The sequence below is a fragment of the Ostrea edulis genome, chromosome 3 (assembly GCF_947568905.1).
Source record: "Ostrea edulis chromosome 3, xbOstEdul1.1, whole genome shotgun sequence".
In the NCBI taxonomy this organism is placed as follows: Eukaryota; Metazoa; Mollusca; class Bivalvia; order Ostreida; family Ostreidae; genus Ostrea; species Ostrea edulis.
In genome coordinates, this window is record NC_079166.1 from 15,305,329 (window position 1) to 15,449,507 (window position 144,179).

Consider the following 144,179-nt stretch of genomic DNA (forward strand, 5'->3'; position numbering starts at 1 on the left):
AACAAATATATATAAAATTGATATGACAGGGGTATGACAAATGAAGCGAACGCAGTATAAAACGAATTAGATATTTTTCCCGAGAGATTATACTTAGGTAAATTATAATGGCTAAACTAAACTTGCGACTTAATCAGAATTAGTCTATATTTCCTCCGTGATCTTCATAACTGTTCTGTTTTAAACCAATAGGAATATACCATCACAATACTACGTATTTTAAAAGAAAATTCCATAATGAACTCTTCAAAATGTTTTCGTTCATCTTGTGATTTTCAGTAATTTGCCATGCAATAATTGTAAATTAATCTGAAATGACTACAATAAAAAGGAATAGTTAAAATTATGTAATATGGTACAGATGTATGCGCCATTAACTAGCACGTCAACCGCCGTTACACAGAGATATTATTTCTATATACGATTTCTGTTAATTTAGAGAAATAAAATGTTGAATATAAGCATGCTACGAGGATTTGGGTATGAATTAATTCTTACTTGCATGCATGCGGACTAAGTGAAATTTACTATCCATAATTCAGTGCTTGCCTCTAATACTATACATGATGGGTTTTGTATATATGTGTAAACACCACATCAATGAAGTGAACACAAACGCTTACACTGTAAAATTTTGAGATGAATACATGCATATATCCTCCAAAATCGCAATTTCATTCTGCATTTCGTTTTTAGAATACATCTGTAACATTGATAAAATAATCACAATTACATATATTTTTCTGGTTAACTTTGAATTCTAAAAGATTGTTTGGCAAAGCAGGGACGTAGAAAAAAAGGGGGGGCCTTTTATGACAATGATCAATATCTGTTATTTCTATATTCAAATGAAGATGTTTTTCGTGACTGCCCCCCCCCCTCTCTCTCTCTCTCTCTCTTCCCACTATATGTCATTGTAGTATAGTGAGTGAGAAGAGTGTAAGCCATGATATGACGACATGTATTGAAGGATAAATCCCCAGCCTCATTGCCCGGGGAAATATGAGGCAGTGTTAGCTTATGAGGATCTTACACCCCACCCCACCCCCCTTATTTTTGGTTTGCTATTTCAAGAACTTTATACGAATCTTCTTCGGCTGCCCCCCCCCCCCCCCCCCCTTGAAAAAACGATGCTACATGCCGGTGTTGTAGCATAGACTTTCCCCCCGGAAAAACGGACCCGGGATATATCTTCCCCCAAAGGGTGAAAAAGCGCCCTAGCATATAATTTTCCTCTATATATGTACAAAGTCAGTATTAGAATTTCCCCCTGAGCGGAAAAACCGCCCTGGTATAGAATTTTCCCCCTCCTGTTTCCGGATTTCATCGACTGGAATCTTTTTCTTGTCATGTAGAAGCTTTTGAATAAATATAGAGTGAAGCAAACTCATGCAATTGAAAATAAAAATCAATGAAATTTGTTATTATTGCTATAAAGAGGAACATGTTATCAAAATAAAAAGTTACAGAAAGAAACAAATATTAATTTTAAATTAAAAAGACATTAACTTCTTCCCAACTTCACTATTTCAGATGTTAGATACCGGTAGATAACAGCAAAGACTTGAGATGTATGAATGAACTTTGATATACCATTACACGATTTGAATAATTACCTTTTTAAAAAAACAAACATAAGATAATGATTGTGATACACAAGACCCTGCTCAAAATTCCTGGGTCTACATAAGCAGGAGAATTCTTGTAATAGAACTGGAAACAGATACATAGCTAAAATGTAAGAAGGGGGGGGGACGTACTGTCATTTAGGGGGAAATTCTATACGAGGCGGTTTTTCCAAGGGAGATTGGGCCCGGGTTAATTCTTCCTCGGGGGAAATTCTATGCCAGGCCCATCTTTCCGCGGGGAATGTCTATCCCGGGCCCGTTTTTCCGGGGGGAAATTCTATGTGGGGGAAATGTATGCTACAACACCGGCATTGAATAAAATATTTTCCACGAACAACTCCGGCTTCGGGCTTGAATGATGCTCCCCACTTGTCGATTTCATATGATTAGCACGAACGAAAATTGTCCGTGCAGCTTGATCTCGTGGGCCTTAAAATAGTTACCCCCGGTCCATTCCTAAGTTAACAGAGAAATTAGGATGTAATTTTTAGAAGCTAAAAGGAAACATTGCTACATGTACCACAGGGGCTCGGTTGTCAGATATTGAAGTTTTGTATTATTTGTTCCCGAATAATAAATTGAAGTTTTGCATGATTTGTGTCCGAATAATAAATTATATAATTAAAATCCACCACCAAAATCCGCCTTTTTCGAGGTTTTAAAAAAGGTGTATCATTTTAATGTACACATGATACACCTTTTTTAAAACCTCGAAAAAGGCGGATTTTGGTGGTGGATTTTATTTATATGATTCATTATTCGGACACAAATCATGCAAAACTTCAATTTATTATTCGGGAACAAATAATACAAAACTTCAATATCTGACAACCGAGCCCCTGTGACATGTACATGGTTTATGGTGATTTTTCAAAGGCATTTAATCATGCATGGCATAAGGGGCTTCTTATTATGCTACACATTTAGAGTTAGTGATAAATTGCTAAAACTGCTCTAAAGTTATCTAAACAGAAATGAAATGTTATATTGCATAGAAAGACATGTTTAATTCAAACTTGCATGTTATAATCCCTCAAAGGATCTGTATTAGGTCCTCTTTTATTTTCTTACATGTCAATGATATTGCTAGAATGTGTCAAGGTTACATGTATGCATAAATTTATTTGAAGTCCCCTTTCTAAGACAAAAATTTACATTTGTTGTTTAGCACTTGTACCTGGAATTAGGAAATGGTGTTTGGATCCACTGTCATTTCGGAGTTTTGTGTGTGTGTGTTTTAATGGTTTTCTCTTTACCTACATTCTTCATTATTGTGTTTGTTGCCTTCTCTCCCCCAACCCCCTCATTTATTCTTTACTCATTCGTATCGGATCAGAAGCTGTCAATGTGCATGTGATTGTGTATCTTGTAATATGTAAATATAACACGAAAATGTACTTGTATACATAACCAATGCATTATAAAACTTTCTGAGTTTATCTAAATACAAATATATTTTTTAATTCAATGTTAAATAACATTATGTTGCATAATTGTATTAAATGTATCACAATAATGCTACATTGTGTAGTTATAAATAAAACCGATATATCTTTTGATATACGTGTATTGAGATGCAATTACAAGCACATGTTCATCGTAACGTCAAAACGGTCTTCTTTTTACGTCTGTGACAAAACGTGTTGACATTTATTTTTTGTTGGAATTTTGTAATTATTAGACTGCATATATTTTGAATTAAAGAAAACACTTTTTCAAGAGATACACATTCATTAAAAATCATAACATTTCTTAATTTTTGTTAATATCAATCTCTACGGATGATTGATTTTGAAACAGTTATTCAATTTCAATTAACGTAATACGATTACGGCAAGGTGTGACATTCAGTGTTGACTCCGTAGATTGTCTCAAAAACAAAAAAAAATTAACAGAATCAACTCAAATTTTTTGTTACGATGAAATTTTGATTTGCACATTCCGTAAATGATGTTCAAAAGGTGCACATTACTAAAAATGCATTCTTAAGTTACTTTAATTCAATAAATATCTTAATTATCTGTGACGTTTTGAACGTCAAATTATCACTGTGACACATAGCTATACATTCGATACCATTTTAACTTTTACAATAAACTACATGTCATGTTAAAATTTTGTTCAAAAATATATTTTAAAATAATATAAAAACCTATTTCTAAAATCGTTTTTATTTAATACAGACCGTTAACTCAATATAACCAAAAAACCTCTATTAACAGCCATTTTCAAATTGTAACTTGAGACGTTGTGACACATAATCTAATGAGCATAACCGCAATGGATAATCCACATATCAAACACCTATAATACAATATTCACCGTTTCTTAAGTATAGTTATTTTCATATTAAAATCACTTATCCAAAGATTAATTTAAATTTTGAATAAATAATTCAGAATTCTCTCCAATATCCAAATGTACTTACAAAATGTATCATGGACATGGTCTATTTTCCTAACGTTAAGACTTATCTACACCTCCATTCTTGCATTGTGAATCAGCGTCTACAGCGTACAGATTATGTGACATCATAATTTTAATAACTTATACTATCAACATCACCATCTTAATTATTCAGCAAAATTTTATGTTTGTATCTCTAGTTTTAAGAAAGCTATTAACATGTTGGTAAAGTGTGTGCGACACCGTCGTTACCTGTCTATATGCAATATTTACGTAAATATCAGAATATCCAAGCTAATACATTTTAATAATTCTCATCTTAATCAGATGTATTGATATCGAATGGATAGAATGTAAAATTGTCGTCAAAATGATATGTAACTTTCGTATAGTAAAGTATTTTTATTAATATAAAACAGCGTAAATGCTAACGTAATGCTATAAAATACCTTTTGACACCAACAGCGTGCGCGACGTCAATACTCGTCATCTGACCAATAATATCAAATTAGTTGTTGTCACCATTTGGCGTCTTTTGTCCGCTGACTAAATTCCACATGAGAACCACTGAATGAAAATTAACCAAACGGGGTAGATTTCTTCCAGAATTGCTGTTTCTCTAAATCAGATTCGTTAAGATATTTGTGAGAGTAGATGCCCTACAAAACCTACTTCTTTCTCAAAAATCATAAAACATTGCTATAAAACAAAGCAAACGTTTTCTCTCTAAACTGCTATTATGAAAGGTACCCGCAATTTGATACCGGTTTTTTCTATGCAAAGAAATAACAGCCCGTAAAACATTATGTTGACACAAGCATCACTCGAAACATCCGTGTATACAAAGTGAAGTGTCTTACCTACTGTAACGTTTGCTTTGAAATGTTTTAGAAGAGAGCTTAAGAAGGGACAACTCTCAGATTGTAAAATGCTGATAAACCTGAACGGAAGTAGGTATAACCAGAGACCATACTCAAGTAATCTCTCTTTAATGTTAAATAACAAACAAAAGCAAACCAAGTAAGTGACCGAGGTCCCTAAAGCTATGTTGAATTTTCATATGCAAAGTCAGTTTCCCCTTTTAATTGATGGTAAACTTTGTCGCATTCTTTATATTCACACCTGTGTTGAGTTCTTTCTATCTGTAAAATACAAAATAATAGAATAAATAGTGTATGTTGTATTGGGATGGAAATGAAAACACTCAATGAATCTTTGCATAGGGACAGCTGAAGTTAGCGGTAAAAAAAAAAACCCTTTAATATAGTATCAGTACTTGTATTTTTTCCACAGGCACCTGAAGTATGGATATTACTACCCCCCCCCCCCTTGATAATTTGGGGGGGGGGGTGGGGGGGGTTCCAATAAATTCTCTGAAATGTGTGAATTCCCGGTCTATCTCATCCCTCTCTTGCTTCATGTAATCGTTTCACGCTTTTTGTAAGCTTTAGAGATTGCGAGATTGGCCTTCTACCGGTATAATAAAATACGTATAAAACACAGGCACTTGTTTCATACATGAGTCCCCCCTCCTTAATAATACAACAGGCACTTGTTTCATACATCATGAGTCACCCTCCTTATTAAGGAGGGGACTCATGATGTATGAAACAAGTGTCTGTGGTATTATTAAGGAGGGGGGACTCATGTATGAAACAAGTGCCTGTGGTATTATTAAGGAGGGGGGACTCGTGTATGAAACAAGTGCCTGTGGTTTAAAAAGAGAAATTATTGCCACAAAAATTATCATAAAAGGGGGGAGGGTAGTAATATCCATACTTCAGGTGCCTGTGTTTTTTGTAGAAAATGGGTCTAAGAAGTAATTGACAAACAGTGTTCTCCACACACAAAAAGTTTGCTTAATAAACACAGACGCAGTGATACATGAAATACTACTTGCATGGTTTTCAAATGTTTCCGATACCGAGTAACATAAACTTAATCCTAGTCGCATGACATTGGTTTCTTGATAAACCAGATCATTGAAAATACCAAAAAATTGGACATTACACGTTGCTTCCCTTTTGTAATAACAAAAGATGCAACGGGTGTGTATTAACCAACTTTTCCTCTAAATCATATCCAATCCATTAAATCATAACTTATCCCCTAAAGCATTACCTGACCCGTTGGATAGAAATTTTGGCAAAATACAAATACCAACATCAAAATAGTAGAATATTTTAATTTTAACTTGCACAAATCGTCCGTAGAGTGGTCAACTTATTTCTACTGGTTAGCTGATTGAGCCGATATTGACCCTGACAATCGAGAGTTGTGAGAAATTTTCAAAATTCAACCTCCTTCTGCTCTCGGAAAATCACCTCGTATCGTCTTGTCGCTTTAGATATGGGTAATTGTGGTTATTTCGTGTACTTTAATCATTTCTACAGCTGACTACATTCCCCGATTTTCGTCAACAGTGGTTAAATTATTATAAATAAGAAAAACTCAGATCTACCTACCTGTCGAAGCGGCGTGTTGTTCTCTTTTAACTCATAACCGGAAACACTCCAAACAAATTTTCTTGCATAACCGTTACATTATGATTTAGGACATGGGTAGCCGTGTATTAGTTGCAGGCGAATCACACAAATCTAGACCTATGTTTAGCGTTTACTGTCGTAGCTGTGGGGTAGCTGCAGATCTGTAGCGTTATGGTTTTATATTCTTGTCGTTGTCCATAACGCTACAGTTCCTGTAACGTAAATATTGTGCAATTTACGGCACAATATTTTCTGCGCACGTTTGTGAATGTATTTATCCACTTTCCAGCATTGGGCAATCATCTACCCTTCATTCCCTAATTGTAAACATATTTTATTACCAACCTGTATATTTTATCCACCTCTCAATCCTTTATAATCGTTTCTACAGACCGATAAACTCGTTTGTTTTGAATTTTCTGCCATCCAACAGCCATGTTGAGCTACTGACGAGATCGGATGGCAGAAAATTCAAAACATTATCGGTTATAAAGGATTGAGAGGTGGATAAAATATACAGGTTGGTAATAAAATATGTTTACAATTAGGGTATGAAGGGTAGATGATTGCCCAATGCTGGAAAGTGGATAAATACATCCTTAAACGTGCGCAGAAAATCTTGCGCCGTAAATTGCACAATATTTACGTTACAGGAACTGTAGCGTTATGGTCAAACTTAAAGACAAGAATATAAAACCATAACGCTACATATCTGCAGCTAAGCTGTGGGGGTACTTTAACGTGCGAACACCTGCCGCGACCTGGGGGCCTGTTTCTTAGGTAATATCCGAAACACCCTTGAGTCTCACTTCTCAATATCGAGCGTTTGGCAATCACTTCCTATGTTTACGTCTTACGTTTGACGTGGTCATGGTACGAGCGAGGCTAATCCCCCCCCCCCCCCCCCCACACACACACACACAGGCACTTGTTACTGTAAATGACTTATGACCTCTGTATACTAATAACAACACAAGGTACCTAGCTTCAAATGACACAGAATGGCACCCCCTGAGAATGTCGGCCTTTTGAGTCTCCAAGGAATATGCGATGCTAATGTATTTACTACCGTTGTATTGTACAATCATTCAGCTTAAAAACCATGTATAACATGACTGCATTCATTGCCTCTTGTCGCCAAAAACTGCAACAAAAAATGGCTTTTCCGTTTTATACCACGAAGTGCTATGTACTGATACCGCATAGAATACGTGGTCGATTTTGACTGGCTAGCACGCTCTTCTAAAATTACGTTTGGAATTCTTTAGAATTATTTATAGAAAGATAGAGCATCAGAGATGAATTAAAAATAACAGGCAAAAGGATGATTTTAATGGTGACCATTAACCACAATTGATCTTATTTTATATAATTTAGTTACTAACATTAGGGGGGGGGGTGCTACAAAAAATAAAGGGGACTCCATCCTCCATATTTTTTTCCACAGACACCTGATAACTATAATCCCCCCTTCTGATTTTTTTTGCGGTGATAATTCCTCCAAAATGCGTGGATTCCTTGTCTCTCTCAACCCAATTTCGATTGATGTAGTTGTTTCACGCTTTTCACAAGCTTTAGAGATTGGCCTTCTACTGGACTGGTATAATATAGAATATACTTATTATAAACAGTATAAGGTATTTAAGGCTTACAAAAAAGCATGTTTACGATTACATAATTCGAAATTAGGATGGAATAGACGGGGAATCCACACATTTCGGAGAAATAATCGCCGCCCCAAAAAATCAGAAAGGGGGAGGGGGTCCATACTTCAGATGCCTGTGAATTTTTCCATATCGGCACAGATCCGTAATATTAGGGATGCGGGGGAGGGGGTTCGCCGGAGAAGTTGTAAGTTGCACATGGCTTGTTTACATTTCCTGACAGATAATGATAAAAATATGATAGTCATGATAAAGACCTTCAGAACCTTAATCAGTGTGTGCATGAGGGGGGGGGGGGTCGTTATTTGCTCCAGGGCTTCAATTCATAACTTTCAAGCTTACATGCATTAATATCTTCTCATTCACTACTACATCGTACTATCAAAAATAGTGGAGGGGCCATTCTCGCAATATATCTTCATTTGCATGCATGGAAATAACAGTTAATGTTAAGGGTTGGCCAGTCGCCTCCGAAAAACATTGATATGTGCCTGCAGCGTTCTTGGTACTTATGGTGGGTTTCATAAAACTTCAATGTAACAACAGGTACTTGTCACATCAATACATATCACAAAGTCAATAACACATCACTAAAAAAAACTTTCCTTGCTCTATTTTGCATGCTTCCAAATAATCTTTTATCTGTATTTTCTCTGACTTTCCATAGATCTGCTTGAAACATGCAATTGGCAGAAATATTTCTCATACTAGTTAACGAAGTTGTATTTACAGTAAGTCATAATTTCATTATTATCTTCATCAGAGATGATTCCGACACGAAAATATTTTTAAATCTCCACTCGGGAAGTCTTAGCTTCTATCTTCTGATGACATGTAAAATCCCGAAACGTACGAACAGCTTTGGGTTTTTTGAGTAACTAAAAATAGCGTACAGCGCCTTCAATTCAAAATTTTTATTTTGTTAAGAAAGCAGTATGTTCAAGATTTTTTGGTAATAAACATCGTATCAATTTATTATGATAATAAAACAATGAGACTTTATTTTTCAACACAACGAATATACAATTTTCATTCTGTGCGGTATCAGTACATATAGCACTTCGTGGTATAAAACGGAAAAGCCATTTTTTGTTGCAGTTTTCGGCGACAAGAGGCAATGAATGCAGTCATGTCATACATGGTTTTTAAGCTGAATGATTGTACAATACAACGGTAGTAAATACATTAGCATCGCATATTCCTTGGAGGCTCAAAAGGCCGACATTCTCAGGGGGTGCCATTCTGTGTCATTTGAAACTAGGTACCTTGTGTTGTTATTAGTATACAGAGGTCATAAGTCATTTACAGAAACAAGTGTCTGTGCCCCCCCCCCCCCCCTGGTTACAAAGCGAACGCTCTACCACTGTGACCGATCACTCTGACAAGGAAATGTAATATTAAGTTGATAACATCAGAAACGGTGCACTCTTAGATAAATAGCAAGCATCTCCATAAAAACGCGTGCTGCTGTCGTCCGGATCTTCACGTAGCCCGATCACATTCTCATCTCTTGTACAAGACGCCATTAGGAACACGGTGTCTGAATGTGTACTATTTTGTTTCCAATAGCATCGTTTCCTTACTCAGTACAGATCAAATCATACATTCAGCTAAGGAATAAAACTCACATACGAGTAGTAATTTACTGAAATGATGTAATCATTTCTTGATTGTATTTACGATTGCATTCTTTTGAAAATTATTGACTATTAAAACAGCATCAAATATCATGAGGAGTCCTGTTTATATGTCTAAAAAGAAGCTGTTTGGTTGTTTGTTTTACATCCCATCGAGAAGTTTTCAGTATTATTGAGACGTCACCAGTTGTAATGGAAGTACCGCAAATTTAAAACCATGTTTAGCGCTTAGGATCGTAGCAGTGAGGTTTCTTTAACATGCCAACGCCTATAGAGCGTCACGGAACCCTCCCTTCTGACATCATTTGCTTATTCACTAATTGAAACATACAAATAACAATAAGGACTAAAACTTGCATAATAGTATACTGAAATTATGTGATTATTTATTGCATATACGTACAATTATATTCTTTTAAAAATTCTATAAAAGAAACAAATCTACAACCAACATAAGCATCTATACACAATGGAACATAGATAAAGTCAGTGTTATCTAAAAATCATCAACAAATAATGTACATTTATCTATCTTGATTTACAACTATTTTATTCATAGTTACATGATTTAATAGCGAGTTGTGAAAAAATCTACATGTATGATAAACAAATGCGAGATAAGGAAAATACATTTCAGTTATTGGTTATTTTCAACATCATTATCGCTTTATGTTTCTGATAAACAGGCATCTAATATCAAAAGCGATATCAATACTCGTATGTGTATCAATTGATTCAGTCCCTGCCGTTTTCATTAATCATCGATGTAGTTTCCTCTAAAGGATTTCGCAATGATATATGGGATAGAGTTACTTGTTCCTGATTTCGCCTTTTTCTACAACCAAAAAAATATATATAATAACGAATAGATGAAAAATTAAACAAACTTTGATTCTGATTACAGGCTGATTCCCTATAGAAATTGTCAACATAGGACAAATGATAGTCGTCGTCATTGTGATCAGGAATTTGGATGTACAACAAAACTGAAAGCACATGAAACTGACGTAAAGTCTTTAATCAAGTTTATTCATTTAATTTTGGTTATTGATGGATTGATTGTATGTTGTTTAACGTCCCTCTCGAGAATCTTTCTCTCACATGGAGACGTCACCATTACCGGTGAAGGACTGCAAAATTTAGGTCTATGGTCGGCGCTTAAGGCCTTTGAGCAGGGAGGGATCTTTATTGTGACACACCTGCTGCGACACGGGACCTCGGTTTTTGCGATCTTATCCGAAGGACCGCCCCATTTAGTCGCCTCTTAAGACAAGCAAGGGGTACTGAGGACCTTTTCTAATCCGGATCCCCACGAGACCAATTTCGACCCCCCCCCCAAAAAAAAAACACATGGAAAATCAAACATGTTGTCTTTAGGTTGTGAGATTGGGGTTTGGGCTGGTATTCTATAGACTTACAATTAATACATTTTTGTTCATTACCTTGTGCAGTAGCAGACGACTATGCCAGAAGCCACCAGTAACAGAACAGCAACAATAACCGCCATCACCAATTCAATTTTTAAGGATTGCACTGAAAAAACAAGATCGATACAAATGACGGAAGTACAAGAAGTCTAGTACAATTGTATCTATATAATGCTTTGACTTCGCCACGGTGGAGAGAAAGGTTGAGTTAATTTGTGCACAACGCAACTTGTAAATTTCTGCAAGTAATAAATGAATTGTTTGGACTTTATGCCTTGGGAGAAGTTTCGATGCGAACCTGTTTTTGGACGTTTTATAAGAGATTAGACTAGCTGCTGAATGGAAAAGTTACTGTCAGCAATAATGTCGACATCAACTAGTCGCGAATCACAGTAGATATCTGTCGTCGGATGAAATGAACTCTAAGTATCAGTCATAGAAGGTGAAGATGAAGAACAATGACCAATTTCATAAATCCTTTAAGGAATACAAAATTAAGAGTTGGGTAAACACGGAACCCTGTATATTCCAAAGGTGGGATCAAAAGGAGTAATCATCCCCTGTCGACCAGTAACACCCGCCGTGAATCTTATATCTTGATCAGGTAAACGGAGTAATCCATAGTCAAAATCAGTGTGCCAAGAACGGTCTAACAATTGGTATGAAACACGTCAGACAGCAATTGACCTAATGATAGGTTGTAATGGCAAACTAGATCGTTATAACAACCATAGAATTTGCGAAATGCTGGTTTTAAACGAGACTGTTGGAACCCCTGTAACATCAACTTGTTTGTCAGTAGCCTGCCTCGATTTAAAACTGATCATACGCAGAACAAGCTCTTGTGTATCGAATCAGTTGAGGTATATAAACATCAAATGCAGGGGATAATGGAATGCATGTATTGCTACATAAATATAGGAAGTTTACGGTCTAATAGATTGATGCATGAAACCTACCTAGATAGTAGTGATCTCTTTCAGTCGTTGATACATGAAACTAACCCTCCGTCATTGGGTTTCAGCTGTCAATATTTTATGTGATTTTTTTTTCGTTGTAGATAACTTTTGATACATACCCGCGCCTTCCACAGATGAAGAAAGAACCTTTACAGTCACATTTGTTCTAAGAATTGAAGACCCGTTGCAGGAAATGCTTAGGGTGTATTCTTTATCGATATGATCATGAGATGAGATGTTCTGCTTTAGGTAAAGACCAGCTGCTGTAAATGAGAAACCAAATATTATTCATGGAACTCCTTTGCATATATACTTCGGTTACAACGGTTGAACCCAACCATTAGACTGGAACAACAACAAAACAACTTTGGAACTATTCAAATGGCCAAGACCGCTCTTTTGAGGCATTTGAAACACCCTTTAGGGTCATAATTCCTCCTTGAAAGTTTTCTGAATCCAACCCAAAACTTTCGGAAATTATATTATTTCGCTTTCAGTATTATTATAAATAAATGTTATTTAGTCCCAGTAAACAAATGATGTATGTGTATATCTACATAATTTCCTACAGTGGCCGAATTTAGATACATAGGGACACATGAAGAATCGAAGAAAATTTAACTTACACTCGTTTTGATAATTCTGGAGTTGGAACATGTTGGTGTCTGGAGTACTTGATTTGATGGTACAGTTGATTGATGTTGCGTAGATGTCCGTGACGTTAAAAATCAGAAAAGGTGTGTCCGCTCTAGTCTCTGGGCTTATCTCTATTATTGTGGGAAGATCTTGGAAAGATGGAGGCTTTGCAAAGTAAGAAAATAACTACATGTAGTTATTTGTAATGAAAGATTCATGGGTATTTGAAGAACACTTCATTTGCACGTATTCAAGAAATTTGAAGCAAATTGAAAATAAATTCACCAATCCATATGAGGTTATGTTGATAATAGCTGTAGCTTTATTGAAACATGAATCTATTCCATCAATTTGAAAGGTGTAGTTGGTTTCAGTTTTCATGACGGGTAACTTCGCACCTAGGGTGATCAGTCCTTTGATATAAAAGCAAGTACTTGTATGAATTAATGGCATGTTAGCACACTCTTGCATTTAACGTTGGGAAACATATCTCCCAAATCAGACAAATCGGCAAAAATGACCATGGAAATGATCATAAGAAATATATTAGTAATATCTAGAATATGTGTACCGGATGAAATGTTGTAGTCAAAATATGAGTTTTCTGATACAGTATAGGTGATGACGTCACCAATGTCATCAGTAAAAGAAAACTCCATCACTCTAGACCCGACATCAAGAGTCTCTAGTATGTAGACTGGCGATGATTGGATAAAAGTAGGAACCGTACCTGCAGACCACATAAAAATAAAATATATTCAATTCAAAACTAATGAAAATAAATTTATAACATATTAGTACAATAATAGTATATTTACATTTCCAATGCTTTCACCTTCGATATGATATATATAGCCATTTCCTATTGAACGTGAACAATGTGTATATGGGTCTTGATGAATGTAGCATGACTATTCTGAACGGCTAAAAATATTCCGACAGAAATAAAAATGAAATGTAAATATACATACAAAAATAAATTTCATTTCTTAAAATACTGATAATAGAGCTCGAGGTATGAACAGGAATGCTTCATGTCTACATACTTTTCACGAAGCGCAAGTTAATTAACGCGCGTCATGAAGCAGGCTGGCGTAAAGCGTCGCAGTTTAAAAGTGAAATCAAATTAATGTGAAATATTGTTGTGCGTCACACCAAAATCTTCAAACAAGCTTCTTTTCCAAAACCAGTTTCGAAATTTGCAATTTTCCCAAAACGTGTACACTCATTTTTTGTGCAAGTGCTGGTAGTTTTCCAATTCATTGACCAGTCCGCCAAACGTATATCATATATTTATACTGTTTGTCACGGTGATCTTTATGGCAAATGCTGTTTGAGGCAGAGGTGAATTACGACTCCACACATAGCTGGACCCAATAGGGATGGAGCCCATGTTAATGGCTCGTCTAATGTTGTTGTTGCATAAGTCTCCTGAACAATTCACCGATACCCCTATAGGATTGCGTTCTTGGGCATACCTTTTAAATACAAGTATGTGTATATTTTCGAATGTTTAATATATACAGTAAGAATAAAAGAGTTCAATTTGGAGGATATTGTTAGAACAAAATAAAATATATGTTTGTCAAAGGCAATTTTATAACGAAACGAGAATAAAAGATATCTTTACATACCAACCGAATACATCCTCAGCATTTACAAAGAGTTTTGGTGAGAAGTTGTAAACTTGGTACCCGGCTGTTTAGAAGAGATAAAGTTTGCTTCGTGAAATATTTTTAAAATTGAAAACAAAAACATAAACATTGAAATAAAAATAAGACACCCCCCCCCACCCCCCCCCCCCCCCCCACACACACACACATGTTTAGACATTAATATAAGCCTTTCTTTTGAATAGGCTTACAAAGTGACTTTAACTCAACCTACGCGATGTTGATATTTCGGTTTCTGACAACAAGGTGTACTTTCTCCATATCTGAAACTTAAACATGCCGGCAGTTGCTGCTTTAAATTCCAACTTAGCCACGGCTCCACAACAGTGAATATTGTACGCCAAGTCAGACGTGTGTAGGTAGTACCCAACATCTAAAATAAATACGCAGGTAAATTAGAATAGGCAAAGGTGTAAATTAATTCCTCCTTACTGCACATCATACGTGTAAAGTTTACATATTTACATGCTAATTGTCTGCATATTGATAATTCCAATGTTATTTATAACAATTGTTTTGAATGAACAAAAGTAAAGCTGAACGAGAGTGTACACATTAATAATTAAATCCGAAAACGCGAGGTATTCATGCGCGTTTGAAAACAAATAACATAAATGTAGTGCGGGAAAACTATTTAAAAATTTGAAAATGTTAATCCAGCGAATGAATTGGAATTATAATCAAACATTCTTTTTAAAGAATGTATCGATGTGTAAAGTCCGGACATTTATTCACAAACTTAACATAAAAATGCTTTCATTCGGTTTGTGAGTAAAATATCCGGAGTTTACACATCGGTAAATTCTTCAAAAAGAATGTTTAATCCTATATTGATTTTAATCAAGTATACCTTCGACAACCTTTAAAAATAAACAATAATAAACAATAATGAAAGTGCCTAGCTTGAATTAAAACATGGATGTTGAAATCATTTATGAAACACTATATTCTTACTTGAATGTGTGTCTGCCACAATAGACATACTATTCGGAATATCGTAGAAAAACTGAAAATGTCCACAATCTACATTTGAAAAAAAAAAAAAACCACAACCATATTAAAGAAGAAGAACACTTCAAAGATGACCTATCTTTCTACAACACGAATACACAAATCAAACATCGGTTCTAACACCCTCCACAAATGTTTTACTTACACGACGGACAGAAGAATAGAACGGCATTGCTGACGTAACTGTTGATTAAAGACCAATGAACTCCCCCGATGATGTATCTGGGATCTGAAGCATATGTCACGTAATTACTGGCGGATCTGCTGGCAACAACACCCACTTTAACACCAGCTGCTTTAGCGGCAAAAAGTCCGGAAGTAGAGCTGGCATAGGTTGTGTCCGTTAGAACCAATATCCAGCGTTCGGATCCTGGCCTAGAGTTATTGGATAAAATTGAGTACCACGCCATATCCCACCCCGGCGCCATGTCTGACCCTCCACCCTGTGGAACGATAGTCTGCATTTTTGCACTGATATCGGAGGACGTGAAATAGTCCCTAAGCCCCCAACCATACTGGGGTGTGCTATCCACACCGACCCCAGCAAGATTGGTGTCAGATGAACTTAAATGAAGGGCATTTGCAAGCGAGACGATGAATCGTCGTTGGTGATTAAACCCCACACTTCCGGAACTAAATGATTCATCGTATACTACCACAATGTCAAGTTTCTGATGAACGCCGCAATCTGAAAATGGTTGGCATGAAGCGCTAAGTACTACATAGTTTCACATGTGTGACATATTTCATTCATATACTTGTTGTAACTATTATAAGATTTTCAAGACCATATCCATGTACGTAAAAAAAACTTATAGTTTCAGTGAAAGAATGTTTTCATCTAGTTTCTTCTTCAAAAATTTTATCAAACGAAATATTTCCTGCTGGAGAAGGAGCGATTTATTGTACTGTTCTGTAATGTGTACTAGAAAGATATATATATATAATGTATATATATATATATATATAAAGCACAGACAATTTCACTTTATTTGGATACCCACTTCCGCCCCTACACGGGGTTGAACTCACGACCTGCGGAACCAAATCTCCTAGCAGCATGTAACCAGCTCGCTAGACCGCTCGACCATCTAGGCAAGTCACATGCATACATACATATATATATATATATATATATATATATATATATATATATGGCACTCTTTTCTGTGAATTAATACCACTTCCTATCAGTAGTTGATACCCAAATGTCTTGTACCCTGAATGGAAGGAAATGCGTACGTAGCACGGTTTAATCAAGATGTTGATATGACGTAGCCGGCGTTTTCTTTGAAGAACTGTGAGTGCCTCTAGTTATAGGAGACAGGGTATCGGGACTGTTTGTCATTGTTGCGGGAAGCTGAAGGTTGCATCACAGGGAGCATTCATTAAGTCGATCGTAGTTTTATATGAGTCTTATTTTCTGATATCAAAAATCGATTTTCTCATATCAGAAAATACAAATCATTTTTTTTATATCAAAAAATGATTTTCTGATATCAAAGAAATCTAATTCCTGATATCAAAAAATGATTTTCTGATATCAAAAAATCAAATTCTTGATATTCGAAAAACAAGTTATTTATTGATATCAAGAATTCGAATTTTTTATATAAAAAATCTGATTTTCTGATATCAAAAATTCCAAGTTCTTTTTTTTTTATATCAAAAATTCTATTTCATGATATCAGAAAATCATTTTTTTTATGTCAAGAATTCGATTTTTTTATATCAAAAAATCAACATTATTTTTTTGATATCAAGAATTATTTTTTTATATCAAGAATAATTTTTTTATATCAAGAATTATTGTTTGATATCAGGAATTGGAATTATTGATATCAATAATTCTTTTTAATTCTTTTTTCATATATCAGAAATACCTCAAAAATATTAAAACGGCACCTCATAGCTGGCGATATTCTGAGACAGGGTATTGGAACTGTTGGTGATATTCTGATGGTGCGCTAAATGCACATGAATGGCCTACAACTACCGGTTCAGTAATTCCAATTTAAATACGACAGTGTGCATGCATTGTACGTTTCATGCAATGTGAATGGTGTAGAAAGCATTGTCTACCGCGATAACATCAAAAGCGTTACACATTAAGACGGTGTGTCCGTCTTATTGAATGATAATTGACACCGTTCCCTTAATAAGACAACCAGGACTGTTCTTCTTCAAAATGCACTTGATAAGACCAAAGACATTCCAGCAGTTACCAACGAAAATGAAACAACAAATTATGTGTTGGTCATCTTTTTGCTTCCCAATGTTCTGTATGGGCTAGTCAGTATTATGTAATGTTGATTAGTATTATGTAATCCTATTGATAGGTAGGGGAAATCAGCAGCACACTCGGTGTGTTCAGATGTGATGACAATGTTTAATATATAACTCTTCTTTTTTCGTCATTTGTTATACATGTATTTAATAAAAGGCATCCTCTCATTCAGATTGTCTTACTATAAATCATTTAAAGCAAAAACAAGCTTCGACGAGCTGTTTTAGTTACCAGGATAAGAGATAAATCTAGTTTTGAATACTCACGTCCATTTCCCCTCCAAAACAAAAGCATCGATGAAAAAAATAAAACGTTGCAAATTTCAAGCAATTCCATAATACATGCTAAAGCTCTGATTCACATGTCGTTTTCCACTTTCACTTTCTTTGTCTATTGTTTTAAAGATTTCAAAGGAAATGTTTGAGCCTATCCGGCTTTCGTAAATAACTGTCATTCTAAACACAGAGAATTTGGGGGGGGGGAATCATGCAAATACCATGATCCAAGAATTGCGTTTAGGGTGGGTGGGGGGCGCTACTTTATGAGGCAGGGCGTCTGGGGGCCACCTTGAGGCCCCCAGTGGGTCCAGGGCGATGTTCTGGTGGAGGCCCAGGTGGAAAAGCCCCCAGAAACTCCTGGATTTTACAGATTTTTTAGGGCTTGAAATATGTCTCCTATGTAGTCATTTTATTACTATTTTCTGGCATTTTTAATGAGGTGAAATTGATAAAATGACGCAATTCTAAGGGTTTTTTGAAAAAAAATGTAAGTTCTTTCAGTAAAAGTAATTCAATCAATCAAAAGATTTTGATAATTTTGTCATTTATTTCTCCGAGAGTGGAAGAATTTATCGTTTCTTTTATCCTTTACATTTTTCTAGACAAGAAACCATGATTTACTTTAACATTTAGGCAGCCCCCCCCCTTCTCCCAATCCGCCACTGGTGTAATTTAATCATACGATGGCCTGATATAATTATCAAAACAATTCAATTGTTGACAGAAATGTAAAGTTTTTTTTTCTAATCAATAGGCAGATCGATCACTCTAATACCATATAAATCATGATGAAATGTGAACTTTTTAAGTGACCAGTGTATACATGCATAGGGTTCTTATAATGCAGATTCGTGTTTGTTCAAATATAATGACCCTCCTAAATCAGAATCAGGCAATCATTTCAAATGCATGGTGTAAATCTTTATTGGTAAATATCTTTGAAAATCTCAGAAAAGTAAATGTATGATAATCAAATTGATATGAAACTTCCTTATATAATTTTGCAGTATTGCTTTCTTATAAATATCATTTGTTTTAATAGGGTTGTATAATCTAGATTGATTTTTTAATGATTAAGGACAGAAAATATATACTTCTGAATACATGTATACACATGTTCAAAAATATTATGAAATATCTTCAATAATTCACGTGCTCGCTTCTTTATCTTTTTTCCCCCAGGCTTTGATTTCTAAAATCGTAGATGAGTACGCTTATTCCTTTGCCATATGGTATCATTTCATAATATTGATAAACAAAAATAAAAAGTTGTTACCCAATGATTTTCAAAATCCTAAATCATGGAGGAAGGGGGATTTGGAGTTTCACAACTACAATTCAACCTTCCAGTCTTCTCATTCTTCCATTGCTAGTACTATCAAAACTAGTGGGGGATCCCCCCCCCCTCCTTAAACCCGCCACAGGATCCAGTCACAAATCAGTTATCCAATGTTATTTCGGAAATAAGCATTCCGATCAATATATTCGTGTTCTCCTGCGCGTATACTTCCTGTTTCTATTTTAAGAAAATTTAGGAAGAGAGTGTAAACATTAGACTAGATTGGAAGACAGAGATCTGCGTTTTAACACAAACAAAACTTGAGGGCCTTGCAGGTAATATTTGTGATTGTCATTATTAAAAACCAGAAGTTGTAAGTGACTGTGTTATAATTCTAGCTTACTGTCTGATCCCATTAACACTTGACCTGAATTGACCGAGTACCGCGAGTGCGATTTGAGTTTTGATGTGAACTTGATATTAACCTGGAGGGGCCCAAATACGAGTCACTTCCCTCCTTTGGAAAGTTCAGTGCAGCGTCGGGCACATTTCACTAAACAGCTGCTAAACTGAATCAGGAAAAATGCTTTATATCTTGATAGAATGAATCAGTTGCATAAACTAATTTCACTCAATATTTGGAAGACATCATATGCTTTAATGAATTTAGCTGTCTTTTCAAGTTCAAAGTATATAGAAAGCAATATATATTAGATTACAACAATATCTGATCCTTAAAGTGGATGCAAGGTCAAATGCAAAAATTATATAGAGCACTAAAATGACCAATGACAGTATGAGAGGGAACCTATACTGCGTTGCTACTTGAGCTAGCTTTTCTAGTGATGTGGTAGAGTCTCTCTCGTGATCACTCTGATGTTTTGTGGGCCTGCTTTAGGTAGAGTCTCGTCGGAGCTCTGGGTACGAACATGGTTTTGTCCGGCCCAGGGACAGCGCTGGTTGTCGTCGGGAATGGTGGGTGTCGTTGCTGAGCAGGTGCTAAACACTCAGAGAGGACTCGTGCTAAGCTTCGGGACGAAGCTATCCTGAGCGAGCCAGGGGAAGTGTAGCGGACAGCAAAAGAGGAAACTTATACTGCCTCGCTAATGATCTAGCTTTTCTAATGATGTGGTAGAGTCTCTATCTTGATAATGCAAGTTAAGCAACGGCGAGCATGATCAGACCATAAACTGAGAATATTCTTAATTCTAAATTTCAAATCCAGCTAACTTTTGAAATAATTTTCATAAACAAATAAGAAAATCTTGAAAAAAGTGTGCATTGCATTCAGCAAAATACGGTAACTGATTTTGGAAATAGTCATTACAAAAAAAGTTTAGGGTACTAAGGGGGTAAAAACTTTAGGGACGGTCGGGTAACCGGAACCACACATGTATTATTTTATTCGGCCTAATGTTTGCATTTGAATTTTTGTTAAACCTGCATTTTTTTAATCATCTGTGCTAGATAAATCTTAAGAGCAATTCTTAAAAGAAGTAACTCATCAAAATTTTGACTTTAATAAGTCTATATTCTCAGTTTATGGTCTAGGGACCAGCTCTTGGTTGGGTGACTACTACACGTTACAACACCAACAATAAGATTCCTATACTTCATCATGTCCACAGCACTATATAGTTATTGTGTTCATTTCTAACTTGAGGCCTGTTCACTTGTTTTACATGTGCAATCGGAAGGGAGAAATGTAATGGACCAGACCTGGAATCTTATCGTTTACGAATTGATTTTTTCCACTGCATGCTTATCATTATTAATTGACCCGTGTTCTTTTGAAAATAATTATCAATTTGGGATCAGCTCAGTGGATGAATAGGACAGGTAGTAAGCTAGGAACAATAAATACAGTTGTCATGAACTTCGGTATTTCAAACCCCTGACTTCTTGAATGTCAAGGATATGTCGAAGTGGTTCGAAAGTCCCAACCAACAGTTTTACTCAATATATAGATTCCTCGAATATTTCAAAGTTTTTAGGTCACCTGAATTCATTCAGGTGACCTATTGCTATCTGTTTTTGTCCGTCGTCGTGCGTTAACATTTGAACATTTTCAGCTTCTTCTCTGAAACCCCTGAACCAATTTCAACCAATTTTGGCATATAGCATCTGTGGGTGGAGGGGGACAAAAATTGTGAAATTCGTGGTCCCTGCCCCCCTGGGGCCTGAGGGGTGGGACAAAAACCATCAAAATGAGTGTAATTTTAAAAAATCTTCTTCTTTACTCCTGGACATCAAGAAGCCAAACTGTGGGCATAATTATAATGAGCGTTGAGCCCTCTACCAAAATTGTGAAATTCATGGCCCCTGGGGCAGGGGTTCTGGTGCTAGGGTGGGGCTCTATAAGTCATAAAGTGAAAATGCATTATTTCTTTGAAAATCTTCTTCTCTGTCCTTGGGTATTAAGTAGACAAACCAATAGCATGGTTATGATGAGCAAGGATGCCTCTTTCAAAATTATGAAATTCATGGCCCCTGGGTCAGGGGTTCTGGTATTAGGGTGGGGCCCTATTGATCATATAGTGAAAATGCATTTTATTTCTTTGAAAATCGTCTCATCTGCTGCTGGGTATTAAGTAAACAAACTATCTGTCTATCTCTATCTATCTATCCTCTTCGTGCCTGGTGGCACATAAGGCTGATACCAGATCCCTCCATTTGTTTCTATCCATAGCCATCTTTTCTACTTCCTTCCAGGTTTTTCCCATCTTCTTTATATCACTTTCTATAGTCCTTCTCCATGTCTCTCTAGGTCTTCCTCTGCTTCTCTTTCCTTCTGCTGGAGTCCATTTAAGTGCTGTTTTTGTGATGGATTCGTTTCCTTTTCTGATGACATGGCCAATCCATCTAAACTGTCTTTGTTTAATCATTGTGATTAGATCTTTCTGCCCTGTTCTTTTATATAGATCTTTGTTTGATATTTTCCTGGGCCAGTGGATCTTGCATATTTTCCTTAGACATTTTGTGTGGAATCCGGACAGCCTTTTATTATCTTTTTGCGTTAGTCTCCAACATTCTGCACCATACAGCAAGACTGATAGGACATTGCTCTGGTATAGTCTGATCTTTGTCTTTTCGCTGATGTTACTAGTCCTCCATATTTTATTAAGTTGGTGAAAGGAAGCTTTTGCCTTCTGTAATCTGCTGGTGATGTCTTTTTCTGTTGCGTTGTTTTTGCTAATTGTGCTTCCAAGGTATGTAAACTCATTTACTTCTTCCAAGTTCTCATTTTCTAATTTTATTTGTGGTGGTGCAGGAACAAACTGCATGGTCTTTGTTTTCTTCTTGTTTATTTTAAGGCCGATCTTGTTAGCATTTATATTCAATTCGTTTGTTTTCTTTTGAAGATGGTTAGCAGTAGATGATATTAATGCGATGTCGTCAGCAAAATCTATGTCTTCTAGCATAGATGTCAGTGTCCATCTAATTCCTCTGCGTTTGTTCCCAACAGTTCTTCTCATAACCCAATCGATTGCAATTAAGAAAAGCATAGGTGACATAATGCATCCCTGGCGTACTCCACTTGTTATGTTAAACCAGTTTGTCAGTGTGTTGTTATGTATGACACTGCATGAAAAGTTGTTGTAAAAACTTTTGATGATGTTAATGAATTTTTCTGGGCATCCATACGTTTTGAGTATACAAACTAATAGTATGATAATGATGATCAAGGATGCTTCTTTCAAAACTGAAATTTATGACCCCTGGGTCAGGGGTTCTGGTGCAAAGGCGGGGCTGACCACATAGCTATTCAATGTTTCTTCCATCCAAAAGTAAAATTCTTATATTTAAACACAAACCTAATTCAAACATTGGAAGGTTGTTACATGATACTCAGGTGACCTATAAGGCCCCTGGGCCTCTTGTTTCTTGTTCCCTTCAAGTTCAACATTTGAGGTTTGACTGTATTTATCATTCAATTTGCTGTGCACATACACATTTTTAGATTTTGTGTTGGCTGTTTTGTACATATTGCATTTATTTTACTTACGTAAAACTTTTCTGTATGTCCCAGCTGTTTTTCCTGAAAATTTGACAATCTAATTGTACGTGTCAGTCATTTCAGTCAGTGCTTTATGAAATATATATGCATTATAATATCTCCTGCATTTTAAGTAAGATTTGATAGAGTCACAACTTTGCATGACATTTTTTTTAGTAATGCTTGTTTGCTTTATGGACTTGACCCCAAATCATGGGCAGATCAACAGTAAATACATAAAAAGTTTAATTGATCATTAAATTTTTAGCTCAATCCAAACTGACTTAAAGACCTCAATCGCCCTTCCCCTGATGTGAAGCATTGCAAGTTAATTATTCTATCATTCTTAAATAAATAACTTGTAATATTTAATGTATTAACTTTATTGAATACCATATGTCTGTTCACAGAAAACCAAAAACTTACCTCATTGTTGTCTGGGCACTTCATAATTATAAAAATGTACGCCGCAATCTAAAAATATTTACATATGTCAATAATTTTTTTTACACATATCCAGATATCATTACATGTAGGTATTTATATCTTTAATGTAGTTCCACCCTCTTGTGACGTCATAACATTTTGTAAAGTCAATGATTTGTCATAAATTTTGTTGGAGTTCTTTTTTTTTCAATAGTTATGGTAACATCTTCCTAACCATCAATTATTTCAAAAGTCGAAGTTATATATGAAAAATCAATCATATGTTTCAAAATATTGAATCCAAGGGCAATAACTCTGTTTTCATTGAATTATTTATCAAGTCCATTATGCAATAGATTTCCTTTATTTTTCACAAACATTTTGTATATTTTTTAAAGAAACAGTTTCATGAAATTGTTATGAATGTAAAACTTATACGGTACCAATTTTGATGCACCAGATGCGCATTTCGACAAATAATGTCTCTTCAGTGATGCTCAACCGAAATGTTTGAAATCCAAAATAACTATGAAGTCTTAGAGCTAAATATAGCCAAAATACTATTACATCGCACAACCAGTTTTTGTGAAATTTTGATGATGTTGTTTTAAGGAAAATTGCAATTTTCTGACGTTGATAACAGGTATAGGTATGCTAATTGATGAAAATGTTAGTAATACTGCAACATACTTATTTCATCATTTTCATTTGTTACTAAGATATATTATTTGAAGAATCAACAATCAAATATAACATTGAACCTATAATTCTAGAGGGGTTGAATTACTAATTACTCGAAGCTGTTGGAATCGAATCTATCAAATGTGAATATTATATTTTTTAAGGTGGAATTTAAATTCCGACACTGTTTGCTGGTTCTAAGTATCATTATTTCACTTTAGATGAAAATGAAATGAGTCAAATAATTGTTTTCTTCAGGTAATAATCCTAAAAATTCAATGTGTTACTTTCTTAAAAGCACATATATCATTCATTTTTCTATAAGTTTGTTTTATTTTAATGAAAAATTAATGAAAAGTTATTTCATATGTAATGTAGCATATATTTGATGGGGTTCTTTTTCAATAAAATTAATTTGTCTTTTTGAAAATCAAAGAAAAACAACACTTACGTCCGGAAACTAGAACAATTAGCGACGCGATGGTCAGCGTTATTCCCTGTGGATTATATCCCATATCAACTCTCAATCATTGATTTGCTCTTTGGCATATATTCCTTCAGAATTTAATCGTTATATAGGTAAGTGTACACTCAATTGACGTTCACCTGTCATTCATCGTCATTTGTTTGGCTATCTCTTTGTTGAGTTTAAATACTGCTCTGTTTTTTGCTATATCTTTGTTAAGTTTAATTGTTCTATTCGTTTATCAAATCTCCGTGTTAACTCTTCCATTTGCCTTGCTTGAACGTCCAAACTTACTAATGTTACATTTCTACACCTGTATGTAGGAATGAAAATGAATCAGCTAATTTTGTGCGGCATTCAAAACTGGAAATTGATATTTAAATGAATGTTTTAAAATACATGTGTCGAATATCAATTATAGTAATGAACTTATTGAAGACATATCAAGAGTTGGTATTGAATTGTAAATGTTTGTTCCTATATAGGGATGGAAACAGTGTTTGCTCAATTTATACTATATAAAGTAAGTCGGGGCAGTTCACGCATTACAACCGTGAAGCGCTTTATAAAATAGTGTAAAAACTGTCCCAACTTTATATCGTATAAAATGAGGAAAAATTACTTTCATTCCTTATAATATTAGTAAATCGCTTTTGATCTATACATTTAATGAATAATTCTAAAGAAAATATTAATTTTATATGACGCAGACCAGTATTGCCGTAGCATAAAATGGAAACCGAACAGCCTAGAGTATCAACGTAACGCCATTCTTAGGACCTCATATATAGCATGACGAAACGGCAACTGTTTTAACGATAAACAGAATATTGATAAAAATCAAATGAACCGCTCTTTATGTTACGATTGAATTTAGATTATATTGCTTTCATTGCACAATGACATAATTACACACCTTTATGGTTCATCTAGAAAGTTAATAAGATATCATTCATTAAAGTTACTTGTATATAATAATTAATTCATTAATTAAATCCGTTATTGATAACACTACTTAACTAATCGGAACCTGACATTGAATACTACTGTATTTAATATTTCCTTCTACACGGCCGAATCAATGGTACGAAATAGTTCTTCTTAAGAGAAGCGTATAGCTAATGTAGTTAGATTTTCTAAACAGCAAGAGCTTTGTCTTTTTCAGACTGTAGGTCAATTGATAGAAGTAATTGTAACTGTATTGCATGAATAGATACAAAATTCACACTGCAAAATGAAAAATGAATTGAAAAAAAATTAATTGAATTTTCTTTCTTTTTTTTTTTTATGATTTTCAATATCGGCGTTTCTTGACTTTAAATGTCCACTGACTGGGATTTAAACGGATGACCCTCCATTCGGATCACCTTTCAGTCCTCGTTTAATCATGACTATAAGCTTGACCTAACTTATTCAGTTGAAACCGAATTAACCAACCCGATAACTGTATAAGATTTCAAATAGATTAAGCGTTTTTAAAAGGAAAGACAACTACGACTGACAAAGGCAATGTGCTTACAGGTACAATTGAAGATACATCAATAATCACAATTTAAACTAGTATTTATCATTCGAAAGTTCATTATATAATTTTAGGGGTACTCGTAAGATCAATTTAAGTTTGATTTAACGGAAGGAAAACAATACATCAAGAATAAAAATACCACAGATATTCACATCAAAGTTCAACGCTTGCATGGAAGGTGTGCAAAGATTCAGGTACTTTATTTACTTCATCAAACTCCCCGTCGAGGCCTCATCTAGATAGATATGAGCAAACGAACTATTGCGGTAGTTTGATACTTCGCCAGCATTTTATTTTGTCTTTTCATTCGGTTTGACTCCATTTATGGACAAGAACCGAGATTTGATGCTAATAATATGCACATCATTTTTCAGCATGTTTGTTTTCAATGATATATTTCAAATTAATAATGTACTAGGGCTCGTGGCAACTATCCATATGAAGAGGAGAGATATCGGGTATCTTGATGTGCCATCAATTTTCAGATACCATGCTTAAGAAAGTCAGCTACTTATACCTTTTGATTCAAGGTAACCTGAAATTTCAATACTTCCGTCAATACTTTAAGGAACTCTGTGTTGGTATTAGATAACTGACTGACTGACCATCGCACAAGGAGTGATATTAGGTATCTTGATATGTCATCGATCTTCAGATATCACGCTTAGGGAAGTTAGCTATACAATGTACGTACACGTTTTAATCCCAGGTAACCTGAAACTAGGTTGTTTTGTAAATATCTTAAGGAACTCCGTGTTTGTATTTGATATCTGAGTAATTTACAGCTATCCATATGAAGAGGAGGGATATCGGGTCATCGATTTTCAGATACACTGTATCATGTTGAAGGAAGTCAGCTAGTTATATCGATTGATTCAAGTTAGCCTGACATTTCATCATTTGCGTGAATACCTTAGATGTCTTTTCGTTTGTAGTAGATATTTGACGAATTTATAGAGTATGCATATGACGAGGAGTGATATTAGATATATTGATATGCAATAAATTTTCAGATATCTCGTATATCAGATATCAGCTACTTTGACCTATTTAATAATATACTATAAAAATTTCATTTGTGAATACTTTACGGAGCTGTGTGTTTGTGTTAGATGTATTATTAATGCAGGGCTCCAGGATAAAGCTAACAGCACCTATAGAGGAACCACTAAGGAAAATCATCAGTGGACTGAAAGTACGTGGATACAGTATTCCTTCTTTCTATGAAAGAGTTTGAATAGGGAGTACCGTCCCCTTGGAGCCACTGGGTGGTACCCCTACAACCCCAAACTGAAAATGGGAACTGATAGCCCCTGGGTCCTCGACCTTGACCTGATATACCGTCCACCTCGTCTTCAGAGATTACAGCTACAGAGGTAGTCAATCAATCAATCAATCAATCCGTGTATGGTCTATGAGATACGGAAAATTGTCAAACTTCATGCGAGTGAAACAGCACTCACATTGAGACGTTATTACACGGCTACCCATGTCCTAAATCATAATGTATCGGTTATGCAAGAAAATTCGTTTGGAGTGTTTCCGGTTATGAGTTAAAAGAGAACAACACGCCGCTTCGACAGGTAGGTAGATCTGATTTTTTCTTATTTATGATAATTTAACCACTGTTGACGAAAATCGGGGAATGTAGTCAGCTGTAGAAATGATTAAAGTACACGAAATAACCACAATTACCCATATCTAAAGCGGCAAGACGATACGAGATGATTTTCCGAGAGCAGAAGGAGGTTGAATTTTGAAAATTTCTCACAACTCTCGATTGTCAGGGTCAATATCGGCTCAATCAGCTAACCAGTAGAAATAAGTTGACCACTCTACGGAAGATTTGTGCAAGTTAAAATTAAAGTATTCTACTATTTTCATGTTGGTGTTTGTATTTTGCCAAAATTTCTATCCAAACGGGTCAGGTAATGCTTTAGGGGATAAATTATGATTTAATGGATTGGTTATGATTTAGAGGAAAATTTGGTTAATACACACCCCGCTGATAAATACAGTAGTATTACGCACCTGAATGAGTTTGTATTACGTGACGTAATTTAGATTAGTATGTACGATTCTGGATCTGCAATAAGAATTTATTGAAATTAAGTTGTTTTTTTATTTGTAACGAAGGTATTTCAAAAATATTAGTAGTGTTAGGTAGAAAAAGATTGATACTGTTTTCGATTTGCGAATTCACCTCTATTCTTTTCCATGCAAAAAAAATATATATATATATAAGCTTTAGATATTTTTCTTCAATGTACATGCATTGTACTCGTATATGTATATTTATTGAGGAACGTATTCACCAAAACTAAATAAAGATGCTGCTTATGGAACCAAAGATAGACCCAGATAGTATGTCAACTGTATGTATAGTAGGTGCAGAGAATTGAAGAAGATAGAGTGTATTATTCTAAGGTGTGTATAAGCAACTTATTTATGACTATGTAGAAAATTAACGGATTATGTAAATGTCGAATACTTATGCATGCCGTTTAATTGTCAAATACTTAGGTAACACTAATGCTTTCTTGATGAAAGGTGAAGATAACGAACAGTGACCAATCTCATAACTCCTATAAGCAATACAAAATAAAGAGTTGGGCAAACACGGACCCCTGGACACACCAGAGGTGGGATTAGGTGCCTAGGAGGAGTAAGCATCCCCCGTCAATCGGCTACACCCGCCGTGATCCTCACACCCCGATCAGGCAAACGGAGTTATCCGCAGCCAAAATCAGTGTGCCAAGAACGGTCCACCAATCGCTACATGATGTTGCACAGAATATGTTGTTACTTTGTATTTTCTGGTCTAGTCCTTTACTTCAAATTCAGAACACAAAATGTTAAATTCTATAAGGAATTAGTTCATATTAGGATATAAAAATTTATTGATTTTCTAGTAAAATGGTTAAGGGGCCATAGTCAGATTCCCAGGGTGGGGGGGAGGGGGGGGGTGATACACTATATACATGTAGGTGTCGATCTTTCGTCAATTTACTCTTTAGGATGAATTTATAAGCATGGAAGCTATGATAATATGGTCTTGTGATTATGATAACGTTTTCTCTACTTCACAGGGACCATTAGACAGAGATCGCCTCCAAAAAAATATATTTACCGAATGCACCAAATCGACATGCCAGAGAACAACCCATCAGGCAACATGATGGTTACAGAATAAACGACTCTAAGCTGTTGCAGCCACAGAGACTTGGACTAAACTTTGATTACATGTCAGAATCTAATGTGTAATAAAAATACTAGTTAATTTTGAGCGTGGTAGAATAATTAATAAACTAACAAAAATTGACATTCGAATTGACGTCGCGCACGCTATTGGTGTCAATTTTGGTAACGTCAAAATGACGTTAAAACGCAACGTAATAACATCGATATGATATAATTTACGTTACAAGAAGTTTTGATGAAAACAAATATATATAAAATTGATATGACAGGGGTATGACAAATGAAGCGAACGCAGTATAAAACGAATTAGATATTTTTCCCGAGAGATTATACTTAGGTAAATTATAATGGCTAAACTAAACTTGCGACTTAATCAGAATTAGTCTATATTTCCTCCGTGATCTTCATAACTGTTCTGTTTTAAACCAATAGGAATATACCATCACAATACTACGTATTTTAAAAGAAAATTCCATAATGAACTCTTCAAAATGTTTTCGTTCATCTTGTGATTTTCAGTAATTTGCCATGCAATAATTGTAAATTAATCTGAAATGACTACAATAAAAAGGAATAGTTAAAATTATGTAATATGGTACAGATGTATGCGCCATTAACTAGCACGTCAACCGCCGTTACACAGAGATATTATTTCTATATACGATTTCTGTTAATTTAGAGAAATAAAATGTTGAATATAAGCATGCTACGAGGATTTGGGTATGAATTAATTCTTACTTGCATGCATGCGGACTAAGTGAAATTTACTATCCATAATTCAGTGCTTGCCTCTAATACTATACATGATGGGTTTTGTATATATGTGTAAACACCACATCAATGAAGTGAACACAAACGCTTACACTGTAAAATTTTGAGATGAATACATGCATATATCCTCCAAAATCGCAATTTCATTCTGCATTTCGTTTTTAGAATACATCTGTAACATTGATAAAATAATCACAATTACATATATTTTTCTGGTTAACTTTGAATTCTAAAAGATTGTTTGGCAAAGCAGGGACGTAGAAAAAAAGGGGGGACCTTTTATGACAATGATCAATATCTGTTATTTCTATATTCAAATGAAGATGTTTTTCGTGACTGCCCCCCCCCCCTCTCTCTCTCTCTCTCTTCCCACTATATGTCATTGTAGTATAGTGAGTGAGAAGAGTGTAAGCCATGATATGACGACATGTATTGAAGGATAAATCCCCAGCCTCATTGCCCGGGGAAATATGAGGCAGTGTTAGCTTATGAGGATCTTACACCCCACCCCACCCCCCTTATTTTTGGTTTGCTATTTCAAGAACTTTATACGAATCTTCTTCGGCTGCCCCCCCCCCCCCCTTGAAAAAACGATGCTACATGCCGGTGTTGTAGCATAGACTTTCCCCCCGGAAAAACGGACCCGGGATATATCTTCCCCCAAAGGGTGAAAAAGCGCCCTAGCATATAATTTTCCTCTATATATGTACAAAGTCAGTATTAGAATTTCCCCCTGAGCGGAAAAACCGCCCTGGTATAGAATTTTCCCCCTCCTGTTTCCGGATTTCATCGACTGGAATCTTTTTCTTGTCATGTAGAAGCTTTTGAATAAATATAGAGTGAAGCAAACTCATGCAATTGAAAATAAAAATCAATGAAATTTGTTATTATTGCTATAAAGAGGAACATGTTATCAAAATAAAAAGTTACAGAAAGAAACAAATATTAATTTTAAATTAAAAAGACATTAACTTCTTCCCAACTTCACTATTTCAGATGTTAGATACCGGTAGATAACAGCAAAGACTTGAGATGTATGAATGAACTTTGATATACCATTACACGATTTGAATAATTACCTTTTTAAAAAAACAAACATAAGATAATGATTGTGATACACAAGACCCTGCTCAAAATTCCTGGGTCTACATAAGCAGGAGAATTCTTGTAATAGAACTGGAAACAGATACATAGCTAAAATGTAAGAAGGGGGGGGGGGACGTACTGTCATTTAGGGGGAAATTCTATACGAGGCGGTTTTTCCAAGGGAGATTGGGCCCGGGTTAATTCTTCCTCGGGGGAAATTCTATGCCAGGCCCATCTTTCCGCGGGGAATGTCTATCCCGGGCCCGTTTTTCCGGGGGGAAATTCTATGTGGGGGAAATGTATGCTACAACACCGGCATTGAATAAAATATTTTCCACGAACAACTCCGGCTTCGGGCTTGAATGATGCTCCCCACTTGTCGATTTCATATGATTAGCACGAACGAAAATTGTCCGTGCAGCTTGATCTCGTGGGCCTTAAAATAGTTACCCCCGGTCCATTCCTAAGTTAACAGAGAAATTAGGATGTAATTTTTAGAAGCTAAAAGGAAACATTGCTACATGTACCACAGGGGCTCGGTTGTCAGATATTGAAGTTTTGTATTATTTGTTCCCGAATAATAAATTGAAGTTTTGCATGATTTGTGTCCGAATAATAAATTATATAATTAAAATCCACCACCAAAATCCGCCTTTTTCGAGGTTTTAAAAAAGGTGTATCATTTTAATGTACACATGATACACCTTTTTTAAAACCTCGAAAAAGGCGGATTTTGGTGGTGGATTTTATTTATATAATTCATTATTCGGACACAAATCATGCAAAACTTCAATTTATTATTCGGGAACAAATAATACAAAACTTCAATATCTGACAACCGAGCCCCTGTGACATGTACATGGTTTATGGTGATTTTTCAAAGGCATTTAATCATGCATGGCATAAGGGGCTTCTTATTATGCTACACATTTAGAGTTAGTGATAAATTGCTAAAACTGCTCTAAAGTTATCTAAACAGAAATGAAATGTTATATTGCATAGAAAGACATGTTTAATTCAAACTTGCATGTTATAATCCCTCAAAGGATCTGTATTAGGTCCTCTTTTATTTTCTTACATGTCAATGATATTGCTAGAATGTGTCAAGGTTACATGTATGCATAAATTTATTTGAAGTCCCCTTTCTAAGACAAAAATTTACATTTGTTGTTTAGCACTTGTACCTGGAATTAGGAAATGGTGTTTGGATCCACTGTCATTTCGGAGTTTTGTGTGTGTGTGTTTTAATGGTTTTCTCTTTACCTACATTCTTCATTATTGTGTTTGTTGCCTTCTCTCCCCCAACCCCCTCATTTATTCTTTACTCATTCGTATCGGATCAGAAGCTGTCAATGTGCATGTGATTGTGTATCTTGTAATATGTAAATATAACACGAAAATGTACTTGTATACATAACCAATGCATTATAAAACTTTCTGAGTTTATCTAAATACAAATATATTTTTTAATTCAATGTTAAATAACATTATGTTGCATAATTGTATTAAATGTATCACAATAATGCTACATTGTGTAGTTATAAATAAAACCGATATATCTTTTGATATACGTGTATTGAGATGCAATTACAAGCACATGTTCATCGTAACGTCAAAACGGTCTTCTTTTTACGTCTGTGACAAAACGTGTTGACATTTATTTTTTGTTGGAATTTTGTAATTATTAGACTGCATATATTTTGAATTAAAGAAAACACTTTTTCAAGAGATACACATTCATTAAAAATCATAACATTTCTTAATTTTTGTTAATATCAATCTCTACGGATGATTGATTTTGAAACAGTTATTCAATTTCAATTAACGTAATACGATTACGGCAAGGTGTGACATTCAGTGTTGACTCCGTAGATTGTCTCAAAAACAAAAAAAATTTAACAGAATCAACTCAAATTTTTTGTTACGATGAAATTTTGATTTGCACATTCCGTAAATGATGTTCAAAAGGTGCACATTACTAAAAATGCATTCTTAAGTTACTTTAATTCAATAAATATCTTAATTATCTGTGACGTTTTGAACGTCAAATTATCACTGTGACACATAGCTATACATTCGATACCATTTTAACTTTTACAATAAACTACATGTCATGTTAAAATTTTGTTCAAAAATATATTTTAAAATAATATAAAAACCTATTTCTAAAATCGTTTTTATTTAATACAGACCGTTAACTCAATATAACCAAAAAACCTCTATTAACAGCCATTTTCAAATTGTAACTTGAGACGTTGTGACACATAATCTAATGAGCATAACCGCAATGGATAATCCACATATCAAACACCTATAATACAATATTCACCGTTTCTTAAGTATAGTTATTTTCATATTAAAATCACTTATCCAAAGATTAATTTAAATTTTGAATAAATAATTCAGAATTCTCTCCAATATCCAAATGTACTTACAAAATGTATCATGGACATGGTCTATTTTCCTAACGTTAAGACTTATCTACACCTCCATTCTTGCATTGTGAATCAGCGTCTACAGCGTACAGATTATGTGACATCATAATTTTAATAACTTATACTATCAACATCACCATCTTAATTATTCAGCAAAATTTTATGTTTGTATCTCTAGTTTTAAGAAAGCTATTAACATGTTGGTAAAGTGTGTGCGACACCGTCGTTACCTGTCTATATGCAATATTTACGTAAATATCAGAATATCCAAGCTAATACATTTTAATAATTCTCATCTTAATCAGATGTATTGATATCGAATGGATAGAATGTAAAATTGTCGTCAAAATGATATGTAACTTTCGTATAGTAAAGTATTTTTATTAATATAAAACAGCGTAAATGCTAACGTAATGCTATAAAATACCTTTTGACACCAACAGCGTGCGCGACGTCAATACTCGTCATCTGACCAATAATATCAAATTAGTTGTTGTCACCATTTGGCGTCTTTTGTCCGCTGACTAAATTCCACATGAGAACCACTGAATGAAAATTAACCAAACGGGGTAGATTTCTTCCAGAATTGCTGTTTCTCTAAATCAGATTCGTTAAGATATTTGTGAGAGTAGATGCCCTACAAAACCTACTTCTTTCTCAAAAATCATAAAACATTGCTATAAAACAAAGCAAACGTTTTCTCTCTAAACTGCTATTATGAAAGGTACCCGCAATTTGATACCGGTTTTTTCTATGCAAAGAAATAACAGCCCGTAAAACATTATGTTGACACAAGCATCACTCGAAACATCCGTGTATACAAAGTGAAGTGTCTTACCTACTGTAACGTTTGCTTTGAAATGTTTTAGAAGAGAGCTTAAGAAGGGACAACTCTCAGATTGTAAAATGCTGATAAACCTGAACGGAAGTAGGTATAACCAGAGACCATACTCAAGTAATCTCTCTTTAATGTTAAATAACAAACAAAAGCAAACCAAGTAAGTGACCGAGGTTACTAAAGCTATGTTGAATTTTCATATGCAAAGTCAGTTTCCCCTTTTAATTGATGGTAAACTTTGTCGCATTCTTTATATTCACACCTGTGCTGAGTTCTTTCTATCTGTAAAATACAAAATAATAGAATAAATAGTGTCTGTTGTATTGGGATGGAAATGAAAACACTCAATGAATCTTTGCATAGGGACAGCTGAAGTTAGCGGTAAAAAAAAAAAACCTTTAATATAGTATCAGTACTTGTATTTTTTCCACAGGCACCTGAAGTATGGATATTACTACCCCCCCCCCCTTGATAATTTGGGGGGGGGGTGGGGGGGGTTCCAATAAATTCTCTGAAATGTGTGAATTCCCGGTCTATCTCATCCCTCTCTTGCTTCATGTAATCGTTTCACGCTTTTTGTAAGCTTTAGAGATTGCGAGATTGGCCTTCTACCGGTATAATAAAATACGTATAAAACACAGGCACTTGTTTCATACATGAGTCCCCCCTCCTTAATAATACAACAGGCACTTGTTTCATACATCATGAGTCACCCTCCTTATTAAGGAGGGGACTCATGATGTATGAAACAAGTGCCTGTGGTATTATTAAGGAGGGGGGACTCATGTATGAAACAAGTGCCTGTGGTATTATTAAGGAGGGGGGACTCGTGTATGAAACAAGTGCCTGTGGTTTAAAAAGAGAAATTATTGCCACAAAAATTATCATAAAAGGGGGGAGGGTAGTAATATCCATACTTCAGGTGCCTGTGTTTTTTGTAGAAAATGGGTCTAAGAAGTAATTGACAAACAGTGTTCTCCACACACAAAAAGTTTGCTTAATAAACACAGACGCAGTGATACATGAAATACTACTTGCATGGTTTTCAAATGTTTCCGGTACCGAGTAACATAAACTTAATCCTAGTCGCATGACATTGGTTTCTTGATAAACCAGATCATTGAAAATACCAAAAAATTGGACACTACACGTTGCTTCCCTTTTGTAATAACAAAAGATGCAACGGGTGTGTATTAACCAACTTTTCCTCTAAATCATATCCAATCCATTAAATCATAACTTATCCCCTAAAGCATTACCTGACCCGTTGGATAGAAATTTTGGCAAAATACAAATACCAACATCAAAATAGTAGAATATTTTAATTTTAACTTGCACAAATCGTCCGTAGAGTGGTCAACTTATTTCTACTGGTTAGCTGATTGAGCCGATATTGACCCTGACAATCGAGAGTTGTGAGAAATTTTCAAAATTCAACCTCCTTCTGCTCTCGGAAAATCACCTCGTATCGTCTTGTCGCTTTAGATATGGGTAATTGTGGTTATTTCGTGTACTTTAATCATTTCTACAGCTGACTACATTCCCCGATTTTCGTCAACAGTGGTTAAATTATTATAAATAAGAAAAACTCAGATCTACCTACCTGTCGAAGCGGCGTGTTGTTCTCTTTTAACTCATAACCGGAAACACTCCAAACGAATTTTCTTGCATAACCGTTACATTATGATTTAGGACATGGGTAGCCGTGTATTAGTTGCAGGCGAATCACACAAATCTAGACCTATGTTTAGCGTTTACTGTCGTAGCTGTGGGGTAGCTGCAGATCTGTAGCGTTATGGTTTTATATTCTTGTCGTTGTCCATAACGCTACAGTTCCTGTAACGTAAATATTGTGCAATTTACGGCACAATATTTTCTGCGCACGTTTGTGAATGTATTTATCCACTTTCCAGCATTGGGCAATCATCTACCCTTCATTCCCTAATTGTAAACATATTTTATTACCAACCTGTATATTTTATCCACCTCTCAATCCTTTATAATCGTTTCTACAGACCGATAAACTCGTTTGTTTTGAATTTTCTGCCATCCAACAGCCATGTTGAGCTACTGACGAGATCGGATGGCAGAAAATTCAAAACATTATCGGTTATAAAGGATTGAGAGGTGGATAAAATATACAGGTTGGTAATAAAATATGTTTACAATTAGGGTATGAAGGGTAGATGATTGCCCAATGCTGGAAAGTGGATAAATACATCCTTAAACGTGTGCAGAAAATCTTGCGCCGTAAATTGCACAATATTTACGTTACAGGAACTGTAGCGTTATGGTCAAACTTAAAGACAAGAATATAAAACCATAACGCTACATATCTGCAGCTAAGTTGTGGGGGTACTTTAACGTGCGAACACCTGCCGCGACCTGGGGGCCTGTTTCTTAGGTAATATCCGAAACACCCTTGAGTCTCACTTCTCAATATCGAGCGTTTGGCAATCACTTCCTATGTTTACGTCTTACGTTTGACGTGGTCATGGTACGAGCGAGGCTAATCCCCCCCCCCCCCCCACACACACACACAGGCACTTGTTACTGTAAATGACTTATGACCTCTGTATACTAATAACAACACAAGGTACCTAGCTTCAAATGACACAGAATGGCACCCCCTGAGAATGTCGGCCTTTTGAGTCTCCAAGGAATATGCGATGCTAATGTATTTACTACCGTTGTATTGTACAATCATTCAGCTTAAAAACCATGTATAACATGACTGCATTCATTGCCTCTTGTCGCCAAAAACTGCAACAAAAAATGGCTTTTCCGTTTTATACCACGAAGTGCTATGTACTGATACCGCATAGAATACGTGGTCAATTTTGACTGGCTAGCACGCTCTTCTAAAATTACGTTTGGAATTCTTTAGAATTATTTATAGAAAGATAGAGCATCAGAGATGAATTAAAAATAACAGGCAAAAGGATGATTTTAATGGTGACCATTAACCACAATTGATCTTATTTTATATAATTTAGTTACTAACATTAGGGGGGGGGGGGGTGCTACAAAAAATAAAGGGGACTCCATCCTCCATATTTTTTTCCACAGACACCTGATAACTATAATCCCCCCTTCTGATTTTTTTTTGCGGTGATAATTCCTCCAAAATGTGTGGATTCCTTGTCTCTCTCAACCCAATTTCGATTGATGTAGTTGTTTCACGCTTTTCACAAGCTTTAGAGATTGGCCTTCTACTGGACTGGTATAATATAGAATATACTTATTATAAACAGTATAAGGTATTTAAGGCTTACAAAAAAGCATGTTTACGATTACATAATTCGAAATTAGGATGGAATAGACGGGGAATCCACACATTTCGGAGAAATAATCGCCGCCCCAAAAAATCAGAAAGGGGGGGGGGTCCATACTTCAGATGCCTGTGAATTTTTCCATATCGGCACAGATCCGTAATATTAGGGATGCGGGGGAGGGGGTTTGCCGGAGAAGTTGTAAGTTGCACATGGCTTGTTTACATTTCCTGACAGATAATGATAAAAATATGATAGTCATGATAAAGACCTTCAGAATTCAGAACCTTAATCAGTGTGTGCATGAGGGGGGGGGGGGGTCGTTATTTGCTGCAGGGCTTCAATTCATAACTTTCAAGCTTACATGCATTAATATCTTCTCATTCACTACTACATCGTACTATCAAAAATATTGGAGGGGCCATTCTCGCAATATATCTTCATTTGCATGCATGGAAATAACAGTTAATGTTAAGGGTTGGCCAGTCGCCTCCGAAAAACATTGATATGTGCCTGCAGCGTTCTTGGTACTTATGGTGGGTTTCATAAAACTTCAATGTAACAACAGGTACTTGTCACATCAATACATATCACAAAGTCAATAACACATCACTAAAAAAAACTTTCCTTGCTCTATTTTGCATGCTTCCAAATAATCTTTTATCTGTATTTTCTCTGACTTTCCATAGATCTGCTTGAAACATGCAATTGGCAGAAATATTTCTCATACTAGTTAACGAAGTTGTATTTACAGTAAGTCATAATTTCATTATTATCTTCATCAGAGATGATTCCGACACGAAAATATTTTTAAATCTCCACTCGGGAAGTCTTAGCTTCTATCTTCTGATGACATGTAAAATCCCGAAACGTACGAACAGCTTTGGGTTTTTTGAGTAACTAAAAATAGCGTACAGCGCCTTCAATTCAAAATTTTTATTTTGTTAAGAAAGCAATATGTTCAAGATTTTTTGGTAATAAACATCGTATCAATTTATTATGATAATAAAACAATGAGACTTTATTTTTCAACACAACGAATATACAATTTTCATTCTGTGCGGTATCAGTACATATAGCACTTCGTGGTATAAAACGGAAAAGCCATTTTTTGTTGCAGTTTTCGGCGACAAGAGGCAATGAATGCAGTCATGTCATACATGGTTTTTAAGCTGAATGATTGTACAATACAACGGTAGTAAATACATTAGCATCGCATATTCCTTGGAGGCTCAAAAGGCCGACATTCTCAGGGGGTGCCATTCTGTGTCATTTGAAGCTAGGTACCTTGTGTTGTTATTAGTATACAGAGGTCATAAGTCATTTACAGAAACAAGTGTCTGTGCCCCCCCCCTCCCTGGTTACAAAGCGAACGCTCTACCACTGTGACCGATCACTCTGACAAGGAAATGTAATATTAAGTTGATAACATCAGACATTGGATTATTATCCAGCGAAACGGTGCACTCTTAGATAAATAGCAAGCATCTCCATAAAAACGCGTGCTGCTGTCGTCCGGATCTTCACGTAGCCCGATCACATTCTCATCTCTTGTACAAGACGCCATTAGGAACACGGTGTCTGAATGTGTACTATTTTGTTTCCAATAGCATCGTTTCCTTACTCAGTACAGATCAAATCATACATTCAGCTAAGGAATAAAACTCACATACGAGTAGTAATTTACTGAAATGATGTAATCATTTCTTGATTGTATTTACGATTGCATTCTTTTGAAAATTATTGACTATTAAAACAGCATCAAATATCATGAGGAGTCCTGTTTATATGTCTAAAAAGAAGCTGTTTGGTTGTTTGTTTTACATCCCATCGAGAAGTTTTCAGTATTATTGAGACGTCACCAGTTGTAATGGAAGTACCGCAAATTTAAAACCATGTTTAGCGCTTAGGATCGTAGCAGTGAGGTTTCTTTAACATGCCAACGCCTATAGAGCGTCACGGAACCCTCCCTTCTGACATCATTTGCTTATTCACTAATTGAAACATACAAATAACAATAAGGACTAAAACTTGCATAATAGTATACTGAAATTATGTGATTATTTATTGCATATACGTACAATTATATTCTTTTAAAAATTCTATAAAAGAAACAAATCTACAACCAACATAAGCATCTATACACAATGGAACATAGATAAAGTCAGTGTTATCTAAAAATCATCAACAAATAATGTACATTTATCTATCTTGATTTACAACTATTTTATTCATAGTTACATGATTTAATAGCGAGTTGTGAAAAAATCTACATGTATGATAAACAAATGCGAGATAAGGAAAATACATTTCAGTTATTGGTTATTTTCAACATCATTATCGCTTTATGTTTCTGATAAACAGGCATCTAATATCAAAAGCGATATCAATACTCGTATGTGTATCATTTGATTCAGTCCCTGCCGTTTTCATTAATCATCGATGTAGTTTCCTCTAAAGGATTTCGCAATGATATATGGGATAGAGTTACTTGTTCCTGATTTCGCCTTTTTCTACAACCAAAAAAATATATATAATAACGAATAGATGAAAAATTAAACAAACTTTGATTCTGATTACAGGCTGATTCCCTATAGAAATTGTCAACATAGGACAAATGATAGTCGTCGTCATTGTGATCAGGAATTTGGATGTACAACAAAACTGAAAGCACATGAAAATGACGTAAAGTCTTTAATCAAGTTTATTCATTTAATTTTGGTTATTGATGGATTGATTGTATGTTGTTTAACGTCCCTCTCGAGAATCTTTCTCTCACATGGAGACGTCACCATTACCGGTGAAGGACTGCAAAATTTAGGTCTATGGTCGGCGCTTACGGCCTTTGAGCAGGGAGGGATCTTTCTTGTGACACACCTGCTGCGACACGGGACCTCGGTTTTTGCGATCTTATCCGAAGGACCGCCCCATTTAGTCGCCTCTTAAGACAAGCAAGGGGTACTGAGGACCTTTTCTAATCCGGATCCCCACGAGACCAATTTCGACCCCCCCCCCCCCCCCAAAAAAAACACATGGAAAATCAAACATGTTGTCTTTAGGTTGTGAGATTGGGGTTTGGGCTGGTATTCTATAGACTTACAATTAATACATTTTTGTTCATTACCTTGTGCAGTAGCAGACGACTATGCCAGAAGCCACCAGGAACAGAACAGCAACAATAACCGCCATCACCAATTCAATTTTTAAGGATTGCACTGAAAAAACAAGATCGATACAAATGACGGAAGTACAAGAAGTCTAGTACAATTGTATCTATATAATGCTTTGACTTCGCCACGGTGGAGAGAAAGGTTGAGTTAATTTGTGCACAACGCAACTTGTAAATTTCTGCAAGTAATAAATGAATTGTTTGGACTTTATGCCTTGGGAGAAGTTTCGATGCGAACCTGTTTTTGGACGTTTTATAAGAGATTAGACTAGCTGCTGAATGGAAAAGTTACTGTCAGCAATAATGTCGACATCAACTAGTCGCGAATCACAGTAGATATCTGTCGTCGGATGAAATGAACTCTAAGTATCAGTCATAGAAGGTGAAGATGAAGAACAATGACCAATTTCATAAATCCTTTAAGGAATACAAAATTAAGAGTTGGGTAAACACGGAACCCTGTATATTCCAAAGGTGGGATCAAAAGGAGTAATCATCCCCTGTCGACCAGTAACACCCGCCGTGAATCTTATATCTTGATCAGGTAAACGGAGTAATCCATAGTCAAAATCAGTGTGCCAAGAACGGTCTAACAATTGGTATGAAACACGTCAGACAGCAATTGACCTAATGATAGGTTGTAATGGCAAACTAGATCGTTATAACAACCATAGAATTTGCGAAATGCTGGTTTTAAACGAGACTGTTGGAACCCCTGTAACATCAACTTGTTTGTCAGTAGCCTGCCTCGATTTAAAACTGATCATACGCAGAACAAGCTCTTGTGTATCGAATCAGTTGAGGTATATAAACATCAAATGCAGGGGATAATGGAATACATGTATTGCTACATAAATATAGGAAGTTTACGGTCTAATAGATTGATGCATGAAACCTACCTAGATAGTAGTGATCTCTTTCAGTCGTTGATACATGAAACTAACCCTCCGTCATTGGGTTTCAGCTGTCAATATTTTATGTGATTTTTTTTTCGTTGTAGATAACTTTTGATACATACCCGCGCCTTCCACAGATGAAGAAAGAACCTTTACAGTCACATTTGTTCTAAGAATTGAAGACCCGTTGCAGGAAATGCTTAGGGTGTATTCTTTATCGATATGATCATGAGATGAGATGTTCTGCTTTAGGTAAAGACCAGCTGCTGTAAATGAGAAACCAAATATTATTCATGGAACTCCTTTGCATATATACTTCGGTTACAACGGTTGAACCCAACCATTAGACTGGAACAACAACAAAACAACTTTGGAACTATTCAAATGGCCAAGACCGCTCTTTTGAGGCATTTGAAACACCCTTTAGGGTCATAATTCCTCCTTGAAAGTTTTCTGAATCCAACCCAAAACTTTCGGAAATTATATTATTTCGCTTTCAGTATTATTATAAATAAATGTTATTTAGTCCCAGTAAACAAATGATGTATGTGTATATCTACATAATTTCCTACAGTGGCCGAATTTAGATACATAGGGACACATGAAGAATCGAAGAAAATTTAACTTACACTCGTTTTGATAATTCTGGAGTTGGAACATGTTGGTGTCTGGAGTACTTGATTTGATGGTACAGTTGATTGATGTTGCGTAGATGTCCGTGACGTTAAAAATCAGAAAAGGTGTGTCCGCTCTAGTCTCTGGGCTTATCTCTATTATTGTGGGAAGATCTTGGAAAGATGGAGGCTTTGCAAAGTAAGAAAATAACTACATGTAGTTATTTGTAATGAAAGATTCATGGGTATTTGAAGAACACTTCATTTGCACGTATTCAAGAAATTTGAAGCAAATTGAAAATAAATTCACCAATCCATATGAGGTTATGTTGATAACAGCTGTAGCTTTATTGAAACATGAATCTATTCCATCAATTTGAAAGGTGTAGTTGGTTTCAGTTTTCATGACGGGTAACTTCGCACCTAGGGTGATCAGTCCTTTGATATAAAAGCAAGTACTTGTATGAATTAATGGCATGTTAGCACACTCTTGCATTTAACGTTGGAAAACATATCTCCCAAATCAGAAAAATTGACAAAAATGACCATGAAAATGTTCATAAGAAATATCATAAGAAATATATTAGTAATGTTTAGAATATGTTTACCTGATGAAATGTTGTAGTTAAAATACGAGTTTTCTGATACAGTATAGGTGATGACGTCACCAATGTCATCAGTAAAGGAAAACTCCATCACGCTAGACCCGACATTGAGAGTCTCTAGTATGTAGACTGGCGATGATTGGATAAAAGTAGGAACCGTACCTGCAGACCATATAAAAATAAAATATATTCAATTCAAAACTAATGAAAATAAATTTATAACATATTAGTACAATAATAGTATATTTACATTTCCAATACTTTCACCTTCGATATAATGTAACCATTTCTTAATGAATGTGAACAATGTGTTTATGGATCTTGATGAATGTAGCATGACTATTCTGAACAGCTAAAATATTCCGACAGAAATAAAAATGAAATGTAAATATACATACAAAAATAAATTTCATTTCTTAAAATAATCATAATAGAGGTATGAACAGGAATGCTTCATGTCTACATACTTTTCACGAAGCGCAAGTTAACGTGCATCATGAAGCATGCTGGCGTAAAGCGTTGCAGTTTAAAAGTGAAATTTATTTTCTTGAATAAACAAAAGGATTAGCTAAACATAAGCTAAAGAAATTCTATATCACCTATTAATGTACACAATTCCCTTATCTTTGTTTTATCAGTCAGGTAAATATTGTCATTTAAAAAAATCAAATTAATGATCAAAAGTCCATACGAATTCATGTTGTATTGTCCATGTATAAATTCTATGAAATGGTTTGCAGTGTAACAAATATGAAGCATTACCATAACTAAATCCAATGTGAAATGTTGTTGTGCGTCACACCAAAATCTTCAAACAAGCTTCTTCTCCAAAACCAGTTTCGAAATTTGCAATTTTCCCAAAACGTGTACACTCATTTTTTGTGCAAGTGCTGTTAGTTTCCCATTCCATTCACCAGTCCGCCAAACGTATATCATATATTTTTACTGTTTGTCACGGTGATCTTTATGGCAAATGCTGTTTGAGGCAGAGGTGAATTACGACTCCACACATAACTGGACCCAATAGGGATGGAGCCCATGTTAATGGCTCGTCTAATGTTGTTGTTGCATAAGTCTCCTGAACAATTCACCGATACCCCTATAGGATTGCGTTCTTGGGCATACCTTTTAAATACAAGTATGTGTATATTTTCGAATGTTTAATATTTACAGTAAGAATAAAACAGTTCAATTTGGAGGATATTGTTAGAACAAAATAAAATATATGTTTGTCAAAGGCAATTTTATAACGAAACGAGAATAAAATCAAAGATATTTTTACATACCAACCAAATACATCCTCAGCATTTACAAAGAGTTTTGGTGATAAGTTGTAAACTTGGTATCCGGCTGTTTAGAAGAGACAAAGTTTGCTTCGTGAAATATTTTTAAAATTGAAAACAAAAGCCAAAACATTGAAATAACAATGAGACCCCCCCCCCCCCCCCCCCCCCACACACACACACACATGTTTAGACATTAATATAAGCCTTTCTTTTGAATAGGCTTACAAAGTGACCTTAACTCAACCTACGCGATGCTGATATTTCGGTTTCTGACAATAAAATGTACTTTCTCCATATCTGAAACTTAAACATGCCGGCTGTTGCTGCTTTAAATTCCAACTTAGCCACGGCTCCACAACAGTGAATATTGTACGCCAAGTCAGACGTGTGTAGGTAGTACCCAACATCTAAAATAAATACGCAGGTAAATTAGAATAGGCAAAGGTGTAAATTAATTCCTCCTTACTGCACATCATACGTGTAAAGTTTACATATTTACATGCTAATTGTCTGCATTTTGATAATTCCAATGTTATTTATAACAATTGTTTTGAATGAACAAAAGTAAAGCTGAACGAGAGTGTACACATTAATAATTAAATCCGAAAACGCGATGTATTCATGCGCGTTTGAAAACAAATAACATAAATGTAGTGCGGGAAAACTATTTAAAAATTTGAAAATGTTAATCCAGCGAATGAATTGGAATTATAAGAATCAAACATTCTTTTTAAAGAATGTATCGATGTGTAAAGTCCGGACATTTATTCACAAACTTAACATAAAAATGCTTTCATTCGGTTTGTGAGTAAAATATCCGGAGTTTACACATCGGTAAATTCTTCAAAAAGAATGTTTAATCCTATATTGATTTTAATCAAGTATACCTTCGACAACCTTTAAAAATAAACAATAATGAAAGTGCCTAGCTTGAATTAAAACATGGATGTTGAAATCATTTATGAAACACTATATTCTTACTTGAATGTGTGTCTGCCACAATAGACATACTATTCGGAATATCGTAGAAAAACTGAAAATGTCCACAATCTACATTTGAAAAAAAACAAAAAAACACAACCATATTAAAGAAGAAGAACACTTCAAAGATGACCTATCTTTCTACAACACGAATACACAAATCAAACATCGGTTCTAACACCCTCCACAAATGTTTTACTTACACGACGGACAGAAGAATAGAACGGCATTGCTGACGTAACTGTTGATTAAAGACCAATGAACTCCCCCGATGATGTATCTGGGATCTGAAGCATATGTCACGTAATTACTGGCGGATCTGCTGGCAACAACACCCACTTTAACACCAGCTGCTTTAGCGGCAAAAAGTCCGGAAGTAGAGCTGGCATAGGTTGTGTCCGTTAGAACCAATATCCAGCGTTCCGATCCTGGCCTAGAGTTATTGGATAAAATTGAGTACCACGCCATATCCCACCCCGGCGCCATGTCTGACCCTCCACCCTGTGGAACGATAGTCTGCATTTTTGCACTGATATCGGAGGACGTGAAATAGTCCCTAAGCCCCCAACCATACTGGGGTTTGCTATCCACACCGACCCCAGCAAGATTGGTGTCAGATGAACTTAAATGAAGGGCATTTGCAAGCGAGACGATGAATCGTCGTTGGTGATTAAACCCCACACTTCCGGAACTAGATGATTCATCGTATACTACCACAATGTCAAGTTTCTGATGAACGCCGCAATCTGAAAATGGTTGGCATGAAGCGCTAAGTACTACATAGTTTCACATGTGTGACATATTTCATTCATATACTTGTTGTGACTATTATAAGATTTTCAAGACCATATCCATGTACGTAAAAAAAAACTTATAGTTTCAGTGAAAGAATGTTTTCATCTAGTTTCTTCTTCAAAAATTTTATCAAACGAAATATTTCCTGCTGGAGAAGGAGCGATTTATTGTACTGTTCTGTAATGTGTACTAGTAAGATATATATATAATGTATATATATATATATATATAAAGCACAGACAATTTCACTTTATTTGGATACCCACTTCCGCCCCTACACGGGGTTGAACTCACGACCTGCGGAACCAAATCTCCTAGCAGCATGTAACCAGCTCGCTAGACCGCTCGACCATCTAGGCAAGTCACATGCATACATACATATATATATATATATATATATATGGCACTCTTTTCTGTGAATTAATACCACTTCCTATCAGTAGTTGATACCCAAATGTCTTGTACCCTGAATGGAAGGAAATGCGTACGTAGCACGGTTTAATCAAGATGTTGATATGACGTAGCCGGCGTTTTCTTTGAAGAACTGTGAGTGCCTCTAGTTATAAGAGACAGGGTATCGGGACTGTTTGTCATTGTTGCGGGAAGCTGAAGGTTGCATCACAGGGAGCATTCATTAAGTCGATCGTAGTTTTATATGAGTCTTATTTTCTGATATCAAAAATCGATTTTCTCATATCAGAAAATACAAATCATTTTTTTTATATCAAAAAATGATTTTATAATATCAAAGAAATCTAATTCCTGATATCAAAAAATGATTTTCTGATATCAAAAAATCAAATTCTTGTTATTCGAAAAACAAGTTATTTATTGATATCAAGAATTCGAATTTTTGATATAAAAAATCTGATTTTCTGATATCAAAAATTCCAAGTTCTTTTTTTTTTTATATCAAAAATTCTATTTAATGATATCAGAAAATCATTTTTTTTTATGTCAAGAATTCGATTTTTTTATATCAAAAAATCAACATTATTTTTCTGATATCAAGAATTATTTTTTGATATCAAGAATTATTGTTTGATATCAGGAATTGGAATTATTGATATCAATAATTCTTTTTAATTCTTTTTTCATATATCAGAAATACCTCAAAAATATTAAAACGGCACCTCATAGCTGGCGATATTCTGAGACAGGGTATTGGAACTGTTGGTGATATTCTGATGGTGCGCTAAATGCACATGAATGGCCTACAACTACCGGTTCAGTAATTCCAATTTAAATACGACAGTGTGCATGCATTGTACGTTTCATGCAATGTGAATGGTGTAGAAAGCATTGTCTACCGCGATAACATCAAAAGCGTTACACATTAAGACGGTGTGTCCGTCTTATTGAATGATAATTGACACCGTTCCCTTAATAAGACAACCAGGAATGTTCTTCCTCAAAATGCACTTGATAAGACCAAAGACATTCCAGCAGTTACCAACGAAAATGAAACAACAAATTATGTGTTGGTCATCTTTTTGCTTCCCAATGTTCTGTATGGGCTAGTCAGTATTATGTAATGTTGATTAGTATTATGTAATCCTATTGATAGGTAGGGGAAATCAGCAGCACACTCGGTGTGTTCAGATGTGATGACAATGTTTAATATATGCTAAATTCTCCTTATTAGGTTGTGAACTCTTAATATATGAACTAGTCAGTATAACATTGATCAGTATTATGTAACACTAGCTATACACGATGGGGAAATCAGTACTGATGTGTTCAAATCTGGTGCCAATATCTAACATATGCTGCCAATATCTAACATATGCTCCCAATATCTAACATATGCCGGTTACCCCTTCATAGGTTGTGAACTCTTATTTTTTCGTCATTTGTTATACATGTATTTAATAAAAGGCATCCTCTCATTCAGATTGTCTTACTATAAATCATTTAAAGCAAAAACAAGCTTCGACGAGCTGTTTTAGTTACCAGGATAAGAGATAAATCTAGTTTTGAATACTCACGTCCATTTCCCCTCCAAAACAAAAGCATCGATGAAAAAAATAAAACGTTGCAAATTTCAAGCAATTCCATAATACATGCTAAAACTCTGATTCACATGTCGTTTTCCACTTTCACTTTCTTTGTCTATTGTTTTAAAGATTTCAAAGGAAATGTTTGAGCCTATCCGGCTTTCGTAAATAACTGTCATTCCAAACAGAGAATTTTGGGGGGGGGGGGGGGGAATCATACAAATACCATGATCCAAGAATTGCGTTTAGGGTGGGTGGGTGGGGCGCTACTTTATGAGGCAGGGCGTCTGGGGGCCACCTTGAGGCCCCCAGTGGGTCCAGGGCGATGTTCTGGTGGAGGCCCAGGTGGAAAAGCCCCCAGAAACTCCTGGATTTTACAGATTTTTTAGGGCTTGAAATATGTCTCCTATGTAGTCATTTTATTACTATTTTCTGGCATTTTTAATGAGGTGAAATTGATAAAATGACGCAATTCTAAGGGTTTTTTGAAAAAAAATGTAAGTTCTTTCAGTAAAAGTAATTCAATCAATCAAAAGATTTTGATAATTTTGTCATTTATTTCACCGAGAGTGGAAGAATTTATCGTTTCTTTTATCCTTTACATTTTTCTAGACAAGAAACCATGATTTACTTTAACATTTAGGCAGCCCCCCCCCCCCCTTCTCCCAATCCGCCACTGGTGTAATTTAATCATACGATGGCCTGATATAATTATCAAAACAATTCAATTGTTGACAGAAATGTAAAGTTGTTTTTTTTCTAATCAATAGGCAGATCACTCTAATACCATATAAATCATGAAATATGAACTTTTTAAGTGACCAGTGTATACATGCATAGGGTTCTTATAATGCAGATTCGTGTTTGTTCAAATATAATGACCCTCCTAAATCAGAATCAGGCAATCATTTCAAATGCATGGTGTAAATCTTTATTGGTAAATATCTTTGAAAATCTCAGAAAAGTAAATGTATGATAATCAAATTGATATGAAACTTCCTTATATAATTTTGCAGTATTGCTTTCTTATAAATATCATTTGTTTTAATAGGGTTGTATAATCTAGATTGATTTTTTAATGATTAAGGACAGAAAATATATACTTCTGAATACATGTATACACATGTTCAAAAATATTATGAAATATCTTCAATAATTCACGTGCTCGCTTCTTTATCTTTTTTTCCCCCAGGCTTTGATTTCTAAAATCGTAGATGAGTACGCTTATTCCTTTGCCATATGGTATCATTTCATAATATTGATAAACAAAAATAAAAAGTTGTTACCCAATGATTTTCAAAATCCTAAATCATGGAGGAAGGGGGATTTGGAGTTTCACAACTACAATTCAACCTTCCAGTCTTCTCATTCTTCCATTGCTAGTACTATCAAAACTAGTGGGGGATCCCCCCCCCCCTTAAACCCGCCACAGGATCCAGTCACAAATCAGTTATCCAATGTTATTTCGGAAATAAGCATTCCGATCAATATATTCGTGTTCTCCTGCGCGTATACTTCCTGTTTCTATTTTAAGAAAATTTAGGAAGAGAGTGTAAACATTAGACTAGATTGGAAGACAGAGATCTGCGTTTTAACACAAACAAAACTTGAGGGCCTTGCAGGTAATATTTGTGATTGTCATTATTAAAAACCAGAAGTTGTAAGTGACTGTGTTATAATTCTAGCTTACTGTCTGATCCCATTAACACTTGACCTGAATTGACCGAGTACCGCGAGTGCGATTTGAGTTTTGATGTGAACTTGATATTAACCTGGAGGGGCCCAAATACGAGTCACTTCCCTCCTTTGGAAAGTTCAGTGCAGCGTCGGGCACATTTCACTAAACAGCTGCTAAACTGAATCAGGAAAAATGCTTTATATCTTGATAGAATGAATCAGTTGCATAAACTAATTTCACTCAATATTTGGAAGACATCATATGCTTTAATGAATTTAGCTGTCTTTTCAAGTTCAAAGTATATAGAAAGCAATATATATTAGATTACAACAATATCTGATCCTTAAAGTGGATGCAAGGTCAAATGCAAAAATTATATAGAGCACTAAAATGACCAATGACAGTATGAGAGGGAACCTATACTGCGTTGCTACTTGAGCTAGCTTTTCTAGTGATGTGGTAGAGTCTCTCTCGTGATCACTCTGATGTTTTGTGGGCCTGCTTTAGGTAGAGTCTCGTCGGAGCTCTGGGTACGAACATGGTTTTGTCCGGCCCAGGGACAGCGCTGGTTGTCGTCGGGAATGGTGGGTGTCGTTGCTGAGCAGGTGCTAAACACTCAGAGAGGACTCGTGCTAAGCTTCGGGACGAAGCTATCCTGAGCGAGCCAGGGGAAGTGTAGCGGACAGCAAAAGAGGAAACTTATACTGCCTCGCTAATGATCTAGCTTTTCTAATGATGTGGTAGAGTCTCTATCTTGATAATGCAAGTTAAGCAACGGCGAGCATGATCAGACCATAAACTGAGAATATTCTTAATTCTAAATTTCAAATCCAGCTAACTTTTGAAATAATTTTCATAAACAAATAAGAAAATCTTGAAAAAAGTGTGCATTGCATTCAGCAAAATACGGTAACTGATTTTGGAAATAGTCATTACAAAAAAAGTTTAGGGTACTAAGGGGGTAAAAACTTTAGGGACGGTCGGGTAACCGGAACCACACATGTATTATTTTATTCGGCCTAATGTTTGCATTTGAATTTTTGTTAAACCTGCATTTTTTTAATCATCTGTGCTAGATAAATCTTAAGAGCAATTCTTAAAAGAAGTAACTCATCAAAATTTTGACTTTAATAAGTCTATATTCTCAGTTTATGGTCTAGGGACCAGCTCTTGGTTGGGTGACTACTACACGTTACAACACCAACAATAAGATTCCTATACTTCATCATGTCCACAGCACTATATAGTTATTGTGTTCATTTCTAACTTGAGGCCTGTTCACTTGTTTTACATGTGCAATCGGAAGGGAGAAATGTAATGGACCAGACCTGGAATCTTATCGTTTACGAGTTGATTTTTTCCACTGCATGCTTATCATTATTAATTGACCCGTGTTCTTTTGAAAATAATTATCAATTTGGGATCAGCTCAGTGGATGAATAGGACAGGTAGTAAGCTAGGAACAATAAATACAGTTGTCATGAACTTCGGTATTTCAAACCCCTGACTTCTTGAATGTCAAGGATATGTCGAAGTGGTTCGAAAGTCCCAACCAACAGTTTTACTCAATATATAGATTCCTCGAATATTTCAAAGTTTTTAGGTCACCTGAATTCATTCAGGTGACCTATTGCTATCTGTTTTTGTCCGTCGTCGTGCGTTAACATTTGAACATTTTCAGCTTCTTCTCTGAAACCCCTGAACCAATTTCAACCAATTTTGGCATATAGCATCTGTGGGTGGAGGGGGACAAAAATTGTGAAATTCGTGGTCCCTGCCCCCCTGGGGCCTGAGGGGTGGGACAAAAACCATCAAAATGAGTGTAATTTTAAAAAATCTTCTTCTTTACTCCTGGACATCAAGAAGCCAAACTGTGGGCATAATTATAATGAGCGTTGAGGCCTCTACCAAAATTGTGAAATTCATGGCCCCTGGGGCAGGGGTTCTGGTGCTAGGGTGGGGCTCTATAAGTCATAAAGTGAAAATGCATTATTTCTTTGAAAATCTTCTTCTCTGTCCTTGGGTATTAAGTAGACAAACCAATAGCATGGTTATGATGAGCAAGGATGCCTCTTTCAAAATTATGAAATTCATGGCCCCTGGGTCAGGGGTTCTGGTATTAGGGTGGGGCCCTATTGATCATATAGTGAAAATGCATTTTATTTCTTTGAAAATCGTCTCATCTGCTGCTGGGTATTAAGTAAACAAACTATCTATCTATCTCTATCTATCTATCCTCTTCGTGCCTGGTGGCACATAAGGCTGATACCAGATCCCTCCATTTGTTTCTATCCATAGCCATCTTTTCTACTTCCTTCCAGGTTTTTCCCATCTTCTTTATATCACTTTCTATAGTCCTTCTCCATGTCTCTCTAGGTCTTCCTCTGCTTCTCTTTCCTTCTGCTGGAGTCCATTTAAGTGCTGTTTTTGTGATGGATTCGTTTCCTTTTCTGATGACATGGCCAATCCATCTAAACTGTCTTTGTTTAATCATTGTGATTAGATCTTTCTGCCCTGTTCTTTTATATAGATCTTTGTTTGATATTTTCCTGGGCCAGTGGATCTTGCATATTTTCCTTAGACATTTTGTGTGGAATCCGGACAGCCTTTTATTATCTTTTTGCGTTAGTCTCCAACATTCTGCACCATACAGCAAGACTGATAGGACATTGCTCTGGTATAGTCTGATCTTTGTCTTTTCGCTGATGTTACTAGTCCTCCATATTTTATTAAGTTGGTGAAAGGAAGCTTTTGCCTTCTGTAATCTGCTGGTGATGTCTTTTTCTGTTGCGTTGTTTTTGCTAATTGTGCTTCCAAGGTATGTAAACTCATTTACTTCTTCCAAGTTCTCATTTTCTAATTTTATTTGTGGTGGTGCAGGAACAAACTGCATGGTCTTTGTTTTCTTCTTGTTTATTTTAAGGCCGATCTTGTTAGCATTTATATTCAATTCGTTTGTTTTCTTTTGAAGATGGTTAGCAGTAGATGATATTAATGCGATGTCGTCAGCAAAATCTATGTCTTCTAGCATAGATGTCAGTGTCCATCTAATTCCTCTGCGTTTGTTCCCAACAGTTCTTCTCATAACCCAATCGATTGCAATTAAGAAAAGCATAGGTGACATAATGCATCCCTGGCGTACTCCACTTGTTATGTTAAACCAGTTTGTCAGTGTGTTGTTATGTATGACACTGCATGAAAAGTTGTTGTAAAAACTTTTGATGATGTTAATGAATTTTTCTGGGCATCCATACGTTTTGAGTATACAAACTAATAGTATGATAATGATGATCAAGGATGCTTCTTTCAAAACTGAAATTTATGACCCCTGGGTCAGGGGTTCTGGTGCAAAGGCAGGGCTGACCACATAGCTATTCAATGTTTCTTCCATCCAAAAGTAAAATTCTTATATTTAAACACAAACCTAATTCAAACATTGGAAGGTTGTTACATGATACTCAGGTGACCTATAAGGCCCCTGGGCCTCTTGTTTCTTGTTCCCTTCAAGTTCAAGATTTGAGGTTTGACTGTATTTATCATTCAATTTGCTGTGCACATACACATTTGTAGATTTTGTGTTGGCTGTTTTGTACATATTGCATTTATTTTACTTACGTAAAACTTTTCTGTATGTCCCAGCTGTTTTTCCTGAAAATTTGACAATCTAATTGTACGTGTCGGTCATTTCAGTCAGTGCTTTATGAAATATATATGCATTATAATATCTCCTGCATTTTAAGTAAGATTTGATAGAGTCACAACTTTGCATGACATTTTTTTTAGTAATGCTTGTTTGCTTTATGGACTTGACCCCAAATCATGGGCAGATCAACAGTAAATACATAAAAAGTTTAATTGATCATTAAATTTTTAGCTCAATCCAAACTGACTTAAAGACCTCAATCGCCCTTCCCCTGATGTGAAGCATTGCAAGTTAATTATTCTATCATTCTTAAATAAATAACTTGTAATATTTAATGTATTAACTTTATTGAATACCATATGTCTGTTCACAGAAAACCAAAAACTTACCTCATTGTTGTCTGGGCACTTCATAATTATAAAAATTCAAATTCAAAATAATTCAAATTCATAAAATATCTTACGACTAAGTTGAATAAATACCAATCATAAGGTCATATGTATTCCAAGTTTTATAAACCATGGATGTACATAGCATAATAATTAAGAAAATCTACAAGAAATTAAAAATAAGAAAATTAACGTGTTCGTTAGTCGTAAGATATTTTGTGAAAAGGGCCGTTGATCTGCACTAAACTGGTTGTGTGTTACAGGTGTCTATAGCTATAATAGGATGATCGTGTTTTGATAATGAAAAATCGATGAATGAAAAGAGAAGGGAACAAACCTTGTCAATGACAAATAACAATTTTTTTTTTAAATTGCTGTGTTGTTTTTGAAAGGCATTATTATTCACGACTGTACTTTTGACAGATTTATAGATCCTGCTAACACTCCTCCGGGTTGAAGCCGATGAATGTGTGATGGCCAATACTGACAAGGCTATTGAAAGGGAACCACTGCAGTTGAACCAAGAATCGCCAGCCCAAACCAAACCAAACCAGGAGGACCATGAACAGTTGGAGCTCTCCCTCCTGATAGAGAATAAAGCCGCCCAGAACGATAACACCAATGTTCTGCAAAGCTTTGCAATCGACGATGCATACCGCAACACTGCAGAAAATCCCTACAGAGAAACCACGATGACGGTCCCTCATCTTGTAAAGAAAGTCCCGGAAGAGGACCTGACCCCACGACCTTGGAAGACCTTCAACCAGATTTTATGTTTCTCGTACCTCAGTGTGGTCTTCTGTATAGGCCTAGGTGTTTATGCGAACAGAGAAGCTTGGAAAGCCAAGCTGTTAAATGGGAAAGGCTTGTATGGTTTGGCTCAACAACGGGCCAGACGAGCAGTGATAGTTAGTTACACTGCTATTGTCGTGGGAATTCTATTGATTGTGTTTATCAGTCTCGCGGCGACGGAGACTATTTAAGAAGAATCGACAATGTGGATAGATACGCAGGTTGCATTGGCTATTAGATTTACTGTTGTTAATGAATGCTCCTATTAAAGGATTTCCATTGTCATTCACTCTTAAGGTGTCTGGTATATAATGCATGTACTACTACTAGAGATGTTTTTCCATTTTTATTTTTACATTTCTTGTTAATCTTTATAACGAGACTCATTTCAGTCATGTTGATACAAATTCCATTGCTGGTTTATTTCAATTTGATGAAAGTCATTTTGTGCGACTTATCTACCTGTAATAAAAATTTGAGAAATAATATTTTTCATCACATTTTGCCCAGTGACCCATAGTTTACTTTATAGAATATGAATTAAGCAATTGTTGTTGCACATTAATTTTCACCAAATGCTTTCCGACGAAATTGTCCTTTCAATTTATTAACCAAAATCATGTATTTCCCTTGGGGTTTTAAGTTAAATTGAATAGGCAGTAATTTTAAATTATAGTGTTAAATCTAGGATCTAGAGAGGGCACACATATCATATGTTCAAAAAGGGCACTGTTCGTTGTGGTAAGACAATTTCGGGGCACTTTCACTGTATCATACTATGATAGTAATAGAATAATCATTTCGCCTCTTTAAAAGTTAATACCTGCTGCCTTGATTTTAAACTTTTCAATCAACCTTGTGAAATAAAGAAAAATTGTATATATTAACAAATATTTTTAAAAAATTTATAGAGAAAAAAGGGCATGGTGCAATTAAAAAGGGCATGGTGCAGTGCCATGCTAGTTTACTTGCTTTAGATTCAGCACTAAATTAGTAAATTATATCTCAGATTCAGCCTGTGTATAGGGGATCATTTTCTATGTTGATGCCCAGTAATCTAATGTAAAACTAGTTTTTGATAATCCTCTGTTTAGTTTTTCCATGTGGATCAGATGTGGATGTAAATACCTTAACAAATTGAAGAAATAATTTGGTATGCCTTGTATATATGTTTAATTTATGGTATAATCTCTCCAGTGCATTTCTTACTTTTTTAGATAGTTGATAATTTTGTAGAATGTATTTTCAGATCTTGCAGGTTTTATTTAAAAGTACATGTATGTGCATACAAGACAATTATAAAAAGTGTATGTGTAAATTAATTTTTTAATTGTTTAATACAAAAAGGATGAATGTACATTTCATCCTACACATTGAACTGCATCTCTGTAATTAAGCTGCTTCATTAAGACACTCAGGTTCGGTATTAAACAGAGGACACAAATTAATTATTACATGTACAGTACACTTTTGGCTGTATAAAGTTCAGCATCACACCCTGCATGGAAACATGTAAGTGTACATTTTCATGGAAGTATTCTACGTACTCATGTCCGAGTCTCATTATCCCTTTTTTTTATTTGGTGCCATAGAAAGTTATATACAGTGATGAAATTCAATGCCCACGACTTGCCACGAGTTTTCCTTTACAATGTTTTTTTTCCCCCCGACACAATTACTTTGATATGGACAAATACTTTACAGTTTGGGTACAATCACTTGTAGTTATTGCGCCTCACAGAGGTGTATAATGTATTTTTACTGATAGTCTAAAGTCAGATGTTGTACAATAAGTTGTTATTGTTTATCATGAAATGTATTAATTAACATCCCACTTCCTTCCCCGAGTAAAATACAGAGTTACCTACCCTGTATGATGTATATTTTTGTTACGTAAGCATTCTGAAATAAAATAACTTTTTGAATTAAAAAAACCCCACTGACTCTACAAGATTCCGACAAGGACTGATCCTACAAATATACATGTACACTGTTTACTTCAGGGTCTAGTGATACTAAGTTAATTTTATCAGTGTTGATGAATTCTAAACTGTTTTTATATTCTTAACTGTAGAAAAAAATATCAAGTGATGTATCAAAAGATTTTATGCTCCAGGTTTTAAATTACCATAGAAAAAAAACCCCAGTCATAATATTTTGTATCAAACATGCACCATTCACATTTTACCATTATTTATACTTCTAAAAAATGTTGATGAAAACATGTTTTGTAAATCAAATGTTGTATTTCATGTACTTAAAATACCTTGGGTTGTATATTCACTTTATCATCATCATACATTGTTAGTTAACTCATTCCCATAAAACATGAGGAGTACCAAAAACACACATTGTTTTATGAGCTGGGATGTCTAGGTAGTTTAGAGGTTAAACCTATTTCCCTTTCACTGTTGCAGCCCGAGTTAGATCCCCATCATCATCAGTGTTTGTATGTGAGCTCAGTTTTTGTGGTCACCCATGTGGGTTTCCTCCGGGCACTTCCATCTTCCTCCTACACCAAGGACCTCTTCTTCTCACTAATATCCGAGCCGACGAGGGGCATTAGAACTTAATCATTGTTAATAAAAGTCGGAAATTATAATAAGCTCATAAAATACTAATATGTATATAAGAGCACCCATTACATTGAAAAATAGATTTAAAAATCTTGTGCAAATCTTGAGGCACATATTCCTCTGCTTGTTCACAAATGCCTACACAAAATTATTTTACTCTCTAGTCATCTTTTAGAAAGTTTGGTCATGACTGTGACCAAATCATACGCTGAATTTTCACAGTCCTAATTATATAATCAAATAATCTATTTTAGTCTTTCACATTTGGCAAAGGTGCTTTTGTTTGAAATACATTTTGCTTTTAGCCTATAGGCTTGCATAATTTCTTATTGTGTTCCAAGAATTTTTTATCACTTGTAATTAAATTGTGTGGTTATAAAACTGATATATTTTATTTGTATATGAGATTTCCTTTATTTTATTTTTATGCACTTTAAGTCCATTAATCTATCTGACGTGTATAGATTTATGTATGTTTCGGACATTCAAATCCATTATGATTGGTTTTTTTATTATTTAAATATTTTAGATTTCACGTACTCTTGAAGAAGAGGTATATTATATACAGGGAAATTTGAAATATTTGCCCCCCATTTTATTTTTGCCCTAATTGTCAGTGGGCTAATTTAAGACAGAACAAAACCATTTTCTCTTACATACATGTATATAGCAACTACTATGTCGGGATGACTTTTAAAATGGGTGAAACCGTCTGCGAGTGTAGAGAGAAAAAAATAACATGGGTGAAAAATTACCTTGTATAAAATAATATATTCGTTTTTCTCCAACCAGGCATTGAAGTCTCTAAAACTGCCATTTGTTTATTAATTGGAAAAGCTAGGTGCTCTCTGTATACATGTCAAATTTAGCCATCTCTTTTCTGGTAGCACCTTTGAGAAGCTGTACATGGTAGCTGTTTATTGTTATTGTGCTGTAGTTCTGAGATAATCTTGTTTATAGCATCTCAGAGATCATTCATTATTTAATGAACAGGATCAGGAGACAATCATTGAATATTCGTCCCATTTTCAAACTGCATGTGCTGGAGACTAACTGCCATGGTTAACATTTCCCCTTGGCAGCCTTTACTGTTAGGGAGGTTAAGGAGGTACTCTAGATCGTTATAATGGCTGACTTCCTTTTAAAACATGGTGGAATATATAAATATCAGCAATATTTGTCTAGTCATTTAAAAAATTCTCACCTAGCTGAGTAGCTCAGAAGTGCAGAACTGTAGATCACGTGTTCGAGTCCAGCAGGGGTTTTAATTTTTTCTCAGATTGCTTTCAACTAAAACTGTATTTTTTGACCAAATAATGTAAATTTGAAAGTTTTCAGTCTCAAAATATTGTACATATCCTCCACTTTTCATCCATGGATATCAAATCTCTCTGGTGTAGCATACCTCCTTAAATAAATTAATGCTTGTATGTTTCTAAAGTGCAATTTTACATTTTCATGTTCAGATATTTCCATTTATGAATATGTGTGTATTGATGTTAATGCTGTTATAATAATGTTGTATACCATATTGCCTAATAGTAATAATATTACTACATTAAAAATATTTTATCAATCTGACTTGTCATTTACTCTTCATGTAATCTATGATCAGAAAATTGACTACTTGCCATGAAACTGCCACAGGTTAACAGAATGTACTTTCCTAATTAGTAAGTTTATTTAATTACTGTTAACATTGTCTTAGGAAGAGCAAAGCAGAGCACCCACCCACCCTATTCATGAATGCAACATTGACCCAAATTGTATCGGGGGTGGGTGGGGTGGAGGTAGTTATTTACACCAAAGCATACTATTATACTTCACTCTGTTAAGTGGGTATAATTAAGCTGCAAAATCTTCAGTAGTAATCCAATGAACAAAATTGCTCTGGGACAAATATTGGAAGGTACATGTGCATTGTGTACATGCTCCAAAAGATCCAAATATTAACAGATCAATGCATTACTTCTCTACCTCTCAAAATGAGAGTGAATCAGAAGACCATATCACTCACTTTTTACAAAAGAACTTACGACAAAGTCGCAAGTCTTTTAAATTGTATTACAGTTATTAGTTTGAATGAAAGAATTAAAACGTTTCTGAAACTACATTTTCAACATTATTTTTTCACTGTTTTACATTGGAGTGAATAATCTTACAATAAGCGGGAGAATTCCAATATGTAAAGTTGGTCTTCAGTTCTTTTGTAAAATGCACCCCTGAATCTATTGTCATGGAGAATCTTGTGGCGGATTTAGAGTGGTAAATTTAGTAAATGTACCTGACCCTGTGTGCGAGTGTATGTGCACTGCTTCTCTAGCCGCGTAACAACCGTCCTTCTCTGATATCACTGACTTATAACTACATTAAAACACAAGTCCTGCTTTATTGAGTGAAGTCACTTTATTGAGGAGGATGATCTTACAAGTCATCGATTTGGCAGACTTCGTAACTGTCTGTAGACTTGAATAACGTCCTGCTTCGTTTCGGGAGATATAGTGACACTATGAAGGCCTGGAGACAATAGCACATCCTGAAACATACAAAAAAATTGCATTGTATTTTACCTATCACTACGAATGGCACTTCCATTGTTTTCTACAGTATATCTGATTCTTAAACACAGTAGTCTGATTAAACAATACCAGATATAATCTGATTTGTTGGATTTTACCAACATGTACATTGCATCATCATTGTCATTACACTGCTAGATTTGCAAACTTCCCTCTAAAGCAAGAGTTTGACATCCACACATTTGGAATTTATCCAATGAAATATCCCATCACATAAATCTTCTATTATTTTGCATACAGTCCACATGGAAATTTACGATGGGGGGTTATGTACACTTAATACACAATTACAAGATTTTTGTGTTAATTACCCCCCCCCCCCCCCCTACATTATTCCCATAGTTAACACATTTAATCAATTGATGATTCTGAAATTGTGTAACTAAACCCTAAGGGTAGGATTTGCAAAGGAAATGTGCCTAATTAACAATACACATATCCACATTTACAAAATGATTGGCTCCCTATTATTTCTGAGAATTACAAGGGCTGAATCTTCTTGGTAACTGCGAGGAAATAGGTGATCTGTGACTTATTACACAGTAGTGATCACTTTCAAAACATTGATCTCTTGAAGTAAAATCACACAGGGGAGACAATGCTGTACTGCAACATTAAATAAGGACTTTTATCAACACATGTACCTTCAGTAAGCAACCCTCTTTGGAATTCCCCATATTAGCAGGCGCTTCTAGCTTCTGAAATCAAAACAGAAGTTTTTAAAGTTAGATTTGTTACCAAGAGGAATCCGGTATCTATGGTTGTTCTAATGGAACAATTTCCTGTAACCTATGTGAAAAACACATAAAGCTAGTTCAGGGAAATTATGTCCCCTGTGTGAAGACAGATTAAGTGGGTGGAACAGAGAGAGAGAGAGAGAGGAGAGAGAGATAGCAATTACACATGGTAACACCCCATCCATACAACTTCACAAAAAGTAGACACACCCTTTCCTGATCTAAAATGTTTAAGTGAGCAAATCAAAGCTAGTTTCTATTAGAATTTGAATTACAAAAGTGGGACAGACAGAATGACAGACAGACCCAAATTATAATCTCCTAAAAGTGATAGACAAAAAAAGTTAACCCAACTGCTTTCACATTGCAGCATATTGAGCAGTTACTGCATGCGATAAGCAATTTAATGTTGCTGATGAATTTGTATTTTACAATATAAGAGTACCAATGGAACTATACCGGACAAACAAAGCTATGGAATACACTAAAATCAATTTGTCAGTCTCCTCTCAAAAAACATTTTATATGTACCCTCCAACTCCGGAAATCCCACAAATGCAGTATGTTTCATATCTTTTGTACATTATAAAAAAAGCAATATTCCATGTAAAATGAGTCATAATGAATTGAATCCAAAGAGGGAGTCTTCCACTATGTGGTATGGTGTATACCCATGGTACCAGTACTTTGTGAATACATTAACTATGGTATCAGTACTTTGTGAATACATTGACAGCACCTGTAACTGTGGTATCAGTACTTTGTGAATACATTAACAACACCTGTAACTGTGGTACTAGTACTTTGTGAATACATTAACAACACCTGTACTGTAGTACCAGTACTTTGTGAATACATTAACAACACCTGTACTGTAGTACCAGTACTTTGTGAATACATTAACAACACCTGTAACTGTGGTACTAGTACTTTGTGAATACATTAACAGCACCTGTACTGTAGTACCAGTAATTTGTGAATACATTAACAGCACCTGTACTGTGGTACCAGTACTTTATGAATACATTAACAGCACCTGTAACTGCCTGGACACTGCTTCCCTGACGGCTGCCGCCAGAGGTGTCTGTCCCGTTGTAATGGTGATTTTCAGGGTTGGACTGTCTTTGCCAACATCCCAATGTTCCACAGATAACTTAACTAGTTCCCCCGTGGGGTCCACCAGTCGCACTTCATGGTTCACAACATCTGCTCGATGTTGACAAGATCGAGTCAAATACCTCAAAATGGCATCCATGTCTGCAAATGACCAAAAGGTGATGTTGTCACATGTTAGTTTCTTCATTTGAAGAGAGAATTTTGATTTGATTAAACACCTTCCTACAAGAAAAATTCCATTTTTTTCTAAACGCTTTAAACTAAAGGAAAATGTATGTATTTAGATATCTGATTTCAAAACATTTCTGAAATTCAATTTCAAACATTATATGACATCACATTTGTTATCCATAACGTTCTTATACAAGGTGCAAAGTAAAAGTGTATTAATTAAAATCAAATTCACTACATATATAGAAGGTACCTTGTCCCTGAGCAGATATTTCTGGTTTATTCAGCAGCACAGCAGGTGTTAGCAGGTATACTTCACAAGACCCGCCCTCAAGGCTGGAAGCACATTTGGCTTGAACTACATTTGCAGCTGGACGACCCAGAGCCAAATTTGAAATCGCAGAATGTAAAAACGATGTTGTTTGAAAAGTTTTCTGAGATAAACATTTTTCCTCATTAAGAAAATGGAGGATGTCAATAATTTCTTGATGAACCATAATGGTTAATAAAGAGGTACTCCTATCTGACTGCAGAATTCCAAGGTCATATGGAAAATGAAGACAAAGAGCTAAGGTAACTTCATAAGGAGTTTTTGTGTCTCCAGAAGGAAAATTCAGCCTTATGTGCACACTCTCATCACGTCCAACACCCCGGTCCATCCTTTCATTTGCAGAAGATGTCTTGTTTGAATCGGACTGATGAACACAAACCAACAGGCTCCAGTCACATGACAAATCTAACCCACTGTGATTGGTCACCTTGCAAGACAGAAAAAATTCACCCCCAATAGCTTGCTGCATTGCAGTGCATTCACATTTAAGCAGACTTTTCTCACTGATGAGGTGTGCAGCTATATTCAATTGAGTGATGAATTCCTGCTGCCTTTCCTCTTTGTTGTTCAGTTCCTGAGTCTGGAGGTGACAGTTTTCTAGGGCTGTAAGGAGTTCTTTGATGTGCTGGCCCTGTTTGGGTGTCTTAGTAACTGCAGGTTGTTTCAACCGTTCCTCAATGTCTATCAGATCTACTCTTCCTAAAGCTGTCCTACATAATAAGTGACTAGCAGTCTCTACAAAAGATAGTATTGACATTGATAAACATTCTCTTTAAAAAAAAATTGTTTAGAAATAATTTTCATTTCTGGTACATGAGGGTATGGACTGACAGATTTCAGTGGAGTTGCAAGTAGATGTACTTATATTTCATTTGAATTAACAGGGTATTTTCACATACTCTAAATATAAAAAAAATATTGACCATTTAGACAGGGGGCCTCCGTGGCCGAGTGGTTAGAACATTGCGCTCAAAATCACACGGCCTCTCACCTCTGTCTGCGGGGGTTCGAATCCTGCTCGCGCCGGTAAGTGAGAAAGTTTCCCAGTTTACTTTCGGAAGGTCGGTGGTCTCTTCCCAGGTACATTGTATCTGGGTTCTCTCTTCCACCAATAAAAACTGGGCGCCACCATATAACTGAAAAATTGTTGAGTGTGGCAGAAAACATCAAAACAAACAAACAAAAACCATTTAGACAAATATCATTAACAACACAAACAACATGACCTCACCTTCGACAGCAGCGAAGTCTGGCACACAGTGGATTTCCTTTACGCCACCGCATTTCAGGCTTGTCATATTGTGAAGTCCCACTACAAAATTGTCACTTCTTTCACACAATTCAACATCTATCACAAACAAATCTTCATGGCTGCTGACGAACATTTTAGATCCAGCAAACTTGAAATCTACGACTGAACACGGAATGATGAAAGGAATGAAGCATGCTCCGTATTTTTTGCTGCTCGTCAGAAATACGCCGTCTCCCTTTGACGAACACATTACAAGACAGCTGAGAGTTTCCCGATCCATGGGTGAGGACACATCGAGTGTGTTCTTCTCTCTAACTGTAATGTTGCTCGACTGAATTCTAACAACAGGCATACTAGTGGGGTATAACAATGTAAAATGTGACTGCTCAGATGGAGAAACATCCACCTTCAATGGACTGGAATAAACAGATCCCTCTCCGGGAGTGAGAAGCAAAATCGGGGAATTGCAGAGTGATGATTTCTCACCACCAATACTTTTAAACAACTCGCTAGATATGTCTAAAATTGATGTTCCTCGATCCTCATGGGTTGGACATTTGATTAAATCACACGTTAAAATATAGAGTTTGTAAGTTAGATTCTGTGTGCAACCAGGAACTTCTAAAGTATGAACCGTAAGTGGTTCGGCAAACCTACTACTAACATCCCTGCTGAATGACTTCACTATTATACAGCTGTCGTCACTGTTGGCGGTGAAAATGAGACCCATGGACTGGCACACTGCCAAGATTGGAGTCCTCAGGGACAGAACGATGTGGGATGAAGTGAGGGTATGAACAAAGGTGTCTGGGGTAATGGCGATTGATCCATCTGCGCTTTCATCGTCTGAAGAATTAGGATCCAGGAGATCAGTGAAGATTTGCTGGTTCTCTAAAGAGTTCTGAAAGCTAAAAATACTTGAATGTCAGAGTGTTGGTATTTTTCCTACTATTTGTTGAGCAACAATATCTGTGCATTTTGTTATTGAGTTGATTCATGAAATCAAGTTTTCTTTCGAAATTTGGTGTTTTCATTTTGATTTTTAATATCTATATAATGAAATATACAATAATAAATAACGAAACTGCTTCACACTTCTAAGGACTTTAAATTGTAGTGCCAGTTTCAGAGACAGTGCAAGGGTGGATCCGGGGGGGTGGGGGGGTGGGGGGGGGGGGGGGGGGTTTAGACCCCCTTTTCCTTTTGCGGACCAAAAAGTTTAAGAGTTATTAAATTTTAATGAGACTTTGAGTGAAAATGATATTAAAGTTGGATACTTACATGTAATTGCATTTATATTCAATTTATCAACGCCAATATGTCATTTAATTCTAGTATAAATAAGACGACATATTGATATATATTTACGATACTTTCTCAGTGTGCGAAACTAACTTTAAAGTCCTATAGACTTTCGGTCCATAGTCATTGCATTTCCTATAGACCACAAAATATTCCTATAGACCAAAATTTAACATGCAATATTCAATGTTATCAAAAAATAAATAATAGACACAAATTCGATTTTAAATTGGTAATTCATTCATAGTTTAATTAAATTCTTTTTCAATTTCATGCACAAGCTTTTCAATTAGAATTTTGTTTTCTTTCTCATTTTGTTCCAGCTAAGTTTCACTGATTCTTCATCTAAGTCACTTCTACTACGTTTGGTTTTCTCTTAATTTTCTGCGACTTTAGCCTTGCTGGAACTTGTTGTACTGACCGCTTTCCATTTGATTCAAGTGCGTGCACCTTCCACATATTTAAACCGTTCAAAAAAGGACATTCCAAATTTGCACGAAAATGGCGACCATTTAAGTAAATATCAAATCGATCCCCACCCCCTGTTGAAAATGGAATAATCTGATTCGAATGATTTGTAATTACATTGTGGAACATTTTATTACAGCTAAGGGATGAACAGAAACATCAGCGTAATACATATAAACTGGTATATGTTTAATAAGCGGCGGGAATCAGTTATTTACTCAGAATTCCTATAGACAAGTCGGTCTATAGCTATTTTGATCATTATAGACCAACTCGATTTTCTATAGACATTGTCTATAGGTCCATGGTTAATTTCGCACACTGCTTTCTTCAGATACAAGTATCACTTAAGAATTTTTAAAAAGTATATGTAGCATAAAAGTTTTGTTCAAGAAGAAGACGGTTTGAAAGTGAAAAGTAAGTGCCAGGAAATCGTCAGAAAGCAGGATATTGCACCATTTAACTCAGAGCTTCTGGGGGCCGCCTATACCTCCAGCCTATTGGGGGTAACCTTTCAATCACCTTTTTTATTATCGTATTTCATTGAAAAATCAGGTCCGAGTATGACGATTATATCAACTAAAACTTGGCCCCAAGTAGTAAATAACCTAAGCATTTTCATGTATAAACTGTCTGCAGATATCCCTTAGGACGTTATGTACACTAGGAAAGGGTGTAAATTGGGGTGGGGGTGAAAGTTGTGAAAAGTACCTAAAAGAACAAATGCTAGACCCCCCCCCCCCCTCTCCCACCCTCTTTCACAAATTCCTGGATCTGCCTATGCAGTGGATAATGTTAGGTGAATACATATAAAATCATAAACAATATCAATATAAGAGTTTAGTATAACTACAGTTTGCAAGCATAGAACATCTAGAATCCAATTGTTCTGAATGTTTATAGTACAACCTAACTATCATGATATTACATTGTAATCACTGTTAATGTCATTGTGGTTTTACAAGCATCTAACATTAAAAACTCACTGAAGTCGGGCTTGTTCGTACTTTGCCTTGAAATCTGTGCGAGTAGTTCTGTACAAATCACCAGAGGCTGTTCCCAGTAGTAGAACCCACTCTTCTGTTTTAGAGGAAGTGTCGGGTATGATAGAAAAGCTCCTTATTCTGTCCGGTATTTGAATAATACCCTTAAAATGTAAGAACAAGAAAATTGTCGATGGACTGTATGTTGCATTTTAAATCTTTTTAAGGCCTGCATGAACAAAAATTTGTTTTAATTTGAAGACGGAAAATAAATTGTATGAACTGTATGTACATTGTACAATATGCATTTCAAACTAATCAATACTTTTGTACTAAATAATGCAATTTCATTTGTCAACATAAACACTACATGGTACATCAACATCCCAAGGGATTGGCATTTGACCATCAAAGTTGTTTCTTTGCCACATCTTGTGAAAGGAAACTGAACAGTAAGCTCAAATATATTACTAACTTAAGGTATTCAATGTACATCCATATTTCTTATCTAATAAATGGATGGTGGGATTTTTGTAATCATGGTATCATTTCAAAGGGTTCATCAAATAGAAATAATTCACCATAGGAATTTTCTAAATTTTGTTTACTGCTTGATTTATTTAAATTATTTCACCTAGAATTTAACATTGAAGTCTATGGGAAGAGCATGTTTCATCATAACTTAAAAAGAAATCATACCTTATTAATAATATGTTCATACAAATCTCTTGGTAGGAGGTTACATACATTTTCTCTTTGATTAATCATTTACCACACACAGTTTTAAAAAATAAGATTTTACTTATTTTTACAAAGGGCAGATAACTCAAAAAATGTCTCAAGTGCAATCGGATCACGCACTCATCCTTTTCCGTAACCTGTAAGAAGACTCAGACGTGAACCAGTGCAAGAATTGCATCAAATTGATGCATTTCTTCGCTGGAAGTGTGCCCATGGATGAGGTTTAAACTCTGTATAATGTGTTATTTAGATTTTCGCCACAAAATCAGTTGAGGAATCATTCACGTCTAATTCACTCCAATACATAAACATAAAAGTGGAAATTAATAGTGATACAATACCTTAGATATGTATGATATCTTAGACGCATTTTAAAGCTCACGTTTCATAGTGTAACGTAAAACTGCGACGTCATGGTTACGTTAATGTATACGTAGCAACCAACTCTGATGGCATCGAGTCACATACAAGATTTATTTGTGGTTACGGAAACAGCTGAGTAGTTACGATTGTCATGTGAATTTCATCTACCACACTTTCATCATTCTTTAAATTGGCAAGTTAAGCACATGTAAACTTGTCTTGCTAGCCATATATATAATAATATACAATTACATACATGTACACTATATAGGGCCTAGAATACAATTATATGTACACTGTTTTACATATTATCAATTGTAACAAGCCTTTGCTTCTAAGGTATGAATTAAGAGTCTTTGAGCGGCCAGACGCATTTGATCACCGTAGGACCGTTAGCTCATTTGGTAGAGCACCCAACTAAAATTTCTCCAGGGCACAGGTTAGAATCAGAATCAGAGCATTTTCTCCCTTCAGGGTTTTTTAAGGTCTTGATTTCAAGGGCCAGGGCCTTTCCGATTGGGAAAAATAGTGACATTTGCTTGAAATTGGGGAAAATGTTTCATACAAAAAAATGGGGAAAAACCCAATTCAGAAAGCTTTAGGGCATAATTGGGCTCCGTCTGACTTTCAATTTGATCAAAGCTTACCTCATTCAAATAGGCAGAGGCCAAAAAATTTGGTTTACTTGAGAATTTTGAAGCAAAAATTGTAATCTGTGGGCCTGTGAAGAAGATTTATGAACGATTTGGCTACCCTGCTTGATTTGTTTTCATTGTTTGGGAATTTCAAAGCAAAAATTGGGAAAAATACCCGCTTTTTAGCACTGGGAATGGGGCCTTATTTCGCCCCCCTACTGACCCTAAAAAAATCCTTGCCCTTCCTGTTACATTCAGTTTGAGCCATATAGACCACCCCTGGACTTACTGTTAGGGGCAAAAAGAATCTGGGTTGTATACTTGTACATCTTCCAGAGCAAAGGCAATTTATGGAGGGAGGAATTTTGTGGTCAGATTGGTTAAATTACAAGTGGCCAGTTAGCTTAGACGGTAGAGCACCTGACTACAGAATCAGGGTGCTTGGGTTTGAATCACTGTCTGGACAGATTCCGGGGGCTTGGGTTTGAATCACGGTCTGGGGCTTGGGTTTGAATCACGGTCTGGTCTGGGGTTTGAATCACGGTCTGGGGGCTTGGGTTTGAATCACGGTCTGGTCCGGGGTCTGAATCACAGTCTGGTCCGTTGCATTTTGTTCCAGTGCTCGAGCTGATGGCGAACTTTTTTCAAAAATGGCGGAAAAAAATTGAAAGTGGCGAAAATCCCTTTTTGCAATAAATTGTATTTTAAATCCTTTGTCAGTGACGCATTATCGCCTGTTTGTTTATGCAGTCAAAATCTGTTTATTCAGTCAACGCGTGCGACCGGAAATATCGCGTCGCTCCAGTGCACACAGAGCTGGTCACAGCCTCGGGTAATTTATGGCTGCATAAAAGTCGGTGATTATGTCATAAAGTACATCGGACAGTTGTTTATCCTGCTGTGGTCAATTGTTTAACATTTAAAGTCTTATTCATTATCGTGTTATCATCTCCACATTAATGTCAATTCTTAACCAGAGAACAGACCGGTAATTAAATTGGCCGTATTATTGTGTATAATGTATATATCAATACATCAATTGTTTGTTTTTGCGGCCAAACTCGTTGATTACAAGATTTTGATTTTGATGTGTTTGATTTTAGTTCGAATATTTCATAAACAATGCGGTCGGTCACCATTGATATGGACATAGCAATTTTAATAAATAATTTTCTTTGAAGTTCGGTGTGCAACAGTATAAAAATGCTTATCTCATAAGACTATGCACCCCGTTCTATTTTGACACTAAACTTGTAGCTTCTGATCCTAGTCAGTCTAAAATTTAAAAAAAATTTTTAACTATGTTTGGCTTTACAGTCAACTCCACCTGCTCAAACATCTGATTCTGTCCAAATTGCAAAATCTTCCATACAAAAACGGAAATTTAATAGGGAATGGTTGAGATACGACTCTAAATTGGGCTTGATGTTTTGTGACATCTGCATTTCGGGCAATGTACACAATGTTTTCACTGAGGGGTGTAGCATCATGAATTTTATATTTATATGATTTATTATCTGAATTTTGATTTCCATAATAGAATTTATCAAACAAATCAACTTATTATTTCAGAAAGAAGTGTTTAGGTATGGTAGCTGGATATGATTAAGTAATGTAACTGATTCAAAATGCTAAAATAAGTGTAATGAATAAAATAATATATAATATGATGGAAATAATTGTAATGCATGTGATTATTTGTGCTGTGCCGCTCCCCGAAAAAGTGGCGAAAGGGAATTCTGGTCCAGTGGGAGCACTGTTTTGTTCCCTTCCCCCTGTTGCACTCAGAAACAAATTTGAGGATTCAGTATACAAGATGGTGATATTCTTGAATACTCTTTTCTTATATTTTTCCTAGTTTTGTAAGATGAGAACACATTTTCTTGTGAAATATGGTTGTATTCCTAGTTTTGGGTTTTGTTTAAAATGTTATATATACATGGTAGATATGATCAGAAAACGTAGGCGGTACAAGTGTGTTACATTTCATTAATTACTCCAATAAAAAGCCAACTGAGGTACCAATCATTCATCCATTAAAAGAATTCAGACAGATACACAACTGTCATTTAAGTAAATTCGAACGGATCGAATCCATGGTGCACAGTGTACCACTTAAAGCATCTCCTACAATTATCAGCACAGAAACAACAACCCTGGTCTATAAAATAAATATGACATATTACCTCTAATTCCCTGTTTCTGAATACGTTAACATTTGTAGGTATATTGGATGGAAAGACCGAAAATATAGACTTGGACATGATTCATGTTTTGAGAATTTCCCGCGGAACTTGGGAACTTAAGAAGTCGTTCGTTCTATGTTTCGTGTTTATATATCTTCTCTTGGTTTGTGGTTGTTTGTGTGGCTTTCGTTTTCGTTACATCGTTTGGAAACATGATATCTATAGGACAGTTTTTTAGATGGTCTATTTGAATTTTTACCCACCTATCAATATGTATGTGCGCTTGATGAAGATCGAAATGTCAAAACATATTTCCTAGCCATTTCGCATACAAGAAAATGGAAATCTCTTAATTCTTGAACATGATATATAGCATATTTCTTTCAGATACTCGGTCTAACTTTACCTTATATACCCAGGAGGCTGTTTCTCAAAAAAGTCATTCGACCAGACGTAAACTTAGTCCAGACTAAACTCGCTTTAATTTGAGTTTAAACCTGAATTCATATTGAAGATATCTTAATTAAAAGGTATCTTATAGATCTATAATTAATAAGATATCTTTGATTTTGATAATTAAATTTATGATATATTCCATAATTTACAGTTTATAAGATATCTCATAAGATGTATAAGATAATCTTATACAATGTCATGTTCTCTATGAAAGGTGAAGATACTGGCGAACAGTGACCGATCTCATAATCCCCATAAGTAATACAAAAGAGATAGTTGGGCAAACACGGACCCCTGGACATACCAGAGGTGGATCAGGTGCCTAGGAGGAGCAAACATCCCCCTGTCGACCGGTCACACCCGCCATGACCCCGCCGGATATCTTGGTCAGGTAAACGGAGTTATCCGTAGTCAAAACCAGTGTGCGACGAACTGTTTAGACAACAATCGGTATGAAACACATCAGACAGCATTTGACCCAATGATAGGTTGTATTGGCAAACTAAATTGTTATAACGACCATAGAATTTGCGAAATGCTGACTTTAAACGAGACTTTTGATATATACCCTGACTGTTGTCTATTATATAAGATATATCATTAACTTAATTAATACTTATTGTGTATTACACAAGAAATCTTATATTTACTGTAGTTTATGAGATATCTTACAAAAAGAAGCAGAATTACATCTTAGAAATTTTTAATTATAAGATATCTTATGAAACATATATGATCTCTTATGTACATGTAGATGCTCTGTGCCGGATTTAGAGAGGGGGGGGGGGGGGGGCGCAACCCCCCCCCCCTTCCTAAAATTTAAAAATTTAAGGTAAATCGCGGTGTCTTCTTTCGGAAAATGTACTAAACGATAAAAGAAACAATAATTTCTTCCACTCCAGGAGAAATAAATGACAAAATATTTTGATTTCTTGATTACTTTATTGGGATAACTTATTCCCCCCCCCCCCCCCCCCCAAAAAAAACCCTTAAAATTTGTGTCATTTTATTAATTTCACCTTATTAAAATGATAGAAAATAGTACAAATGACTAAATAGGAGAAATGTTTCAAGCCCCATAAAATCTGTAAAATGCAGGAGCTTCGCCCCCTGGACCAACTGCCTCATATAGTGACGCCCCCCGTAACCGCAATTCCTGGATCTGCCCATGTTTTATAAGATAGCTCATGATTTTTCCCCCAGGTATATTGTATCTGGGTTCTCTCTTCCACCAATAAAAACTGGGGGCCACCAGATAATTGAAAAATTGTTAAGTGTGACGGAAAACAGCAAAACAAACAAAACTCGTGAATTTTATAAGATATCTTAATTGTATCTTATAAAATAACTCATAAAGTTTATGAGTTTTTTTTTTTACACTATGTAAGCTATCTCATATATTCAATGGTATATCTTATCAAGAAAAACATATAAGCTATCTCATATCTTTTATAAGATATTGTCACGTGTAGCGGTCACCCAACCAAGTGCTGATCACGCTTGTCGTGATCGAGATCGAGAGAGAGACCCTACCACATCACCAGATAGCTCTTTAGCGAGGCAGTATAAGTTCCCACATAAATACTGTCCGCTACAATATCATATAAAGGATATAAGATATCTCATAATAAATTACAACTTTTATAAGATATCTTATTAAATTCATGTTTAAAGAGGAATAAAAGTAAAAACGGCGTGCCATAATATTTTTCATATATATTGCACAAATCAAATGAAACATTGCTCTCACTAATGGAAGTCGCAAACATAAACACGCGTTGTATTTAGCTAAATATCGTCACAGTTTATGTCATTTTGTAATAACATTATGAATATTCGTGACACAAGACATTTACACATTTATAATGCATTCTTTCGCTTTCTTTTCGTTTGTATATAATACATCCATGTGGGCTGTGCTACTCGACTGCCACCAATCTGATTAAAATACAGATCTCTCACAGAGAGCAGTGGGCTATTTGAGAGATCTGTATTTCATAATCAGACTGGACTGCCACGCTCCTTTGTACAATAAATTCTATAATTTTCGACAACGATGTGTTTTTCATACACATGTACTTGTAACTAATAAGTTTGCCTGTTGTTTTGAATAGTTTTATGCACAGTTGATAAAAAAAGTATATATATGATGTACATTAAAGTGATATTCGACATGATGTTAATCAATCTGATTAAAATCAGATCTTTGATCCACTCCTCTAATGTTACATGTATGTCGCTACAGAAAACGGTCGACATACGACTCGTAACATTACCAGAGCGGACCAAGGATCTCATTTTAATTAGATTAAATGTTAATAATTTTAAATTAGAAAAGGACATTGAATTTGATTAAATGGACATTATGGTGCTGATTAAATCATAAACTGGGACTATGTAATCAATGCAGTTATTTTTAGGCAAGTTCTCTCTCTCTCTCTCTCTCTCTCTCTCTCTCTCTCTCTCTCTCTCTCTCAAATGATGAATATACCCAGTTGCGTATAATTTTTGCGTATAGGCAGCTACGCGCCTGAACTGCAATATTTTAGGAAAAGAAATATATAAGGCCAATACAAGAGACAACATTACTCAAATCGGTAACGATAAAGAACTGGAAGTCCTGAATAGTACTGAACGTGTGGAATCTGGCGTTGACGTAAAACATGACTTTACTTTGGAGATATAAACAATGTGTAATACTCAGATTATTTGATTTTTTAAAAAGTACACTATACTATACTATACTATACTATGTAAAACTTATACGGTACCAATTTTGATGCACCAGATGCGCATTTCGACAAATAATGTCTCTTCGGTGATGATCGACCGAAATGTTTGAAATCCGAAACAACTATGAAGTTTTATATCTAAATAGAGCCAAAAACAGCGTGACTATACTATACTATACTATACTATAGTATACTATACTACAGTAGCTATTCCAGTTTTGAATGCAATTTACCACTAAAAAGTGAAATAAAATACGATGAATGTATCAGGTTCGTTGATTCATGCAGATTTTTCTTTGAGTCCATTTTCTGTAAGCTTGGGTCAGGTCGATTCTTCACTGGACATCAGGCTAGATTGGTCCTCAATCTGACATCTCATCTAGAGATATTTATTTAGAGATGGCGGTTATGCAGAACCGCGAAATTTTAAAAACACTCCAGCAATGCTTAGCACTTTAAAACTTAAAAAGCTCTATTGTGACTTTTCTCCTTCCACAGGGTCATGGTTTGAATAAAAATTAAATCGGGATGTTTTGTATCAGCTCGACAAATTGTACCCTTCTAGATAGTAGATGTGGAAAGGAATATTATTCCTGTATATCCATAAATGTAGGCATTTCATTGGACGACAAGTCGGGGATATGAGGGCATACACCCTGCAGAGAATAGATGGGGTACAAAATGGCTTCGATAAACCTATATACTTCACCGCTTCGTAAAATAAACATTTCTTAAAAATCTATCTTATAGTTTAGCTCCGCTCGTGACGTAATAACGATGTTTAACTATCTCGTCAAGTCAAGATAATATTCTGGTTTTCTCGACATAAACCAAATTCTATCTCGTGTAGTCAAGATAAGTTATCTCATTTCCTAACTACAATTATGAAAAGGCAGTAATTGTCAATTCAACAATTTTAATCACGATACAAGATATTTGGTTTATGTCGAGAAAACCAGAATATTATCTTGACTTGACGAGATAATTATCTTGACTTGACGTGATATCTTGTGTTGACAAAAATTATCTTGATGGCATAAATATGCCACCATAAATTCTTGAATTGCGACCCACTTTCGGTAAACTTTTTGTCGAGATGTAAATGAAATGGCTTATAACAGAGAAAACGACAAAGCTTGAAACCGTGGCAGGGGGAGGAAACTTCAATGACTTATTGGTAATTACATATGTACTTCTTTTTATGTGATATTTATCTACTTTTCATGTTTGTTTTACTGCATTGCAATCATTGTCGCCGCATTTTATCCCATTTTAATCCCGTATGATATATTATAACTATGTTAATTAAAGTTATACATGTACATGCGAATTAAATTGATATTCTGCACGCCACATTCATGCTTTCAAAAGAGGAATCTTCACATGCTTGAAAATCTTTTGTAAATGTTTTAATACAGTCCCTAATTTTAAAACTGACCTACAAATCTTTCAGAGGTGAACGCGGAACTTATTTGTTGTGCTTCAAGGGCAGCATGAAATTTAAAGACGCCATACCAGTTTTAGTTCTTGTTATAGCAGTTCTATATTACCAAAGCAACCGAGAAGACCCGGCAGACCTCGCCCTACTGAACGCGACCTATGATTACATTATAGGTAAGTTTATGTTTTGCTTTATATATCTAGAATACGAATTCTTGTATAGTATCAAACAGCACCACTTTTCTTGGATATGAGCTTTTTAATCCCTATACAGCGAAGCCCGAGTGTTTGCACTTCGTCTGTCCATCTCCGGACTTTTCCCCATCTAGTTTTTGGCGTTCGGAAAGTTTTTGACTGAAAACATTAAACTGTGTCGATGTTCTCTGCTTCTATCGTACGTAGAACTACTATTTTAGTATACATTTATTTCTGAGAAGATTCTTCGAATGTTGGTAATAGTTATGTGACAATTCGTTATTAATGAAGGTGAATGTTGATAATAGTTATGTGACAATTCGTTATTGATTAAGGTGAATGTTGATAATAGTTATGTGACAATTCGTTATTGATTAAGGCGAATGTTGGTAATAGTTATGTGACAATTCGTTATTGATTAAGGTGAATGTTGATAATAGTTATGTGACAATTCGTTATTGATTAAGGTGAATGTTGGTAATAGTTATGTGACAATTCGTTACTGATTAAGGTGAATGTTGATAATAGTTATGTGACAATTCGTTATTGATTAAGGTGAATGTTGGTAATAGTTATGTGACAATTCGTTATTGATTAAGGTGAATGTTGATAATAGTTATGTGACAATTCGTTATTGATTAAGGTGAATGTTGATAATAGTTATGTGACAATTCGTTATTAATGAAGGTGAATGTTGATAATAGTTATGTGACAATTCGTTATTGATTAAGGTGAATGTTGATAATAGTTATGTGACAATTCGTTATTGATTAAGGTGAATGTTGATAATAGTTATGTGACAATTCGTTATTGATTAAGGTGAATGTTGATAATAGTTATGTGACAATTCGTTACTGGTTAAGGTGAATGTTGATAATAGTTATGTGACAATTCGTTACTGGTTAAGGTGAATGTTGATAATAGTTATGTGACAATTCGTTATTGATTAAGGTGAATGTTGATAATAGTTATATGACAATTCGCTATTGATTAAGGTGAATGTTGATAATAGTTATGTGACAATTCGTTATTGATTAAGGTGAATGTTGATAATAGTTATGTGACAATTCGTTACTGGTTAAGGTGAATGTTGATAATAGTTATGTGACAATTCGTTATTGATTAAGGCGAATGTTGGTAATAGTTATGTGACAATTCGTTATTGATTAAGGTGAATGTTGATAATAGTTATGTGACAATTCGTTATTGATTAAGGTGAATGTTGATAATAGTTATGTGACAATTCGTTATTGATTAAGGTGAATGTTGATAATAGTTATGTGACAATTCGTTATTGATTAAGGTGAATGTTGATAATAGTTATGTGACAATTCGTTATTGATTAAGGTGCTGCTTACTCGTTGGAATTTTCCCTTGTGGTGACTTTCGTCGCCATTTTCAGGGGGAATAGACCATGTCATAGTCCTTTGATTTGCCATCGCTAATGGCATGCGCTATGATGGTTACACCGGGGCAGCAGGAAATCCCCGTTTTCTCAATAATACTTTCAGTTTTATCGTGGAATGTTTACATAATGGTGAATTACATGTATAAGCATTAGGAAATGCACAACAAAATATTGTGTGGTTTTATTTCAGTGGGGGCTGGATCTGCGGGATGTGTACTTGCAAACAGACTTTCGGAAGATCCAGATTCCTCGGTGCTCATTATAGAGAATGGGGGATCAGAAGACGAAAACGAGAACATCAGCCTTCCAATTTGTCCTGCAGAAGTTCAGCAATCAAAACAGGACTGGAGGTTCCAAACTGTGCCCCAGAAGAAAGCGTGTTTGGCGCTGCGTGATAGGGTACACAATGTAGATGTCAACATGCACAATTTGAGTATTTAGGTTCCCGGAGTCAGGTGACCAGTTGTGATTGGTCTGCGTCCGTCGTCGTGCGTTAAACAGCTTTAACTTCTTGATCTATAACTACATGTACTCTTCATTGGAACAAAGGGGACATGGAGTGTAAACTTTAAAACTCGTGCACCCAGGTGCTTTAAAAGTGTGTCAAACTTGCCAAAATTGACAAGGGTCCAAAATATTCTTCTGTAGGTCTACCATCTCGCATTTGTAAGACAAATTTGGTACATAGTGATATGAAGCAGGAAGGCCTCTACCACAATTGTAAATTTTATGTTCCCCAGGCAAGGGGTTCTGATTCCAGGGGGAACCAAACCTTATTAAGATATCTTGTTTAATATACTGTACAAGATATCTTATAAATTAAAGTATATGAGATATATTATATAGTTTATACGATATCTTATATATATTCACGAGATATCTTATCAACTTTAAACTATGTGGGATATCTTATAAGATTTATTGTATAGATATCCTAATTTAAAAAGAAGAAGATATGTCATAAATTACATAAGATATCTTTATAGAGGAATGCATGTAATTGCGGCGTGCCATAAGAAATAGCAACATAGACACCGTGATTGTTTTCTGTTTCATTTAGAGATCCGCCTGGCCTCGGGGAAGAGTCCTTGGTGGAACAAGTAGCTTGAACTACATGCAATATATCCGCGGCAGTCGTCATGACTACGATGGTTGGGCAAGAGAGGGGTGTACAGGATGGAGCTATAGAGACGTTCTCCCATATTTCATTAAATCAGAGGATGTTCAGATTCCAGAGCTTCAAAAGTCAGGTTTATAATAATGCAGTATTTTTGTCAATTTGATTGTTTTGTTATATACTGGATTTGTATACACTATACAGATTTCAATTAACATATTATTGAATTCATACAGATTGCACTATGCACACAACTGTTACAAATTAAAGTTTAAGAATTTTAAGATCATTTGATAGACAGTAACTTTTGAACAGTCAATGATATTAAGATTTGCAAATCACAAGCCATTCGGGCAACCATTTTCAGGAATTGCCCGAAACTAACATTAAATTATGAAAGTAGTTGAAAATGAAAGTAAATTATACGCATGCGAAATCTGAATAATGTTCAAGACAAATCCGGAACAGACCGAGTGAAGATACATAATTAATGGGACGAAACAGGAAAATCACTGGCCGTGGGCGTTCGGACTACCGCTAATTTCACAGACAGAACTTTAGTTGTGCATGTACACGGGTAGTGCAGTGTTTGGTTAAAAAATGAATAAATGCGAATCCACCTATTTTGGAATATAGTTAAACTGTTTTTCAAACCAGTGTATCTCTCTCTATTATTCGCGTAAATGGAGGTAAAATGTGTTTAACACCCCACCCTCCCAAAAAAGGCTGGGGGTATTATCTAATATTAGCAAATGTAACGCAGTTGCGGTCTCTCATTGCAATTGGAGAGAGAGAGAGAGAGAGAGAGAGAGAGAGAGAGAGAGAGAGAGAGAGAGAGAAGTAAAAAATAAACATTATTGTGGCCTGAATATTGATAGATCAAATCGTTCCTTAGATTACCAACTATAAATACCCATAACCCTTTTCTGTATATAATGTGCACATTTGATTAAGAATTTGTTTTATATATTTGTAATTATCCGTTTAAATTTATGTTACCTTATATACTAAAGCTTATCATGGAAAAGGGGGTTGTTTGTCCGTCAGTGACGGGACTGCCACGCCCCTCAATAAGAAAGTTTATGCTAGAGCAATGGAGGAACTCGGATATCCAACCATAGATTGTAACGGTAAATCACAAAGAGGTAGAGTATATGTTTCCCATAATACAAGCAAATATCCATGAACCCCCGCCATTTTTCTTCTTCTTACACGCATGCGCGCGCACACAACTGCTGACATATCCTTATAATGCAGGTTTTTTTTCTTCTTTTGGTCTTTTTCGATTTTGTAATACGCGCCTTTTCTCACTATTGCCGCAATCTATAACTTGTTTAGATTGCAATGAGTTAATATTGCATTTTTTCTTATTGTTACACAGGGTACTGTTTTGCTCAGGAAACGGTAAAGAATGGAGAGCGTTGTAGTACTGTTAAAGCCTTTCTACGACCGGCCATGGGACGCAAGAACCTTCACGTCTCCATGAATTCACATGTTACAAAGGTATGAAAAATTAAGTAAATGTGTAGAAACGGCTACTGGGTCAATCTCTCGCCATTAAAATGTTTTTTATGAGGCAACACTGAGAACGTGAAAGCCGAAATACATTTCCCCCCAGATTTTGATAAAAGACAGGGAAGCTGTCGGTGTATCGTTCGTGAGAAACAACAGGAAGCACGTGATAATGGCAAACAAAGAAGTGATTGTCTCCGCGGGGGCGGTCAGTTCACCCCAGATCCTGATGCTCTCTGGAATAGGACCGAAGGAGCATCTAGAATCCAAAGGGGTACGTAGAACTTAACAATGTCACGACAATACACCAACGCTTCTGATGAATGCGTTCACTGGTAAATATTTACCCCCCCCCCCAAAAAAAAAACCCCAACAAAACCCAGCATACATTTACATTGAAGGCATTTCAAATTCTCAATAGTGGCGTAATAGAAAAGAATATATTTTTATTTTTGCTTTGAGCTTTAGGACTATTACTGCACTTCTACTAACTAACGAAAATCACATGCAAAATACCTCAATGATAAACTGTTGTTTAAGGTAATCGTTTAATCAGTGCATTTAAAAGTTGGATTCTTCTAGGAACGTTGACAGTTAAATTGAGCTCGGGACACCGAGTGCGAAGGTATAGAATTGCACTGATAAAATTGATGGGACTGTCTGTTTTATGGATTCCCGAACAGATCCCGGTGATTGCTGATCTTCCGGTTGGAAATAATCTACAAGACCATATAATGACGGATATGGAATTCTATGATAACACGACAAGCGCCACTACCACCGCCAAAGCAATGTCCCCTAGTGCTATCATTCAATATTTGGCAACACGCTCAGGTAAGTCCCGAGTTAGAAATTTCTGTACAAAGCTCTACTTGTATGTTATATTTAACGACTGTTTTGATTTAACACTTCCCTCCTTTCCTCTTCTTTGACTTTAATTTGACTGGTTCTCTTCCCTCAATTTCGTCACCACCAGGAAATTTGAAAATGTTGGCACCTTTATCATTATATTGCGCATCATAAATCATGCAAGATCTGAAAACAGTATGCATCTAATTAGAGTTGTGTAAGATAGTATCTTGACATTTTCGTGCAAAATTAAACAGTTAAAGCATTACTTCAACACTTTTATACTTGCTGGAATGTAATCAGGAGTTGCAAGAATTACACAAGTTACAAGATAAAAGAAGACATCTGTGTAGAAGGTGCTTTTAGTGCTACTCAAGAATGTCCAAGTGATATAAAGTGAAATACACCTACAGGCAGTGAGGAAAACAATAAAAAAAAATATGAAAAGTGGCCTCTCCCATTGTCTACTTTGTCTCATCACGTCTGCGCGGTTGTTCTCTCTTGGTTTTACTAACATGTTATGAAACATTTGGATATTTAGCTATTATGTGTAATTTACAAAGTATGCAATTGTCTCTCTTTGTGTAAGCTTTAACATAATTCTTCCAGTATGCTTCAACAGAGCTATTTAAAAATAATGCAAGTACCAATGTACAAATAAGTTTACCTTATTTTAGGTATTTTGACCAAGAGCCAACAGGAAGGAACTGCATTTCTCATGGATGACGAAAAGATTCCACCACAACTTCAGATTAATTTCTACAGCTTTACCTTAACACCAAATTCCATTGACCTCTTTTTGGATAATATTAACCTGGATCCAAAGGTTACTCTCTCCATTTCTGAACGAAATCAATTCACACACCTCACTCTGCTGAGAAATTTCCACACCAATTCTATACCTCATTCTGCCGTGAGATTTCCACACGAATTATGTACCTCATTTTACCGTGAAATTTCCACACGAATTCTTCATACGAAGTAACTAAATACTGATATATACTTATAAATGTATTAAACACAGTTGGCTCATGAGCTTTAAGGATGATTAATGTAATGAACGACGGAGGACATCTGTGATAGGGTCTCAATAGCTGTCATGAGGATGGGATATATATAACTGTGGTGAGAGATGGAGATGATAAATTGATTCATTAAAAATTGTTTCCGCCGATTTTGGAAGATGAAGGGATATAGCTTAGAAAATGGGGGGGGGGGGGGGGGGGGGGTGTGTTTATATAATCCTAATTAGTTTGGACTCTGAAAGTTGTCCATTTGTTCATCAAAGATCAGAAAAGTGATGCCATAGAAATCTTTTCGAATTAAAGCAATGTTTGAACTTTAGTACCAGTGGTCGTCGGATTATAGATAAACAACGACAAAACATAAAAAGTATTGAGCTGTATACAACAGATTTGAAAATGAAAATATGATTACTGGTATTCAATTTTCTTTTATTCTTGTGGCGCAATGATACAGCCACGGTTGAAAGTAAGTTTGTTCTCAACAGGGACGTCGCCAGGTTTAGGTGAAAAACCGCAAAATTTGACTTATGCATGGTGCTTAAGGCTGTAGCAGTTGGGGTTCTTTTTGTGTCAGTGCCTACTGTGACATTAGGTTGGAAACTCCGGTTCAGTTTCCGGTGCGTGGTGAAGGAACAGTGAATGCCAATACTAAACGTCCTAGTGATTGTCTTTACGTCTCTTTCCACAAAATATACAGGTCTAATTCCTCATGGAGGAAAGCATCCTATATTTTTATAAAATCGATGTCTGCTAAATGTTAACATCTGATTGAATCATAAAACACATGTTCATATTCCTTTTCAGATAAAAAGTAATTCCTAGATCATTTAATATCCAATCATTCCATACGTTTTATTTACATACAGATGAAAGAAGGTAAGACGAAGGAAACCCAGAGGAATATAGACAGAAATATCGGGACATTTTTCGTGTTTCCGGTCCTTCTCCGTCCTAAGAGTAAGGGGACTATTGCCCTTCAGAGTGCTGATCCCTTTGATCCTCCAGTTATAGATCCACGCTACCTGGAACACACTGAAGACGTCAAAACACTCTTGAAAGGTATGAAAATACCTAGAAGTAAAATGAAAATTCATATAGCGAACGAAACATAATGTTAACCAACTCCATTTCATATCTAATATTTTTCTAGACTATATTATTTTATTGGAACTGAACTCCTTAAAGGAATCGGCAAATCAAAAGCCATTTATGCCATTCAGTAATGGTAGAATATATGGATAATTTAATGTTTTAAAATGAGCAGAGTATATCAGAGTACCAAGAAAGGATTTACGATCATTTCTCGTATATCCATGGGTTCGTGTTTGCCCAACTCCTTATTTTGTATCGCTTATAGGAATTATGAGATTGATCATTGCTCCTTATCTTCGCCTTTCACAGAGCTAGTACAGATGTCCAATACCTTAAGATTTACTGCAATCTAGTACAGCTATCTTGAAAGGCAACACACATACAAAAACTGTAATAAAAGGTAACGTAGTTTCAAAAATATATCAAAAGGTAACATTGGATCATTGAATATGTATGAATAGGTAATATTAGGTTATCAATGATAAATCAGAAAGTACAATTACAGTTACGTAAAATATAGCATAATGTAAGATTAGGATTCTAAATGTACAGAATGTATATCAAAAGGTAACATTAGGTTACTAAAACTACAAAATATATATCAAAAGGTAACATTTCACTAAAACTATATCGAAAGGTAACATTAGGATATTAATACTATATCAAAAGGTTTATATATTTTAGGTTTCTAAAACTATATCGAAAGGTAACATTAAGAAATTTGATACGAAAAGTACATGTACATCAAAACGTAACATTACATGTAGGTTATCAATACTATATCAAAAGGTAGTATATAAGGTTACCAAAATATATCAAAGAATAACATCAGATATAGGGCTCACAGCGGGTGTGACCGATCGACAGGAGATGCTTACTCCTCCTAGGCACCTGGTTCCACCTCTGGTATATCCAGGGGTCCATGTTTGCGCAACTATCTATTTTGTATTGCTTATAGGAGTAATGAGATTGATCACTGTTCGTTATCTTCAATTTTTATCAGCTTACTAACACTACATGTATATCAAAAAGATAAAATTAGTATTTATCATGTAATACTACATATATATTAAAAGGTAACATTAGGTTACTAAACCTGTATTAAATGGTTGCAAAACGACAATAGGAGTTCGTATGCTACAATGATGAATATATCATAAAGTGGTTTTGAAATTTACGCCATCATATTCAGGTACGTGATGAAATAGAACTGTAGAAATGGAAAGTTTGAACGTGTGTTTGTTTGAGGTTCATTATTATGATTTATTTCTTTTTTTAATTAATGTTTCTTTGTAATGAATACTTGATCATAGAACAATGGCATTTTGTTGTCAGCTTATTATCAGTAATATAACAATTTCGACTTTGTGCTTTATTTGTGAGGAGAAATACAACAATTTGAATAAATCCACTATGCCTACACTGTATTTGTAGGAGTACGAAATATTTTACAACTCGGTGATACTAAAGCTTTTCAGTCAATTGGTGCCTCGTCACAGGATCCATTGGAGGCGTATCATCCACATTGTGATGGTATATCTAAGGGTTCAGACGAGTACTGGATCTGTAGGATAAGACATTACACATTCACTGTCTATCACCCGACCTCCACCTGTCGAATGGGAGCCAAAGATGATCCAACGGCTGTGGTTGATCCTGAACTGAGGTTTGTCAGTAAGCTGGAGTGAAATTTTTTGTACAAGATTCTGTATTTGTAAATATTGAGGCTAAATTCTGTCGTTTTTACAGAGTGAAAGGGATTCAGAATCTCCGGGTTGTGGATGCGTCCGTCATGCGTAATGTTCCTTCTGGAAATACAAACGCTCCAACCATAATGATTGCAGAAAAAGCGGCAGATATGATAAGAAATATCGATAGTGTAAAACATATCAGAGAAAAAACTGATAAAGTGTAACTATAGTGACGAAGGGATAATTCTAATATTTAATCATAATGTGCAAAATTCAGTCAAAGTTATTAATGTGTTAAAACAGAAACTATAACTACAATGTAGCAACTCCACACACACACACACACACACACATGTATTATTAATTAACTTCCTTGCGCTGAGTGAGTTTGTGTTGTATGCGAGCATTACGTATAGCCATGGCCATAGACTGACCAATAATTATATGCATGACTGGTTCTAATCCACGTCACATTCCCGCCACTACCTTTCCGAAGGGACTTTCTCTGCCTGTCCCTTGGATAGGACAGATCATTATTACATACAGTAAAATATATAACATCTTCAGAATCCGTGTCCCTGTAAGCATCTATGTCGTGCGTTTAGTTTAAGTGTGTATGCCCCATTGTATTGTCAATGTGTAAAATCATATACGTGTTATACTTTAAGTTCAAGTTTGTTGGTGGTTATACTAAATTGAAAAATCCTGAGATACCCAAAATGATTTCTCTACAACGGGTTATATATCAATATATATATATATATATATATATATATATATATATATATATATCCAAATTGTGTTTTTAAAAAATCACAGTGTCCGGTATAAAATATTAAAAGAAATAAAATAAACAGTACACAAAGTTAAAAATTTAACGCAAACGCTTTCATTTTATAATCCTCAGGCGTTACATTTTAAAATAAACTATTTTAATAAACTATTTTAAAATGTAACGCCTGAGGATTATAAAATGAAAGCCCTTGCGTTAAATTTTTAACTTTGTGTACTGTTTATTCTATTTCTTTTAATATATATATATATATATATATATATATATATATATATATACACATATACATATGCTGATAACTTTTATATACGAATATGCAGTGTGCTAATCTCTGCACATTTAAAGTTCATTGTATTATGTTCTGTATTAAAATCTATTATACATTCCTGCAGTTGTCGCCATTTACTATTTAGAAGATTTTGTTTTACATGTCCAGACACTTTTTATACAACCCTCGTATGTATATCAAGTTTGTAAAAGGAATCCAGTATTTGATACAGGGAACATATCCAATAATAAATCAAGAAATACAGAAATAACATTTCACTGTTCATTCGAGATTTGTGTTTTTCTTGGTTTTTCTTATAGTATGTATATATATATATATATATATATATATATATATATATACAATGTGTGCGCGTGTGTGTGTATATGTCCAATTTTCAAGTCGGCACACCCTTTTTCCAGACAAAGACGCTAACTGCATATTGGGGAAATATAGAAACGGCACTACTGCTATACAAACATGACAAATCTTGCTAACTCTATCACCCTATTATATAGGTGAAACCAGTATCCCTGGTATGATTAGTGCGTATGATGGTATCAGTTTTCGGACTAATTTGTCGAGATACAGGAAATGCTTCGTAAAGAAAGTATTGGTTCAAATGAATGCTGGACAACTCGCCCCCTCTTAGGACAACTCGCCCTCTCTTAGGACAAGTCTCCCCCATCTCTTGAGACAACTCGCCCCCAATATTATATATAAATATATTATCACATTTTATTTTTATTTTGTGTGTGTGTGTGTTATTTACACTTTTAACCCTATAAAGATTTATTTCATACTTTAGCACGAATGGTAAATTCTAATAGAATTATACACAGATTTGATTATTGCATTTCAGAAAAAGTTATATTTTTCATAAATCAATTGGCAAGGAAAATTATATTTACCATTAAATGTCTCCAATACTGAGAAAAATTTTGGGTTTGGGGGGGGGGAGTGTGAGTGAGGTTTTTTGGTGTGTTTTTTATCGATATAGTATACATAAGTGTAAAGGTGAAGCATGAATATTCTGATACATGTAATTATCTTTTAATGCGTTTCTCAACTAAATCCCGTTGAAAAATAATGAAATTCCCATTTTAGAAATTTTATAACGGCTTTGCTTTACTGATTCTTTTTACGCGGGGTGATTCTTTCTACGCGGCGATTTCAAAGTGTAAAGAACTCTGATGATGAGTACCTCATAACGTTTGAAGTAAATTTATAACAGCTTGGGGGAAATCAAACAATTAGATTTACCAACAGACGCAGATTATTGATAATTATACTACGTCAGTTGTAGACCAAGCTAATACTCCCCTATACCAAACGCTAACTTGTTTCCGCTGAAATTATATATTTTACATGTACATAAAAGTGATGATGAATTTACTGAACCCAAACACTGGATTTTCACTAAAATCTTTCGTCTTGCATAAAAAGACACGAAGTTCGGTCTTTATGTGAACACGTCTTATTGTCTGTGATGTATATACTATCTATAAGAAATTCATTAATTTCTGCTAAAACACCTCTTGGATTTAGACCAAAAATAATAATTGTAAACATGTATGATATGAAGGAGCAAAATATCTCAAGAGAGGGGGCGAGTTGTCCCGAAGAGGGGCGAGTTGTCTTGAGGGCGAGTTGTCTTAGGGGCGAGTTGTCCCGATGAGGGGGCGAGTTGTCTTGAGGGCGAGTTGTCCCGATGAAGAGGCGAGTTGTCTTGGGGGCGAGTTGTCCTGATACCGTTCAAATTTATTCTATACATATAACGGATTAAATATTTCCAATTCGCGCTTTCACTTGTAAAGAATATCAAAATGACCTACGGTAATATTTTCAATGGGGTGAAAATGACTACGTGCCCTTTTCCACGGCGGGTCAAAAACTGGAACGACACAGGTAAATATCCACGTCCTTTATAACGAGTGTTGTTTGTCATTTATTGAAGAAGGATATCGGCCTTTGCACTTTGATGGGTTAAGTCTAGCACTGTAGAGACCGACAGCGGTAGATACACTGGCAGAGAGTGGAGACTTCAACGGATATTCGGTAATTATCATATTCAGCAAACTCCATTGCATTTAAGTTTTTTTTAATACCAAGATATATTGATGGTGATGATGATTGTGATAATAATGGCAATAATCAGATAGCCTACTAATGCAGAACACTTGAATTTATCAATGTTCTTCAAATTGCAATGCTTTACGACAGGCTGGTTTTAAAATAAATAGGTCAACACCGATGGATTTGAATTTTCCTCAATGAAGAACGACATTAATTTTGTTTATCATTTCTTTTTTGAAATTGTATTTGACTTCGTTGTTGTGGGATTTTTAGGAGAATATGGTACTGAAGGCGGCCGTAATAGTTTTATTCCTTGCTGTAGCAGTGGTGTATTTCACAAAGAACAGAAACAACACAGATGAGCATATCTTACTAAATTCTTCCTATGATTACATCATACGTAAGTCATCATCTTAAATCATACTTTTATTATTTAGAAATAAACGAGAAAAATATTTGAATTCATTAGAGAGATATGCTTTATTTGTATTGGATATTTATTTTGTTGTAATCATATTGTTTCTAACTGCTGATTTATAGATTGTTCTGTTACACCCTTAATACGCGTTCATGTTATGAAAACCAAAATTTAATCAAAAGTTTTATAATTCAACGGTTATTTTCAGTGGGAGCAGGTTCAGCGGGATGTGTTCTTGCGAACAGATTGTCAGAGAATCCGGAATCGTCAGTACTTATCCTAGAAGCCGGTGGTTCCGAACTTGAAAATATCAATATAAGTATCCCATTAGCCGCGGGAGGTGTGCAGTTATCAAAGGAAGACTGGATGTTCAGAAGCGTACCTCAGAAAAAAGCATGTTTGGCAATGCGTGATAAGGTATATGTTTAAATGTGCATCATTACAAGTCTTTTTGTGAATGACAACTCAAATGTTAATATGAATATATTGGCAGCTACGCTATAATGTCTGTCAGTTGTTTTAATTTTTTTTATTCATGTTGAGACGTCACCAGTATAAAGTGTCGAAGTTCCACATATTATATACCAATGTGAGGCGCTGAGGGCCTTAACAAGTTCCACATATTATATACCAATGTGAGGCGCTGAGGGCCTTAACAAGTTCCACATATTATATACCAATGTGAGGCGCTGAGGGCCGTAACAAGTTCCACATATTATATACCAATGTGAGGCGCTGAGGGCCGTAACAAGTTCCACATATTATATACCAATGTGAGGCGCTGAGGGCCGTAACAAGTTCCACATAATATATACCAATGTGAGGCACTGAGGGCCGTAACAAGTTCCACATATTATATACCAATGTGAGGCGCTGAGGGCCGTAACAAGTTCCACATATTATATACCAATGTGAGGCGCTGAGGGCCGTAACAAGTTCCACATATTATATACCAATGTGAGGCGCTGAGGGCCGTAACAAGTTCCACATAATATATACCAATGTGAGGCGCTGAGGGCCGTAACAAGTTCCACATATTATATACCAATGTGAGGCGCTGAGGTCCGTAACAAGTTCCACATAATATATACCAATGTGAGGCGCTGAGGTCAGTAACAAGTTCCACATATTATATACCAATGTGAGGCACTGAGGGCCGTAACAAGTTCCACATATTATATACCAATGTGAGGCGCTGGGGTCCGTAACAAGTTCCACATATTATATACCAATGTGAGGCGCTGAGGGCCGTAACAAGTTCCACATATTATATACCAATGTGAGGCGCTGAAGTCCGTAACAAGTTCCACATATTATATACCAATGTGAGGCGCTGAGGGCCGTAACAAGTTCCACATATTATATACCAATGTGAGGCGCTGAGGGCCGTAACAAGTTCCACATATTATATGCCAATGTGAGGCGCTGAGGGCCGTAACAAGTTCCACATATTAAATGCCAATGTGAGGCGCTGAGGGCCGTAACAAGTTCCACATATTATATGCCAATGTGTGGCGCTAAGGGCCGTAACAAGTTCCACATATTATATACCAATGTGAGGCACTGAAGTCCTTAACAAGTTCCACATATTTTATGCCAATGTGAGGCGCTGAGGGCCGTAACAAGTTACACATATTATATGCCAATGTGAGGCGCTGAGGGCGGTAACAAGTTCCACATAATATATGCCAATGTGAGGCGCTGAGGGCGGTAACAAGTTCCACATATTATATGCCAATGTGAGGCGCTGAGGGCCGTAACAAGTTCCACATATTATATGCCAATGTGAGGCGCTGAGGGCCGTAACAAGTTCCACATATTATATGCCAATGTGAGGCGCTGAGGGCCGTAACAAGTTCCACATAATATATACCAATGTGAGGCGCTGAGGGCCGTAACAAGTTCCACATATTATATGCCAATGTGAGGCGCTGAGGGCCGTAACAAGTTCCACATATTATATGCCAATGTGAGGCGCTGAGGGCCGTAACAAGTTCCACATATTATATGCCAATGTGAGGCGCTGAGGGCCGTAACAAGTTCCACATAATATATGCCAATGTGAGGCGCTGAGGGCCGTAACAAGTTCCACATATTATATGCCAATGTGAGGCGCTGAGGGCGGTAACAAGTTCCACATATTATATACCAATGTGAGGCGCTGAGGGCGGTAACAAGTTCCACATAATATATACCAATGTGAGGCGCTGAGGGCGGTAACAAGTTCCACATAATATATACCAATGTGAGGCGCTGAGGGCCGTAACAAGTTCCACATATTATATAGCAATGTGAGGCGCTGAGGGCCGTAACAAGTTCCACATATTATATAGCAATGTGAGGCGCTGAGGGCCGTAACAAGTTCCACATAATATATGCCAATGTGAGGCGCTGAGGGCCGTAACAAGTTCCACATAATATATGCCAATGTGAGGCGCTGAGGGCCGTAACAAGTTCCACATAATATATGCCAATGTGAGGCGCTGAGGGCCGTAACAAGTTCCACATAATATATGCCAATGTGAGGCGCTGAGGGCCGTAACAAGTTCCACATATTATATGCCAATGTGAGGCGCTGAGGGCCGTAACAAGTTCCACATATTATATGCCAATGTGAGGCGCTGAGGGCCGTAACAAGTTCCACATATTATATGCCAATGTGAGGCGCTGAGGGCCGTAACAAGTTCCACATATTATATGCCAATGTGAGGCGCTGAGGGCCGTAACAAGTTCCACATATTATATGCCAATGTGAGGCGCTGAGGGCCGTAACAAGTTCCACATATTATATGCCAATGTGAGGCGCTGAGGGCCGTAACAAGTTCCACATATTATATACCAATGTGAGGCGCTGAGGGCCGTAACAAGTTCCACATATTATATACCAATGTGAGGCGCTGAGGGCCGTAACAAGTTCCACATATTTTATACCAATGTGAGGCGCTGAGGGCCGTAACAAGTTCCACATATTTTATACCAATGTGAGGCGCTGAGGGCCGTAACAAGTTCCACATATTATATACCAATGTGAGGCGCTGAGGGCCGTAACAAGTTCCACATATTATATACCAATGTGAGGCGCTGAGGGCCGTAACAAGTTCCACATATTATATACCAATGTGAGGCGCTGAGGGCCGTAACAAGTTCCACATAATATATACCAATGTGAGGCGCTGAGGGCCGTAACAAGTTCCACATAATATATACCAATGTGAGGCGCTGAGGGCCGTAACAAGTTCCACATATTATATACCAATGTGAGGCACTGAGGGCCGTAACAAGTTCCACGTATTATATACCAATGTGAGGCGCTCAGGGCCGTAACATTTAGGTGTTCGTTATCGTTGCAACACGTGCCGCACACGGGACCTTCATTTCGATGGTCATTCGAAAGACCCGTAATATTTGATTTTAATCCTGCGCGCAAGACGATGGAAGATGCAGTATGTTACAATGACTTCCTGCCGGGATTGAGACTTAACGCCCGGTTCCGGGACTTATCGTCCGGTTGCGAAGCGAATGCTCTGGCCAATAGACAACTGCTATCTGATGTATTTCTTCACTGTTCGGGGTAGTTCAGTGGTAGAGTGTTCACCTCATAACCAAGAGGTCGTGAGTTCGAGTCCCACTCATGCCTTGGGCGTGTCAAACTTAATACCTTAACATAGGTAATGATTGCTTCTTCACCAAACGCTCGACATTTAGAAGGGAGAATCACGGGTCTTTCGGATATGACATAAACAGAGGTCCCGTGTCGCAACAGATGTTGGTACAATAAAGAACTCTCATTGTTACGGCTCTGAGTGCTAAATATACGTCTAAAATTGTTGTACTTCCCCTACAGCTGGTGACGTCTCAATGTGAGTGAAAATTCTCGACGGGATGTAAAAACAAACAACCAATCAATCAATCAATCTAATGTAATTTCTATTTTTAAAATAAATCAAATTGGAACTGCCGTTTGTATATGTACATGAAATACATGTATTGTCTTTTCGAGTTCAGCGATGCGCCTGGCCTCGGGGAAGAGTCCTTGGAGGAACTAGTAACATGAACTACATGCAATATATCCGCGGCAGTCGTCATGACTACGATGGTTGGGCAAGAGAGGGGTGTACAGGGTGGAGCTATAGAGACGTTCTCCCATATTTCATTAAATCAGAGGATGTGCAGATTCCGGAACTTCAAAACTCAGGTTGATACATAAACCCACAATATTTCTTTTGTTCCTTACATTTAATCCTCGAATTTGTGAGATAACTAGTAAATATGAATTGTAGAAATGTTTAGCACCAACCACCTTTGCTACATTTACACCCATACAGTTGTGTGATAAACTATAACATGGCAAATGGAGAACGCTAAAATTTAATATTTTTATGCCCCTGTAATCGGGGGTACAACGTTTTTGGTCTGTCCGCAAAAACTGGAACATTGGGCATAACTTTTCAATGGATGGTGATGGGACTTTTATATGTCACATGTACATTTCTTTTAACAAGACTTATATTTTGATTACAAAACATTTGACCTCATGACGCTGACCTGGGAGTTTGACCCACTTTTGAAAAACTTTAACCTTAGCCATGGCGTTTGAATGATTAGTGATTGGACTTTCATGTTTCACATATGCATTCCTTTTGAGACGATCTTTCTTTTGGTATCCAACGTTTTGACCTCGTGACCTTGGAATCTGACCTACTTTTGATAAACTTTAACCTAGGTCATAAATCTTGAATGTTGTAGTGGGGGCTTTCATATATCACTAATAGAGTCCTGCATTAGTACGAGTGTGGGATAGGGAAATTCCACTGAGGGGACAAGATTCACAGTCTAGGACAAGGCTTTGCAGAATCCTAGACAGTGAATCTTGTTCCAGAGATGGAATTTCCGTTTCCCACACGAGTAAATAATGAAGGATTATTTTTCTCACATTTTAAACACAATTTAGCGCATGAATCCAAGAGCTTCGAGAAAATGCAAAATGATAAAAATTCTCTTTTGAACTTCAATGCAAAAACTAACTTCACAGCCAGAAAGAGCATATCCGAAAATGGTTTGCACTATAAGTGTAGACTAAACAAATCAAGGTTGTCCACCAGAAAGCTATATCAGATATATCAAAATATTTTACTTCACCGTGTAATGTAAATCATAGAAAATATGACGTCGCAATCAAATGACGTCGCAGCAGCGTGAGACAGAAAAATCTGACATGGTTGTCTCACATGGGTAAATCGGTCTCACACGGGTGATGATGTGAGAAATGTGTATTTGTTTTCACAAGACCTTTCTTGTAGTACCCATATTTTGACCTCATAACATTGACCTGGTAGTTTAACGTACGTTAGAATTTTTTTTTACCTTGGACTTAGCTTATGAATGGTTTGTGATTGGGTATTCATATTTCACATGTGTATTTCTTGTGATAAGACATTCTTTTGGTTACCATAATTACTTTGTTGCCATACGGGGCATTTCACAAGAATACAGTACACTAACAAAACCCTATGCAACTTTTGCTCTTGCATAATGAGGTAAACATATTGCGTAAAATCCAAAGCCGGAACGGGATTTCACTAAATCCCGTATTATGATTGGATCGCTATATCTGTTCGCTTTCAACTAAATATAGAAAAGGGAAACACCCGGTGAACATGCGCAGTGGTTGGAAATTGAATTTCCTGTCACGTAGCTAGTTCGTGAAGAAGAAATGGTGAAAATTCGGTAAATAGAAGCCGAAATATTAGTTTTTGAAGTAGTGGTGTGTTTAGGACTTAAAATGACATGCTAACGTTGAAAATTCATTAATAAAAAGCTGATTTATGTACAAGAAAGAGGTATTTTGGTATGAATAAAATGAATATTCTACTTTCGTTTCATTGTTGACATGTCGGGAGTCTTTATTCAGAATTTAGGGTCATGTTTACATAACCCAAGCGGTTGAGCAAGGTCTTGTCGGCCATTTTGTCAGCCATTTGTAAATCACTCAGCTCGCGCTCGTATTGCTGCATGCTGTGTTCGGAATTGTGCAATGTGAATATTGTGTATTTCTTTGTTTAGCCTGCGCCTAGTTGTAATAAATATGGATGCACATTTTGGTAAATTTGGTGCACATTTGCAGGGTTTATGAATTAAAGTGTAATAAAAAAAATCATATCCGTTGAAACCATACGAGGATGAAGTCTTGGAACTTTTCAGGATTGATATTTCAAATGATTTGACAAAGTTCCAAAATAAACAAAAGTTTTATTTAACCTATTTTATTTACCAAAGCGCCAAAGCAATCAATCAACAGTAACATTTCATTAACTATTTCCAACCCGGCTCAGGCGGTCAGCTAGCAGCTGATTGCATACTGTGTTGTCGTTATTGTGTTTGTAAACAAATACGTCATTTGGGGCATGCGCACAAGGGTATAAATCAATACTTCCGGGAGTTGCATAGAATGTACTGAGCGGTTTTGTTAGTGCAGTAAATCTTGTTTTAATTCGTCTTTGAATAGTCCGAATGGACACCTCTATTTTCGATTACAAACAAAAGATTCCTTTTGCTGACTTCCATGGGAATGAAACTAATGTAATACGATTTGAATTATATTATTGAATAATTCAATATGTGCAAAACGTATTTATTCACTGCATAAATATACTTCGACTCTGACAAATCTTTAGGCCTCCGATCTGGATTCCAATTTACCTTTTTACGAAATGTTTTATAGTGGCTTTGATCTCATTCCATTAATGGGATTTTCACACTGAGTCAATTTAAAATGCACGATGATTATTTTTAGGAGTCAGACAAAAACATTGTTTATTTGCATTACTTATAGAATTTTATGCGCCCTTCAAAGACGGGGCCTATTATGGTATGGTGTCATTCATTTATCTGTCTATCCGTCTGTCCAGACCGTGTAGGCAAAATACAAAATTAACCGTAAGCTGCAGGATCTTACAACTTGGTTCATTTGATCATCATGATGAGAGGAGGATATCTACTGTTTTTCAAGGTCAGAAATCAAAAGTCAATGTCGTTGTATCAGTTACCTTTGTAGCGAGAATACAAACCGAACCGTTGTGGCTAGGACCGTCAAACATGGTACACATACACTTTTTGCCAAGCGAAGGATGCATATTGTTTCTCAAGGTCAAAGGGCGCAGTATCAGATTATAGGCATAATACAGACCGAACTGTTGGGCTAGGACCGTCAAACGTGGTAGACATACTCCTCATATAAAGTGGACGATGTCTTTTGTTCTTCAAAGGTCAAGGTCGTAGTATCAGTTAATAGGAAAATCTTATAGGCAGAGTTGAAACCGAACTATCGGGAAAAGGACTGTCAAACTTGATACACATACTCTCATGACAAGTGGACGGCGTCTTTTGTTCTTCAAGGTCAAAAGTAAAGGTTGTAGTTACGTATCACTTAGTAGGAAAACCTTTTAGGCAGGATACAGACCGAACCGTTTGGGCTAGGACCGTCAAAAGTGGTACACATACACTTTATGCCAAGCAGAATATGCCTATTGTTTCTCAAAGTCGAAGTTCAATCTAGTCACAACTCTCCCATCGGAGGATTATAGGTTCCGTTTGCATTTGATCTGGATTGGAGCACCATGACTTACTTTAGGGGCAAAGGTAGGTCAAACAGTTTTCCAGATTTTGTTCATTATGAATGCAGATATTGCCTTGAAATTTTGTCACAACCTCCCTCTCAGGGAGATATATAATAAGTTCACATTTCAACTTGATTAGTGCACCATGACCTACTTTTGAGCTAAAGTAGGTCAAATACTTTGTTGGACTTTTTCTCATCACGGATACGGATATTGCACTAGTACTGAACGTCTAACGGGCGTGTGTTGAACCATTTGTGGTACTCTTGTTGGGCGAGTTGTTCAACGTGCATCGTACATTTTGTGAGTTTATCGGGAAGCCTTAATCACGCTGCGTTACTTACAGATGTTTACATTTCATGTACTAATAGACTATCATGGAAAAGGCGGTTATTTGTCCGTCAGTGACGGGACTACCACGCCCCTCAATAAGAAAGTTTATGCCCGAGCAATGGAGGAACTCGGATACCCCATCACAGATTGCAATGGCAAATCACAAATAGGTAAGTCTGATCACGTTATTGGATTTCGGTGCATTTTGAATAAATATAAAATTTACATTCAAATACTGTATAGGAAAATAATTTCACGGGTTGTAATTTTCGTGTTTTTTTCGTTTTAGACACATTCGCGGGTTCATAACTTCACGGATTCGAATCACTATAAGCCCCCCCCCCCCCCTTAAACACATTATGTATTAAAGAATAATAAAAATATAAATATGCACGGTTTCTTAAATTTGCGAATTTGTCTAGACCGCGAATATAGCGAAAATTTCCACCGCGAATCATTTCCCCCTATACAGTAAGATGAACTCAATTTTATGCATAGGTGAATCATTACGGAATATTTAAAGAAATGCCTCCAATTGATCGTTGTTTAGTAGTTTATACAATATATTAATTCTTTAATTTTTGATTAACCAAAATAAGCGGAGGGTCGTAAATCAATGGGATAGGTATTATGTGATAATTTCACTTCTTAGAGCAAGAACCTGACATGTGGATAATTTTGTTAACTTTGTTCACAGTAATGTTTCATGACATATTGATTCTAGCTTTATAACTTTATGATTCCTTGTGAATAAAATACATTAATTTAATCCTAGGTTATTGCCCGTCTCAGGAAACGATAAAGAATGGAGAACGTTGTAGTACTGTTAAAGCCTTTCTACGACCCGCCATGGGACGCAAGAACCTTCACGTCTCCATGAATTCACATGTTACAAAGGTATCTACATAATTATATATGTAATAACTAAACCCTCTCATTGTATGATCTTTAACTACTTACTTACATGCACATTGTACATGTATCTGTGGTACCCACGTATTGCAAAAAGAAATTTATGAGTTTCTGTTTCAGATTTTGATCAAAGACAAGAAGGCAGTAGGTGTCACGTTTGTGAAAGACAACAGGAAGCACGTGATCATGGCAAACAAAGAGGTCATAGTATCCGCAGGAGCGGTCAGCTCACCCCAGATCCTGATGTTTTCTGGAATAGGACCGAAGGAGCATCTCAAATCAAAGGGGGTATGACTAATTCCCAATGCGGATTCAATTAAAACCAGACATTTTTGTTTCAAATAAGTAAACTAATCACTCATTTTCTATTACAAAAGCAACATGTTTCATTCAAAATAATCTACTATTAACAACTTTATATTTCCCGAAACTTCCTCATTTGCAAATATTTGTCATCAATAACATTCGTAGTCGCCTATTTGAATTGTAACAAAGAACACCAAAAAGCGAACTGGTGCGTATCATACCTTGTTTCAGAAATTTATGTAATATAATGATTGATTCAAAGATTTTGATTTAGATCCCAGTGATTGCTGATCTACCTGTTGGGGATAATTTACAGGACCATATAATGACATTTATAGATTTCCATGACAATTCCTCAAGTGTGACAAACCTAGCCAAGGTTTCGTCACCAGTAACCATCTTACAATATCTAGCAATGAAATCAGGTAAATATAAAACTTATATTGACCGTGGAAAACATTTGAACTACATTGTTTATGTTGCTGATTTTATCTCCTCATTGATTGAGGTTCACGGGCAAATGTCATTCTTTTGACATCCATGCAAGTAGGATACTTTTTCTCCAGTAGGTCTTTTTAAGGTATTTAGGAAGGCAATGTTTTCTTACTTCACATAGCCTAGATTGCTGAACGTTTGTGGTTCAATTTACGTGCACTTGGTATCCTATTTGCCTTGGAGACGGAAAATGGATTGTTTTCAATATCTGAGTGTGTTCGAGATGGCAAGCTGCACATGCATTTCCCTATTGGGCCGAGCTGACCAGAAAAAAAAACATTGTTATCTTCACCTTTCATTGTGTTCATCTTCGGTTTCATGACCAGCCCTAGTGGTCGATACATGCTAGTAATGATTTATGTTTTTTCTATAGTGATTGGAACATTATTTTGATTTATTACATGGATTATGGGGTTGTATTATTCATACCACAGACTTGAGAGGGATATTCCGCTTTCTCTCTATGACATCCTATATCCATGTGATAAGTTGAATGAGTTCATCTGTCTTCCAGTCCTAGGGACACTGACGCCACAGTGATTTATCTTGTGGATTGCCAGTGATTAATCCTGTGGATTGCCAGTGATTTATCTTGTGGATTGCCAGTGATTTATCTTGTGGATTGCCAGTAATTTATCTTGTGGATTGCCAGTGATTAATCCTGTGGATTGCCAGTGATTAATCATGCGGATTGCCAGTGATTTATCTTGTGGATTGCCAGTAATTTATCTTGTGGATTGCCAGTGATTTATCTTGTGGATTGCCAATGCTTTATCGTGTGGATTGCCAGTGATTTATCGTGTGAATTGCCAGTGATTTATCTTGTGGACTTCCAGTAATTTATCTAGTGGATTGCCAGTGATTTATCTTGTGGATTGCCAATGATTTATCTTGTGGATTGCCAGTGATTAATCATGTGGATTGCTAGTCATTTATCTTGTGGATTGCCAATGATTTATCTTGTGGATTGCCAGTGATTTATCTTGTGAATTGCCAGTGATTTATCTTGTGAATTGCCAGTGATTTATCTTGTGGATTGCGGGCAAACTGATTCTTACCTTGGGTGTTTTTGGGACTGGTGTATTGCAGTATTTATTAAAATATGATTGATGATCCTCATTTTGCAGATTGTGGAGTTTAATCCAAATGGGTATTGTGAAATAAATCATATGAATGTAAAGATAGCGAACAGCTTAGACCTGCTTGAAGGGAGAGTTCCTTTGTCTGCTACCAAATATTGAAATACACATGTATTAATACATGTAGTATTGCTATTACGAGGATTGGGAGAGTATAGTGTTTTTGTATTTATCCAATGAATGCAAGAGGATGTTTGATGGTCTGTGAAGGTTTTTTTATGCTCTACACTTTACATGATCTGAATGCTGGAGGATACAAGTAACTGAGGATAGGTTAATGATACATTAGTCATTCTCTAGACACTCATACTTCGTTGTAGACAACATGCATTAATGGAATGATCGATGGTTTACCCTTCCACCCACCCTTTATTCAAGTTGTTTTGGTTCTTTAGACACAGACCTGACATTAATATGTCTATAGTAAACGCCAGGGTACAGTATGATGGTGATTTGTGAACTTCCTGGTTCTGTTTACTATAGATGCAGTGATTGATATCGTACTACATTCAGATTTACATCTGTGATGGTTTTTATAAACAAAACTGAACATGATCTAATGCCGGAGTTTGATAATCATCGATGACAGGGTATTGACCTTCAACATATCTTAATGCATGTTTTATGCGGAGAGTGCATTTAATTAATTAGAAAGGAGAATATAAAAAGACAGTGATCAATCTTATAACTACTGTGAGGAATACAAAATAAAGAGTTTCGCAAATACATGCCCCTGGACATACCAGGAATAGGATCAGGTACCTAGGAGAAGTAAGCATGCCCTATCGGAGTAATCTGTGGTCAAAATCAGTGTGCCAAGAACGGCCTAACAATCGGTATGAAACGAGTCAGACAGCATTTGACTCAATGATAGATTGTATTGAAAAACTAGATCATTTTAACAACTATAAAATTTGCAAAATAGACTTTGAACGAAATTATCGAAACCCCTGCAACATCAACTTTTTTGACAGTAGCCTGCCTCGATTGGAAAACCGATCATACGTAGGACAAGGTCTTGTGTATGGAATCAGTTGAGAGATATAAACACTATATGCAGGTGATATTGGAATATTGGTACATAAATATGGGGAACATGACGATAGAGAAGCTTAAATCATCCTGTTTGTCATACAGTTGAGTTGTTAGTGTGCCCTTAATATTCATTTTCAATAAAATATCTAGGTGCGAAGCAGATGTAGAGGACTCTGTGGTGTCTTTTATTTCGAGTTTACAGGGATATATCGTATCGGCATATGAATGAAAATGATTATTGTTAATATATAATTAGCTGTATAAGTGTAGTGGAACGTAGTAATTTGACTCTCTTTCAAGGCAGGAATACAATCAATATATTTTTAATAATTGTCCACAATCATGTATATTTGTTCATAGAATGCTTATAGGAGTTATGAGATTGATCACTGTTATATTCACCTTTCATACATGCAATTGTAGAATGTATGTGCCATTTTAGGTACTTTGAGCAAGACTCATCTGGAGGGCACGGCGTTTATCACGGACGACGAAAAACTTCCACCTCGTTTACAGTTTCACTTCTTCAGCATTTCTTACGTTCCAGAAATCACTCAGGAATATATGGATTTCCTTAATCTAGATCCAAAGGTTTTTACCGCATTTTTTCTTTTAGGAATACACTTTTGAGTTTAATTCACTTTAAAATTTGCCAAATGGATAAATTCCAATCTATTTCCTGTAAGATGAATTGGATATATTTATATATCATTCAGAATTGAATTATCATGGCTTCGGTTTTTTCATATAATTGGTCGTAAAACAACAAACAAATATGACTGGTAAATCAGTAACACGTGTGTTTTATTTGTCTATGCGATGTTCTTTGATTGTCCATTTAAAGTTAAAAGAAGGCAAAGAAAAGGAATTTCAAGAGAAGAAAGACAAAAATATAGGAACATTTATCGTGCTACCGATTCTTCTCCATCCCAAGAGTAAAGGGACCATACGCCTTCAGAGTGATGATCCATTTGATCCGCCACTCATAGATCCAAACTACCTTGATCACCCAGACGACATAAAGACGTTCGTGAGGGGTATGTATATTCTAAAAAGACATTGTCATGAGTTCAGAGTTCAGTTCGTACGCAAAAGTTCTTGCTTTAATACTGATGTGGTTAATTTCGGAAACAATCGATGATGTATTCCCTGAGATGAAAAAAGGTAAAGAAAACAGTGATCAATCTCATAAATCTTATACAAATTTAAGAGTAGGACAAACACAAATCCTGAAAACTCCAGTTGACCATTTATACTTGCGGTGATCTTGATTAAGTAAACGGAGTAATACGTAGTTAAATTCAATAGGTAAACAACGGTTCAACATCATTGGATTACAAATAGGATATTTCTGTTAGTGATGAAAATGAAGACATAAACAAAGGATATTACAATTCTTTATTTCATCTGTTCAGAATTACAGTATCATATATAAAAAACACTTGCTCTGTTAGAGTAAATAATCACGTGTGCCTGACGTCCGAGTGTCTTGTCGATTAAAGAATAAATTGATGTCCAGATATACGAATCACTTACGATATAGGGCTCACGGTTGGTGTGACTGGTCGCAATGTATGTATACTCCTAGACACCTGATATCATCTCTGGTATATCCAGGGGTCCGTGTTTTTCCATCTCTTTATTCATACCTCCACAAACGAAGTTTTGGAGGTATACTGGAATTAAATTGTCCGTCCGTTTGGCCAGCGGATATTTTTAACACCAATGAATAGATTTCATTAAAAATTTATGTATATCTTATATAAATTTCAAAATTATGCACTTGTTATTTTGATTGAGATGTTTCGATATTCAAGGAAGGTATGGATTTGTTTAATATTGAAAGGTGTTGTCAGTTTCCAGAGTGTATTTAAAAACCAATAAACAGTTTTAATTCAAACTTTGTGTATAGATTATATATAGAATGAAGTTCTGCTCCTATCATTTTTATTAAGATTCATTAACCCTCAAGGAATTCAGGGATATTTCATTTAAAGGTTTTTTTTTCTACTAGTTAACTTAGTTATTTTCCGTTAGATTTTGTAATGGTCTGTTCTTTCAGAGAGACTATTACCTTATTGTAGGAGAGGATATAATGGAATCATTAGTCTGTTTGTCTGTCTGTCTCCATTTGTCTGTGGATGATTTTGTTAATAAAAGATGTGTCGTTTTCTGGCCCATGTACGTTAAATATTAGTTATCCATGTATTATGATGTAAAACTTATACGGTACCAATTTTGATGCACCAGATGCGCATTTCGACAAATAATGTCTCTTCAGTGATGCTCAACCGAAATGTTTGAAATCCGAAATAACAATGAAGTTTTAGAGCTATTATAGGGAAAAAGAGTGTGCCAAAAAAGTGGAGTCAAATTCCTCTAAGGATAAGAGCTATGCGTGAGGGAGATAATCCTTAATTTTGAAATGAATTTCTAAATTTTATAACAGCAATTAAATATACATCCGTATTTTCAAGCTAGTAACGAAGTACTTAGCTACTGGGCTATATTAAGTAACAGTACTCTACTGCAGAATACCGGTATATAGTCTTGCATTTAAATTAATTGCTCTCAAGACTTTCCATGTCAAAAGGATGTGCGTATTCTTCAATGAGCACAAATTCACTATTTCTCACCATTAAATGTACCCTGTATGGGGTATTAGTTCCCCTAGGACTTTTCTAGTTTGTAATATTTAAATGGGTTATGAGATTGATTACAGTTTGTTACCTTTCCCTTTCATAAACAACTATTTTGATTTACAAAATACTATATAATACTTTTTACAGCTAATCTGACATTCAGATATTGGTGTAATCATAATTCTTTACTTGATAGCTGTTCAATGTGTTGCCAAGTGTGAGTAGCACATATTCCTCGTAATATGTGTATTTTGATAATACCTTGCACAATCCTTAATTTTCTAGGAGTACGAGAAAGTCTTCGTCTAGGTGACACTAAAGCTTTTCAATCAATTGGTGCCTCACCACAGGATCCTTTAGAGGCATACACTCCCCAGTGTGATGACTTATCTCGAGATTCAGACGAGTACTGGGTTTGCAGACTAAGGCATTACACTTTCACAGTCTATCACCCGACCTCGACTTGTCGAATGGGAGCCAAAGATGATCCCACAGCGGTGGTTGATCCTGAACTCAGGTTTGCATTTGTGTAATGAAACGGATGAAGACAACGAACAATAAGCTATACTAGATTGAGAATAGAGCAAACATTGACCTTTAGAAATATGAGAGATGAAATCAGCAGCACACTAAGACTAAGCACACCAGCCGAATAACTTGAAAAATCAATGCAATATAGTTTTACACATTGAATGAAGTTGGTAATGTTGAAAAACAGAAATAGAAAATGGACTTAACTGTCTCAGTTTATAATTGATATGCAAAAAGATGACTACTGACATTAGAATCTATTGAATAATTGACATATCTTCCTTTTTATGCAGAGTTAGAGGAATCCCAAATCTACGGGTTGTCGATGCTTCCGTCATGCGCAATGTTCCTTCTGGAAATACGAACGCTCCAACCATAATGATTGCAGAAAAAGCAGCAGATATGATAAGAAATATCGATAGTGTGAAATCTTTACGAGAGAAAACTGGACAATTATGATAATGGTCAATTGTACTAAATAATGATACTGGGGAATTCTAAAGTGAAAAATGATGAATGTGACCGGGGACATCAATGGCAACAAAGAAAGACTACTGCATCGTGCAATCGATATTGTCCTTTGAGATCGGCTGCTTCCTAACAGGAAGTGACATCATTCGACCACCATATACATCTACAAGTCTACAATTTTAAAGAGTTTTGAAACTTTACAGAACGCTAGTGATTGTTTACAGAGCAAAAGGAATGGATACATTTTCCAGGAAAACTTTTTCAGTTGTTTGCATTAATTAATGTTTTGTGTGGAAATTTAAAACCTTATTCATTCACAATTTTCCTTTTTGGCATTGGTTGGCTTTTGCTTTCGTCATCGCGTTTCCGGTTTATCGCCACCTACATGCAAATTTATGCATCGCTGTAGTAAACAAATCGTGTTTAAATTAGTTGTAATTTTGCAACCGTTCTAGTATAGGGTTTATATTCATATCCGCAGGGGCAAGTTGGAAATATAGTTCGTTGGACCATGGATAAAATATCTATAAAGATGTGACAATTTTGCTTTCATTCTGGGGAAAAGTGGGACACAAGAATCAGATCATTCTTCAGTTAAAATTCCCGTTTGAATCTGTGTCTGGAATAAAAAGTAATTATTAAGAAATTAATTCGTGCAAACCTTTCAAAAAATTCAATAAGAATCTGTACATGAAACCGTGTTGGGCTAGGGTGCCTTTGTAACCATCGCATAGCGGTTAGAGGTCAAGAAAATCCATACTTTTGCATGCTGCAATATATACTTAGAAGCCACGCCATTAAGCTATATACGAGGGGTTTTTTATCGGTGGTTTGACTGCAGTTCCGACACAGTAAAATTTCGCCCGACACAGCAAAAATATGTACAACACAGTAAAACAGTTAAGTACACAGTAAGATCCGCGTCGATCGCAGAACGAGAAAGAACTTGTTTACGATTATGTTCAGAGATCGGGGTCTCAAAGGGGCGATATTGCGTAACTGATTACACCTCCCCCGATACTATACACGATACATATGTGTACATGTAAGTAGGTCAGAAATATAGAGCATACATCGGTTTCAGGCTTACCTTACCATTTCTAAACAACCAAGATATCGTCAACACAATCAAATTTGATTTCGTTTTTAGTTTCAAAGATGAGTGACAGTAATGATCATACGGGAGGGGAAAAGACAAAAGATAAAAAAAAAATATAGGTCTGCGTTTACGGAAGACATATGATTAAAACAAGACTAGTGTTAGATAAAGGTTGCCATTTCATGTCAAAAATGGTTTTGTGGTCCACAGCATGCAACACACAATGAAAAGTAATCGTGTTTTCAATTTGTTTGTACTTCAAACAAAGAATTGACAATGACAGGTATATGCGGGGGAGAATGACAGGTATATGCGGGGGAGGGGGATGGTTTTACTGTCGGTCTTTCTCGTCCCCACATTTTTTCATTGAATGATCTTTTCATACAATAAATGTATATAGTTTTTTGGCGAGATACCTCTTCATTAATTCTAACAGGAGCAATATTAGTAGTGACGATATTTTTATTGAAGTTCATGGAGACCGATACCTCGCATGGAATATGATGATAACAAATAGATATACAGTATATAACCCGTATATCAGTTTGCAGCATTTGATATCTTGGTGATTTCATTATGGAAATTCCACTGGCTGACTCCCTAAGCTAAACTTGTCAATATTCGACTGGTTCTGCCTATTCCTCAATCTCTTTCTTAAGGGAGCAGTCAAGCTTTGTTGCGTATAACAGAGCGGTTTCAATAATACCGTTTGAAAATTACTTTTGTAACTTTTAAGTGCTTTGTTGTCCTGCTTTCTCTTAGAATATCGCCAAGCTGCCGATGTTTTTTGATTGCAATTTTGCTGAATGAATTGCAAATTTTCGAAGCGATTGATAATATGAGAACTTTTAAGCTGAATAATATTGCTCAGCTGAAAATTTGTTGTTTTTTTACGCATGAATTGGAACTTTCATAATCTTGAGGACAATTAAATTTTGATGACTATTCAGGTGACAATGACTACATTAAGGGCATTTGTTTTTATAGTGAGCGTGTCTTGCTAATTAGCTATCAGTCCTGCAGATTTAAAGACGTCTAGTTTCCAATTTGAGAGGAAAAAATAATATTAGAAATGTAAAAAAAATAATTTACAAATACTTTAAAAAGCATCGACTTACCGGTTTATGAAATTTGTAACCGATCGCGAATTTTCCGACCGATTAATCGGTTAACTGTTGCCATCTCCAATGTTTATGTATACATTAATTTCTGGTAAGGTGATGAAATGGATGCAAAGTGTTTTATAGACCTGCAATATTATGTTGGTGTGTTTTGACATGAATATCTGTGGCACTTGTTACTTAGTACATGTATTTGTAGTTACATGATTGTATGTGTATTGTTCTTTTTTGTCCAGTTGTTTGTTTGTTCCTTTCTTTCTTGTTTGACATACACTGCACATCTAGATGTATGTATCAAACTATTGATTTGTTTCATTTTAGTTGTATTCTAAAAATGTTTCATACACTGTTAAACTCGAACACAGTAGTAAGTTATTTATTAGATATTAGTTGTTGTGAATGATAATATGTTTGAAAGTTTCCATTCATTTCTATTGTAATTGATCAGCGTCCGTTGTGTGATAATAATTGAACACTTCTAACTGAAAACTACCATTACAACTGCTTTCAAATTTTCAACCAACACTTGACCAATTTCCAAAAAAATATTCTTCTCTACAGCATCACATCTGCAAGAAAAAAAAAGCATTGCATAGTCATGTAGAGCATTGTAAATTTCATGATTCCAGGGTGGGGCCAAACTGGGTATATAGTGTTTATGTGTAAACTATTTCAATAACATTGCCTTTAATGCTGTTGATTGTCTTGATTTATTGTGCCTTGTTTAACGTCCCTCTCGAGAATTTTTCACTTACATGTAGACGTCAACAAGACCAGTGAAGGGCTTCAAATTTAGGCCTATGCTCGGCGCTTACGGCCATTGAGCAGTGAGGGTTCTTTAGCGTGCCACACCTACTGTGACACGGGACATCCGTTTTTAAGGTCATCTACGCGGACCCATGACATTCACACCTGATGCCGAGCGTTTGGCGATGGAACTGTCACTACATGTTTTAATGACTTAGATATGTCACGTCTGGTATTCGAACTCTGGTCTTCCGCATGCGGGGCGAACGCTCTACCTGTAGACCACCGTGTCGGTGGTAATGCTATCGATACTAAATTCTAATTAAATAGATATTTAAAAGGAGCAGGTGTCCGTTACCAAAATTGCAGATTTCATGATCCAAGGACAGGGTTTTAGTTCTGGGTGGGACCAAAATTATTATAGTGACCATTGTTTTTAACAACATATAAATTTTATTTTTCAACATTGTGAAAAGTTTCAGGACATTGTTTCCCATCCATATTTGTTATTTCTTTACAGAAAATGTATTATTTAGTTGTGCGAAAATAAAGAATAATGCATGAATTTCTTCTCCTGTTGTTCCTGCTCATTAACATTACAGACAGAATTCATGAAGTCAGCTTACCGCTTTTCAGTACTTTGATTTGATATTGTGAATTCCATTGAGGTCACTCAAGAATACTATACAGTTACAAGTTTAAAGAAGTTTGAAATTTTAAAGAACGCTGGAGATTGTTTACAATGCTTTCACTAGTTTTGTTGGTTTATTTGCAGTTCACAGTAGTGCACAAATTGCCTTTCAACATGAAAACTGATGCTAAAAGATAAAAATTATGCCAATTATACACATTACTCTCAATCAATCGTGTTATCACCCAATAATACATACGACACAGACATGCATTCTTTGGGTATATATCTCTGCAATGTATGATACTGATATAAGTAAATAAAAATAGATTTTATATTGCGCTTGAATAAAAAAAAAAAAATTCATGATGTTTTGAGCAAACAAAAATCAGATATGATATATTGTTTTCACTCTAGGGAAACACAGGTACTCGCATTGTGGATAGTAACACTCCATATTGACGGTTTGCACTTTCATCTTGAGCTTTAAGATTGATTGATTGATTGTATCTTGCTTAACGTCTCGCCTAAGAATTTTTCACTCATATTAAGACGTCACCAAGATCGGTGAAGGGCTTACAATTTAGGCCTATGCTCGGCGCATACGGCCATTGAGAAGTGAGGGTTCTTTAGCGTGCCACACCTACTTTGACACGGGACATCTGTTTTTAAGATCATATCCGAGGACCCGTGACATTCACACCTGATGCCGAGTGTTTGGCGATGGAACTGTCACTACCTGTTTTAACGACTTAGGTCTGTCGCGGCCGGAATTCGAACCCTGTGCCTTGCGCATGCGGGGCGAACGCTCTAACCTCTTGGCCACCGCGGCGGTTCGAGCTTTAAGGATGAAAACATCACAATGTTCTTCATTCTAGGCCTTCTTTATAGTGTAATGAAAGTATTAACTGAGTACTCAGAACAACTTATGGAAAGTGACCGACGGCGAAATCATATACTCTTGAAAAATTTTCGGCTCTACTTTTAATTTTCATTGAGAGGGGTGGGGTAGTATAAAACTGATGAACGTTAGAGATTCATCGCATAATTTTTTCTAGATATAAAAATGATGTGTATTCAAACTTATTGCAAAATTCCCCTGTCATACATCGGATTAATGTTTAGAATCCAGTGCATGCGTTACTTGTGCTAAGTGTATACACGGTGTAAGTAGTATTGCATGGGATTTTTCAGAAGCTGTTCAAATTTAAAAGCAATGAAAAGGTAAAAACCAGTTTCGTCTTTGTAAAGCAATTCGGTTGTCGATGACAAATGCACTTGGAACAGAAAAATAGAAATGCGGGTGTGCGAAATCAAGCACTCGGTAAAATGCAAACAGGTGTGAGTCAGCAGGAAGTAGTTAAACATTTTAACATTTACTCTTGTACAATTGATAGACCGAGTAGGGTCCATGAATGATCACCCAAGACCTGGTCGAGTATTTTGACAACGCAAGGTCAACAGTCTTCCATACGGCAACGCCACATAAGTTACGGCTGACGAGAGGAAAACCAGGCAAACAATTGGACGCCATGATAGGGCATATCACCGTGGAACAGTTTCTCAAATCACTTCAAACCAATCATCGACGTTACAGTGCGCAATTGACCCGACAGCGGTTCAATCAATGCCTAACGTTGACATGGGTCTTGATGCCTGGCGAATCAAGATTCAACGTTAGTAGTGCGGGATACGAGTTTACCAACGTGTGCATGAACACTATGTAGACAGTTGCATGCTTGAACGAGATAACGTTTGGCGTGGATAGCACCATGGTTAGGAGCACCAGTTGGTCGCTATGCACAGAAACATAACTGATCAGTGGTATATTGAAGATGTCCTGCAATTTGTGTCGAATCATAGATACAACAGCTCCGGTAAGGAAAGATGTTAGTTTTTAAGCAAGACAATCTACACACACATACTGCAAGATTGACACAATTGTTTTTAAAGAAATAACATTGATGTATGTGATTGGTCTGCCATATCTCTAGACCTTTATCCGATTGAACATGTTTCCTTGTTGCTAGGTAACGATTTAGCTGGTGGTAAAATGGTACCAGACCCCCACGTTTTGTGAGAAAGTCACTTTCAATGTCGCGTCCGATAATGAGAACGACGACTTATATCCAGCCTATGATGTTGCTAGATTGATGACCAGAAGAATAGAAGTCGAGGCTGACCATGTTGAACCCGTTAACATGGCTTGTTCATTTCATGAGATTGCCCAACTATCTATTTTGTATTGCTTGTGGGAGTTATGAGATTGATCACTGTTCATTACCTTCACCTTGCATTGGCCTCAGTGACACTTTTCTGTTTGACCTTGATGGCAGTTCACATGAAAACAGATATCCGTGTAACACTGAGTCTCCACTGAAAACCAGTGATGATGATGATACCCATCCTCAGTTAGACCAGGGCGAGGACTCCCTCTGTCGAGAGCAGTTACTGTCCAAGCAAAGTAAGGACCCTGATATTGTTCAACTTAACAATGGGTCTCTTCCGCCAGAAGAGGCCACCAAAGTCGCTGTGTGCTTATGCGAAAATGGCGACCACCTGACGCATCCCCGGATAAAGTATGGTGTGTTGTTACTAGATAATGATCCCAGTAATATAACGTAGATGCATCATGAGTTTAGCTCAAGGCACACTTATGGCAGCTCATGTAGGTGTCAATAAGACTTGTAACTGAATTGTGAGTAATTTTCTTGGCTTAACTTGAGAAAGGATATGTCTGAATTTGGCAAGTCGTGCAATGTTTTCCAGACGGTGTGTGAACCTAATCAGAAACCCCTATATTCCCCCTCTCCAAACCATTCCAGCATTTGAAGACCTTTTAGTCGATTGTTGCTGAATTGCGTAGGACCTTTTCCCAAGGCTGGGTTTGGGAACCAGTATTTACATCTACTTACTATTATGTGCATGTCCACTCGATTCCTTGAAGCTATACCTTTCAGGAATATTAAAGCAATACCATAGTCAAGGCCCTTACCAAGTTTTTAATTTTTATAGTAGTGTCTAAGACTATTCTGTCAGACCAAGGTTCGAATCTTAAGTCATGATTGTTTCAACAGGTCATGCATGCGTGTTAGGCAGTCTAAATCTACTACTTATCATCCCAAGTCTCAGAGGCGCTTGAACGTTTTCATCAAACCATTGAGACTATAGTAAAGGGCTATTGTCATCAGTATAATAAAGTCTAGGATGAAGGGATTTGCCTTGGTTTTATTTTGCGGGGTTTCATGTTATTATTATTCCACATGTTAATTCGAACATTCCTAAAACGAAGAAAGCCAGCCCTCGGAACAATGGTGTGGTTATTTCAGACACACCTTGCTACATGTTCAACTTTAAATTTAGACAATGGGTAAATAGTTTTATTCGACGTTTTACATTTTCATTTTTGCACATCAATTGTAAGTGTTGTATGTGATTTTGTGTTTTGCTATAGGGAGCTACATTTATGGGTGGGAGTAGGGGTTGATGACAAGAGAGGAACTGTTCCAAAAGCCCCAGTACATTACAGCAGACTGACATTTAGCTCATTCAAGCAAAATACTTAATTTAACACAAGGCTAAGTAAAACTTAGAATTAATCTCATCATCAGATAAAATCTGTTCCATTTTCCCGGTATGTTTTTCTATGTTTATAGATATGTGTGCATTTCAAATACATAATTATCATCAATTCGATAACATTTATTGAATGAATTAATCTATAAGAAATTATTTTAATTAAGAAATCATTTTAATCAGCTGATAAAACCCAATCCCCTCATTGTATATGTTCATTTTATGTTCAAACAAACAGTGGTGGAAGTTAAGTTTCTCCTTAACCCTAACCTTACGAGATTTATCACTGTTCGTTATCATCACCTTTCATAGACATAAAAAAAATTACCAATTAAATGGTCCACTTCCTGGAAAAGTGATATATTTGTTTAAAAAGAACAAGGTGCCATGTTCCAACTGTTCAGGCGTTTTAAATGTAAAGAAAACACAAAAGTTGACAAATACACACAACATACCCATAAAAAGAATGCTTGATTCTTATAATTCCAATTCGTTCCCTGTATTATTAATTTCAATAATTTGAATAATTTCCCCGCACCATGTTACTTGTTTTCAGGTGCCTATGTATGCATAGCGTGTTTGTATTTATTGGTGTATAAAATCCCGTTTAGATTTATTTTTGTCCAATGAAAACAATTGTAATAACATTGGAATTATTGCGCAATACATCAGTGGTTTGCTGAATGTTATTCTCAGGAGTTTCATTATGTCATACTTTCACATTTCGTCCTTTCATTATGTTTAGTTCTTTTGAGAGAGAGAGAGGGGGGGGGGGGGGAGGGGAGTATAGTAACAAGAAAAGGCTTTCCTGTATTTTATGCAAGAAAAGAACTAAACGTGTATCTGTAATCTTATCTAGCCAAGTGAAACCCTTTAAATTGTTGGGCTTTTAACACCACGGACCAATGAATTCTACATGTACTGGCACAATGCTCACTAAGGGATCTATACCACACAGACAACAACAAACATTATGCTTACAGGACAGTGACGGACAGACATGCAGGTGATTCTCAATCTATGACTATCGTCGCAATGTCTACATTGTCTAGAGAACATGCAAAGAGAAAACTTTAAGATAGGACGGAAGAGGTGGAATATTAGCTTCTAACATTCATCTTACCACTCTGTCTCGATACATTTATACTCAAATGTTGAATTGAAAAAAAAAACCTTTACAATATTTGAGGTAAAAAATGTGTACAAAGACAAAAATTGTAGTGCACAAATGTAATTCAGACCTTACCGTACGCGTAGTGAATCTGGCCAGAAAAAAATAATCAAACACACTGATGCACCACACACAAGTAGGTCAATGTTTATGATCAGCTGTTGTTGTTTTTTGGGGGGTTTTTTGGTTTTTTTTTTTAAATAACCGGTGTCCTCGATCTCTATTCAAATTCCTCCTTCACACGGTTCACTGATCTTGCCAGGTATTGAATGAGTGATGTTACGCCCACGTTGGGACTCTGCAATTATCAACAACGCATGGAACGTGGGCGCCAAAATGTAACAGGAAAAAGAAATGAACACCAACTCTAAATCCTGTTTCTCGAGTTCGAGTCTTGTATTTAAAATTATGTAATTGCTGTACATAACATGAACCCTGAAATAAGTGATGGCAATATTTCATAATAAATCAATTACAATCATACAGACAATCAATAGTATAAACTATGCAATTTATACACATATAGAAACGAATATTACCTCTGTAAGAGTTATCTCCCTTACATGAATGAACTCGTACATATTATAGCATTATTTGATATCGTATAGAATTTACAGTAACATGTAATAGCAAGTAACAATATGATAAACATACTTTATAACACACAACACAATGTACCTGATTATGGATCAGGGTTCAGTCTGACCAAAATGGTCGGTATTATACTCGTACAAATGTAGTATGCGTAAATGCCTGTTAATTAATAATACATTTATATACCACAGGTACTATAGAATTCATTGTACAAAATATACTATATACAACTTTGATTTATAATGCACTCTCTCACTTATCACTTTTACTATTGTTAGGGTTTCCATTGAAATGCAGACAATTATAGAAATTACGTTAATGAAATAGGAATGTTAAAATGAATAGGTAATGGTAAAAAGAAACTTACGGTAGTATGTCGTGCAGTCTCAAGTCTTTGAATATCAAGAAAATATCAATTGTCTATCACAAATGGCTGACGCACGTAGTACATGTACCTTCAATATCTTTCTTTTAAAATCCTCCCCTTTCACACCTCATTACCCGCAATTTAACACGGACATCCGGGAAAGTTCTTGACCAATCAACGGGCAGATTTAAATACAGAACTGACCACAACTATTTCTAATTTTTGAATAGATAAAAACAAGTTCAAATGTATTCAAATTAGTTTATTTTAATTTCCCAAATTTTCCGGCTGAAATAAAAGCATAATAAAAATCCAATACTACCACTGGAATATAAATATATACACTTTATACACCACCATTCACCGTATATCGTTACCCCTTTACACTCTGCTCGCAATAATTATGTAAATTAGATTTTCTTACAACGTAGTGATGATCGGGATCGGGAGAAAATAGAGGGGCGATTTCAAGGTCACAATATGAATTATGACCTTCGCGCAAACCATATATAAAAATGTTGGGTGAACAGTGCGACATTTAACTCTGGACACGACAAAAGTCCGGACTTTCGCCAACTCTTTTATTAAGGATACAAATAAACCCTTTACAAAAAAAGATGGGATTTTATGTTCACAAGACATGCACCAACATTTACACTTGTAACTATTGTAGTTTTTAAGATATTTCACCTGAAATCAAAAAATCCCATGGGATTTTGGTGGGATTTTCACTCCCACTAGGGGGATTTTCACTCCCACCAAAAATCCCATGGGAGAAAAAATATAATTTCTCCCATAGGATTTTAACTCCCATATTTAAACTTAATATGGGATACAATGTCCCATAGGAGGAAATGTGCCATAATGAACATGAAATGGCAGTAAATATCCTATTTGGGCATGAATGGGAATAAATATCCCAAATAAAACACAGGATGAGGATTTTTATCCCATGAATATAACAATAAAACAGAAAATTATATCTTAAAGAGTGTTGTTTGTCATGATTCTTAAAAATGTACTTACAAGCCAAGGTATGACATTAACTTTTAAATATATGTAGTAATTATAAGCTCCTATAATTATGTAGGCCTAGCTATGTGTTTGTGAATAAATGTCTAAACAACATGAGAAATAATATAGGATATTAGAGCTCTGCATTACTAAACTCTTTCCCATGCAATTTTAAGTGTGTACATATAACCCTATCACAATGATATCAGTATAAAATTGGACGGTACTAAATTATGCAGCTAGAACACTAACTTATTCACATGCAGCTGTTCACATTCACTATTTACAACCCTTCACAGGTCGTCAGGTGTGAATATTCACAGGAACCGGTATTTTTGTCTGTAATAATAATAGTAGGCCTTATGATACCATCCCCAATGAAAAAAACCCCAAAAGGAATGACAATTTTTTACTCAAAACTTCGCTTCAAAATAGTTCGAAAATTCTGCTTTTATCGCCACCCACCCCAATTTTCTTTCTGATCCAGTAATCCTAGTGCTTTTATTAGGGGGGTATGGTATAGACCCCCTACTCTTATCATTATATACAGGCTAAATTACCGGTTCCTGTGATATGTTGTGGAATTTTGGAATAGCCTAGCTTACAATTTGTTTACAATACATTAAAATTTAGTGTGAAGTGCTTAGGTAGCAGGGGACAGTTTCGCACTATAGGCCCGGTCAACTTTTTCAAAAAATGGAATTACCCCGTATTTGAAGTGATATTACATGTGTAAAAATGTGTACAATAAGTTTAGGATGCATGTCAAATGTAGCTGAGTGCTTAGTAAAAATGTTGATATACAACATGTAGGTGTCACCATGATTCCTAGCATATAGATGGGTGCAAATACGAAACTAAGACACGTGGTCAGTTGCTGAAGAAATTCCGGTGAAAACATGCAGGGTCTAGCAAAAGGTCTGTAGCTGTGAGGGAAGGTGGATGGCCCCATATGAGAGGTAGATTTTTGAGAAGGGCAGATAGGGTTCTTGATTGTGCACAGTGTCTAAATCCCCATGTTTGGTACTGTGATGGTGTGGGGGTGGTGCGGATTAGCCCAAATGAGGGAAAATCAAAGCAAAAAAGGGGAACCTGCTCAGAGCATGTTTTGTGCACCAGCACCAGTATTTATAGATTACATGTAAGTTAGGGTCATAATTTATTAACTACACTAATATGAAATACAAGTATGGACATAAAAGGGAAATATGATTTTTCATTAGTCTGTCATAATCTGACTTTGGTGTATACCCCCTATCCACATGTTTCAAAACCAAAGAAACTGTCCCCTGCCACCTTTAAGAGAATGGCATTTTTTGAAACCCATGGAATTCAGTCAATTTCATTAATATTATCAAGATAAATGTATTAGATATGCAATACAACCCTTTATTTCAATAGATGTATCACATTAGTGTCACAATGGTAGACAACAGAGTCAAGGGGGGTAAGCTATGCTTTAGTACTATGGAAAACCAGAATCTGGTCAAGTATCATAGTGACATGTAAGTACATGTAAATAAGCTTAGTGGTTAAAATAATGTTATTTGGGGTACTTCATATACTGTGTATTCTTTTTACATAGATTACATGTAGTTTTACATGTTCTACATGTAATTAACAAATTGTACTGATTGACAGGTCTCAGGTACAGTAGATCACATTTCTTCTCAGCACCATGATACATATTTATGAAAAAATACTTGCAGATAGAGAGATAAGTCATTTTAGAGACATTTTGTACACAAAAAACACAGTTAATACCATTTTCTCATTTATGGGTGGTACTTGTAAACAAGCCACCTCCCCTTTGACATTTGGCTGAATTGCATGAATCTTTAGTTTTCACTATTAGGATGGCATAGAATAGAATGTAAGAAGAGAACAGGTATTCAAAATCTTGTTGGGGAGTTGTTTACTTAATTAGAGCATATTTCAGGTCTATACATATACAGTATGTAAAGAAGTAGACAGTGAAGTTGGAAATTTTCTTGATTTTAAGAGCAGTTATGTCCCTTTATCTCTCTCTAATCCATCATTTTCTACACAGGTTCTCATGATTACATGTTCAGCATGTAGCACCACATATAAGGTCACTTTTACCATAGATACAATATACTTGTAATATTATTTGTTAGGCACAGGGATCTTACTCGAACACTCTCATCACTCAAAAATGACAACATCATACACAGAAATGTAGGGGTTTTAAATAATTTTATTGCGTACACATTTAGGGCGGTCGACATGATGTATTGGTGTAGTTTCACTCAGAATAAGTCAGATTTGTCAAAAATGGGAGTTGACGTCAATGACATGAGATGTCAGAATTCTTAAAGGTAGCAGGGGACAGTTTCGCACTATAGGCCCGGTCAACTTTTTCAAAAAATGGAATTACCCCGTATTTGAAGTGATATTACATGTGTAAAAATGTGTACAATAAGTTTAGGATGCATGTCAAATGTAGCTGAGTGCTTAGTAAAGATGTTGATATACAACATGTAGGTGTCACCATGATTCCTAGCATATAGATGGGTGCAAATACGAAACTAAGACACGTGGTCAGTTGCTGAAGAAATTCCGGTGAAAACATGCAGGGTCTAGCAAAAGGTCTGTAGCTGTGAGGGAAGGTGGATGGCCCCATATGAGAGGTAGATTTTTGAGAAGGGCAGATAGGGTTCTTGATTGTGCACAGTGTCTAAATCCCCATGTTTGGTACTGTGATGGTGTGGGGGTGGTGCGGATTAGCCCAAATGAGGGAAAATCAAAGCAAAAAAGGGGAACCTGCTCAGAGCATGTTTTGTGCACCAGCACCAGTATTTATAGATTACATGTAAGTTAGGGTCATAATTTATTAACTACACTAATATGAAATACAAGTATGGACATAAAAGGGAAATATGATTTTTCATTAGTCTGTCATAATCTGACTTTGGTGTATACCCCCTATCCACATGTTTCAAAACCAAAGAAACTGTCCCCTGCCACCTTTAAGAGAATGGCATTTTTTGAAACCCATGGAATTCAGTCAATTTCATTAATATTATCAAGATAAATGTATTAGATATGCAATACAACCCTTTATTTCAATAGATGTATCACATTAGTGTCACAATGGTAGACAACAGAGTCAAGGGGGGTAAGCTATGCTTTAGTACTATGGAAAACCAGAATCTGGTCAAGTATCATAGTGACATGTAAGTACATGTAAATAAGCTTAGTGGTTAAAATAATGTTATTTGGGGTACTTCATATACTGTGTATTCTTTTTACATAGATTACATGTAGTTTTACATGTTCTACATGTAATTAACAAATTGTACTGATTGACAGGTCTCAGGTACAGTAGATCACATTTCTTCTCAGCACCATGATACATATTTATGAAAAAATACTTGCAGATAGAGAGATAAGTCATTTTAGAGACATTTTGTACACAAAAAACACAGTTAATACCATTTTCTCATTTATGGGTGGTACTTGTAAACAAGCCACCTCCCCTTTGACATTTGGCTGAATTGCATGAATCTTTAGTTTTCACTATTAGGATGGCATAGAATAGAATGTAAGAAGAGAACAGGTATTCAAAATCTTGTTGGGGAGTTGTTTACTTAATTAGAGCATATTTCAGGTCTATACATATACAGTATGTAAAGAAGTAGACAGTGAAGTTGGAAATTTTCTTGATTTTAAGAGCAGTTATGTCCCTTTATCTCTCTCTAATCCATCATTTTCTACACAGGTTCTCATGATTACATGTTCAGCATGTAGCACCACATATAAGGTCACTTTTACCATAGATACAATATACTTGTAATATTATTTGTTAGGCACAGGGATCTTACTCGAACACTCTCATCACTCAAAAATGACAACATCATACACAGAAATGTAGGGGTTTTAAATAATTTTATTGCGTACACATTTAGGGCGGTCGACATGATGTATTGGTGTAGTTTCACTCAGAATAAGTCAGATTTGTCAAAAATGGGAGTTGACGTCAATGACATGAGATGTCAGAATTCTTAAAGGTAGCAGGGGACAGTTTCGCACTATAGGCCCGGTCAACTTTTTCAAAAAATGGAATTACCCCGTATTTGAAGTGATATTACATGTGTAAAAATGTGTACAATAAGTTTAGGATGCATGTCAAATGTAGCTGAGTGCTTAGTAAAGATGTTGATATACAACATGTAGGTGTCACCATGATTCCTAGCATATAGATGGGTGCAAATACGAAACTAAGACACGTGGTCAGTTGCTGAAGAAATTCCGGTGAAAACATGCAGGGTCTAGCAAAAGGTCTGTAGCTGTGAGGGAAGGTGGATGGCCCCATATGAGAGGTAGATTTTTGAGAAGGGCAGATAGGGTTCTTGATTGTGCACAGTGTCTAAATCCCCATGTTTGGTACTGTGATGGTGTGGGGGTGGTGCGGATTAGCCCAAATGAGGGAAAATCAAAGCAAAAAAGGGGAACCTGCTCAGAGCATGTTTTGTGCACCAGCACCAGTATTTATAGATTACATGTAAGTTAGGGTCATAATTTATTAACTACACTAATATGAAATACAAGTATGGACATAAAAGGGAAATATGATTTTTCATTAGTCTGTCATAATCTGACTTTGGTGTATACCCCCTATCCACATGTTTCAAAACCAAAGAAACTGTCCCCTGCCACCTTTAAGAGAATGGCATTTTTTGAAACCCATGGAATTCAGTCAATTTCATTAATATTATCAAGATAAATGTATTAGATATGCAATACAACCCTTTATTTCAATAGATGTATCACATTAGTGTCACAATGGTAGACAACAGAGTCAAGGGGGGTAAGCTATGCTTTAGTACTATGGAAAACCAGAATCTGGTCAAGTATCATAGTGACATGTAAGTACATGTAAATAAGCTTAGTGGTTAAAATAATGTTATTTGGGGTACTTCATATACTGTGTATTCTTTTTACATAGATTACATGTAGTTTTACATGTTCTACATGTAATTAACAAATTGTACTGATTGACAGGTCTCAGGTACAGTAGATCACATTTCTTCTCAGCACCATGATACATATTTATGAAAAAATACTTGCAGATAGAGAGATAAGTCATTTTAGAGACATTTTGTACACAAAAAACACAGTTAATACCATTTTCTCATTTATGGGTGGTACTTGTAAACAAGCCACCTCCCCTTTGACATTTGGCTGAATTGCATGAATCTTAAGTTTTCACTATTAGGATGGCATAGAATAGAATGTAAGAAGAGAACAGGTATTCAAAATCTTGTTGGGGAGTTGTTTACTTAATTAGAGCATATTTCAGGTCTATACATATACAGTATGTAAAGAAGTAGACAGTGAAGTGGGGAATTTTCTTGATTTTAAGAGCAGTTATGTCCCTTTATCTCTCTCTAATCCATCATTTTCTACACAGGTTCTCATGATTACATGTTCAGCATGTAGCACCACATATAAGGTCACTTTTACCATAGATACAATATACTTGTAATATTATTTGTTAGGCACAGGGATCTTACTCGAACACTCTCATCACTCAAAAATGACAACATCATACACAGAAATGTAGGGGTTTTAAATAATTTTATTGCGTACACATTTAGGGCGGTCGACATGATGTATTGGTGTAGTTTCACTCAGAATAAGTCAGATTTGTCAAAAATGGGAGTTGACGTCAATGACATGAGATGTCAGAATTCTTAAAGGTAGCAGGGGACAGTTTCGCACTATAGGCCCGGTCAACTTTTTCAAAAAATGGAATTACCCCGTATTTGAAGTGATATTACATGTGTAAAAATGTGTACAATAAGTTTAGGATGCATGTCAAATGTAGCTGAGTGCTTAGTAAAGATGTTGATATACAACATGTAGGTGTCACCATGATTCCTAGCATATAGATGGGTGCAAATACGAAACTAAGACACGTGGTCAGTTGCTGAAGAAATTCCGGTGAAAACATGCAGGGTCTAGCAAAAGGTCTGTAGCTGTGAGGGAAGGTGGATGGCCCCATATGAGAGGTAGATTTTTGAGAAGGGCAGATAGGGTTCTTGATTGTGCACAGTGTCTAAATCCCCATGTTTGGTACTGTGATGGTGTGGGGGTGGTGCGGATTAGCCCAAATGAGGGAAAATCAAAGCAAAAAAGGGGAACCTGCTCAGAGCATGTTTTGTGCACCAGCACCAGTATTTATAGATTACATGTAAGTTAGGGTCATAATTTATTAACTACACTAATATGAAATACAAGTATGGACATAAAAGGGAAATATGATTTTTCATTAGTCTGTCATAATCTGACTTTGGTGTATACCCCCTATCCACATGTTTCAAAACCAAAGAAACTGTCCCCTGCCACCTTACGGTGAAATCTGTTACTGCTAGATGATGCGAAGTTGTTTCGTGAACCGAATCAGACATCTCCAACAAGATTCTCGAAGATTTAACAACACAAGAATCAATTTACAAAATGCATGCTTCGGTCCATCATCCTTCCTCTGACAATCACATTCATTCTCAAATCAAAGTAGTTTCAAAGTACTTTCTCCTATTACCTTAAGGCTAAGCGTCAAAAAGACTTTGACAGGTAAATACAAATAAACGGTTAACAGACATCTCGACCCTAAGAAAGTTCAGTCCTGGATGTTCTAGTCCAAAAAGAGGCATGGTCAAATCTCATGCATTAATTTATTAAATTTCCAGTTGAGCAACACCCAAAATCCTCTAGAGACATTGTTTACAGTTATATGACATTACCTAAATGTGTCCAGATCCTTTGGTGTGACACAATATTAATCTACCCCTGCTCAAAGGGGCGTAAGCACCGAGCATAGACCTAAATTTTGCAGCCCGTCACTGGCAATGGTGGCGTCTCCATACGAGTGAAAAATTCTGAAGCAGGACGCGCGTTTACGTTTTTTTGAAAATTTTGTTTTCATTTTTTTTTCTATGTTAAACATTAAAAATATATAATTGATTTTGTGTTAACAGTCAAAATTTTAACCTTCTGGATGCAGGAATAAAAGCAATATTTTAGCCTTAACTCTGTGTTATGTAAACATTAGACTTGAGTATTTTTATGTTTACATTTAAGGTGGCTCACTACACCCTGAAATAGTTTCTCAAATCAGTACGAATTGATTTAATCATAAAAGATATGATGATATACAATAAGTACATATGCCAAAAAGGCAAAAATGCAAATTTGGATAAAAACATGATGTTCAAAAATATTATTTCAACACATATGAACAAAAGACTGGCGGATTTGAACTCAAGATCTGCGGTTCACCAGCCCAATGCTTTTTTTTCTCTCTATCTCTTTTGCCCAATACTTTATTAATTAACCACTGAGCTACGATGTTAGACAAATAAATTGATCGATACAAATACTTTCCCAAAATATTAAATCGCCATCTTGTGACATAGTGTCATAAAGAGTATAAGCTTTAGTGTAGTGAGCTACCTTAACAAACCAGTGAAATGTTTAATTTTGTAATTGAATTTTAGCATCTTTATACTTTTGCACATGCAATTTTACAAAGATTATTCAATAAAGGGTGACTAAAATATTCCAAATTAATATCACGAAAACAAAATGATAAATATAAATTGTTTTTGCTGCAAAAAAATGTCTCCCAGCTCCCCAAATTGAAAAGTGCTACAAAATAAGCTGTCATGCTTTAATTAGTACCTGTATACTTTGAAAACAAGAGATGTGTCCTTTAAGGAAAGTGAACACATCCAGTTTAATATACATAAAAAAACCCACTTTAAAATACTCGCCTTTGATCCACTGTAGATTGTAGGAAAATATTAGATCCCGGGGTCAGAGAAATCTAGACATCATTAAATGATAATGAAGTATTGTTAAAAAAAAAATTCAAGACTCTCCAATATGTTTGCAAATAGGAGAAATGTTCACAAGCTATTTTACACCCCCATCCCTCTTAGATCCACTATAACTTTTAGGATAACAATAAATCCTCTCCCAACAATGTGCACATCTGCAAATGGCAATGAAGCATTGTACAAAGTTTCAAGTTTATCAGATAATCCATACAGGAGGAGAAGCATTAATGCACAAGACTTTGTGACAGACAGACTTACAGATATGGACAGAAAGTACAAAAACCATATGATTATATGAAATGATTTTGCATGTAAACAGTACATATGGTGCACAATTATGATTTAAATGTAATTATAATTTTTATCAGGAATTTAGATGTCACCTCTTTTTGCAATTAATACATATATAAATATATAAATAAATATGAAGATGACATACAGATGTATATAGTGAGCATATAAAACACTCCCACCAAAAATGTAAAGAAATATGTGCACTGCGAGTTTGAAAAATGTGTATGTCTTAAAAAGTGATTGACTAGATATCAGGAAGCAAGCAAGCTCGATCCATGTTACTGTGCTACAACTAACTGAAATTCACTACGTTATCCAAAATCCACCCAAAAAGAACCAAAACCTATCAACACTAAATACCAATATATATCCATGTGAGTGTTAATTCTATGCTAAGTTAGATAACTCTTTCTATTGTGTTTATGTAACTCTCCAGTTTGGGGAGTCAGTTTCAGGGTTATATTAAATGGAGGGAACCTCATGGTGTTGTGTAAATTAACAATTGGTAGCATATAGCGTGGTTTCGAGAAGGAAAAGGACACTCCATTAGTGTGAATGAAAGCTTAAAACTGTGAGTGATAACTTTACCAGTGTTTCAAAGTGAATTCTTAAGATTTGAGTAGGAAAAACATGGCAACAAAAATCAACCCACCAAAATACAGTCAGTCAAAATCTTATGAGCTATACAAACAGGAGTTGCTTGCATGGAAAGAAATTACAGAATTAGAAAAGAAGAAACAAGGAGTAGCAATTGCCTTAACATTACCTGAAGATGATGAATCAAAAATTCGTGAAAAAGTGTTTGATCAAATTAAACTGGATGACCTAAAGAAGGAGACAGGGCTTGAAACATTAATTGAATTTCTAGATAAACACCTTGCAAAGGATGATCTGGCTGATAGCTTAACAAAATTTGAAGATTTTGAAGATTACAGGAGAGCAGAGGGACATACTATTGTGGAATATATAAGCGTGTTTGATGCAAAGTACAGGAAAATAGAAAAAAAGGAGATGAAATTGCCACCTGAAATCTTGGCATTCAAGTTACTGCGCAAAGCTAACATTTCAAAAGAAGAGACTATGATTGTGCTAACAGGGATGAACTATGATGAGAAAGCTACTTTATATGAACAAGCAAAATGCTCTTTGAAAAAGTTTAAAGGTGAAGTGTGTGATTCCAGCTCTGCTCATTCAACTGGACCAAGTATCAAGTTGGAGCCTGCATTCCTTGTTGAGAATGAAGAAGCATTGTTAGCAGTTGGGTATGTAAGAAATCAATCTTATCGACCTGGATTTTCTGGAGGCAAACGTGGTGGACGTGGTCGAGCCTATGATAGCACGAAGTCACATAGTTATCGTCAGCCGGAATACAACTCATTCAAACCAACACCTAGTCCAAAACAGGGAGGACTTAAGAAGGACATAAATCCTACTGGCAGTGATGGTAAATTATTGACCTGTAAGTCATGTGGCTCTTACAGGCATATGATTACAGATTGTCCACATAGCTGAGAAAACATGGCAAAGGTTAATATGTGTACCACAGAACATGTAGTGTTGTTTACTGGATTTCAACGAGAAGACATGTCTCGTTTATGTGTGGATGCCCAGAACTGTGCTGTGCTTGACAGTGGATGTAGTAGTACAGTTTGTGGTCAGACATGGTTCAACAGTTATATTGAGTCTTTAAGTGATATGGACAGGAAGAAGATAAAGTGTTCTGACAGTAAGAAAGTGTTTAAATTTGGAGGAGGAACTTGTCTCAAGTCTACAGGAGAGTTCAGCATTCCCGCTGTTCTAGCAGACAAAGCTGTAACCATTCAAACAGATGTTGTAGAATCTGACATACCCCTACTCTTGTCTAAAGATTCCATGAAAAAGGCTAGCGTGAAAATGGACTTGGAGAATGATACAGCCACAATATTTGGGAAAGACATAGCATTAAACTTGACAACAACTGGCCATTATTGTGTTCCAATAGATAAGTGTGATACTGTAGCAGTTGCAGATGTATGCAAGGCGGAAACAATAGATTATGATGAAAAACTTTCTCAGGACAAACTTCTCAAACTTCATAGACAGTTTGCTCATCCACCAATGAAGAAGCTAGTAGCTCTTTTGAAAGATGCGAACAACTGGAAGGAAGAATATCATGAGACATTGTCAGATATTGAGCGAAAATGTGACATTTGCAAGTTGTTTGCCAAAACTCCACCACGACCTATTGTAGCTTTGCCTTTGGCAACAGAGTTTAATGAAAAAGTTTCAATGGACCTAAAAAAGTGGAATGACAGATGGATTCTGCACATTATTGACATGTGGTCACGATATACTATATTTGTGTTCATAAGTAGAAAGAAACCAAGTGAAGTAATTGATGCTTTGATGACACATTGGATAGGGGTATTTGGAGTAATGGGGGCCATATTTACTGATAATGGAGGAGAGTTCAGCTCTGAGGAAATGAGAGAAGTGATGTCCATTCTCAATGTCCGTACTTGTACAACGGCTGGAATGAGTCCTTTCCAGAATGGATTGTGTGAAAGGGTACATGCAATTACTGATAGCATGTTAATCAAGCTCGAAGCGGAGTATGGAAAGAAAGACTGTCAGGCTCTACTATGTTGGGCAAATATGGCACGGAATTCTCTTCAAATGTGGAACGGATTCAGCAGTCACCAACTTGTTTTTGGAACCAATCCAAACCTACCTAATATTATGACTGAGAAATTACCGGCACTTATGGGCACAACCAGTGAAATTTTTGCTAAACATTTGAACGCTTTGCATTCAGCTAGAAAAGCTTACATCCAAACAGAAGCTGAGGAAAGAATACGGCGTGCACTGAGAAGTAAAGTCAGAGCATCTGAGCAAGTTTTCAATAATGGAGACAGTGTATTTTACAAAAGAGAGGGAAAAGAAAGATGGCTAGGACCAGGAAAAGTTGTATTCCAAGATGGTAAAGTGGTTTTTGTACGTCATGGCAGTGTGTTTGTTCGTGTATCACCTAACAGACTTTGTAAAATTGAGGACAGTTCTTCTAGAACAGGAAATGAAGAGGCCAAGAAAACTACTGAGGGTGAACACTGGAATGCGAGAGAGACAACAAACTCTAAAGCAAGTGAATACGAGCTGTCAGAAATTATAGTCAATAAGGAATCTATCCAGAATCGTAGACAGTGCTTCAGGAAGTGTGCATCTTAAAGCAAATGACAAAATAGCTTACAAACTAAATACCGATGAACCTTGGAGAAAAGCAACTGTTCTTGGTAGAGCGGGAAAAGCAACAGGCATTAATAAGAACTGGTACAACATACTAGATGACGTAAGTGAAGACAGAAAAAGTGTTGACTTTGGTCGCCTACCATGGAAAAATGTTGACAATGTAGTAGATGACCAATTGTCAGTGTCAGTTGATGAACAAGAGGTCAATACGTGTATAAGTAATGTTAATGAGGGTGAAATGAAAGAAAAGAATTTCATAAAGGCAGCTAAAGAAGAGGAGTTACAGAAACTACTAGATTTTAATGCATATGAAGAGGTCCCCGACACAGGTCAATCAACAGTATCAACAAGATGGGTCATCACTAAAAAAGAAGGCAAAGTGAAGGCTAGGCTTGTCGCGAGAGGTTTCGAAGAAAAAGACATGATACAACGGGATAGCCCCACTGCAAGCAAAGGGGCAATACGCATATTACTTACCATTGCAGCAAATAAACAGTGGATCATAAAGACCACAGATATCAAGTCTGCTTTCTTACAAGGCAAAGAATTGAGTCGTGATGTTTAACTCAAACCTCCTGTTGAGAGTGGAGTTTCCAATGGAACATTATGGAAACTTAGACACTGTTTGTATGGATTGAAGGATGGAGCTAGACAGTTCTACCTGAGTGTGAAGGAGGAACTCCTGAAACTTGGTTGTAAACAGTCCAAATTGGATCCTGCAGTTTTTGTACTACAGACTCAAAAACTTACTGGAATTATTTGTTGTCATGTGGATGATTTCTTACATGCTGGGGACAGTGAACTAGAAAAAGTCATGCTGCATTTGCGTCAAAGGTTTTTAGCAGGAAAAGTAGAGGAGAAAACCTTTAACTACCTAGGTTTTACAATAAACCAAGAAAAAAAACAGAATTATCTTGGATCACACTAAATACGTCCAGTCACTTAAGAATATTACAATGGATCCCGAGAGGGTTTTACAAAAACAGGATATTCTCTCTCCTGAAGAACAAACTTTATTCAGAAAACTTGTTGGCCAGCTAAATTGTGTTGTGCAGAGTTCCAGACCAGAGATGTCCTTTGAAATGGTGGATCTTAGCACTAAATTGAAAGAAGCCCATGTCAGTGACCTACTTCATGCAATCAAGGTAGTCAACCGATTGAAGGATATGAAATCTATAGTGTGTTTTCCCAAGTTAAAGAACCATTACACAGATTGGAAAATGGTGGTTTTTACGGACGCCTCCCTCGGTAACCTCAATGATGGTGTAGGAAGCACAGGAGCTCATGTTGTGTGGATCAAAGACGCGGAAGGAAACTGTTGTCCGATCACTTGGCAAACAAACAAGATAAAGCAAGTTGTAAGATCAACCATAGCAGCGGAAGCGTTAAGTCTACAGGAGGGATTGGAATCTGCAGCTTTCTACAGAAAGCTTTTAGAGGAAATCATCGGTCACCGGTTAGCAGTGGAAGCATATATAGACAATAAAAGTGTTATTGAGTCGATAAACTCCACTAAACTTGTTGATGATAAAAGACTTCGTATAGACATTGCAGCTATTAGTGAAACCATAAATAGTGATGAAAATACAACAGTGAAATGGTGTGCTGGAAAGAACCAGTTAGCCAACTGCATGACGAAAAAGGGAGCATCTGGACTTGAACTGTTAGAAATAGTGCAAAATGGAAATTTTGTTTAAGACCATCAATTCACACTGTTTAAATCTCATTTTTAATCATATTTATTTTATTTGACAATATCAATTTTCCTCAAAAGAAGAAAAGTATAATTAATGTTAATTCTATGCTAAGTTAGATAACTCTTTCTATTGTGTTTATGTAACTCTCCAGTTTGGGGAGTCAGTTTCAGGGTTATATTAAATGGAGGGAACCTCATGGTGTTGTGTAAATTAACAGTGAGGTCAAGGTTTCAGGAGTGAAACAGTGTGTTTTTTAAACTTTAAATCATGATGTTTTGCTTTTGTAGGATATTCATATTGTTGAAATTGATTTAAAGCAATCCATTTTCAATTGGAGATACAAGGTATGCACATAAATGTACCACCCTGAATCTCATATCATACCTTATTATAGCTAGCAAAATTATGAAATGAAATTTAATGTCACCACAGAATTTATAATTTCCGTTTCTTTCTCTCAAGCCACATGGAGACCTCGATCCTTTTTTAGGGTCTTATTTTCTTTTACTTGAAAGTTCTAAATTGAAATCTAATAAATAATAATTTTGGAAGAAAAATCTACATGAAAATATTTTCTACTTTGAGAAACAAAATGACAAACATAATTGTTAAATGTAAGTTAGAAATAGAAAAATAATTCAATTTAATGCACTTACATATGTAATTGAAAGAAACTTCCACTGAGTACATGATTTTAGAATGAAAATAAGATTGATTAGTATTCAAAAAAGTATTTCAATTTCTTCAAAACATCTTCAGATGATTTTCCATCCATTGACACCCCAAATGTATGACCACACACATTTAGCAGGAACATCTGTTCCTCAAATCTCCTTCACATAACACTTGACTACTTTTGAAATGCAAAAGTCTTTTTAAATCACTTAATAGAAATTAACAGAGAGGAGTGTACAGATTCATACCCTAGCTGTTGATGATTGCTGAGACTTGATCACTACTCAAAACTCTGAAACAAATTTTGATGGATTTTTTTTGTATTTCACACCCACACGCACACATACACACACATGCACACACACATCAAAAATATTAACAAGACACTGACCTTACTGCAGTCACCTGAGTTATTTAGTTAAAAGTTTTACTAACCTCAATATGTATGAAATCTATAATACTTGTCTTGCTCTAGTCATTTATACATGTATGCTAAATTCTAATATTCAGCAGAAGTATATAAGGTGTAATTCATTCCCCCAAAAATGTCTATACTGATGAAACATTTTACAATAATAATCTTGATATGTATACACTTTTAACACTATATAATAATATGATAATTTTGGATCTGACCTTGAATCAGAACCCTGGAGTTGCAAGCTTCACAATTTTGGTACATCTCTTTCTGTTTTTCCTGACAATGCATCCATTATTTATTATATTCTACGTAGTGTCAACAAAATTAAAGAAGGATTACTATGACCATTTTGGTTCCATCTATTTTAAAGCTAGTACGTATCAAAACCTTTAGATTCTAACATGTATATATAAACTGTGTTTTTAATTATCAAATACCAAAAAATTTACAATTACCTGTTCTTTCTATGTTCATTATCTAAAAGCATCAATAACATTAAGGAAGATGTTATCTAATGTTTTACACATAAACACTATATATCAAGTTTGGTTCCTCCTGGAGTCAGAATTTCTACCCCAGGAATCATGATATTTACAATCTTGATGTTTTACACATAAACATGATATATCAAATTTGCCCAATCTCTACCCCAGGGGTCATAAAATTTACAATTTTGGTCCATGAATAAGTTACAATATCTGGTATTAATTGTCATTAACATGAATTTACAGAAACAAGTGCCTGTGCTATATCACTATATGCATTTAGTTTTTCTTACATATGTGTATGGTTGTAGAAATATGTTAATTCATGTCAGTTCCTAAGGCTCCAGGGACACAGGAGTCCAGAAAATTAAATTTTATATCCCCCTTGTCCAGAGATGCTTCTTATCAAATTTAAAAAGAATTGGAAGGGTTTTATGTATATATGTATACACATGTCCGATGAAGAAATTATGAATAATGGAATGACAAATTAATGATTGTCTAATGCTTACAGGGGTGGATCCAGGAATTTTTGAGAGAGGGGAATTTTACCATTAATTTTGGTTTTCAAGGGGGGGGGGGGGGGGGGTCCACCATCAAAATGTGTTATTTTTACCTTATTTTAGCAAATTTTCTTCACCCAGCACCCCCCTCTGGATCCGCCACTGGGTTATCATTTACTCCTTCATTCTTGATTACAAACCTAAGGACACTAAATTGTATTTTCACATTTTGAATCTTGCTTATTTTGTATAATTGTTATGTCAATTGATATGGAATCAAATGACATGCATGCATGCAGAAGCTATGTAAAAAATGTCAGATCTTGTGTAGCAATTTGTAAAACTAATGATTACAAAGCCTATTAGTATTCTATATCAGTAAAAATCTCCTATTTTAATTTAATTCATACTTTGCAATAGATATGATAAAAGGAATAAGCATTTAATAATAATTATCAAAATCTATAGTTTGAAATTGAAAAAAAAATTCTCATCAAACATATAACATATTTTACACATGCATTTTCATACATTTTACAAAAGGAACAGATTTCCCCCTTGAAATTATATAAAAATCAGTATTATGTCCTGTGACATTTTGTCCTACTTTAATAAACTTCTAATATTGACTTTGTCCATGCATGGTCATTTTGTCCATGATTTTTTTTATCTGTGCCCAGCTTTTGTCTTGCGACTTTTACCCCAACTAACCCCTTTGTGTATAATACACATGGGATGTTCTTTACAGCTCAGCAAGCCCCAGGCTTTGTTTCTCATTGTTCCTTATCTACAATTACTGGGTGAATGACTTTGTGACACAATCATTTTTGCCTTCTAATACTTTTATAAGCATTTTATATCATGATCAACATATCATGCTATTTCAGTCAATTATAAATAATTCATTTGATACATAATATGTAATATTGTAGGCTTATATGGTGATATTTGGAAAATAATGGCAATGCAATTTTCAGCATGAACATTGTGAATTATGTAGAGATATACATCACCCAATACAAAGGCAAAGGATACATCTTAATTTTTACATTTAAATTCATATGAAATATTGTGAAATTCATAATCATGTGAATGCATAGCTGCAGAACTTTAGCTCTCTGAGAAAATATTAATTGGTACAGATCTGTCCCAATATTTTCTCAGAGAGCTACAATTCTGCAGCTAGTGAATGTGGTTAACTTATACTACCATTAAGACATGTGATCTCTATCTAATATTTATTTAATTTGTACGTTTTCCATATTGTACAACAAAGTATAATTTAATGCACATTAATCCTTGGATTATAAATTTTGATTAGTGCAAAATTTGTTAATTTTTATAAGGTCATCTCAAATCTTTTAAAATCAACTTAGTGACATTTTTGGGCAAAAACATCTGAAGCACCTTTTAAGCCAAATGGTCCAGGTTAAGCATATTTTGCTTTTAGGCCAAATCTTTGTAAGATCATTTGTGCACTTTGACAATTATTTCTAAATATTCGGGCTAGTATAATGAAGAAATATGGATGTTTCAATTTTCATTAACATTTAATACCAAAACCATATCTCCTTTGCTTGACCAAAAAAGCCCCCCCCCCCCCCCCACACACACACGGTAAGATCCGCCACTGTTTAATCTGTAATTTTGGAGCAAAGTTGATCATTTTCATTTAATGAACAGGTCCAGTTGTACGGTGGATTTTTCATTTTCAACACAAATAGAAAAAATATAAATTGTTAGCCTAAGTGACCAGTAAAAAGAAGTAATGATTTAAATCAGATACTTGGAACAGTACAAGTGTTGATGTTAACTTATGGAATTCTTATATTGTATACAAGATATCATCCAACCAACAGATAGACCTTTGCAATTATATCTTATGCATTATGAACAATATCATTATTATATTATGTCCATTTCCATGTAGTTGGGAATCAATTAAGCTTTCCTGGTTCAGATTTTGATTTAATTTTTATTTTGTGAACATAAATCAATATTTGTCTAATCGCAGGAACTGGTAATTTTGTCTGTAATGATAACAATGAGTGTCTCTACCATACCACCCCCGTGTTTTTATTAGTAGGTGGTATGGAATACACCCGTATTATCATTACAGACAAAATGGTAATATATTTACAAGTGCACTCTACATATTGTTCTCCACGGGCAAGGACGCATCCAGAAATTATTTAAAGGATGGGCGGATTGCGACCCAAGTTTGTGCCTATTCCGCCCCAAAGAGGGGTGAATATCTCAAACTGGTAAAATGACCAGTTTTGTTTAAAACTATGGAAGTAAAAGTGGAGTGACTACAACCCTCTCGATCCGCCACTGATGAACAAGAACTACATTGCGGGGATTAGGAAGCACAGGGTTCATTTAGAATAATTGTAATCTTTAAGGAAATCTTCTTGGAGCACATTATCGCAAATATATAGTTGCTGAAATTGAACCTTACCATAAATCCGCCGGCGAGGATTGCAGATATTTTCACTTTCACAACGCAGGAGGTGCGTTTGATGAGCTGTCAACTTATACAGACAGTATCTCCTCATCTCTACATGTATATTGCAATAATCCACCAGAATATACTGACACCTTATAGGTGATACTTCATTAGTACAAATGAACACCACCACCACCACCACCATCCCTCCAAAGGGAGGGGGTGAGACTAACAAGAATAGGGAAAAAAAAACCATTCCGCAAATTATACATGTAACAGGCTAGCTGCAATAATGTAGCCCTCTCTGATTTTTTTTTTTTTTTTGGATTTTTTTTTTTAGGGAGAGGGCTACAACTCCTTAGGATCTCCGTAATGGTGCAAATGCGGGAGTGATTCACTCCCGCAACATTTGCGCTCATTCTAAACATTTCCTGACTTTCTTTACGTAAATAAAATGATATTCTATGTTCCTTAGTCAATATATAAATTTACAACCTGCAACTTAAGATTTGTGAGGCTCTATTCTACCGTTTTCAACAATTTCGATAAATTCCAATTTCTCGATTCATATTTGTCCGCCATGTTTGATGTACTGAAGTTTCAACTTCCGATTGTCAAGTCATTTGCATATGCCATATAAGGTAGTATTTACATCAATGGACAAGTATGGAGGCGAAAGCTATTTCGTCGGTATTGAAAAGGTTTGAATTTAATATCAAGTTAAAAACCGAAAAGCAGAGTGTAAATTCTTTCTGCAACAATATGATTTTCCTCTCTTTGTCGAAGTGGCTCAAGTAACTACATTTTCGCGGTGATTGTCAATGTTTCGGTTTTTCATTAGATCCACCTACGAGATCTCGCGATAACAAGCATGGTGGAGCAGACGAAGAATTTTGCATACTGTACATTATATTTAATAAAAAACACCTTTATTAGACATGCCCGAGCACAAAGTTGGTACTCCTTTTGGTGTAAACAACATTTGGGACTAATACACAGAGTTTATTATCGGTTATTCATAAAATTATTTTGCACCATTACGGAGATCCTATGGAATTGTAGCCCTATCCCGAAAACGTCAGAATAAAAAAAAATTGGATAGGGCTACATTATTGCAGCTAGTAACAGGCGGTCTTTGCATGTAGTCTGAGTGTTTTCAGTTATCTTTTTAAAAATTCTATATATTGATTGCAACACAAACATCCTATTATAATTACATGGCGATGATAAAATAACGTCTCAGTAAGTTTCCGCAAAGCTGAAAATTGGTATACACCATATTGTACAAACTGATACAGAACTAAAATATTGCGGAAACTTATCAAAACTTTGCGGAAGACTATCAGTATTAATAGCAATGTGTATACTAAAAATGAATAGTTTCTGCAAACCGAAATTTGCGCAAACTTGATCATCTACTTGAAAACAACGTAGATATATCAAGTTTCAGCAGGACACACCAAGTTTCTGCAGGGAGAAAGCTTTCAAGATGAAAAATGCGTGTGGAAACTTGACGAAAACCACTTGTACACCTAAGTCTACGTAGTGAAATCCGTATTTTTCATCCATTTGTAAATTCCATGTTTTTAAAAACTTATAATAGTTGACATTAGTAAATATATGTAATATTGCAGGTAAATTTTGTAGGGTATATAAGCGAGTGGGGGAGGGGGATTCAGACCAGCATTTAGTGTTAGGAATTGCTTTAGTCCCTGTTTGTGTTACTCTGAAGTAAAGTCCCAATTGGTTATTAAAATGCACGTACATAGATATATTTCCATACACATTTGGCGGATTTCGGGGGGGGGGGGGGGGGCAGCCCCCTAAAATTTTCAAATTTAAGGTAAATCGGGGTATCGTGTTTAGAAAAATGTACTAAACGATAAAAGAAGATATAATTTCTTCCACTCCCGGAGAAATAAATGACAAAATCTTTTGATTTCTTGCATTACTTTATTGGGAGAACTTAATTTTGTTCCAAAAACCCTTAAAATTTGAGTCATTTTATTAATTTCACAAATGACTAAATAGGAGACATATTTCAAACCCTATAAAATCTGTAAAATCCCGGAGTTTCTGGGGGCTTCGCCCCCGGACCCCACCAGCGGTTCGCTCTGGATCCACTGGGGGCCTCAAGGTGGCCCCCAGACGCCCTGCCTCACAAAGTGGCGCCCCCGTAACCGCAATTCCTGGATCCGCCCCTGATACCACGAAGTTCATACAGCCCGAATCATCGAAGCTTAGATTGGGTATTTTGAATTGAAGATTTCGATATTTCAAAAACGCAGCTTGACAAATAAAAACGGGTGTGTAATGCTCTAGTATGAAATGATTTTGGAAAACTGTGATTTGATTCGAAATTGAAATAATATATTATTTGACCAGCATTTGACAAGCAAATTTTTCACGTATACGGCTTATCACTTGATAACGGCAGTAAATAACGACAAAATATAGACATGAACTGCAAGATGTGTGCGTCGTGACGTACTTTTTCGTTGTGATCTCATATGGTGCGAAGTGCACAGAGATCATATGATATGGGCCTATTTAGGTTTTTTTTATAACGATAAAACTGTTCTGCTATATCCATAATAGAGTTTATGTCCAAAGTACTTTTAGAGTAAAAATGAATTATTTTTAAATATATAGCGTAAAACTATATGGGATCCGGGTTAGAATAGGTCCTCAGTACCCCTTGCTGGCCGTAATAGGCGACTAAATGGGGCGGTCTTTTCGGATGAGATCGCAAAAACCTAGGTTCCGTGTCACAGCAGGTGTGGCACGATAAAGATCCCTCCCTGCTCAAAGGCCGTAAGCGCCGAGCATAGGCCTAAATTTTGCAGCCCTTCACCGGCAGTAGTGACGTATCCTTTTTAGCCTAGTCATATATGGGTGAAACATTCTCGAGTGGGATGTTCAACAATAAAAAATCAATCACATCGGATTCAATACAAAATAAAGGCCTAATGCAGAAAGATCTTACTCAAACCACACAATCTAGTGAAAATAAGCATACACTCTTTGCATGTTATTTATAGAACCACCGAATAGCTGAGCTCATTGTTTACAAAACAAAGTCAAAGCTATTTTCAGAAAATAGCCGCGTTTCTGAGAAGTTAAAACGAAAGTGAGCCGTTCTAGGGACTTTAAAAATTGTGTTCAATTGTGTTTCAGATTTGTGTAAACTTTTTATTGTTTATTTAATAAATGTGTAAACTTTAAACCATTGTTTTTTTCTTCTTTAGAATATAACTGGGGGGAAATATCTAAACTTGTATACACACGCCGACTTCCAGAAAATCAAAAGGAAAATCAAAACGTTCACACGCTATCTCCTCAGATTTCCCACCTGGGCAGCTAGACCCCCCCCCCCCCCCCCACCTGACCAGCTTTAACCCCGCTGACCCCTACACTCATGTGAATACCTCCACTCCAAACTGCACTCCGTTGAACCCCCTATAAAACCTGCACTCAAAACTGCACTCAGTTGAACCCCTTATCGAGCCACTTTTAATATTGACATTTGTGCATACTTTCAAAAGACCAGAAAATATCCACATGTTTTGTAATAAAAAAAAAAAAAAGAAAAAAAAAAAAAAAGAGGTAATATTTGGATTTTAAAGGTGACCTACAAATCTTCCAGAGGGAAACGACGAATTGATATTTTGATCTTCAAGGAAGGTGCATTTAAATATGGGTTTGAAAGACTTCATAATAATTTTTCTTTTAGCAGTTATATATGACCAAAACAACCGAAAATACCCGGCGGACCTCACTCTACTCAACACGACCTATGATTACATTATAGGTAAGTTGATCTTTGCTTTATATATCTAGAATAAGGATTCTTGTGTATCATCAAACGCCACCACTTTTCTTGGATGTGAGCTTCGTTGTAATATGTGCATAACGCTACATTAATCCTTGCATATTCATTAAATCACTGGCAAAATATGTGTGTCCGTCCGTCCGTCTGTAACTTAGTGATCCGGACTTTTCCCTCACCATACTTTGATTTAGATAGCTGGAAATTTGGTATGTAAAACTTATACGGTACCAATTTTGATGCACCAGATGCGCATTTCGACAAATAATTTCTCTTCAGTGATGCTCAACCGAAATGTTTGAAATTTTAGAGCTAAATATAGCCAAAAACAGCGTGCCAAAAATGTGGAGCCAAATTCGTCCAAGGATAAGAGCTATGCATGAGGGAGATAATCCTTAATTTTGAAATGAATTTCTAAATTTTGTAACAGCAATTAAATATACATCCGTATTTTCAAGCTAGTAACGAAGTACTTAGCTACTGGGCTGTAGAGACCCTCGGGGACTAACAGTCCACCAGCAGAGGCCTCGACCCAGGGGTCATAATGTAAAACTTATACGGTACCAATTTTGATGCACCAGATGCGCATTTCGACAAATAATGTCTCTTCAGTGATGCTCAACCGAAATCTTTGAAATCCGAAATAACTATGAAGTATGTGGCTTAACATATATGTGTTTACAGATCAACTTTGACGTATAGTACATCGTCATAATGGCTGATTTTTTATAAAAAACATTAATAACAATATAAATATCAGCAATATTTGTATGTATTCCTTTTAAGCTTGATTGCCTATCTGGGCAGCCTGGCGACTGCTGAAGTTCAGCTGAACTGTAGATAGCGGGTTTGAATCTGGCAGAGGTTTTCAAATTTTTAAAATTACTTTCTACTAAAACTTCATTCTTTGACTAAATAAAGTAAATTTGAAAGTTTTCAATTTCAATATATTGTTGTACATATCCTCTACTTTTCATCCATATGTAACGGACAGTATATAAGGCATTTCTACTGCCTCGCTAGTAGGGTAGCTTTTCTAGTGATGTAGTGTAGTCTCATGATCTCACTAGTTAAAACAAAGTACTGAAAGCCGGGCCTATGTACAGAACTGGGAACAGGGAAAGTATCAAAGGAAACGAAGTTTGAAATGTGTTGTGAATCCTGTAAATATTATCAATTTCATGTAAGATTCTGATCTATATGTTCCCTGGCCATGTTCATTTTGAAAACCTGACCCTTGAGAGTTTTCACTCGACTCTAAATGAAATGGTACAGAAAACATAATATTTTCCATCTCACTATATGACTGTGAATTTAATGAACCAATGTATGTGGTAAAAGTTTCAGTAAATGGGATATTTTTACTCTAATTACATATAATATATATCAATGTCTGTTGTAATATTTTCAGTCTTTGCAATTTACTGAAATGAATACTCCAATGTCAACTTAATGTGACCTGGGACTTCTAATTTAGGATGCTTTTCTATATATGTGTGTAGATTTTCACATATAGATGTTTTTTGTGGGTTTTTTTCATCATCCTCATTGAAATGCTCACGGGTAGCTGAAAATCATCGCTAACCTAATAAGCTCTCATGTAGCGCAGCAGTAATTGCGAATATTTGTCAGTTGTTTCCCCTATTTCAAACATAGGTGGCGCAAGACTCGTTTACGTCCTTGTTGACTTCCGGTGTACATAAGATTTATGAGAAATTGTAAGGTATTTGTTGTGCAAATAGGGAGCGGGGGTAGAATTCCCGAGATATGAAGCTTTTAAAAAATTCAACTGGTTCATTGCCATCATATGTGACAGCGACAACGATCGTTTTAAGTTCCACTCAGCGTCGTGCGCTATAAACTTCAGTCTTCAGTTCAGTCCACGTCCGACTACACAGATATCTGACAGATGACGACTTTATTGCAGAAAGTATTTACGGGGGATTAAACATTTGCTCTGTAGATCGTAATATTCTGCATAAATGTTTTATGCTGAAATTTTATCTATCCTTAGTGATACAGTCATCAATGATCTTATAATTTTATGAACCCCCCCCCCCCCTTCTAGACTAGATCTATAATCGAACAGGGGAAATTTGAGTCATCAATATATAAACGAAGTATGGTACAAAAATATATTTCAGATGTCATTTAAAAATTAATTTTAGAGTTAACCAAGGTAATCAAAATATGAATGAACGCGATTGCTACCAGCACCCCCCCCCCCCCCCCTCCCCTCGGTACGACGACGCGACTGTAATGGAGGGGTGGCTATAATTAGACTGTAACTGTAAGGCAGTGAATATTCCTAGGTCTTGTTTTCGTTTTTGATGACTGGATTGTAAATTAATTTCAACACTTTACTTTCATTGTTAATTTTGTTATAATTCAAAAAGTGTTGTAAATTATTGTTTGAATTTCAGGGAAAACGAGTCTGGATTCTTCAATAGTCAATACGTATGGAATTAATCAAAATATGGGATGATATTGTCAAACTTTCATAACTTATCAAAGTTTGCATTATCATAGTTATGTTGTTATGTCATGTTTATCAACTGACCCACGGACAGTCCTAGCCTATTTTAACTGTTGGCGCAAACCAGAAGAAAAATGCATCTCAAGAGATTAAGATATTTCTGAATTTTTTAGAAATAAAATTTGAATCATATCTACTTTTATCAAAATTAAATGCAAATTCATAAAGTTATAAATTTATCCAAGTGAAGTAAATACAAATTCACTGTCATATATACAATGTTGTGTTTATATAAAAGCCACACACAGGCCTATTGTTCTTTGTGGTTTTTTATTTTTAAAAAATCAATGCATTGCGTTTTTCATTATTCACTTGTAACTTATATTTCAATCTGAAGTATGAACATTCAATTTGACCTTCAAATTGAAAAGTGTACTACATTTTGTTAAGTGATGTATTTTAGTATAAAATCATTCATATCATAAACTGTCATGGTACATATAAACATGATAAATCCTTATACATGAAAGTAAACACGGGTCAAATTATGTAGGCCTACATCAGTTTCCTGCAACACCATGGACAAACGTCATTTGGATACAACCATTCCTATACGCAGGATCCGATACAGTCGTGCTTTTCACGCAGAGTACAACCAACTCATAGTATATCAAGCATAGTATATGGATGGAGACGTGAATTTAGAAGTTGAAAGAAAGCTTGAACTTCCGTCTATATTGCAATCCAAATTGTAATATTCAATTAAAATGTAGAAACTCGAAATTTTGAATCATTATTGTACACCTAGCATATGGGGTAGTAAAATTTATTTGACCTGCCAATTTTTATGCTCTCGCTTGCCCTATAATATGGACTAATAAAAAGTTAATCGCAAGGACTGTTTTCCTACCGTGACGTCATCACGTAAGTGATATAAGTTAAAACACGCAAATAAACTTTTAAAGAGAAGTTATACATATACATTCACTATTACTACACATTTTAACAGTTTAATAATAGAAATTCAGAGATATATGGATATATTTGATAATTGATATTCTTAATCCTCGATCGAGAGAGAGAGAGAGAGAATGGGGGGGTGGGGGGTGTCCGCATCTTATTGTTTTAAACATATGCAATTCAACAACTTATAAAGAATTCTGATGTATTGTATATTATATATTCAACCAAAACTACTGTTTAAGCATGTAAACTTAATTATGAAGTAGTTTATAATGAAAAACGTTCAATGTGTATTGAATGTCTTTATTTAATCGATGTGACAGAGAAAATTCGGTTGCAGCTGAAACTCTCAAAGTGATTTCCTTTCCGCCCAAAGAGTCTTGCAATGCGTTTTCTAAGTTCGTCTCTAAGCGCAGTGAGGTCCTACGAACCGTAATCCGCCATCGTTACTAAATATTCAACAACTTTATAATCTAAATGTGTCCTTCCGACGCTCTCTTAAACTTGAGGTTAGAAACGCCTTGGACGTTAACGGATCGTGCGCCACCTGTAATCAAGGGCGAGTAATTTGAAGTTTTATTTGCCATTGTAAGATATTTAAACGATGCGCAAATAAATTAAACAATATCATTATCAGACGGACTTGTGCAGAACTCATAAATTCACCATTTCATTTCAATGAACAATCAAGATTAATCAAAGATTATATTAAGTTTATTCGATTACATAACATTTATAGTTATATCTTCACTCACACAACTCATTCATACATTAACAATACATTTAAGTAATTAAAAATATAATCAAAGTATCATCAGAACTTAAACCTAAAACCACCCAAATGTAATAGGGCTGGGTAAAGGGGAGTAACTCTAATTAAGTTAATAATCCCGTTATGAGAACATTTCATTGAATGTAAACAGGATTGAAGACCATGTTGTGAACTGAGTTAAATTACTCACTTGTTCACTATGGTTAACCTATGATACACTTAAATATTTATTAAGTTCAAATCACCAACATGTGGACGTACAGTTCAATTACTGCATAGTCCACTATGGTTAACCTATTTCCATATGTAAATAAAAACTAAACCACTCGTGCATATCACAGTTTATTTACTGTCTTGATATACATATGGTTGAATCCTAACTTATTTATTAATAAATTCCAGAAGGAAAAATATCATTAAAATATAACTAAAAATTTACTAAAAATATACGAATTGACATTTAACTTATCCAAAAATAATTCTCAATCAAAAATACTTAAATTTTCAATCATTTCCAAAATTAATAAACTTGCGAAAAATTTACTAAATGAATAACTACTCACGGAAATAACATCTTGCAGTTAAATCACCGCATCAGTCGTTATATACCGATCATTTAAATAAATAAAATCTAATCCTAAAGATAAAATAGATAAATAAATAAAAAAAAAAAAAATAAAATAAAAAAATAAATTTGGAACAACGAAACGTACCAACTATTCTCAATAGACCAAAGGTGAAAAGGTAAGGTCTCTCACCAAAGCTGCGGTATTTATACTAATTACCAAACGATCAAAAGATCAGCGGGAAATATCGATTATCGATCATGGGACTAAATCACGATACCTGATAGGATCACTACTAAAAAAAAATCGTTTTTGCTTAAACACCACCTATCGGATGATATAAAGACATCAATCGATAACCGATAAATTCATCATTTACATCACTTTTTCATTCATAATAAGTAACATAAAATAGAATAAATTTACAGTCAAAACATTCAATGTTCTAAATACTAAACAGCTTTCTCTCAATCATTTCTACAATACGCCATGTTAATTCAAGTATTACCGACACCAAATCACCAATATTTAACAATAAATTTATCGACTACACATCAGTCGCGTGCTAAACCGGAAACGAGCAGACAGAAAAACATGTGTTTACATATCCTGGTGTCACCGGTTTTCGATAGTGCAGTACTATTTTTATATATTTAATATATTCAGCAATTATTTCTCACCTGAATTTTATCTGTTCTAATCAATTAACTCTATCTAATGAATATATGCTGTTTTTTGTTTAAAACTATCAAAATCCAGGTAGCATTTCAACTTTCGTTAGATCCGCCATAATCAAATTTGTTTTGACTGACGTCACCTATTTTCGATAGTAAGTATGGCGCGCTGTTAGTGTTAAAACAACATTAAATAGAATGATTCTTTTATTCTTATTTTTTCGACCAAATTGATTACATTAAATAATGAACAAATAAAGCAACTTCAAACAATTATAAATAGTGGTGAAGGTCCTGAAGACACACACCGAATGTTATTACGCCCATTTATCATATTTTAAAGTTGTCTAGGGGACTTGGAAACATTTGGCAGTAACAATTCAGCATGGACACTCATTCCATATTTTATCGACTGGAAAGCATTGCCCAAGGCCTCTGGATCATCATTCTTATAATTTCCTCTCTGGATGGAAAATATCTGCAAAGAAATAAACAAGAAATCAATAAAAACAAATTTTAAAACAGAGAATTTTTTAAAAAACGTATGGTAATATGACTATAATGCGTTTCCATACTGTTCTCTTGAACCGATAGTTCACCCAAAGAGAGGCTTATCTATTTTTAGAACACAGCATTGAGTTTATTATCAGACGACAGCATAGGTGAAGAGGACGCTGTTTTCGACGGAAAATAATAAGATTTTCATTGTGGTTTTTTTGGCATTGGGAATAATGGCGTTTTCAGAATAGATGCACACAGAATTGTAGTCTTACCTCTTTGAAAAGCGTAATTCTCGATCTTTTTGGCTATCTGACACTTCTTGTTACTGACGCTGATTTTGGGAAAAACATTCCGAAAAATGACATTACAATTATCGAATGATCGTTAAGAATAATAACCTATCGAAATTAGGATACTATCGAAAATAGGTAACGGCACAATACGTGATACAGACTTCAACATACAGTTTCTCCGGCCGTATCACTCAGGTAACACATTAATACTTGGATCAAACATGTTTATACATCAACTACAACTAAATAATACCATTCATATCATTAATCAAGACGTAATAAAAAAAATGAACATGTATTCGTGCACAGTCCGAATTTCCTCGACATTGTTTACATTCATACTTATATTCTACCACTAGCTTTCTAGGGTTCTACGCCATATCGTAACTCAAAAATATTAAGTAAAATAGATCGTTAGCATCTAATCTAGTTAATCATAAATACTGGATGTATGAAAACTGCATCAACCCGCTCCAGATCACCACAATGTACAATAACATATTACAGTCATTGACTCTATTCAATAGAAAAATCAACCCGCTCCAAGTATATAACAAAAATAGTGAAATATTACAGTCATTGATTCAGTAAGGTTTATCTACCACTGTTATGGATGAAACAATAAGTTACACTGCGTCATATAACATTACTGTAATAAACTAAAAAGAAGGAGGGGGGGGGGGTACATTCATTACAGTCATCATCATCATAACTGACATAGTTTCTCTACATTTACGCACTTCAGAAAGTAAGGGGAAAAGATAGTAGAAATTGCGCTGCGCTCTTTGCAGTAAATTTTCTTTGGTTTGTTTAAGACAATTATACTGAATTTCTCTAGGTGACAATGAAGCTGCTAATGTTCGGAGATGAACATAAATCTCGGATAAATTCTCAAAATAAGAATACATTTTCCAGACTCGAATGGCAAATCACTGATATTTCTAGCATGGGGATAAAAGAAATATTACTTTGAATTGTGGATTACTATTCCAACTGCTGTTCCAACACGTACAAAAACACGTGTCATCAGCTTGGAAGAAATTTCATGACAAATGCAATCTCCAATGACAATGACGGCCAATCTCCTGTAAAATCTGGGGGAAATGAATCCACTTAATGGTGAAATTAATAGAAATAAAACACAATTGGCAACACATTGCCTCCCCTATATGAATTAGAAGATATCAAATACACATGCATCCCCTTGATGATAGTCAGTACTGCATAAAACTCTTAAACTTAATTTTCTTTCCAAGTGTATTGAAAATCCGTAATATTCACTTTGTTCATTTTCATTCAGTATTTATTCCTTCTCCAAATTTTGTCCATATATATTCAGTAGGCTACACATTCTTTAAATTTCTATTCTTTCTTCAAGTATTTCGTTCTCCAGGATTATTTAAAAAACTGTTTTTGTTAATTATCAAAGATGAAATGCAGAAAATAACTACGGGGAATCACCCAATGAAATGATGACTACTCAACATATATTTTGTAAGTTTATTGGCGATGATTGGCCATGACTGCTTATAAATATGGGAGCCAGGCATTAATTCTTGCCTTATTCCCCAAAACAAACAAACTATTTGAGCCCTGGGAACAGATGCTCAGATTGCTTGCTCACCTAGTCCATAATAGAAAACTCAAAATGTAAATTGATGTAAAGTTAACATAGAAGCACCACTGGTAAGCCAGAATGCCGCCACGAGACGATGCTGTGCATCGTCTGCGCCACCAGTGTACATTCATCATAGCGGATATATTAGATACAAGTATGACAGACTATGACCAAATTAATCATAGCGCAGCCATGACCCTTCTTCCCCGGTTTTAGGAGATGCAAACACAGTTGGATCAGACAAAAATGTATGCAAAGCTTGCTGTAATCTGTACAAAAGCAAGTCATTCCCGAGATTAGAAAAGTGAACTTTGTCTGACGAGAATAGATCAGGACAATATGAACGTAGCCCAGGGTATCTAATGTATTTTCCACCCGACCTCTTTAAAAAGGATGCCACATCCATATATATCCGATTCCCGACTTTCTCTAAAGTCTAACTCTTCACATGATCCCTCTCACCCCTCCATTCACCCCAAGACAAAATATGAGACCAAACTAATGTAGTGGATGGCAAGATTTTTGAAAGATGCTGCAGTGTTTTTATTATGTTAAACCTAAATTCAATGGACTTTCCCTCTTGCATTGGGATATTATTGCTCCTACATTGTTAAAGTAAAATTTCGGGTGGGTCTTCCAACCGAAGCAGCAATTTAACTTTTTTATAAACTTGCCCCAACCTCATGCCCCCTTGTCCTTGCCAGAAAATGGATGCATTGAGTCTATATCTAACTGCAGGCTGGTACCAAAGAGAGACTGTCTTGCATGACAAAAAGCATGTTTAACAATGGATGACCCGACGATGCAGATTCTTCTCTGCTCTAAAATGATTCATAAACAAACTAACATTAAAAAGACAAAACAACTAATATATTTGGATGAACTAATTCCTAATATAATTACGCAAGTATTGATATTTCCATCTACCTTCTGTAGCAATATACTGCTCACTAGCTCCGGAAGTCCATGCGTTAGAGGCTGCACCTATACCGAACGAGTGCGTTTTGTACGCCCTACTGTCTAGCCTCAACTCTTGGATTAACATATTGAAAACTGATACAACCCGGTATGTGGTCACAGGGCTTCCTGACAGGTGACCAAAAAAATGCTTCCTTACGATTAGGTCTTAACTCTAAATATAGTCGAATGAAAAAGACAGGACAAATGGTCTTGTGAGCAGGTTTTAAGTGAATCACTACCCCCTTGTCCTCCTGGTCAGATTTTGAATGTTGTAGAAGAATCCTGACGGTATTGTCGTGTGGCGAGTATAGAACATTTTGAGCTTGAATGGCATGGCCTGCATCATGTTTACTGTTCTGGACTAACTCCCCCATTCGGAACCCCCCCCCCCCCCCCAAATGCTGTCACAAATATGGTTGAGAATAGTGTGGATTCATAATATGACTGGCATATCTTTGGAAGTGTCTGAACCATGGCAATTAAAATGGCCAAGGTGATTGGTTTCCTTCCTTCATTGTGTAGGTTACTACGACTAAAGCCCAATAAGACTTTCTTGAGTAAAAATGACTGTGTATAGTGTCAGGAAAACCGTGTAATTTGTTGTAGTAAGAAATGCCTGCAATGTAGGATTTTACTGTGTTGGATGAAAACTTCGTGAGGGATAGGTATGACACAAATTCAACCAAA

At 35.7% G+C, this 144,179-nt stretch overlaps 6 protein-coding genes and 3 long non-coding RNA genes across 14 annotated transcripts in view; 6 read left to right on the forward strand and 3 right to left on the reverse strand.

Annotated features, from left to right (window-relative positions):
• Positions 1-755, forward strand: part of LOC125667127 (uncharacterized) — a 5,106-nt gene extending 4,351 nt beyond the window's left edge. For both annotated transcript variants that reach the window (XR_007367033.2, XR_007367032.2), the window contains one exon: positions 1-755. This exon is cut by the window's left edge and continues 352 nt beyond it. This is a non-coding gene — a long non-coding RNA (uncharacterized LOC125667127).
• Positions 756-10,174: 9,419 nt separating this feature from the next.
• On the reverse strand, positions 10,175-23,410 carry LOC130053262 (uncharacterized). The gene is made up of 12 exons (XM_056160188.1): positions 23,378-23,410; positions 15,673-16,215; positions 15,471-15,539; positions 14,731-14,889; positions 14,478-14,541; positions 14,143-14,321; positions 13,415-13,573; positions 13,129-13,256; positions 12,834-13,008; positions 12,327-12,470; positions 11,264-11,354; positions 10,175-10,656 (listed from the first exon to the last, which is right to left on the reverse strand). Exons 2-12 carry the CDS (start codon positions 15,989-15,991, stop codon positions 10,557-10,559), a joined length of 1,587 nt encoding a protein of 528 aa, XP_056016163.1. The 5' UTR covers positions 15,992-16,215; positions 23,378-23,410; the 3' UTR covers positions 10,175-10,556.
• Positions 23,411-40,094: 16,684 nt separating this feature from the next.
• LOC125675521 (uncharacterized) lies at positions 40,095-48,522 on the reverse strand. The gene is made up of 12 exons (XM_048913251.2): positions 48,404-48,522; positions 45,824-46,366; positions 45,621-45,689; positions 44,888-45,046; positions 44,640-44,703; positions 44,300-44,478; positions 43,357-43,515; positions 43,059-43,186; positions 42,764-42,938; positions 42,257-42,400; positions 41,194-41,284; positions 40,095-40,582 (listed from the first exon to the last, which is right to left on the reverse strand). Exons 1-12 carry the CDS (start codon positions 48,471-48,473, stop codon positions 40,483-40,485), a joined length of 1,881 nt encoding a protein of 626 aa, XP_048769208.2. The 5' UTR covers positions 48,474-48,522; the 3' UTR covers positions 40,095-40,482.
• Positions 48,523-49,907: 1,385 nt separating this feature from the next.
• Positions 49,908-59,066, forward strand: LOC130053266 (uncharacterized). Its single transcript, XR_008801788.1, has 2 exons — positions 49,908-50,034; positions 54,546-59,066. It is a non-coding gene; the product is annotated as an uncharacterized LOC130053266 (long non-coding RNA).
• Positions 59,067-59,877: 811 nt separating this feature from the next.
• Positions 59,878-70,474, reverse strand: LOC125677222 (uncharacterized). Of its 2 annotated transcripts, XM_048915227.2 has the most exons (7): positions 70,355-70,474; positions 66,433-66,593; positions 63,656-64,584; positions 62,347-63,159; positions 61,843-62,063; positions 60,714-60,767; positions 59,878-60,026 (listed from the first exon to the last, which is right to left on the reverse strand). In XM_048915227.2, exons 1-7 carry the CDS (start codon positions 70,430-70,432, stop codon positions 59,922-59,924), a joined length of 2,361 nt encoding a protein of 786 aa, XP_048771184.2. In that variant the 5' UTR covers positions 70,433-70,474; the 3' UTR covers positions 59,878-59,921. The 2 variants fall into 2 exon arrangements, with proteins under 2 accessions (XP_048771184.2, XP_048771185.2); XM_048915228.2 differs by lacking the exon at positions 60,714-60,767.
• Positions 70,475-74,592: 4,118 nt separating this feature from the next.
• Positions 74,593-84,657, forward strand: LOC125674807 (alcohol dehydrogenase [acceptor]-like). 3 transcript variants are annotated; one of them, XM_048912108.2, is made up of 12 exons: positions 74,593-74,719; positions 74,996-75,156; positions 76,776-76,984; positions 77,646-77,835; positions 78,716-78,847; positions 79,084-79,205; positions 79,321-79,488; positions 79,898-80,048; positions 80,741-80,889; positions 81,955-82,147; positions 83,615-83,846; positions 83,930-84,657. In XM_048912108.2, the coding sequence occupies exons 2-12, from the start codon at positions 75,036-75,038 to the stop codon at positions 84,093-84,095; spliced, it is 1,833 nt and encodes a 610-aa protein (XP_048768065.2). In that variant the 5' UTR covers positions 74,593-74,719; positions 74,996-75,035; the 3' UTR covers positions 84,096-84,657. The 3 variants fall into 3 exon arrangements, with proteins under 3 accessions (XP_048768065.2, XP_048768066.2, XP_048768067.2); XM_048912109.2 differs by having other exon boundaries at positions 74,603-74,719; positions 78,716-78,832; XM_048912110.2 differs by lacking the exon at positions 83,930-84,657 and adding an exon at positions 82,490-82,580 and having other exon boundaries at positions 74,603-74,719; positions 83,615-83,749.
• Positions 84,658-85,913: 1,256 nt separating this feature from the next.
• Positions 85,914-106,438, forward strand: LOC125674802 (glucose dehydrogenase [FAD, quinone]-like). Its single transcript, XM_048912103.2, has 12 exons — positions 85,914-86,990; positions 87,282-87,408; positions 87,635-87,843; positions 91,432-91,621; positions 95,414-95,545; positions 96,151-96,272; positions 96,408-96,575; positions 96,868-97,018; positions 99,705-99,853; positions 100,107-100,299; positions 102,190-102,421; positions 102,729-106,438. Exons 2-12 carry the CDS (start codon positions 87,288-87,290, stop codon positions 102,892-102,894), a joined length of 1,833 nt encoding a protein of 610 aa, XP_048768060.1. The 5' UTR covers positions 85,914-86,990; positions 87,282-87,287; the 3' UTR covers positions 102,895-106,438.
• Positions 106,439-113,929: 7,491 nt separating this feature from the next.
• Positions 113,930-119,592, forward strand: LOC130053275 (uncharacterized). The gene is made up of 3 exons (XR_008801798.1): positions 113,930-114,185; positions 115,732-117,569; positions 119,116-119,592. It is a non-coding gene; the product is annotated as an uncharacterized LOC130053275 (long non-coding RNA).
• A 14,339-nt stretch (positions 119,593-133,931) lies between these two features.
• Positions 133,932-144,179, forward strand: part of LOC125674805 (alcohol dehydrogenase [acceptor]-like) — a 47,716-nt gene continuing 37,468 nt past the window's right edge. For both annotated transcript variants that reach the window (XM_048912106.2, XM_048912107.2), the window contains exons 1-2: positions 133,932-134,023; positions 134,447-134,651. In XM_048912106.2, coding sequence (XP_048768063.2) covers positions 134,537-134,651 — 115 coding nt within the window. In that variant the 5' untranslated portion in view covers positions 133,932-134,023; positions 134,447-134,536. The remainder of the gene's footprint in view (positions 134,024-134,446; positions 134,652-144,179) is intronic.

Bases quoted from the DNA above. Each gene is read 5' to 3' on its own strand.
- LOC130053262 (XM_056160188.1), bottom strand. From the start codon at position 15,991: ATGCAGACTATCGTTCCACAGGGTGGAGGGTCAGACATGGCGCCGGGG. The intron at 13,009-13,128 runs GTGAATTTATTT...TACTTTGCAAAG, and splicing joins ACATAACCTCATATGGATTG to CCTCCATCTTTCCAAGATCT. The intron at 10,657-11,263 runs GTAATGAACAAA...TTTTGGTTGTAG, and splicing joins GTCGTCTGCTACTGCACAAG to AAAAAGGCGAAATCAGGAAC.
- LOC125675521 (XM_048913251.2), bottom strand. From the start codon at position 48,473: ATGGAATTGCTTGAAATTTGCAACGTTTTATTTTTTTCATCGATGCTT. The intron at 42,401-42,763 runs GTAAGTTAAATT...TCTCATTTACAG, and splicing joins CCAGAATTATCAAAACGAGT to CAGCTGGTCTTTACCTAAAG. The intron at 41,285-42,256 runs GTATGTATCAAA...TTGTTTTTTCAG, and splicing joins TTCATCTGTGGAAGGCGCGG to TGCAATCCTTAAAAATTGAA.
- LOC125677222 (XM_048915227.2), bottom strand. From the start codon at position 70,432: ATGTCCAAGTCTATATTTTCGGTCTTTCCATCCAATATACCTACAAAT. The intron at 64,585-66,432 runs GTGAGTTTTTAA...AAGTATTTTTAG, and splicing joins TACGAACAAGCCCGACTTCA to CTTTCAGAACTCTTTAGAGA. The intron at 60,027-60,713 runs GTACATGTGTTG...TGTATGTTTCAG, and splicing joins AAGAGGGTTGCTTACTGAAG to GATGTGCTATTGTCTCCAGG.
- LOC125674807 (XM_048912108.2), top strand. From the start codon at position 75,036: ATGAAATTTAAAGACGCCATACCAGTTTTAGTTCTTGTTATAGCAGTT. The intron at 79,489-79,897 runs GTACGTAGAACT...ATTCCCGAACAG, and splicing joins AGCATCTAGAATCCAAAGGG to ATCCCGGTGATTGCTGATCT. The intron at 83,847-83,929 runs GTTTGTCAGTAA...TCGTTTTTACAG, and splicing joins GTGGTTGATCCTGAACTGAG to AGTGAAAGGGATTCAGAATC.
- LOC125674802 (XM_048912103.2), top strand. From the start codon at position 87,288: ATGGTACTGAAGGCGGCCGTAATAGTTTTATTCCTTGCTGTAGCAGTG. The intron at 95,546-96,150 runs GTAAGTCTGATC...ATTTAATCCTAG, and splicing joins CAATGGCAAATCACAAATAG to GTTATTGCCCGTCTCAGGAA. The intron at 96,273-96,407 runs GTATCTACATAA...TTTCTGTTTCAG, and splicing joins TGAATTCACATGTTACAAAG to ATTTTGATCAAAGACAAGAA.